The 138152-nt window shown below is 54.0% G+C and overlaps 5 protein-coding genes and 1 pseudogene across 7 annotated transcripts; 4 read left to right on the forward strand and 2 right to left on the reverse strand.

Annotated features, from left to right (window-relative positions):
* Positions 1 to 15411: 15411 nt before the first annotated feature.
* Positions 15412 to 56719, forward strand: DOCK6 (dedicator of cytokinesis 6). The gene is made up of 50 exons (XM_028088732.2): positions 15412 to 15463; positions 22215 to 22302; positions 22911 to 23086; positions 23352 to 23420; positions 23634 to 23763; positions 24609 to 24821; positions 26353 to 26438; positions 27755 to 27821; positions 27923 to 28072; positions 28952 to 29032; positions 29148 to 29301; positions 29464 to 29591; positions 29702 to 29795; positions 30209 to 30371; positions 33464 to 33581; positions 33662 to 33732; positions 33933 to 34071; positions 34164 to 34265; positions 34955 to 35041; positions 35456 to 35687; positions 35937 to 36098; positions 36794 to 36957; positions 37488 to 37592; positions 39671 to 39763; positions 40008 to 40103; positions 40824 to 40964; positions 43293 to 43406; positions 43515 to 43685; positions 44037 to 44176; positions 44272 to 44441; positions 46716 to 46876; positions 47027 to 47209; positions 47525 to 47651; positions 47978 to 48062; positions 48184 to 48280; positions 48416 to 48550; positions 48870 to 49022; positions 49210 to 49368; positions 49506 to 49606; positions 50132 to 50324; positions 50415 to 50558; positions 52466 to 52597; positions 52690 to 52704; positions 54020 to 54145; positions 54246 to 54335; positions 54658 to 54894; positions 55283 to 55426; positions 55509 to 55615; positions 55856 to 56017; positions 56416 to 56719. The coding sequence occupies exons 1-50, from the start codon at positions 15420 to 15422 to the stop codon at positions 56456 to 56458; spliced, it is 6342 nt and encodes a 2113-aa protein (XP_027944533.1). The 5' UTR covers positions 15412 to 15419; the 3' UTR covers positions 56459 to 56719.
* Positions 30709 to 32172, reverse strand: ANGPTL8 (angiopoietin like 8). Of its 2 annotated transcripts, none has more exons than XM_088017245.1 (4): positions 31876 to 32172; positions 31511 to 31672; positions 30862 to 30971; positions 30709 to 30745 (listed from the first exon to the last, which is right to left on the reverse strand). In XM_088017245.1, the coding sequence occupies exons 1-4, from the start codon at positions 32170 to 32172 to the stop codon at positions 30709 to 30711; spliced, it is 606 nt and encodes a 201-aa protein (XP_087873371.1). The 2 variants fall into 2 exon arrangements, with proteins under 2 accessions (XP_087873371.1, XP_027944561.1); XM_028088760.2 differs by having other exon boundaries at positions 30729 to 30756.
* Positions 56720 to 58887: 2168 nt separating the features above from the next.
* On the forward strand, positions 58888 to 80474 carry KANK2 (KN motif and ankyrin repeat domains 2). The gene is made up of 12 exons (XM_028088735.2): positions 58888 to 59092; positions 60030 to 60144; positions 60553 to 61770; positions 71366 to 71533; positions 71642 to 71744; positions 72731 to 72970; positions 73703 to 73790; positions 74364 to 74583; positions 75268 to 75410; positions 77522 to 77722; positions 77801 to 77890; positions 79961 to 80474. The coding sequence occupies exons 2-12, from the start codon at positions 60108 to 60110 to the stop codon at positions 80012 to 80014; spliced, it is 2562 nt and encodes an 853-aa protein (XP_027944536.2). The 5' UTR covers positions 58888 to 59092; positions 60030 to 60107; the 3' UTR covers positions 80015 to 80474.
* A 7985-nt stretch (positions 80475 to 88459) lies between these two features.
* On the forward strand, positions 88460 to 94119 carry SPC24 (SPC24 component of NDC80 kinetochore complex). Its single transcript, XM_088022521.1, has 5 exons — positions 88460 to 88633; positions 92486 to 92646; positions 92804 to 92904; positions 93031 to 93107; positions 93910 to 94119. Exons 1-5 carry the CDS (start codon positions 88474 to 88476, stop codon positions 94014 to 94016), a joined length of 606 nt encoding a protein of 201 aa, XP_087878647.1. The 5' UTR covers positions 88460 to 88473; the 3' UTR covers positions 94017 to 94119.
* A 7191-nt stretch (positions 94120 to 101310) lies between these two features.
* Positions 101311 to 135681, reverse strand: LDLR (low density lipoprotein receptor). Of its 2 annotated transcripts, XM_028088734.2 has the most exons (18): positions 135484 to 135681; positions 124956 to 125078; positions 124413 to 124535; positions 122017 to 122403; positions 119861 to 119983; positions 118407 to 118529; positions 117026 to 117145; positions 116452 to 116577; positions 114335 to 114506; positions 114014 to 114241; positions 110380 to 110498; positions 109939 to 110078; positions 108717 to 108858; positions 108453 to 108605; positions 107592 to 107750; positions 105020 to 105097; positions 103645 to 103802; positions 101311 to 103101 (listed from the first exon to the last, which is right to left on the reverse strand). In XM_028088734.2, the coding sequence occupies exons 1-18, from the start codon at positions 135548 to 135550 to the stop codon at positions 103066 to 103068; spliced, it is 2577 nt and encodes an 858-aa protein (XP_027944535.1). In that variant the 5' UTR covers positions 135551 to 135681; the 3' UTR covers positions 101311 to 103065. The 2 variants fall into 2 exon arrangements, with proteins under 2 accessions (XP_027944535.1, XP_087873378.1); XM_088017252.1 differs by lacking the exon at positions 124413 to 124535.
* Positions 128037 to 128394, forward strand: LOC148165186 (cytochrome c oxidase subunit 6C pseudogene; annotated as a pseudogene).
* Positions 135682 to 138152: the final 2471 nt, after the last annotated feature.

Raw genomic sequence — 138152 nt, forward strand, 5'->3', positions numbered from 1 at the left:
TCTTATAAAGACACCAGTCATGTTGGATCAGGGTCCATTCACAGTGACATCGTTTTACCTTCATTTATCAATATTGGTCCATCAGTTGTAACAAACTGATCACAAATGCAAGATGTTTATAATAGGACAAGCTGTAGGTGGGAGGGAGAGGAGATAATATGGTAACTCTCTGTACTTTACATTCAATTCTTCAAGCCTAAAACTTAAAAAAAATAAACTCTATTAATTTAAAAAAAAAAAAGAAGGAGTGCCTGAGTAGCTCAGTCAGTTAAGTGTCTCACTCGTGATTTTGGCTTGGTTCATGATCTCATGGGTCGTGAGATCGAGCCCCGCACCTGGATCCACGCTCAGCAGGGAGTCTGCTTGGGATTCTCTCTCTCCTTCTCCCTCTGCCCCTGCCCCCACAAAATAAATAAATAAATAAATAAATAAATAAATAAATAAATATTTTTTAAAAAAGAAAACTCTGGTGGTGGCATCTGTTTTTTGCTCCAAACTCATTTGCACAATCTGACATTTATTTTTTAAGTCTTTTTTATTTTTATTTTTATTTTTTAGAGAAGTTGCCTCTTTTTTTCTTTTTTTCTAAATTTTATTTATTTATTTGACAGAGAGAGACACAGCGAGAGAGGGAACACAAGCAGGGGGAGTGGGAGAGGGAGAAGCAGGCTTCCCGTGGAGCAGGGAGCCCGATGTGGGGCTCGATCCCAGGACTCTGGGATCATGACCCGAGCTGAAGGCAGATGCCTAACAACTGAGCCACCCAGGTGCCCCTTTTTAAGTCTTTTTTAAAATGAGGAAATAGAACACAAATGCAGAAAACTACATAAAACACATATGCCTGCTAAATGCAACAAATGAATCGTGACAAAGCAGACAACACTGCAAGCATGTTTTGTAACTTTACATAAAAAATATAGTACCATAAAAAAATATAGTACCATAGGTGTGATTTTTATAACTTGCTGGGAAGGCACCGTGGTATGTTCCCTAAGAACATGGAAATCTCAGGGTACCTGGGTGGCTCAGTCGGTTAAGCAACCGACTCTTGATTTTGGTTCCTGTCAGGTATCAGGGTCGTGAGATGGAGCCCCGTGTTGGGCTCCGTGCTTAGCAGAGAGTCTGCTTGAGATTCTCTCCCCCTGCTGCCCCCCATCATGACCCCAGGGTCCTGGGATCCAGCCCCATGTGGGGCTCCATGCTCAGGAGGGAGTCTGCTTCTCCCTCTCCCTCTGCCCCGCCCCCCCCCGCTAGTGCTTGCTCTCGCTCTCAAATAAATAAATAAAATCTTTAAAGAAGGACATGGAAATCTCTTCTCTGCTATTTATTCACTGGGGGGCCCAGGGTTGTTTTGAGATAAATGAAATAATAAATCCCCATTTTACAGGTGGATAAACCTGAGGCATGAAAGTTAAAACACCTGGCCAATGTCACAGATAGAAGATGGTGAAACTCAGGGCGCCTGGGTGGCTCAGTTGGTTAAGCGACTGCCTTCGGCTCGGGTCATGATCCTGGAGTCCCGGGATCGAGTCCCGCATCGGGCTCCCTGCTCAGCGGGGAGTCTGCTTCTCCCTCTGACCTTCCTCCTTCTCATGCTCTCTCTCTACCATTCTCTCTCTCTCTCAATAAATAAATAAAAATCTTAAAAAAAAAAAAAAAAGAAGATGGTGAAACTCAGACTTTGATCCCAGGGTCTCAATCTTAACCACCACATAGATGTTTTGTTGCAGGACAGCTGTCCGGCTCTCTGCCTATGAGTATATATACATAGTCTTTCTTAACGTTAAAATATAGAATCCATCACAGCCTTGGAAGTTCAATGGTGTGGAAAAACCATCCCAACACAGCAGATTCCAAAGTTGGGTTTTCAGAACAATCATAACTTTTGAAAAAGCAGAGCAGATACCTGTTCTGTAGAGAAAAATGACCAGAATGAAAGCCATAAAAACACCAGTGTTGGTGAGCTTTTGAACAACTTGGGGCTCAACCCCACGACCCTGAGATCAAGACCTGAGCCAAAACCAAGAGTTGGTCACTTGACCGACTGTGCCACCCAGGTGCCCCAGGAAAAAACCGTTCTCAAGAAAATGGAGGGATGTTGTGATTGTAAAAGGAGAACCCAGAGGACCCTAGGACAAGTGGCCAGGCTGAATGACAGGTGCTGTCTTCAACCAGGACCTCTGCATGCTTGGAAGGGTTTTCTTGCCATCTCAGCAGATGCTCCTTGCTGAGTCTGGTGGGGATTTCGTGATATCGGAAACCACGACCTCATCTTTGACCACAGGAGTGAGAGAGAATTTTCAGAAACAAACAAACAAACAAATAAACAAAAAACAGCTCTGGCCCGAAACTTCGCTGTGATCTCAGGGATCCTGGAAAACAATCCCACCCAGGGTTGGAATTCCCTCTGCAGGCTGCATGCCAACTGTTTTTCTGTTGTTCTCTCTTAAAAGATCCAGGAGAGTTGGTGTGTCCGTTTCTTGGCACCCTTACCCTGCTCCAGTGTTTAACTAACAGTCTGGGATCTCCTCTTCCATCTCTGGAGGTAGGAGCTCTTGTTCTTCCCATTTTACAGTCAACAACCCGGGGGCACGATAGGGGAATCCTTGCGTTCAAGCCACACTACTAAGATTTGAAGGCTGCCTTCTGAGTCCGAAGTCAGGGCTTCTTCGTGATGGGTGGCATCTGCCCATTCACTAATGCATGCAACTTTTCATTCAGTGAGCATCCATTGAGCACCCAGTGGATACCAACCACTGTACCATACAAAACAGTCGCTGTCCCTCCCATCACGAACTCAGATACTCGAGGGACACAGATGTGTAAACAGACAATTACAACATTGGATCTGGGATGACGGGGATCTCACTACATGACAAAGCAACCTGGTCCATTATTGGTGGACCCCAGTATAAGCCCCTTATTCCTTGGGCCTGGAAGTGCTCAGGTGTCCATGAGTCAAAGGGGACTCGGACCCTGCAGCTGTCCCATTTGGAAGTCTGGCCTTACATCCGCACTGCTGTCTTCTCCTCCTGGCCCTGGCTTCCGGAGTCTACCAGGAGTGGCCTCTGACCCTTCATCCTCGGCCCTTCTAACACATGAAGACCATCGAGGCATCACCTGACACCTTTTTTTTTTTAAGATTTTATTTATGTATTTGGGAGAGAGAGAGAGCACAAGCAGGGGCAGGGGCAGAGGGAGAGGGAGAAGCAGGCTCTCCACTGAGCAGGGAGCCAGATGTGGGGCTCGATCCCAGGACCCTGGGATCATGACCTGAGCTGAAGTCAGACGCGTAACCAACTGAGCCACCCAGGCGCCCCCACCTGACACCTTTATGTGTTTATTGTGGGCAGATGTAGCAATTGGCACCAATGCCCAGCTTCTCTTATTAAAAAACAATATGAAGGGGCGCCCGGGTGGTTCAGTCGGTTAAGCGTCCTACTTTTGGTCTCAGCTCAGGTCATGATCTCAGGGTCCAGGGATTGAGCCCCACATCAGGCACCGTGCTGCTGAGTGTGGGAGCCTGCTTGGGATTCTCTCTCTCCCTCTGCCCCTTCCCCGCTTGCTTGCACTCTCTCTCTAAAAAAGAAAAAAATTTTAAAAACAAAATGAAGTCTGGCCATTTTCCATCACAAAAGTAGGCTGTGCTATGATGTCACTGATATGAAATACCTAGGAGAGGCGGGTTTACAGGGACAGGGATTGAATAGAGTTTACGGGGTAAGGGGGAGTACAGAGAGTGGGAAGTCATTGCCACATGGGAGCAGAACTTCTGCTTGGGGAGATGAAAAATTTTGGAAATAGGGGTGTGGTGGCACGGCATTGTGAACGTAATTAACGCCGCTGAATCACACACTTAAAATTAGTTAAAATGGCCAGTTTTATTTTATATATATTTTACCACGATTTTAAAAGAGCGTTAAAAATAACCATGCTGGGCGCCTGGGTGGCTCAGTTGGTTAAGCGACTGCCTTCGGCTCAGGTCATGATCCTGGAGTCCCGGAATCGAGTCCCACATCGGGCTCCCTGCTCAGCAGGGAGTCTGCTCCTCCCTCTGACCCTCTTCCCTCTCGTGCTCTCTATCTCTCAGTCTCTCTCAAATAAATAAATAAAATCTTTAAAAAAAAAAAATAACCATGCTTAGGGGCACCCGGGTGGCTCAGTCGTTAAGTGTCTGCCTTCGGCTCAGGATCGAGCCCCACATTGAGCCCCGCGTCGGGCTCCCTGCTCGGCGGGAAGCCTGCTTCTCCCTCTCCCACTCCCCCCGCTTGTGTTCCCTCTCTCGCTGTGTCTCTCTCTGTCAAATAAATAAATAAATAAATAAATAAATAAAACCATGCTTAGTGTAAAAACATCCAGACGTTGTAAAAATTGATTGCAACCCAGTAAGAGTCCCTGTTAATCCCACATATTCCTCCAGATTTTTCTACCTTACATTAAGCTTTGTAACTTATTACTTTGACCAATCTGGGTCCTCTCCATGCCCTACCTCACAATCACAAGTTTTCCTGTCTACTTTGTTCAGTGCTTGGTACACAGTAGGAGCTCAAAAAAGACCCATTGACTCTTTATTCGAGCATCCATGGAGTGAAAAAGCCCTTGTGTTTGCAGGCTGGTGCCTACCCTGGTTCTGCCGCTTGCCGCCTGTGGGACCTTGATCCATTGCTTGGCCTTAGGATATCTGAGTCTTATCTGCAAAATGAGTTCAAGAAGTGTTTTCGCTTGAGGGTGTGGAGAAATTCCTGCATTCACGGCTGGCGGGAGTGTACCTGGGGGCAGCCCCCTGGGAAAAACAGTCCTGCGGTTCCTCAAAGGGTTAAGCATAGAAATACCATAGGACCCATCTGGATATGCACCCAAAAGAAATGGAAACACACATCCACACAAATACTTGTACTTGAATATTCAGAGCAGCATTATTCACAATCACCAAAGGTGGAAACAATCCAGGGGCACCTGGCTGACTCAGTGGGTTAAGCATCCAACTCTTGATTTTGGCTCCGGTCATGGTATGAGGGTCGTGAGATGGAGCCCCCCATTGGGCTCCGAGCTCAGCAGAGAGTCTGCTTGAGATTCTCTCCCTCTGCTCCTCCCCCACCCACCCCCGCCTCCACTCTCGTGATCTCTCTCTCTCTCAAATAAATAAATTAATAAATAAATCTTAAAAAAAAAAGGAGGAAACGGCCCAAATGTCCCTCCATGGGTGAGCGAATAAACAAACTGTGGTAGATGAATACGATGGTACATGATTTAGCCACAATAAGGAATGAAGCTCTAACATGTGTACAGTGAGGATGAGTCTTGAAAACATTACACTAAGTGAAAGGAGTCAGACCATGTATTACATGATTCTAGTCATACAAAAGTCCAGAATAGTGGGCTAGTGGTTGCTTAGGGCTCAGAGGATAGGGGACAGGGGAATGACAGCTAATTGGTGCAGGGCATTTTTCCAAACATGAAAATGTTTGCCAATTGACCACGACAAAGATTGCACGCATCCGTGAATATACGAAAAACCATTGAATGGTACACTTTAAGTGGACATTTACGGTATGTGAATTATATCCCAATAAAGCTATTTTTTAAAAGATTTTATTTATTTCTTTGAGAGAGAGAACACGAGCAGTGGGGAGGGGCAGATGGAGAGGGAGAAGCAGACTCCCCACCAAGCACGGGGGAGCCCGGCGTGGGGCTCGATCCCAGGACCCTGAGATCATGACCTGAGCCAAAGGCAGATAGATGCTTAACCGACTGAGACACCCAGGCGCCCCTCAATCAAGTTATTTTTCAAAGGTTTTGCTTCCGAGCTGGGGGTGAGGAGAGGCTGCAGGCTGAAGACGGCCAAGGTCAGCTAGCTGTCCATCTGTGGGAATAAATCAGAAAGACCCACGAAGGAGGAGACGCCCCAGGGCGCTTAGCGCCTGCAGCTCAGCCCAGATGGCTGAGGTCAGGCCAGCCTAGCCCTGACCTAGTAACCGTTTCCTTTGTGGCCGAGAAGAAATGGGCTGCAACCTCACTTTGTGGACTGAAACCGCAGAGGAGGTTCCTGTGGTGGGATCTCCCCTCCCACATCGGAAACTTCTCCTGCTGGGTTTTGGGGGCAAACCCTGTGGCTTCTGAGCTCTGGCCCTGACCTGTCTCCTCTGCCTGCCTGCTGCGGGCCCATTCACCCCGGTTGCCCGAGACTCTCCCATGCATCTTCTGTACCCTCGCATGGTTTTGTCTTAATGTGACCTTCTTTTAACTTAATTACCTCCTTAAGCACCCGATCTCCAACTACAGTCTCATTCTGAGTTACTGGGGGGAGGCTTCAACATATGAATTTGGGGTGACATAATTCAGTCTGTAAAAGGAAGTGAGTCCGAGAAGGAAAGGCAGCCAGTAAGGGGGAGGGTGTTTAAGGCAGGTTAGCCCCAGAGGCAACTGGGGGTTCGGTCCCACTGAGGACCTCTGGGAGATAGCATGGGACACGCACCTCGGTCATCCCCCACCTGCAGGCAAGGGAGCTGGGGTGTTTATCTTCCACCCCCATCGGCTGAAGGCTACTTCCAGGGGGAGCTAATTCTTAGACACTTCTCCCTGGTTCTGTGCAGCCTCCAGAGAAAACTCTCCAACAAAGGTATCTAGATGTTGGAGTAGTGTTTGCCAGGATCTCAACAGCAAGGTCCACGTCTACCATGTTCCTATTCATCCCTCAGCCTTCAGTGTCACCTCCACAGTCAGCCTGCCCTGATTTCCCCACCCTTTTTACGTGCTCATCAAACCCAGGCCTGAGTGCTTAATCCTGTGCAAAAGTTGTCCTCACGGTCACATCAAGTGGTAAAGGGCCTCTTCTCTAAGTCTCGGTTTCCTGGTCTGCGAAATGGGCATGCCAGACCAGTGAAAGAATGATGCTGGGCTAACTTCACAGCACAGGGCTGAACCTGGCCTGGAGCTGCCTGGATGGGATCCCAGGTCAATCCTGCCATCCACTGCAGAGTTCCCGGTTTTCATCTCAAAAGTGGATGAATCCAAACCAAAAACCAAACCAAAAACACCCTGTGTACTCCAGTCAGATAAATGCCCTGGTTTCCTGAATGTCTCTCCACTGGGTTTCTGCTCATTCTGTTCCCACTGCCTGCAAGGCTGTTCACCTGCCTGCTGCCAATGCAGCCTTTAGGTCTCAGCTTCAATGCCCGCTTCTCTGAGACGCCCTCTGGCTGGGTCAGGCGTGGCCTCGGGGCTCCCCCAGTGCCCGGGAGTCCCCATGATGGCCTGATTACTGGGTCGTCATCATCTGCAGTCCTGCTGGTGGGCTCCAAAACTCCACAACACCCCTAAACTCCCTCCCGCTGCCCCTTTGTGTCAGCCCCTCCCCCCCAGCCCCAGCCCAACGCTGATCGGCTCTCCCACACTAGAGTTTTGTCTTTCTGAGAATGTTCTATACATGGACTCATACAATATGTAGCCTTTTGAGTCTGGCCTCCTTCACTGAGCAGCATAAAGCATTTGAGCCTAAAGCTTTGTGGCCTCTATCAATAGTTTGTTCCTTTTTGTTACTGAAGAATATTCCATTGTACCCACGGATGCCGGTTTGTTCCACTTTCTCCCATTGAAGGACAGCTGGGTTGTTGCCAGCTATTGGTAATCATGAATAAAGCTTCTATAAATAATCATGTACAGGTTTTTATGTGAGCATAAATTTTCACTTGTATTTTATTATTTAAAGGTTTTATTTTTAAGTCTTCTACACCCAACATGGGGCTCGAACCCACAACCCTGAGATCAAGAATCGTGTGCTCCACCCCTACGGAGCCAGCCAGGCGCTCCCCAAATTTTCATTTTTATTTTTACTTTTTAAATATTTTTTAAAGATTTTATTTATTTATTTGAGAGAGAAAGAGAGAGAGAATGGGGAGGGGGCAGAGAGGGAGGTGAGAGGAAGAGGGAGAGACTCTCAAGCCGACTCCATGCTGAGCTCGGAGCCCGATGCAGGGCTTGATCCCATACCCTGAGATCATGACTTGAGCTGAAACCAAGCGCTGGATGCTCGACTGACTGAGCCACCCAGGTGCCTCTAAATTTAAATATGTGGCAGTGGGATTGTTGGGTCATATAGTGGCTGCGTGGTTAGTGTTTTAAGAGCCACCAAACTTTTCCAGAATGGCTGCACCATTTGGCAGCGCCACCAGCAGAGTCTGAGACGTCCAGTTTCTCTGCATCCTTGTCAGCATTTGGTATTGTTGGTATTTGTAGTTTAGTTGTTCTCATAAAAGTGAAACAAAAGTCTTTTAAGGCTGGCGCCGAGTGGGAGTGCAGGATTCGAACCCGAGCTTCTGAGCGTCTAACCTCCTTTTCTTGGCACAGCTGCTTTCCGAAGATAAAGGAAGAGTCTGGGCTGAGACAATCTGGTCCATCTAGAAGACGGAGCTTTGTCAGAGTCATTGCCACCAACATTGTTCAAGAGGTTGTGCTAAGGAGGAAATGTGCTAACGAGGTGGGGGAGCAAGGTTTGGGTGCAAGAGGGGGCTCTGGGTTCAAACCCATTGTCCCCCACTTGTCAACTGGGTCGCCGGAACTTTGCAGAGCCCTGGTTGTGTCATCTGGTGCATGCATCTCGGAGGTCCCTTGTCACAGAGGCGAGATGTCCCCTGGAGCCCTGGGCAGTCAGGGAGAAAGTTCTGGCAGAGTTCGTCCTAAGGGGACGAGTCCCCCACAGGGGACTCACACTTGTGCTTCGATGGTGGAAGAGATGGCACAGGAAATTAGGGCAGAGAAAAAGTCCTTTAGGGGCCAGTCCAGGGGAAACCAGACAGCCTGAGGGCTCTGGGGACTTGGGACAGCTTGCTCAGCCTCGGAGTCCCCAACTACTAAAGGGATCAAGAATATGAGCCCATCCTGCAGCTGGAATAATGATGGATATGATGCAAAAGTGTCCCTCCCTGGAATTTTTTTTTTCTGATAACCTTCCCGGAATATTATTTAGCAAGAAAAAGATATGAGGTCTCAAACCACAAAAAGACAGGGAGGAGGCTTAAATGCATGTGACTAAGTGGAAGAAGCCAGACTGAAAAGACCATGTATTCTATGATTCCAGCCATGTGACATTCTGGAAAAAGCAAAACTATGGAGACACTAAAAAGATCAGCGGTTGCAGGGGTGGGGAGGGATGAGCTGCAGAGCACAGAGGATTTTCAGGGCAGTTGGAACCATTCTGTATGATACTGTTATGGTGGATACGTGTCATTCTGTCAATCCAGACCCAGAGATTGTACAACACACAGGGTGTGTCCTAATGGGGACTACGGACTTCAGTGAATAATGACTTATCAGTTATAACAAACGTCCCTCACTAAAGCGAGATGTTAGTAATAGAGGAAACTGGGTGGGGCGTGGGGAATATATGGAAACTGTACTATCCGCTCAGTTTTCTGTGAACTGAAACCGTTTTTGTTTGTCGTTTTTTTTAAGATTTTATTTATTTATTTATTTGAGAGAGTGAGAGTGAGAGAAAGCATGAGAGGGAGGAGGGTCAGAGGGAGAAGCCGACTCGCTGCTGAGCAGGGAGCCCGAAGGGGAACCCGATCCGAGACTCCAGGACCACAACCTGAGCCGAAGGCAGTCGCCCAACCAACTGAGCCACCCAGGCGCCCTTGAAACCGCTTTTAAAAATAAAATCTATTGAGGCGCCTGAGTGGCTCAGTCGGTTAAACGGTTGAGGTCATTATCGGGCCCCATATAGGGCTCTATGTTGGGCGTGGAGCCTGTGTGAGATTCTCTCTCACCCTCTCCCTCTGCTCCTCCCCTCCAATAAAATAAATAATAAATAAATAAATAAATAAATAAGTCTATTAGTTTAAAAAAAGGAAAGTGTCTTTCCTGCCCTCTATTCTGGCCCCACCTGTTTCTTGGAATTTTTTGAAAAGAATATCTAGAAAATCAAGTAAAGATGGACATATACATTTTTCCCTAATATTTGACACCAAACGCGGCCTTCTATACACCCTGATCTACACCTTGCTTTTCTTATTCCAGGCCATTCCATGCGCTGCATAGATGCCCTCCTCATTGTTTCTTTTATTGAAAGAGAATTCTTCCTCTTTGCACAGCTGTGCAGTAGTATTCCGCTGTGCATGGGCAGTGAAGCCAGCCCTTTGTGGGTCGTTATTTCCACCCTTGGCTGTTTGGTCAACCCTGTTTAGTCACGAATGTCTTCATCATTTTCCATGTAAAGACTAGATTTCTAGAAAGGGACCTGCTGAGTCTAAGGGTTCGCAGGATTGTAGTTTTGAAATATCCAGCCGATTTGTCCTCCATTCGACATTTACTTAAAGACACCTCTGCCAGTGATGGATGGGAGAGTTGGCTCTTCCTGAAATAAACCCCAGGGTGTCCCTGCCATGCTCTGTGCCCCTCCATAGCTCCCCACTGCCCAAAGGGCTATGCCTGGGCTCCCACTGGGAGGCCTTGGAAACCCACCACCCTCTCCCCCTTGCCCTCCACACAGGTGACTTCTACTTCTCTCAGTCTCTGCTCTGCTGGTCCCTCTGCCTGGAACTCCCTCCCTCCCTAACTCAGTCTGGCCAACACCCACTTGACATCCCTTCCAGCACGGACATCACCTCCTTCCAGAAGTCCCCCAGGCCTGGCAATGCTGCTGGAGCAAATGAATGGATGAAGGAATGAGGTGGGAAAGGGGAGGGGGCAGGCTTATGGAGCAGCCGAGGGGGTCTATAGGCCATAGGGAGGAGCATGGCTCCCTCCTGGGGCAATGGGGAGCCAGAGCAGACTTTGAGCAGAGGACAGGCATGTTGAAAAAGTTCTCTTATTTGCAGGGGCACCTTTTTGTGCCGTGGGCCCTTATTAGCAGAAGTTTGTAAGTTAAAAAAATCAAACACCTACGATGGTGAAGGAAACCCATTAGAAACCCATCACATTCGATACTGTTATCAAAATCAGTTTTAATTGTGATGGAATGTGGGCATCTTTCTTAATACATTAAATAAGATGGCCCAGGGCACCTCCAACGACTGTCATCAGTAGAAGCAGGGGGAGCGTGAGTGATGCAAGTTTTTCCTTCTAAGGAAGAGCTCCTGAATTCTACTTGCAAACCCCTTGGGTGTCTGGGGACCCCGGTGAAAACCCCCCAGATGCTGGGATGTGGTAAGAGCACCCGGAAGGTAAGCAAACTTCACAGAGGTGTCACTAAGAGGGACAGAAGTGATTTGCAGGGATGATGGACAAGCATCCAGACAGACAAGCATCCGGTGGCTGGGCCATCTGTTCAAAGAAAAACAGGAAGACTGCACTCTGCCCCTCTGGCCTCTCTGGGCCCAGGCTTTGTCTTTGTGACTTTAACTCCCAAAGGCAGGCCGGGAGCCCCTGAGTCAGCTTCCAGCTTCCTTCCCAGCTCCGGAAGCAGCAGGAAAAACAGCCTGGCAAGGCGGCGTCACCCAGGTTCTGTGCTCTCCTGACAACACTTCATGGTTCCCCATCACAGCCCCACAGGGCCAGCTCTGAGAGTAACAACCCATTTCAGAGATGAGGAGACAGAGGGCCAGAGAGGCCCCAGGTCACCCAGCCTGGCTGTGGCCAAGCTGGGACAGGAATTCAGGTCTCTTTGGATGCTAAGTCCTGCCTGTGGCCATTCCTGCTCTGAGTTCACCACCTACCTCAAGACACCTACTCATTCATTCATTCCTCATTCGTTCATCAAGTGATTCACCAAGTTGCCAAAATCATCTGAAGATCCAGGGGAGAGATTTCCCTAAACACAACAGACCCAGTTTCGTGTTTTACGACTCAAATGTGTGCTTTGAGGTGGGTGGCTGCTTCTCTCAGCCTCAGTTTCCTGCACTATAGGTTGATGACCTGGGGTGATGAGACCACCCCACCCCCATGGGGGGGTGGGGTTAGTTGGAGCCTGCACACAGCAGGTGCTCAAGAGATGCCTGTTGAACAGATGGCCTTTGCATCCTGCTCCCACCACCCGGCCTTATCTGCACACTACCCCCACCCCACTTACCTCTCCCTGTGGCAGGAGGGTTCCTTGCCTGTGGGCAGGAGGGCTGAGGGCAGGGCAAGGGCCTGAGCGGGCCGATCCTGCCATTCCTGGCATCGGCACCAGGAGGCAGTGGGTGCCCATTCAGCTTTCCTCTACCTGCCCCCAGCACCCCTCCCTCAGCTGGGGAAGCTGAGACATTGATCCTCCTGCCATCAGGCTGGCTTCTCCCACCACATTGATGATGGACATAGTAGGCACTAGGGGACAGGGAGGTATCATTCATTCTCTTATTGAGCACCTACTATATGCATAGCCCTATGCCAGGCATTGGGGACACAGCCATGAATAAGGCAGAGAAAAATCCTTGCCCTCATGGAGCTGACATTTGAGTGGGAGAGATGAACACCAGGCAGTTACAACTGGGGTAATCGGGGCTGTGATGGGGAACCCCAGGGGTTGGAGGCAGGAGGACCCAGGGGAGCCCCTGAGCTGGCTTGAGCAGGGAAGGGAGGGGGTCAAGGAAGGCCTCCAAGAAGCATGAGACCTAAGAACGAATAGAAGTTCGTTCAGGTAAAGAGCAGGAGAACCAGCGTTCTGGGCTGAGGGTACAACCTGTGCCAAGGGTTGGAGGCAGCCGCCCCCTGCCCCCACATAGACAGGCAAGCACGCAATAATGCTGCACGGACGCAGACGGTGAGGTTCTGGAACAAGCACTGAGCAGCAACTCAAGGGAACGGAGGAGAGAGAGACCGGAAATAGATATTCATGGAGTGGCCAACTATGTGCCAGGTGCTGGGGACCTCAGGGAGACGGGTAACCGGCCGTTAGACACAGTGCGACTGTAGTTGTAATCGGGGATGCCCAGGCAGCTGTAGGAGGCAGAGATGGCCAAGCTGAGATTTACGGGGTGGAGAAGGGTCAGAGGAGGAGTGAGTGGAACAGCATTCTAGGCGGTGGGAACAGCAGGGGGCACTGGTGTACAGAGGGCTGATCTTCAGCTCCGCTCCGTCACTCACAGGGAGGGAGGTTCAGCCCCTGGCCGGCTCCTCAGCCCCATCCCCACCCAGGCCAGCCATCTCCCACCTGGACCAGGACAGTCCCTTCCTCCCTGGTACACAGGCGCTGTCCCCATACCCTACAGTCTGTTCCTCATCACAGCCAGACGAGGCTAAAGTCCCTGCCAAGCTTGGCCTCTGTTTGAGCAGCTGCCAGGGTCACCTCGCCCCGCCTGGCTGAGTCAGGACTGGCGTGGCCTGAAGAGGAGCTTCCTCACCAATCAGGTCTGGTAGGCACCGGGGCAGGCAGCAGGCTCCAGGTGGCTGGGGCAGGGCCTTTCCTTGGAGGCATCTTTGAAGCAGCCTTTCCACCCAGACGGGGCTCGGAGTCACCGGGCTCGCAGCCCCCACCGGCTCCTGGGTGGAACCAACTCCCACAAGGGCCTGGAGCTTGGTGCTCCCGAGCGAGGTCTGTGCCTCGTGCTGGGACCGGCCACAAGCCCTCCATGGAGCAGATGAGGAGATGGAGACTCAGAGAGGTGGAGAGATCGACCCTGGGTCCCACAGCCTGGCCTGGCCTGGGACTCTGGGTATTTGGAAACACAAATTTCAGGGTCAGGCTCCCTTGGTGACAAATCTGGGATCACAGATGGACTCTGGCTCGCCGGGTGAAACTGGGCAAGTCGTTCTGCCTCTCTGGGCTTCAGTTTTCTCATCTGCAAAAGTGGGGTGGTGATGGCACCCACAAGTGGGAAGGGGGACAGCACATGTGAAGAGGGAGCTGTGCTCTAGGGCTCAGGGGACACTGAGGAGGTGGGCAGCTGGAGTGGAGGGGGAGGGGAGGGGAGGGGAGGTGGATCATGCAGGGCCTTGGGGGCCTTGGGGAGGACTTTGGCTTTTACCCTGAATGAGGTGGGAACCAGGGAGGATTCTCAGGAGAGGAGGGGCCTGACCTGATTCAGGTGTTCCCAGGCCTTTTCTGGACACTAAAGGAAGAACAAACTGGAGGGGTGAGGTCAGGAGCCATGAGACCAGGTATGATGGGGTCTGGGCTGGAACGAGGCAGAGCGGAGGGCAGAAATCCAGAAATCTTTGCTCGTCTCCATGTTTCTTGCCCAGCCGGGCTCCCAGGAGCCCAAAGGTGAGGCAGGGACTTTAGCCCAGGAGGCTGCTGGTTGGGGTGAGGGTGACATGGGGTGGGGCACAGCAGAGTGATGGGCGGGGTTATACCTGGCGGCTCCCAGGTCAAAGTGGCTGGACCACTCAGGCAAGTGCAAATGCGTGGGCTGCTGACAGATACACATGTCACATGCCAGGCTGGGAACAGCCCTGCTGTGCCCTTAAGAGCTTGGGGCTGAGTGGCAGGATATGAGGGCTCCCCGCCACCCCCGGCCCTGCCCCGAAATCCAAGCCTCCCTTCTCTGGCCTCAGGATCTGATACTGATCCACTTGCCTAGTTAGGGCAAGTTCTTCCGCTTCTCTGGGCCTCAGTTTCCTCACGTGTAAAAGGGAGGATAAGGCTAACACCCATACATGGGAAAAAGAGTAGCATGTGCAAAGCCCTAAGGTAGAGCCGTGCCCTCGTATCATTCAGCCCCCAATTCTGCCCGGGACATTTTCTGACCAGGGCTGGAAAGGCCATCAGGCGGAGGAACCTGCCCGTGCAAAGGCTTGGGGATGAGCAAGGGGTTGGCACATCCAGAGCATGAGTGGGGGCTGGAGAATTCTCGAAGACTGCCGCTTCACTGGAGCTGGGAGAGGAACCACTGGGGAGAGATTTGAGACCACAAGTAAACCGAGACATCCCCACATCCTCCTTCCAGTGGGTGGAGGCAGCCGGGCCAGTCCAGCCTCCTGGACTGGCTCACTCAGGCCCCAGTCACATGGCCCCGCATCTCAGAGCCCAGCTGGACCCCTCTGCTTCCCTTGTCCTGGACTGGGGCACATCCCACAGTGGCCTCAGAGACCCCTGTGATCACTCAGGCCTGGGCAAACGTCTGAGCGCCTCCGTGCCTCAGTCTACGCATCTGTAAAATGGGGAAGCGATCGTTCCTTCTGCACCTGTGAATTGCAGGGCCATGCTTCATAAACGCTTGAGATTATACTTATTAGGGATTATTGTGCGGATTAATCAGAGGGCAGAAAGAGCATCCCTCGGAGTCTGACATCCCCAGCTTCGGTCCCGGCGCCTCTCCTCTCCTGCCCCCTTCAGAGCCTCAGTTTCCCCACCCCAGACCCGAGGGGCGCGCGGAGGCGGCCAGGGGCCCCAGCGCCCCTCCGGCCGGCAGGGGCAGCACGGAGCCGCCCCGCACACCCGGAAGGGCCCCGCCTCCGGCCCCGGCCCCGCCCAGCCCGGGCAGCCCAGAACCGGGAGGCGGTGGCGGCGGCGATCACGGCGGGGACGGTGCGCGCGGCGGCAGCGGCGGGAGGCGCGCGGCGCCATGGCGGCCGCCGAGCGGCGCGCCTTCGCGCACAAGATCAACAGGTAGCGCGGCCGCCGGGCCCCTCCCGGGCCGCCCGCACGTGTCCGAGCCCCGCCCCGGGGCGGCCCGGCCCTCCCCGGCCCCGGCGTCCCCGATTCAAGCCCCTTCCGCCCGGGCCGGCTCCGGCCCGCTTCCTCCGGCGGGGGCCGGGGGCGGCGGGAGGCGGGGAGGGCGGCCGGGGTCCCCGCTGGGGCCGCGGCGGGGCTGCGAGTGCGACGGCGGCTGAGCCGAGGTCCGCCCTGGGCGCCGGGGGGTGGGGTGGGGGGGACGCGTGGGGGCGTGTCCGGGGGCCTTCCCGGAGGCGGCGGCGCAGGGAGAGCGGGGACCGGGAGCCCTCCGCGTCCCTCGCCATCCCCCGGTCCTTCCCGGGTCCCCGAGCCCGAGGGCGTGGGAGCGGGAGGGGCCTTCGCGACCCACCCTCTTTCCTGGCGCGGGGCTGGGATGCTCCTGGAACCGGGATGTGGGAACAGGGATGGTGCTCTTGGAGGCCTTTGAGGCCCCTCGGGAAGTTTCCCGTGCTGTTCCCCCACTGCCAGGGTCCCGTGCCCAGCTGTCTGGGGAGCAGGAGACAGCTGTGGATGCCCTCCCCACCCCCCAGCCCTGCTTCAGGCTCTCCCAGCGGCGACTGGACGCGCTGGAGATGGATGGGTGATTGAATGGAGGGAGTGGGGGCTGGGGACCCAACCAGCTGGTGGGCAGACGGGGGAGGGGACAGGCGCCAGGCGGCTGGGGGATCCATTTCCGTGGCCACTGGAGATTGTAAGAGACTCAGCCCGGTTGGGAGAGGTCAGACTAGGGCTGAAGAGCCTCAGCCCCCTCTTTGCCTCCCTGGCCAGTCAGAGTCTGCCCAGGGGTCCTCTCTACAGGGGACCTGTGCTGGCCATGCCCAAGTGAAAGAGCGCCCTGTGGGTCCAGCGCTGGCCTGTTGGAGACACAAGAAAAGGTCCCACCCTTGGTGGCAGATACAATGGGATAGACAGAGCAGTAGCACAATAAAGTAGATTATGTATTAATGATAAGTGCCAGTGCTATGGGGACACACGAGGCAGGGAAAGGAGATGGGGACGATGGGGGCCATTTTAGATATGAGAAGCACATCAGGAAGTCCGGGATGATAAGGTGACACTTGAGCAAAGTTCTGAAGGAGGTGAAGGAGGCATCCATGCCCATATGTGGGGGAAAAGCAATCCAAACACAGGGAAAGGCAAGTGCAAAGGCCCTGAGGCAGGAGGAAGCATAGTGTATTTACAGGTCATCTGAGGAGGCCAGCCAGTCTGGAGCAGAGTGAGGAAGGGGACAGTGGGAGCAGATCGTGTGGGGTCTTGTGGGTTGTGGGGAGGACCTTAACTTGTATCCTGTGAGGTGGGAGCCATGAAGAGTTCTGAACATACGGATGTGACCATGTGTCTGGAGCATAGTGGTCAGGCAATTTTTATGTTCTGTTATCTTTATGTTCCCGAATTGCCTCTCTGTCTTGGACCTTTGGCTTCTCTGAACGCATTTCTTTGCCACTCGGTCTCTGTGTTCTTGGGTCCTGGCTTCCACTCCAGTAAAAAAGAGAGGTCCTGGGTCCTGCCCTGGGGAACGGATGCTACAGAGCCCAGGGTAAGAAGAGCAGAGAATGATCCTGGGGCCCCAGTGAACCACAAGCAAAAGGCTCAAGTCTTCTAGCCATCCTCTGCCAGGGCCTCCAGAGCAGCCTAGTAGACACCCAGGTGTCTACATGCTCAGATCTGGGCCTATATTCATCTATTCATTCAGTCATTCATTCCACAATGCCATATTGACCCAAAAGTTAAACAGTCCCCCAGTTTCCTAATAAACAGATTCTTTAAAAGAAACAAAGATTTGGGGGGACAACTTAAAACTACAAACTTTTTTTTTAAAGATTTTATTTATTTATTTGAGAGAGAGAATGAGAGATAGGGAGCTCGATAGGGAAGAGGGTCAGAGGGAGAAGCAGACTCCCCGCTGAGCAGGGAGCCCAATGTGGGACTCGATCCCGGGACTCCAGGATCATGACCTGAGCCGAAGGCAGTCGCCCAACCAACTGAGCCACCCAGGTGTCCTAAAACTACAAACTCTTATAAAAGTAAATAACATGGACAAACATTACTGTATGCAATATAACTTGTTCATTTTTTCACTTATACTGTTTAAAATAAAACACAGTATGGAATGGTGATAATGGCCAGTGCCTATAATATGTTTATGGCTGGCTGGTCCCCAGCGGGAATGCCATTTGTCACCAGAGCCCGGTGACATAGGTATAACCATAGAAAGCCGGACTCACAGTGGTTAGGTCACTGTCGAGTGTCTCTTGTGGGGAAGTGAGCCCAGGAGTGTGTGGCCCCAGACTTCAGAACAATCTCAGAAACCGTGTCTCTTTCTGCCCCCCACATATCCCCCATTCTTCCAGGTATCTGATAGCGGCATCTTCATTCGGCCCCCCAGCTGTCTCCTGCGGGGCAGGTGGCATTTCTCACTCAAGGAAATAGTGATTTCGTTGGAGGCGTGGGAGGGCAAAGAGACATGTATTGACCAAATTCCAAAGGTGCCTCTGGGATTTCAAGGAAATGTCTCCCTCCCACCCCTGTCCCCAAATACAGCTGCAAACGTGAGCACACACACGTATTATTATTTTCTACCTTTAAAAAAATGGTGACATCTGACATGCATCTAGAAAAATGCAAAGTTTAAATAGTAGTTAATTATAGAACCAACGCCAGGGGTGCGCCTGGCCGCCTCAGTCAGTGGAGCATGGGACTCTTGATCTCGGGGTCATGGGTTCGAGCCCCACATTGGGGGTAGAGATTACTTTTTAAAAAATTAAAAAGCAGGGCTATCCAGGTGGCTCAGCCGGTTAAGTGTCTGCCTTCCACTCAGGTCATGATCCGGGGGTCCTGGGATCAAGCCCGGCATCGGCATCGGGCTCCCTGCTCAGTGGGGAGTCTGTTTCTCCCTCTCCCTCTGCCCCTCCCCCTCCCCCTGCTCGTGCGCTCTCTCTGTCTCAAATAAATAAATAAAATCCTAAAAAAAATGAAAACACAAAACAACAAGACAATAAATACCAGGGGAAAAAGTCACTGGGGTTAAAGGCAGAGATGAAGGCAGTCTCTATCTCCTGGGCCACCCGACCTAGCCGCCCCTCCTGATCTGCACCCAGTTCCGTCCCCCAGGGAACTGCCATGCTGATGGCAGCTGCCCTCACTTCCTCACTTGCGTTATGGTTTCTCCAGCCGGGCTGGTTCCCTGTGTGCCACGGGTTACTTTTGCCTGCTTAGAACATCTTATCGACGGAATCACGTGGGGTGTCGAGGCTTGTGTGTCCAGAGTCTCTCACCTGACATGATGTCAGGAGGAGGAGGGCTCGTCTATGCTGTCACCTGTGGGCGGGTGCATCCTTTTTCATTGCTGCATACTATTCCTCCCGCCCGCGTGCAGTCTCTGTCTTGGGTCAAAAAACCTGTGTGTCTTTTCACTTTGGGGTTGTCATTACCGGGGCTGCCGTGAACATTCTCAGCCTCCTGAGTGTCTACACCTCTGCGTGGAATTGCTGGATTGGCTTATCTTCAACTTTGCTTGATCGTTGCAGATGGTTGTCTAAAGGGGTTCCCCCAGCAGCAGATGAGAGTTCCTGTCGCTGGCAGGCAGATCATTTGTCTTTTAAATGTTCTGCCAGTCCAGGAGGGCTGGGCTGGGGTATAAAGAGGCATCTCTTTATGGGTTTATATGCATTCATAGCCTTCCCTCACTTTTTTACCCAAGTGGGAACACAGAGCGTCAGAGGCTTATGCCATTCTCGTTTCTGGTTTTATAGTCCTCCCCTGTGGGGATAGATTTCTGTTAATCCGACCAGCGCTGGGGTGAGGTCCACAGTCTCACATGAATTCCCACTGATGCCACTGCTTTATCTTTCCCCTCTGAGTGTCTCTGTGGCATCATGTAGGATTGTTGACTTTCACCTTAGGAGGATTTGTCTCAGCAGTAGCTGTAACCCACCCCCTGATCTTTGCAGTTTCTCTCATTGCAATCCTGAGGTCACTTCCTGAGGAAAACCAGTATATTCAGCTCAACATGTTGCCTCCTTTTAAAAGATGTGCTCTGTGGGGGTGTCTGAAGCAGATCTGATGTGGGCATGAGAAAGAGAGAGGAATTGGGGATGACTCCCAGGCGTGGGTCCTGAGCATCCCCAGAGCTGCCCTTAGGGAGACAGGGAGGATGGCAGGAGGGCAGGTTATGGTCAGGCTGCATGCCTGCAAGACCCCACGTGGGCATGCAAAGGAGGCAGGTGCCACACAGGATGGACCCAAGGATTGTCCTTGTTTGGGTGGTCCTGAAACCTGGAGGCTGGATGGGACCACTGTGGGGGGGGGGCGGCGGTGAGCGTGGACATGGGACAGGCAGGTTTTGGAGCCCCTGTTTTTGGCCCTGTTTCCCATCATGGGCAACGTGGAACACCACGTGCTGGGGGGCACAGACTCTGACTTCTGGCCCAAAGGGATGTGATTCTTGGCACCTACCACACTCGGCTCTCTAACCCCAGATGCCTCCCGACCCGCCCTGTTCCGAGGCTCACTCCTCGTCTGGCCCAGCATAAAAAGCAAGGCCAGAAATTCCAGTTTCCCAGGATCCTTTTAAGGCAACTTAGTGACAGCAAGCCTTAATTGAGCACTTACTGTGTGCCGAGCCTTATACTCAGAACAGTTCGATAAGGTGTGGGTACTGTATTGAGCCCAGAGGTCCACAGAGGGGATGATGCTCATCCGTGCTTGCCCAGGCCCAAGTGCAGAGCCCTGGGGCACAGGAAAGTGGCTCCCATGGCCACAGTGTTGAGGACCTGGCCTTTTCCCACTCAGGGGCCATCTCTCCAAGGCCAAAGACAAAAGGAAGTGGGAGTCCTGGCCATCCCCCCTCCCCTCTCCCTGCTCTGTTGGTGCCCTGGTCCCGGCATTTTCATAAATCATCCCCCAAGACCCTGTGTGCCCAGGCTTCCAGAGGAGGTGGCCCCAACTTTGGGAATTTGAGGACAAATAGCTCATTTGGAACACCCTTTGGATTTCCTAGAAGGTCCTCCGTCAGCTCCCTCCACACCCCCAAACAATAGAAGCAAGACTCTGGGACAGTTGAGAGAGAAAGTAAATAGAATACAGAGGCAGAGGAGTGAGGCTGAGGTCTCAACTGGAGGCCCCCATGGTGGGTCAGGGTCAGGGTCAAGTTTTGTTTGACCTATACGGATTTGAATTCAGAGGCTTCCAGATGACCCCCGTTGGCCCCAGTCTCCCCCACCCCCGCCTGTCTTCCCTGAGCCCACTGCACACATTCGTCTCATCGGTGGTCCATGGTTTGTGATCAGCATAGTACTTCTGGGGGGGGGTTACGGCTTTTCATTATGAAAACTTCCAAGCACAAAAGTGGAAAATGGGAGTGAGGCCCAAATACCCAGGCAATTGCCTTCTCAATTTTAGGAGGGATTGAGGCCCAGAGGCTCCTGGGTGGCTCAGTTGTTAAGCGTCAGCCTTTAGCTCAGGTCATGATCTCAGGGTCCTGGGATCGAGCCCCGCGTCGGGCTCTCTGCTCAGCAGGGAGTCTGCTTCTCCCTCTCCCACTCCCCCTGCTTGTGTTCCCTCTCTCGCTGTGTCTCTCTTTGTCAAATAAATAAAATCTTAAAAATAATAATAATAATAATAATAATAAATTTTTAAAAAAGAGAGATTGAGGCCCAGAAAGGGTATCCCATCTGCCCAGAGCCACACAGCTAAAATATCTGGGGCTTCTCCTAACTCACGGTGGATTTAGGGAAGTTGGACCAGGAGGGAAATGGGGAGGGATCCATTCCCCTCAAGAAAAATTTATTGAGTACCTACTGTGTGGGGGGCTGGTGCTGGGGCCTCCATGGGGACCACACAGCCCTATTCCTGCCTTCATAGAGACCCTGGGAAGCAGGAGTCTCCATGCTTGGAGCACAGAGCCCAGCCACAGGGTCTTGGCACTTGCTGTACCCTTTGCCTGGAATCCTCTTCCTCAGATAACTGTGCAGCTCTCTCTCCTTCCCCTCCTTCCAAGCTCAGCTGAAGGAATTGAGTGCCTGGGGGTACCAAGTCCCAGATTCCTGTGCTGGCCCCCTCCCCTGTGGGTCTTGCTCCTTCACCCTCCTCCTCCCTGACTTGGAAGGCCAGCACAGGTGCAGGTGGCCCAGGAAGGCCATAGCCCAGATCTTGGTTACTGGGAGTGCTCTGTGAGTCATGCTGTTCTCTTAACACACGCTCAGATGGGTGAACTGAGGCTCAGAGGCAGGAGTGACTTGTCCAAAGCCCCATAGCAAGGATGGGACAGGGTGGGCGGAGGTCCCCCAGATGAGGAAGCCAAGGCCGGGAACCAGGGGGCTGGCCAGCCAGGACTCACACCCATTGCTGGGCATCAGGGATAAAGAAGGATCTGTGACCCTCATGCCCTGCCGGGAGCAAATCCTTCCATCTGTGCATGACTGGCGGGGGGTGGGGGTGGTGTTGGAAGGGCCCCAGGCCCAGCTTGGGGGGTCCTGGGGCCTCTGTATCAACCACAACCCTGGGGCCCTGAGGCTGAAATCTACAGATTCTGAAGCCTAGGATCTCCTGGTCCGTGGCCTGGGTTTTCCCTTCCACAGCCTGGATTTTCCTCTCAGAGAATGAATTCATTGGCCTGAAGTGGAGTTCCCAGGGCCACATTGCCCAAGTTGTCATGTCCTCAGTGGCCCCTTCCCTGCCTCTGCAGGACAGTGGCTGCGGAGGTGCGGAAGCAGGTGTCCCGGGAGCGCAGTGGCTCTCCCCACTCCAGCAGGCGCAGCAGCAGCTTTCTGGGGGTATGTGTTTGGGAGGTACTCCCCTCCAGGACCCTGCTCTCTAGCAGATGTGGGGTTCCCCTCTGCCCGGGCCTGGTCCCACCCACCCCTCCCTCCCACTGGTGCCCTGTCCTGGGTGGGGCTGTCCCCGCTCCTCTTTCCCTGCGGGTGGGGAGGGTAGTCCCCTCTCTGCAGCTGCTGAGGGGTTTGTGGGGGCAGCGCTGTGGGTGGTCAGCCTGATGCCGCCCCACCTCCTGCTGCCGGGACCACCCAGATTGGGGGGGTGGGGATGGGAGGTACTTCCAGCTGCAGCGGAGAGGGAGTGGGACCTGAGGAATTGTCTTTCTCTTTCTTTGCTGCAGCCAGCTTGCCTTTCCTTCCAGCATAACCCTGCCCCTCCAGGCACAGGGGTGTGATTTCCTGCCTGGAAAGAGGGGCGGGGCAGGCCATGCTGGGATGGGGGTAGAGAGTCTGAGGTCACTGTCCTCCCTGGCTTCTCACAGCTCCAGCACCCTCCATGGCTCCCACTGCCCTCTTACTTGAGCCCAAGCCCGCGCCCCTCCCCCCCGCGCCCCACCCCGCTTCCTCAGCCCCAGGGCAGGGCCCACAGCCACCTTGCTCCAACCCAGGTCCCACTGACTGAAGTCATTGAGCCCCTGGACTTCGAGGATGTACTCCTGAGCCGGCCACCAGACGCCGAGCCCGGGCCCCTCCGGGACCTGGCTGAGTTTCCAGCCGACGACCTGGAGCTTCTGCTACAGCCCCGGGAATGCCGGACCACAGAGCCCGGGATCCCTGAGGATGGGTGGGTTCAGCCCCACGCCCTCATTGTCTGTAACTCCGGACTGCCTCCGTGCCTGCCCCTCATCCACACCCCCCTTCCATCAGGCTCCCCACAGCCCCAAGTTCAACTCCTGGCTTGGCTGTGTGACCTTGGGCAAGTTACCCTCCCTCTCTGAGCTTCCGTCTCCACATCTCCAAAATGGGCAGAAGGGCAGGACCTACCTCAGGCCACTGGACAGATGAACACTGTGCCCTGCCTCTGTTTACCCTGATTTTATTTTGTGCAGAAAGCTGGATGCCCAGGTGAGGGCCGCGGTGGAGATGTATACAGAGGATTGGATCATTGCTCACAGGAGGTGGGTCCGGCTCGGGGGCATCTCCGGGCAGAGGGTCAAGAGGCCAGGTCTGAGCCCATTGGGCCAGTCCTCCTGCTTATCTGCCCACTGTGCTGCAGGGGCAGCTGGACTTCTCTGGTGGATCACAGGGAGGGTGGAAGGCCTGGCAGGCATCACATGGACCTGTGGGTGTGCCTTCATCCCTGCTACCCACCCAGCCCTGCCTCCTCCTAGGTACCAGCATCTGAGTGCGGCATATAGCCCCATCACCACGGAGACGCAGCGAGAACGGCAGAAGGACCTCACCCGCCAGGTCTTTGAGCAGGACACTTCTGGGGATGAGAGGTCCGGCCCAGAGGACTCGGTGAGGGAGCCCCGGCCATGCGTCACCATAGGGGTGTGTGGGCTCTGGCCCCAGCTCTCGGTCACATGTGACGGGAAGAGACCCAAATGACCTTGAACCCAAAAGGAAATGTCAGCCCCGTGAGTTAAAAGTTAAGAGTCATGATTATGAACATTTATTAAGTGCTTAGTGTATACTAAAGGCTTTATACTTGTCCTCATCTTTCATCCTGGGAGGCAAGGCCACAGCCATTTTGCAGATAAAGAAACTGAGGCATAGCAAGGTGATTAGAGGAGCTTCACTGGCCCACTGGGTCCTGAGCCAGTATTCACCAGGCTCATGCCCACGATAATCCTACCAAGAATTACTGATATCGCTTCCATTGTTACTATTTTTAGATGTAGATGAGGCTCCTGAGGCCTTTTGAGCTGGGTTCGGGGACACAGGGTCAGAGAGCTGAGTGGGGGTTTGAACCAGGGTGGTCTGCCTCTGACCATATAGCTGAGTCCGGGAGGTCGGGCGGGTTACCCTGAGCCAGCGACAGTCCCCTTGGGAACTCTCCCTCCCCTGTTGACAGTGAGCAAGGCCCCAGGGAAGGTTCTCACTGGCCCAGCCCACACATGTCCTTACCTTGACCCCAGGAGGAGCCTCCCCCAACGGTGGTAAAGGAGGGGCACCCTTCCCGGCAGAAAGTTCTAGAAAGAGGCTCAGCAAAGCCTCAAAGTGACCCTTGTAGCGGTGACCCCACCCCCACCCCCTGGGCCTCAGCTTTCCCATCTACGAATTGGGCATGGGAACAGTCTCACGGGAGCGGGATTGAAAGTGCATCCAGCGGGCGCTCCGTGTTTGTGCCTCCTCACCGGCAGGATGACCCCCGGCACTCCTCAGGCTCCCCAGAGGACACCCCGCGGAGCAGCGGTGCCTCCGGCATCTTTGACCTGAGGAACTTGGCAGCTGATTCACTGCTGCCGTGGCTGCTGGAGCGCACAGCCCCTGAGGATGTGGACCGGCGGAACGAGGCCTCGAGGCGGCAGCACCGACCCCGCGCCCTGCTGGCGCTCTACCCGGCACCTGATGAGGTGGGAGCCCCCAAACCCGCCGCAGCCCTGAGGCCCACACCCACGCACCCGACCCTATATGGTATCCCACCAACACTCGCTCGGGGCCTACTATACACCCTGGGGTTTTTTGTTTCGTTTTTGTTTTTGGGGGGTTTAAAAAAATATTTATTAGAGAGAGAGAAAGAGAGAGAGAGAGACAGTGCGGGCATAGGGGGAGGGCAGAGGAAGAGGGAGAGACAATCTGGAGCCGACTCCCGCTGAGCGCAGAGTCCATCCCATAACCCGAAATCAAGAGTCAGAGGCTCAACCTACTGAGACACCCAGGTGCCCCTGGACACCCTGTTTTTTTATTCAATTCCTTTTATTGGATGTCAACTACATGCTGTTATATTTATCCCGGCAGCATTTATTGGATACCTACCATATACTCCTATCGTCTTTCAACCAATACTTAATGTATGCTTGTGTATAGTCTTCTCCTTAATTCAAACAGAATTTTTTTTTTGCCCCTCCCCAATTCAAACAGAATTTAATCAACTGATATTTATTGAGCACCTCCTATATATGCCTATATTGACCCAAGCAACATTTGTTGGGCACCTAGTGTATACCCTGTGTTTTTATTCAGTGGCTTTTGTTTTATATATACTCCTATATTTATCCACCCAGCATTTATTGGGCACCTATTATATACTTCTCTATTCAGCCGATGTTAATTATATGCCTATTGTATAATCCTTTATGTAGCAACTCGTATGTCTTGAGTACTTATGTTAACCCTACCAACTTTGTTTTTAAGTAATGTCTATGCCCAACATGGAGCTTGAACACACAACTCTGAGATCAAGAATTGAGGGCTCTACCAACTGAGCCAGCCAGGTGCCCCTACCCAACCAACTTTTATTGGGAACCTGGTGTATACACCTCTGTTTTCATTCAGCCATTTATTGAGTGCTTACTTTATACTCCTATGTTTATTCAATAAGTACTTACCTGGGGCCTAGTATATATCCCTCTGTATGTCCAGTCAGCATTAATCAAATGTTTTTTGTAGACATCTATGTTTATCTAACCACCTCTTGGTAGGTCCCTACTGTATGCCTCCGTATTTATTTGACCAACATGTATGGCAGGCCTTGGAGGTACAACATGAACAGGATAGACTCAGTCCCTGCCCTCAGAGTTCACAGTGTAGTGGGGGAGAGACCCTCCTCCCAAGAAATCTCAACCCAGGCCAAGTGGTGCTGTGATGAGTTGCCGGATATTGGCCCTCACATGGCCCTCTCTGTCCCGGCCATGTGGCCCTTTGCAATAGGGTACGGTGAACACCTGGACAGGGAGTCTGCTCAGGCCTCAGGGGTCAGGGAAGGCTTCCTGGAGGAAGTGCTGGCTCTGGATGAGGAGGGGACAAGGAAGGGCATCCAGGCAGGGGGAATAAAAGGAACTGCAAGAAACTTTAGTCAGGCTGGGGGTAGAGCTGGTCTCAAGCCACGCATTCCAAGCCCTTCTTAAAGGACGTGTCCCAGCTGCCTTCCCTGGCTCTTGGCAGGACGAGGCTGTGGAACGCTGCAGCCGCCCCGAGCCGCCCCGTGAACACTTTGGACAGAGGATCCTGGTCAAGTGTCTGTCACTGAAGTGAGTGTGCTGACCCACCCCCTCCCTTCAGACGTGCGAGGCCCCATGTAGGTTCCGGTGCGCGCACACATGGTGCCCACTGCCCAAACTGGGCCATGACTGTGTGCAGCCCTGAGACCCATGAGGAGGTCCGGGCACTTTTAGATGGGAAATAAGACTTCCTTTTCTCGTTCTTCAAAGCCACCAGGCCTTAAGCACCCACTATATGCCAGGCTCCGTTCTCAGCCCTTCACACGCATTACCCCTAATCTTGTGGGATAGGCGTGGGTTGGGGGGAAAACCGAGGCACAGAGTGGCAGTCATTGTGCCTGAGATCACATGACTTGTGAGGCCAGAGTCTGGCTCTCGCTCTGCTGGGACCCAGGCTGGCGGGGGCGCTGGGGACCCGGACCTAGCTTCCAGCTGACCGAGGCTCCCTCCACATCAGTCCCTGGGAGCAGCCAGAAGTGCGTGGGAATGAAGCTGAACAGGATGTGGCCTTGGACCTAAGCCCAGCCCTGCCCCTCCCCACCCTGAGTTCCTGCCTGGATGGGGGCAGGAAAGGGAGGTCCTGGTCTGGCCTGAGGCCCAGGTGGGCTGCCTGCCCCAAGCACTAGGGCTGGGAACCAGCTCTATGAGTATCCAGTCATTCAGCAAACATTCATTGAGCACCTACTGTGTACAGGACATGTAACCATGGGATGACCACACAGGGCTCTCTAGGTGGGGGGACATGGTACACCCAAAGGCTGGGAGATGTCTGGAGGGGAGAAAATGAGGCCAAGAGGTGGGCAGGGATGGACCATGCAGGATTTTGTTCTCAGCACACTGGGGAGCCTCAAACTGTAAGTTTTAAGATGCTTCCTTAGACTCGCATGATGAGTGGGAGCCAGCAGGGCAGAGTAAGACAGGGAGGTGGTTATAGGGACTGTTCAGGGGAGTGACGATGGGCCTGAGCCCAGGGTGGCAAAGGGCACCCCAGAAAGGGGGGACAGGGAAGCCCAGGAGTTGAGAACTTCAGGATGGGGGGCACTGTTGTGCCAAAAGCTTCCTCTGTATCAACTGAACAAGGGCCGTAGTTTCAGGGGAAGGGCTCTGCGTGAGTTATGGGGCCGGGGTTGGGGGCAGGATCTCAGTGGCTCAGTTTCCCCTTTTGCAAAATGGGACAGGCTTTTCCTACAAGCCCTTAAGTAGCGATTCTTGATGGACCAATGGAAATTAGTCCCCGCCAGCACCATAATGCACCAAGTCTGGGCTGGGTCTCAAGAGGGAGTGGGGTGTGTGGGTGGTGGGAGTGTTAGGGACAGCCTCTGCCAGAGTCTTCCCATTCACTGTAGGTTTGAGATCGAAATTGAGCCCATCTTTGGCATCTTGGCCCTGTATGATGTGCGGGAGAAAAAGAAGGTAGGAGCCTCTTTCTTCCCTTTCCTACCCCAACCTTCATCCTTGTTGCAGGGCAGTGGGCTTCCTGGAGGTGGTGGCCCAGCTGCCTTTCATGTCCCCAGATCTCAGAAAACTTCTACTTTGACCTGAACTCGGACTCCATGAAGGGGCTGCTGCGGGCCCATGGCACCCACCCCGCCATCTCCACCCTGGCCCGCTCTGCCATCTTCTCCGTGACCTACCCTTCACCTGACATCTTCCTGGTCATCAAGGTGCCTGCTGGGGCTGGGTCAGGGGGTGATAATGGTAAACGCCGGAGGGTGGTCCCTGCTTTCATGGAAGAGGATGGCCAGGTCACCAAGAAGGGTGATCAAGTCTCTTGTGGGGGAAGCACAGGCAGCTGGGTAGCCCAGAGGAGGCTCCTGACCCAACCCAGGTGGGGAGAAATCACGGAGGGCTTCTGTGGAGAGGTGACTGCTAAGCCAAGACCCATGAGTGGGCAGCCTGACACGTGCAGATGGACATTTAGAATGTTTTTTAAGTTGAGAGTTTTTCGGTTTATTAGGGGAGAAAGACCTAGTTGGCACATTTGTGTGAGATTTTCTGTTTCTAGGAGTGGGCTCAAATTTCCTTTGCCAAGACGTTCAGTTAGGTTTTACGCTAATGACACTAATTGAGCACCTACAGGCAGGCACTGCTCACGGTCAGTCAGACTACACGGGGATTCCCACCTTTAACCTCACAGCAGCCTCAGGGGGTGGGGGTTGCTGTGGCCTCCATTTTACGGTTGGGGAAACTGAGGTACAGAATGGGTTAGGGACCTATTTAGGCTCCCACAGCCCCCAAGTGGTCAGGATTGGCGTCCGGCCATGCTTGGAGTGGCCTCTTTGTATATTAACAAAAATATCAATGTAGAGAAAATATGGAGACTTGGGTTTGGAGTGGGTTCAAAGGGTAGGGGAGAGGGCAGCTGACCGGGCACGCCAACTGCAAGTGCTCAATCCGGAGGACAGTGGGAGCCATGGGAGGTGTTGGAGCGAGAGCCCTAGCTGGATGGAGTGTCTGAGGACCTACGAGGGCGCCCAGCGATTGGAAATGGGGTGGGAGGTTGGGGTCCGGACAGGGCCTCACTGGCCCTGCCTGCCCCTCAGCTGGAGAAAGTATTGCAGCAGGGGGACATCAGCGAGTGCTGCGAGCCCTACATGGTGATGAAGGAGGTGGACACGGCCAAGGTAAGCCTGTGGAGGCCGAGCGGGGTGGTGAAGGGGTCACCGGGCAGGGCAGATCCCGGATTCAGTAGGCCTGGGGCACTGAGCTTGTGGGGTGTGTTGGGGGGTCTCCCCACAGAACAAAGAGAAGCTGGAGAAGCTGCGCCTGGCGGCCGAGCAGTTCTGCACCCGCCTGGGCCGCTACCGCATGCCCTTCGCCTGGACCGCGGTCCACCTGGCCAACATCGTGAGCAGCGCGGGGCAGTCGGACCGCGACTCGGACTCCGAGGGCGGTGAGGAGGCGGGGCTGCCTGGCCAGGGGCGGGGCTACTGGGAGGGGAAGGGGCGCCCTCTGCTGGCCGGACTTGGTACAAGGTCGAGTCGGCCTGTCTCTCTGGCCCTCCCCGCCTCCCTTTCATCTCTGCCCCCTCCATCTCCATCACTGCCTCCCCTAGAGCGGCGACCTGCCTGGACTGACCGCCGCCGGCGCGGGCCCCAGGATCGGACAAGTAGTGGGGATGACACCTGCAGCTTCTCTGGATTCCGCCCAGCCACGCTAACTGTCACCAACTTCTTTAAGCAGGTGCCATGCCCTTGGGGCTGGGGGAGGGTTTCCCAGGGACAGGCCCCCGTTACCCCGCTGTGGGCGCACGGGCCCCAGGGACCCAGTTTACGTGGGCATGTCCCGTGCAGGAGGCCGAGCGGCTCAGTGATGAGGACCTCTTCAAGTTCCTGGCTGACATGCGGCGCCCGTCTTCTGTCCTGCGGCGCCTGCGGCCCGTGACTGGTGCGTGGTGCACCCCGTAAATAAGAGCTGGCACTTCCATGCAGTCACTCAGCAAACCCACACTGAGCACCTGCTCTGCCAGGCCCCGGGGACCCACGGGGGACCGGATGCACAAATCCCTGACGTCAGGGGCTGGATCTTTAATGGGCGTCATAGACAAGAAACATAATAAGAGGGATAGTGGGTCAAATGGGGGACGTGGTGGCAGTGGGGACATGGGTCCTGAGGGTAGAGCTGATCAAATGTGGAGGCAAGGTACAGCAATCGAGGGTGACTTCTGGCCTTAGCACCTGAAGGACAGCCACTAGAGGGCATCATGGAAAAGTCAGAGCCCCAGCCCTGAAGCCCGGAGAGGGTGGGGCTGGGGGGTGGGAGGCTCCTGGGCAGGTGCAAACGCGCTCCTCTCTCCCCAGCCCAGCTCAAGATCGACATTTCCCCGGCCCCTGAGAACCCACACTTCTGCCTCTCCCCGGAGCTGCTTCATGTCAAGCCCTACCCAGACCCCAGGGGCCGGCCCACCAAGGAGATCCTGGAGTTCCCTGCCCGTGAGGTCTATGCCCCCCACACCAGCTACAGGTACAGCCCCCAGGGCCCAGCTGGGCACTTGAATGGGGGGGTATTCGTGCATCATGCAGAGCGAGGTACCGTTTCTCCCAGACACACACAGACAACCAGAGTGAGATACCACTACTCTGCTTTAATGGAGGGGTGTGTACGCATGAAGGGTCCCATGTCCTGCCTCCACCCCTCCTCAACGGGGCCATGTCCTCTGTCTGTGTCCCCGCCTGCTTCCGTCTCTCCTCCGTGGCCAGAAGCAGGCCCCGGCACCCTGGCCGACCCCAGGGGGCAGGCAGCTCCTCTTTGTGCAGGGGCCGCGTGGGGTATGGCAGCGCCCCTCCGTGTAGACTGGTCCTCAGTTCCACCCAGGCAGGCTCAGGCTGGGAGCGCCGCTGTATGGAGTCTGGAAGGGAGATGAGGCTCAGCCAAGGCAAAGGGGCCCCCCATCCGGGTGCCCTGTACACCTCCCATCCAGCAGCCCCGCCCAGCCAGTCCCCTTCAGCCTCACCTCTCCTGGATCTTTCGTAGCCGATGCTGCTGTGCAGCCATCTCCCGCCTCTGTCGCTGCACATGGCCTGTGAGCGCCCACACGATGTGGCTCTGCTTGTCAGCGTGGGCCTGTGGGGTCAGGACAGAAACCTCAGCTGGGGCCCACTCACCTCCCATCCCCCGACCCTGCCCAGGGCTGTCCACCCCCAGCTGCATCTGTATGACCTAACAAGTCACTGCTACTCTGTGGCCTCAACTTCCCCATCTGTTAAATGGGGGATGACAGAGGACTTGCTTCATGGGGGGGTTATAAGCATGATACGAATTATTAAGAGGCATGGCTGGGTAGTTCCTGGGCACTCAAGAAACACTACCAGTTACTCTGATAGTATACATTTGTTGAGTAACTTCCATAGCCCCTGCCCCCTGCTGAGTATTTTATCTGTGTTGAGTCCCTGTCTCTGCTCTGAGACGTGAATTGTTGCCCTTATTTGCAAATGGGGAAACTGAGGCATGGGAAGGGACCGGGGTTTTGCCCAGGGTCACATAGGTTAGAGGCCATGGCACTGGGAGGCTGATCTGAAGATGTCTCTGGGACTCAAGGCTCAGAAGTGAGTTCTTCGTGGGAAATCAGAGTCTCCACTCCACCGGGGCCGGGAGGCTCTTACCTTTAAGGCCTCAAATTCTTGCTGGGCATGGCCCAGCCAAGCGCCCCTCAGCCGGACTTCCAGCTGCTGCATGCTCTCCCGCAGCACCTGTTGTCCCTGGGCCACCTCTCCTAGCGCCTGGGCCGTGGCCTCTGCTTGTAGCTTCAGAGCATCCTCCTCCATCTGAGCGATAAATAGCGGATGTTAGTAGGATGACCAACTTATCTTTGTTTGCCTGGGACTTGCTTAATTTTAACACCGAAAGTCCTATATTCCAGGGATGCCATCCCCCCCTCAATCCTTGGCAAACCCAGACAGTTGGTTACCCTAGACGACTCCACCGCAAACTCCTACCCACCCCACGATGCCCCAACTGCAGTGCCCACCTGCATCTCCAGCAGGCTTGTGCGTAGCTCCTGGGCTGCATCTCGGCCCCGGCTGACCTCCTGCCCCAGAAGGCCCAGCACACGGCTATAGAGGCCCAGGCTGTGCCCAGCCTTTGTTAGCCGTGCCTCCGTGGTCCTGTACACACCGTTGAGGGCCTGACCCAGCTGCAGGGCCCCGTGGAAGAGGAGGGTCAGCTCCTCATGTTGTGCCAGCTCCAGGCCCCCAACGGGCGCTGCAGAGGCGGGCTGGGCCACCGTGGCCAGAGCGCACAAAAGGCACAGTGCGAGCTTGGGCATGGCTGAGGCTCTGAGGGTGCGGCCACGGCGCCACTGCCACCACCTTTTATGCCCCAGCACCCTGTTAACCCCCGGTCAATCGTTAACCGGCCAGCTGGACGCCCCGGGTTGTGCAAGGGCCTGGCGGTGGCGCGACAGTTGCATCAGGCGAATGTCCGGTGAGGCCACGCTGAGATCACGCTGGCTGGGGCTTGGGGCCAGCTGTGGACTGGGGGGGGCACTGGTCGAAGACAGGCCCAGGCCCCGCAGGGAAACCTGAAGCTCGGAGCCTCAGTTTCCCCAGCTGTGGAAGGGATGACAACAGTGACAGACATGGTAGCCATATCAGTGAGAATAGTGAGCGTCTTAGCGCGGATGGTTTGGGGGAGGGGGTGCAGGGGGCAGAGACTCTCCCAAGGCCGCACAGCCTGACTGCAGGCCCCGTGTGTGCCCCGGATCAGGGCTAGCTGCCATTTCTGCTCCTTGGGTGACTGTGGGCAAGTGCCTCTATTCTCCGCCCCCCCCACACACACATATGCACCATAAAATGGGAGGAACGTTCATCCCCCCTCTTTGGCTGCTTGGAGAAGTAAATGAGCTGTTTCTCATGCTGAGCGCTTAGAATAGAGCTGGGCCTGCGCTAGGTTCCATGTTAACGTTTGGTACAATCCTTGTTGCTCCCCTTGTTTTCTTATTACTGGTATTATTATGAAGGCTAAGCTGGGAGGCTCGATGCCCCCTTTATACAGATAGGGAAACTGAGGCCCCGAAGGAGGTTGGGGCTTGCACAGAGAGTTAGCCGTGAGAGGGAGAGGCAGAACTCTGACTTTAGCCCAGCCCCACTTCTGATTCTGGCCTCAGTTTCTCCACCTAAGACGCAGGCCTCGTAACTCTAGCAGCTTCTCCTGGGGGAAGGGCAGTCAGGCCCCTGAGCGGGGGGAAGGGGCGGGTCAGCCCAAGTGGGGGCTCCGGCCTGACTGCTGGCCGCCTGGGCCACCTTCTTGGAACCCCGACCCTGAGCACCCATCTGTCCCTGCTTGGCACCCCCCCATGCCTCAGTGCCCCCAGAGTCCCTCTGTGTCTCCACCCTCTGCTGTACTGTTCCCCCATCTATGCTCTGAGGGTGCCCACCTGTCCCCCACTCTCTGCCAGTGACATCTCTCGCCCGGTGCCCATAATTGCCCCATACGCTGCCCTCAGTGCCCCAGCTACGTGGCCATCGATGCCCCCTCCCCCCGCCCCGCGTCCCAGGCCAGGCTTGCGCCGGAAGCCCAGCCCCGCCTGTCCTTCTGATGCCCCCCTGCCCCCCCAGGAACCTGCTGTACGTGTACCCACACTGCCTTAACTTCAGTAGCCGCCAGGGCTCCGTGCGCAACCTCACCGTGCGAGTGCAGTACATGGCGGGCGAGGACCCCAGCCAGGCCCTGCCGGTCAGTGGCCGCGCCGGGGGTGGGGGCGGGGGTCCTGGCTGGGGCATCCCGGGGGGCCCCTCACGCTCACCCTCCCCCAGGTCATCTTTGGCAAGTCCAGCTGCAGTGAGTTCACCCGAGAGGCCTTCACCCCAGTGGTCTACCACAACAAGTATGCGGGGTGGCGGGCCGGGGCCGGCGGTGGGGACGCGGTGGGGCAGCAGGAGGGGAGGAGGCTGCTGCTAGGAGAGCCGGTGGGGGATCCTGAGGCAGAGAGCAGACCGTGGGGCCAGGCAGCACTGGGGTGTGACTTGCAAGAGGGGGTGGGGAGGGCCAGGGGGGGTCCCCGCCCCCAGCAGAGCCCCATGCCAGGTCCCCAGAGTTCTACGAGGAGTTCAAGCTGCGTCTTCCAGCCTGTGTGACCGAGAACCACCACCTGCTGTTCACCTTCTACCACGTCAGCTGCCAGCCCCGGCCGGGCACAGCGCTGGAGACTCCCGTGGGCTTCACTGTGAGACCCCCGCCAGCCCTCACCCCCACCCCCAGCCCCAGCCCCGCTCACCCCCTGTTTGGCCCCAGACCTGACCCCCAGCCTCTCCCCAGTGGATCCCCCTGCTGCAGCATGGCCGCCTGAGGACCGGCCCCTTCTGCCTCCCTGTGTCTGTGGACCAGCTCCCACCCAGCTACTCCGTGCTCACACCGGATGTATGTGCCCTGGCCCCCTGCCTCCCCTCCCAATGCCTTGTCCCCCGACAATACTCCCTAGGCTTCCACCACATGGTTCCCGATCTGTGCCATGCCTTCCCTCCCGTGAATACCCCTGGGAGCCTTGTTGCCCTCTTTTAGGGCCTCCGGGGCCCCTGGCTGCTCCACCCCCCCATTACTGCTTCTGTGTGTCCGACTGTCCTCACATGTCCCTGATCCCCCACTAGCCTGGCCTCATTACCACCTCCTGCCCCTGCACTCACCATTCCCTGTCTTTCTGCTCCAGTGCCCCGTTCGCAGCCCTGCCTGCCTCCCTGACCATGACCCCCCCAGTAGTTCTTCCAGGGCCCATCACCCCCATTAATGCTGTCACCCTCCCACTTACCCTTGAGCTGTCATTAATGCCCTGGGGGCCTCAAGTTCTCTCATCATGCTCTTTCCCAATTCATTCCCTTCAGTAATGTGCACCCCAGGCCTCCATTGTCTGTTTCTCCGTTTGTACCCCAGGCTTCCAGCCTGCCCAGGGGACCCCCATAGTGCTCCCTCCCATCTGCGTTCCCCCGGGTTGGCGCCCGGCTGCTCCCACCGGTGGGGCTGGGCTACACCCACAGTATTGCAGTGGCTGGGGCCGGTGGCGCTATGGGCCCAGGAGGGCGGGCCAGTGCCCACCTGGCGTGTCCCTCCTGCAGGTGGCGCTGCCGGGCATGCGCTGGGTGGATGGCCACAAGGGCGTGTTCAGCGTGGAGCTCACTGCCGTGTCCTCTGTGCACCCGCAGGTAGGGGGTTGGGGGGAACTGAGGAGCCCGGGCCTGGGGTTGAGCAACAGTGCCGCTGACCGGGGAGGCCTGGCCTCGGGCCACGGACATGACTTTGGTCAGCGAGGCCCCGCTCCCGGGGAAGCTGCTGACTCAGGCGGGGGCGGCCATGCCAGTGGCCATCCCGGCTGGGGCTTTGGCCCTTTGCATGGTTTCTCCTCCCCACGTGTGTCCCTCGCCGCTTCTGTGGTCACTCCTCCGCCCCCTCTCCTCCCTCCAGCTCCTAGCTCATCCCTTTCCTCATTTATAGTCAGTTTATTGATCCCCGGCCTTGGTTTTCTGCCCACTGAGCACCACCCCCAACCGTCCAGGGCCTTCCCAGCCATGGAACCCTGGCCCCCCGCCCTGCTCACCCCGGCTCCCCCCCACCCCCAGGACCCTCACCTGGACAAGTTCTTCACTCTGGTGCACGTGCTGGAGGAGGGGGCCTTCCCATTCCGCCTCAAGGACACCGTGCTGAGTGAGAGCACTGTGGAGCAGGAGATGCGGGCCAGCCTAGCAGCCCTGCGCCTCGCCAGCCCCGAGCCCCTTGTTGCCTTCTCCCACCACGTGCTGGACAAGCTCGTCCGTCTGGTCGTGCGGCCTCCAATCATTGGCGGTCAGATTGGTGAGCGGGCACAGCCTCAGACCCCAGTTTCCCTGTCTGGAAGAGGGCCGGCCGCTCAGTCCCCTGGACCTGGGTGACCTTCTCCAGCCCACTTATCTTTCTGGCCTCGGTTTTCCTTTCTGAAAAATGGCTCCCAGCCACTTGTGACCCTTTGGCCCCACGACCCCTTGGAAAGGTGGGAGATAGGAGGTTCCTTAGGGAGGTAGAAGGCCCTGGGCTTTAGCACTTGACCTCTGCTCTGCCCGGCAGTGAACTTAGGTCGTGGGGCCTTTGAAGCAATGGCCCATGTGGTCAGCCTTGTCCACCGGAGTCTAGAGGCTGCCCAGGATGCCCGTGGTCACTGCCCGCTGCTGGCTGCCTATGTCCACTATGCCTTCCGACTGCCTGGCACCGAGCCCAGCCTCCCAAGTGGTAAGTGTTAGTGGGAGGCCCCTGGGGGACAGGACATATCTGGGAGGAGAGCATCCCAGTCAGAAGGAACAGCATGTGCAAAAGCCTGGAGGCCGTACAGACCTTGGCTGGTTTGGGCAACTTGAAAGAGAGAGAGTTTTTTATTCACTCCTCCCCCCCCCAGGCTGGTGGTCTTTGTTGCTTGACTGGTGGGTCATTCAGCCAGTCAACAAGCATCTGAAGTAAGTTGAAGCAGAGACGCAGCTGGGCTGCCCAAGCTCAAATCCCAGCTCTGCTTCCTACAAATGCTGTGACCCTGAGGCCAGGCTAGTGGGGGCAAGTGACTTCACCTCTCTGGGTCTGTTTTCCATTTGTAAAACAAGGATAATAACGGTCATCCCTTCATGGGGGCACTGGTAATAGTAATTGAGGTCTAATCCGTATAACAGGCTTGATACGGTGAATGCTCAATGCAGTTGGATCCTTTTCTATTTGCTAAGTAATTAATACTAACCTCTAGCCCCTCTGGGCACTGACCACGTGCCAGGCACTGTTCTTGGGCTTTGTCCGTCTCCCCCAAATCACTATGAGGTGGCAGCCACTAGCATGCCCATTTTATAGGCGAGAAGACTGAGGCTCAGAGACAGAAAGTGACTTTACCCAGGCCAGCCGGCCGGGAAGGGGCAGGGGGCTGACCATCTTGCCGCCATCCCCAGGGGCCCCTCCAGTGGCGGTGCAGCCTGCCACACTGGCCCGTGGCCCTGGCCGCCCCACCAGCCTCTACCTGGCCCGCTCTAAGAGCATCAGCAGCAGCAACCCTGACCTGGCCGTGGCCCCGGGCTCTGTGGACGACGAGGTCTCCCGCATCCTGGCCAGCAAGGTAGGGCGCGCGTGGGTGCTGGGGTCTCTAGCCTCAGCGGCCATGGCTGCCAGGTGAGCGGGTGAAGGATTAGGGTTGACAGAGGACGGGAAGCGCCAGGCAGCAGCATGGACAGAAGCTTGACTCTGGGCAGTGGGGCTGGTCTGCGGCTGTCACAGCTTGGGAGCTGCGACTCAGACTTTGCCCTGGGCTCCGCACTCCACGGCCGACCCAAGGATGGGTGTCTGGAGGTTGGCCTGGTTGAAAAAAGCAGTGTGTACATAGCGGAGAAGGTGCGTATAGGCACATATACCAGATGCATATACTCACAGACCCCATGCATGTGTGTGCACGGGACACTCCATGCACGGCCGCCCACAGGGAGGATATGCGCGTGGGCCCCAAGCACGTACATGCACGTGCATTGGCCAGGGTTGCGTGTGGGTGCCCAGGGTGCGCGTATGGCCCCGGGCAGTGCTCACGCTTGGTGTTCCGTGCCGTTCTCCCTGCCTTCTGCCCATGGATTCTATCACTTCCCCGTGTGTCTCTAGGGTATCGACCGCTCACACTCTTGGGTGAATTCTGCTTATGCTCCAGGAGGCAGCAAGGCTGTGCTGCGACGGGCACCCCCTTATTGCGGGGCCGACCCCAGACAGGTGCCCTCCCTACCTGCCCCTGCACGCGTGTGACCCCATCTCGGCATGAGCTCCTCCCACCTTCCTGGCTGTGGCCCACTAACCTAGGGGGGCTGCCTGAAGGAGGCAGCAGACCCCTCCTGCCTTTGTTCAGGGGCTATGGAGTCAGTGTTTTAGGCATCACGGTCATCTTAACCAGCCTTTTGCTGCCTTACAGACTCCAGCCTCAGGCAGAGACAGGAGGGAGAGGGTGGCATGCAAATAGCATGCAAATGATATGCAAATCCAGCCACTATAACCTCACTGCCTCGCATGGCCTGTTTCTCTCCCTTTAATCCACTCTGTTCAGGAGCCTCTCAACTGTCCCCTTGACATAGCAATCTGAATGATGCCAAAGGGCCGAGACTGACCCTCTGGGCTCTCCCTCACCTCCTGTTTCAAGCAGACAGACCTCTGTGGGCAGCTCCCTTTACTCTGTCCCTTCCCAGGGATCTGGTGTGGGGAGAGGCTTTGCCTTCAGACAGACCTGGGTCCGAGTTCTCGAGTTCTTGCTCTGCTGTGGGCTCGCCCTGTGCCCTAGGCTCTGAATTTTCAGATGTGGTCAAGATTCAAAGTAAAGTGTTTATTAGCACAGTGGTGCCGAACCTGGGAACACGTTAGGGCATCACAGGCAGGATTTTATTGGGATAGATCTCAGTCCAGCCCGGGCCTCTGAGCTGCCAGGTCGTCTGGGAGATAAGCACCGATCATACAAACACACGAGTATGAAAGTGCAGGGTGTGAAAATGCCTGAAAAGAAATGAACAGGAATGAGGCCACCAGCCTCCTCTGGGTGGTCTCGGGGGGGCCTCTCCAGGGAGATGACATTTCTGTTGGGACCTGAAGGGTGAGACAGAGCCAGCCAGGAAAGGGTGGCTGGTCCAGATGGAGGGAAAGGCACATGCAAAGGTTGGGACCGAGCTCAGAGCCCCCGAGGCACTGAAAGGAAGGCACTGGGGTGGTTTCCTCGCACACTTGGCCCCAGACCTTGTTCTAGCTCTGTGCCCACCACCCGGGGAAGCCTGCACTGAAGGCAGGCCAGGGGACTATTAGCAGCAAGGGACCTTTTAGACTGTCTTCTCCTGAGATTGCTGGAAAGCTGGGTTCATGGGCCCTGCCGGCCCCCCAGCATCTTTAAGAGGGCCTCCCCCAATGTCCTCATTCTCTGAGGTGTCAGCTGGGCCTCGAAGAGCCCCTAGGAGGGGACGAGGTGGTGAGAGGGTGGGCATTGCAGGCAGGAGGGGACCCTGAGGCCGGCCTTTGCCGTGGGTGGCCCATCTGGCGTGTGTTGAGGAGCCAGGGCCCTGCTGGGGTTGTGGAAACTGGGGGTCCCTCGAGTGCTGGGGCCCGGGCAGGTTCCAGGGGTCAGAGCAGCTCCATCTTCGGGCCTCCTCTCCTTGCCAGTGGCCTCACCTCCCGACCAGCAAAGAGGAGGGGAGAAGTGGAGCGTGGGGCCCCATCCCCATTTCACAGATGGGGAGCACTGAGGCAGGCAAGGCTGGAACAGGGCCAGGCCTGGAACCCGGGGCTCTCGGCTGCTCCTGCTGCATCTCATCGGCACCTCCACCCACCTCTGTCCTATCTCTTTCCCTCTTCTTTCGTTACCCTCGCTTGGACCCCATGTCTGTTCTCTGCTCCCCTGTCTACGCTCCCTCCTCCACCTCATTGCCCTTCTCTTCCATCCACCCTGGCCTCACGGACTCTCTCCAGCTCTCTGACTCCACCCTCCCTCCTCACCGTGTCCACCCGCACCCCCATCCCTCTGCCATCTTTGTCCGGCCCTGTCCACCCTCGCCAACAGGCTCCTGTCCCCATTCGCATCTCTTCTGTTCCCCCTGCTGGGCACCCCCTTCTCTCTTTGTTATGCTTCTCATCCCCTTCATCACCCCGCCCCACCTTTATCCTTATTATCTCCGCCAAAATCATCCATTCCCTCCTGGCCTGTCCGCAGGGACACCTCTGTGCCCTATCCATGCCAACCAGCTCCTCCCCGTCCATGCCGCCGGCATCCTCACTAACCCCCCTCGCCACCCCATCCTCTTCACCCCATCCCATCATAGGCCATCGACCGCAGCTCTAGCCGAACTTCTTCCTACCTCGAGGGCTCCTCCTTGGCCCCACCAGCCACCCAGCCGAGACCCACTGTGCAGAAGGTAGTGGGAGGCAGGGGGTGGGTGACTCCATGTTGGCCCCGGAGCTCCTGTCTCCCCCGAAGCCCAGCAGGGTCTGGAGGGCCCAGGGAAAGGGCGTGCTGACTCCTTCCGCTCCCCCTCCTGCATGGTCTCCAGCTGCACTAACCCCAAGCCATCCCCGCTGCATCCAAGCCCCGTTATGCCCCCCAGAGGAGGGCACGGGGTGGGCTCCTCGGCTCTCTGTGACCCTTGCCCCCACCCCCAGCTGCTGCACGAGGAGCTGGCTCTGCAGTGGGTGGTCAGCGGCAGTGGCGTGCGAGAGGCTGTCCTGCAGCATGCCTGGTTCTTCTTCCAGCTCATGGTGAGACACCCTCCTCCCCACCTGAGAGCAAGAGACGCCCTGGGGAGGTCCTCTCCTCGGGAGAGAAGCCCCTGAGATTGCACCTGAGACCCCTGAGAAATGATCCCAAGAAACCCTCCATGTCAAGAGATAAGAGACACTGAAGGGGATCTCTCCCTGGAGAGAGGCCCCCTGAAACTTACCTGAAACCCTCTCCACAGAGAGATGGCCCCCCTACCTTCCCTAGGAGATTGTAGAGACCACTGAGAGTCCCCCTAACCAGCGTGGAGACCCCTCCCTCTCAAGAGATACCGCCAGAGAGAGAGGGAATCCCTGTGATCAGACTCAAGACCTCTGCGCCAGACTCTTCAAGTGGTGCCTTGAAACACCACTGCTAGATACAACCCCCCTCCCCGATCTGGTGGGCTATCAAACCCCACCCAGGACTCCCTCAAATCCCACTCCTTGTCATACCCACATACTTAGCCTCAGGAGACCTACTCCAGCCCTTCCCAGGCTCTCTCAGCCTCCCCACCCCTGCACCCTGCCTAGAACCCACTCAGGCTCCTCTCACTGCCGGCTCAAGCCCTGTGTTAAGAGTCAGGGCTCAGTCCCTACCCAGGACCCCTTATGCCCACATCTAGCCCCCGTGCCTTGCTACTAAAGCACCGCTCACCGCCCCTCAGGCCCTGCCCCCTGTTCAGTTCCTCAAGCCCCGCTCCACTCTCACCCCACCCCCAGGTGAAAAGCATGGCGCTGCACCTGCTTCTGGGCCAACGGTTGGACGCGCCCCGCAAGCTTCGCTTCCCTGGGCGTTTCCTGGACGACATCGCGGCCCTTGTGGGCTCTGTGGGCCTGGAAGTCATCACCCGGGTATACAAGGTGTGTGGGAACAGGCCTCAATGAGAGGGGTCTGAGAGAGGACATAGAGCCAGCCGGGCAGGGGCACCATGAACCCCCTTGCCAGATCAGTCGGTTTACTCAGCATCTGTTTCTTGAGCACTGACTGTGTGCACAGTGGCTGTGCCGGATGGTAGACACAGCAGTGAACACAACAGGCCCAAATCCATGTTTTCATGGAACTGACTTTTTGAGGAGACTTGAAGGGGGCGGGGGAGAGCACTCTATGCCATGGCTGGGGGAAGGGCCTTCCAGGCAGTGGGAACAGCAAGTGCAAAGGCCCTGAGGTAGGACCATGCCTGGGTTATTAGAGGAGCAGTTAGGAGGTAAGTGTGGCTGGAGTGGAGTATGCAAAAGTGGGAATGGGAGTTGATGAGGATGGGGAGGTGGACAGAGCAGATCCATTAGCGCTTAGCACAGTGCCGAACACAGTAAGTGCTCAGTAAATGGACGTTGATGTTCTGAGGCCTTATCCATTGATTGTCTAGGTCCTGGATCACTAATTCCAGTGTTCACAGGAGCTAGGCAGGCAATAATAATAATGAGAGTAGTAATAATATTGAGCATTTATTGAGTACTTACTGTGTATCTTAAACATGGTTGATGGATCATATCATTAAATTCTCCCAACCACCCCCATGAAGTTGTCTCCATTTTACTGGTGGGGAAACTGAGGCAGAGAAGGACCAGGTAACAATGTGATACCACACAACTGAGAAGGGGCAGAATGGGGATTTGAACCCAAGCTACCAGCTCCAGAGCCCACAGCCTCACCACCTGGGAAGAGTGGGGCTTAGGGTGGACTCGGGGGCATGTACCCATTGGCTGTGGCCAGAATGCCTAATTTTTCAGGAGAAATGGGAGTTCTGGATTTGATAGGAACTTTCCAGATTTTTTGAAATGCCGGCCCAACCCAAGTCAGTCCTTGTGCAATCTCCCATGACCTCCGGGCTGGGCTCAAAGTTCTCGACCTTGTTCCACTGGAGCCTCCCCAAGGGCTGATATTCCCAGGGGCTGAGCCGGATTGTGAGGAAACCACACTCAGAATGGGCTGAAGGGAGGAACAACGCCCCCAAGAAGCAGCACAGCTGCCTAGTGAGGCATCAGTGATGGGCCACGGTGGTTTCATTGCTTCACTTGACATTTATCGAGCACTGACTACCAGGCTCAGTGTACAAGGAAGACCCAGTCTCTGCTCCCCTCTGGACTCAGAGCTAAGGCATGTTTTATATCTTGTTTCTTTGGGTCGCAGGGAACTGAGGGCCACTGAGGCTAACCACTCTGTGGCTTATGGTAGCATGAGAGCAGAACAAGCATCAGCTAGGCCTCGGAAGCCATAGCAGCCTTCTTGCTGTTCCTCACGGTTGCCAGGCACATCCTGCCCCGGGGCCTTTGCACTTACTGTTCTCTCTGCTCAGGATGCCTTTCTCATCTTGGCTCTCTCCTATCTTTTGGGTTTCTCTCAAAACAGCACCCCATTCAGTTTTCTTCAAAATACACGGAACTATCCCCAGTCCTTTTATTTATTCTCTGCCTTCCCCCCACGCAAAGACTGTGAGTTGGACAAGCTACAGGGACCACGGCTATGCTTTTCACAGGGCGTGGCACATAGTAGATGCTCAGTATAGTCTTGCTAAATGCTGAGAGCATATTAGTTAAGAGAGAGGTTAATTTGCTTAATCATCATTACAAGTGGTTTAAATGTGACCAGAGTTTATTTCTGAGCCTCGGTGGGTTGCAGGGGATTCCACAGTGTGGGACTGGCCATCGTGGTTCACCATGGTGCCCCCCACATGAGGCGTGGCAGGTGGGAACAGGCAGACCTGCCCCTTCCGTATAAGTGACGGCATCAGTTCTTCCCAAGCCCCATTGGCCAAGACGTAGTCACATGGTTATTCTCAGCCACAAGGGAGGCTGGGAAATGTAGTCTTTGCCCAACTCTGAACTGTGAAGAAGGGTTCCAGCACTCTGAGTGGGGAGAGGAATTGGGGCAAGTCAGCAGCCAGTTTCTGCCATCCATGTTGTATTGGTCAAATCTAATGGAAGGAAAGAAAACAGTGTTCTGAACAGAGTCCTGAGGAGCGTAGACATATAACCGTGGGAAAGAGGAGGCACAGAGGGAAGAGGACAACCGGGAGGGCCAGGTGTATCTGGAGCCCAGAAGCGAGGGTGTGTCAAGAAGTCCCAAGGCTTTGGGGCAATGACGCGGCTCCTGGAGGTCACTGGTGGCCTTGGTGAGAGCCAGGCCCCGTGTGGAGACTGAGGCTCATGGGACATGTGGATACGGGCTGACCGGCCCTGTGCCCCTAGGATGCAGAGCTGGCCGAGCGCCTGAACGCCAGCCTGGCCTTCTTCCTCAGCGATCTGCTGTCCCTGGTGGACCGCGGCTTCATCTTCAGCCTGGTCCGGGCCCACTACAAGCAGGTAGGGGTGGGCACGGTGGGAATGGCACACCTGCAGTGACGTGGCGGGGTGGTGGGCGTGGTGGGCAGAGCCACATGAAGGTCGCCTGCTGACCCCCCTCCCCCACAGGTGGCCACACGGCTGCAGTCGGCCCCCAACCCGGCATTGTTGCTGACCCTACGCATGGACTTCACCCGCATCCTGTGCAGCCACGAGCACTACGTGACCCTCAACCTCCCCTGCTGCCCCCTGTCGCCCCCGGCCTCGCCCTCACCCTCTGTATCCTCCACCACCTCCCAGGTGGGCTGGCCTCACTCCTGGCTCCTCCTCTTGACCTATGACCACTCACCTTCAGCCTCTCTTCTGTGGGACCCTCATTTGGCCATGTCAGAGTGGGCCAAAGCCCAGGTAGTCTGACCCTTCACCTCTGACCCCGCAGTCTTGGAAATTTCTTGGAGTGGGGGACCAGCTGCTTATATCTCACCCCAAATCCTAATTCCCGCCTGGGGTTCCATTTGCTGTTTCTCTGACTTCTGACTTTTGACTCCAGGCCCCGTCACTTCACATATGGGTTAACGCCAGTCTCCCCCCGCCCCGACCCTTGACCCCTGGCCTCCCGCCATCCCTGCTTTCTCCTCCTGCCCTCTGCAGAGTTCCACCTTCTCCAGCCAGGCCCCAGATCCCAAGGTAACCAGTATGTTCGAGCTGAGCGGGCCATTCCGACAACAGCACTTCCTGGCTGGGCTCCTGCTGACAGAATTGGCGCTGGCCCTGGAGCCTGAGGCCGAGGGGTGAGCACAGGCCCGCTCTGGTCCCTGGGCTGGCGAAAAGGTCCCGGAGCCACATCTGCTCCATCCCGAGCTCCTCGCTACCTCCCCCACCACAGGGCATCCCTGCTGCACAAGAAGGCCATCAGCGCCGTGCACAGTCTGCTCTGTGGCCACGATGCGGACCCCCGCTACGCTGAGGCTGCTGTGAAGGCCCGTGTGGCCGAGCTGTACCTGCCGCTGCTGTCACTCGCACGGGACACGCTGCCACGCCTGCATGATTTTGCTGGTCAGTGGGCCGGGGGCAGGATGGGGCTACATGATCCAGGGGCTTCACTGATCACATCGACTCAGGTCGGGGAAGGCGGGGAGCAGGGTTAGGAATAAAAGCATGGGTGGTGGGGGTCAGAGGAAGAGGTTCCAGTGTTCTGTTGTGGGGCCCCAGGCAAGCCATTAACCTCTCTGAGCCTAAAGGTTTCTCACCCGTTACATGGGGACAGTGGTCGCATGCACTTTCCTAGGCTTATGTGAAAATATGGGGAGGAGTGTCCTGGGACCCTGTCACCCTCCCGATGGGTGAGGAGGGGCAGGTGGGGAACATTGCGGTGAGGGGATGGTCGGAGCCCCGTGTTCATTCAGTCACTCCTCTTCAACCTTCACTGGCACCTGGGGGACAGGGGACAGTTGGAAGCACAGACTTAGGCTTTCTGGGTGGATCCCCTTTGTCATTTGGGGAAAATTCTCAGTCTTTACCTCTTGCATTTTTTTTTCCTGCCTCATTTTCTCGCTTCCCTCCTTCTGGGACTCCAATTACACGTACGTTAGACCTTTTGATCGCATCTCAGTGCCTGCTGTACTCTGTCCTGTTTCCATTGCGTTTTCAGTTGGGAAACTTTCCATTCACCTGTATTGGAACTCACTGCTTCGGTCTTCTCTGGCTGCGTCCAGTCTTCTGTTAACCCCATCCATGAGTTCCGAATTTCAGATGTTATACTTTGCGGCTATAGAACGTTCGTTTGATTTTGTGCGTGTGTGTTTTTGTAGATCCCAGTTCTCTACTGAAATTTGCCATCATTTTACCCACATTTGTCCATCTTTTCTGCCAATTTACATATTAATGTCCTTGTTCGCTAACTCCAACATTTGGCCATCTGTGTGCCTGCTTCTGTTGTCTGTTTTTCTCCTATCAGTTACATTTTCCTGCCTCTTCCTATGTCTTACAACTCGTTACGGTATTTTGGATGCTGTATGTAAACGAATCATTGGGACTGAGGTAATGTCATCCTTTCCCAGTGACAGTTCCTCTTTCCCTCCCTTTTTTCTTTTTTTAAAGATTTTATTTATTTATTTGACAGAGAGAGACACAGCTAGAAAAGGAACAGAAGCAGGGGGAGTGGGAGAGGGAGAAGCAGGCTTCCCGCTGAGCGGGGAGCCCGATGGAGGGCTCGATCCCGGGACCCTGGGATCATGACCCGAGCCAAAGGCGGACGCTTAACGACTGAGCCGCCCAGGCGCCCCCCTTTCCCTCCCTTATGCAGAGAGGAAAATGGGCTGGTCTCAGTCTGGTCAGGAACTGAGCTAGGTTAAGCTGAGCTAGAGCTTTAGTTAAAGCTCAGTCGACCCTCTGTTTCAAGAATCTTTGGGGTGAGACCAGTTCTGTATTTGTTGGCAGCTCCTGTCTCTGGCGAGACTTTTTTTTTTTTTTTTGGTGGGGGGGGGGCTATGGGAGTTACTCTTTTAAGACCATAGAGTTTGGAAGCCAACTCTTTAGGTTAAAATCCTATCTCTAGGGGCACCTGGGTGGCTCAGTCGTTGGGCGTCTGTCTTCAGCTCAGGTCATGATCCCAGGGTCCTGGGATCGAGCCCCACATCGGGCTCCCTGCTCCGCGGGAAGCCTGCTTCTCCCTCTCCCCACTCCCCCTGCTTGTGTTCCCTCTCTCGCTGTGTCTCTCTCTGTCAAATAAATAAATAAAATCTTTAAAAAAAAAAAATCCTCTCTCTACCATTTACCTGCTGTGTGACCCCAGGCAAGTGATGTAATCTCTCTGTGCCTCAGTTTCCTCACCCGTAAAATGGGGATGGGTAAAAGCATTTATCTCATAGGGTTGTTTTGAAGATTACGAGTTAATATTTTCAAAGTGCTTAGAATGGCACCTGGCACATAGGAGATTCTAAGTGCCAACTGATGCTGTAATCATTGTGGCAGCATTTATTACTAATTATTATTATTGTTATTCCTGCCATTGTTCCCATCATCGTCATCATCGTAGTAAACATTTATGGCTCCCATGGGCCAGGCCACATTCTGAGTGTTGAGCATATAGCAGCAGCTCGAGCGGATATAGTTCAGGCTTTTGTCATCGTACAGACAATGGTATGATAAATGTATCTAATCATAAGCACAAAAAGTGAGCTCTGAGAATAGATAACTGGAGACCTCACCCTGGCCTCGGGGAGCGCTATCAGGGAAGGCTTCCCTGAGGAGGCGAACTTTGGGCTAGACTATGAGATAGAGACGGTACTTACCAAGGGCTCATTCTTCTGTCCCTGTCCCTGCCCCCAGAGGGCCCAGGTCAACGGTCAAGACTGGCCTCGATGCTCGACTCAGACACAGAAGGGGAAGGGGACATCGGAGGCACCATCAACCCCTCAGTGGCCATGGCCATCGCTGGTGGCCCCCTAGCCCCTGGCTCCCGGGCCAGCATCTCTCAGGGCCCAGTGGCAGTGAGTATGGCGCTGGTCCCCAGAGACACCATCCAACCTGGTAATAGAAGTTACATAGGATATCCTGATAGGTCAGTTCTCATCACAATATGGAGGAAATGAGAATCAGCTCCATCCCTTCTGAGCACCCTCTCCCCTGTTTGGCCCCAGGCTTCTCGCTCAGGCGGTTCCCTCTCTGCCGAGTCCAGCCGGACCTTACTGGTGTGTGTGCTGTGGGTCCTGAAGAATGCTGAGCCAGCCCTCCTGCAGCGCTGGGCCGCTGACCTTGCCCTCCCTCAGCTGGGTCGCCTCTTGGACTTGCTATACCTTTGCTTGGCTGCCTTTGAGTACAAGGTGTGGGGATGGTGGTGGGGTGGGCCAGGGGACTGAGTGGGTGGACGAAGCAGGGGTGAACTGTCTTCACGCCCAGGTTCCTGTGGGTTTGAGGGTCAAGGGGTGGACTGTTTCTGGGCTGAGCCAAAGAGAAAAGGGAAAATCATCTTCGTGAATAGCATTTGGAAGGTGCCAAGACCTTGCAGTAAAGGGGAGAGCTGTGTCTCCAAGCACACGATCCTGGAGGTCAGAAAAGGCTGAGTGAGTGTGACCAAGCAGCCCGGGTCCCACAGGAAAGGGCAGAGTCAACCCTCAACCTGTTCTCTGTCCTCACAGGGGAAAAAGGCCTTTGAGCGCATCAACAGCCTCACATTTAAGAAGTCACTGGACATGAAGGCCCGTCTGGAGGAAGCCATCCTGGGCACCATTGGAGCACGACAGGAGATGGTCCGGCGGAGTCGTGGTGAGAGGGAGATGGACTGTGTGCATGTCCCCACCGGCTGCTCCCAGCCTTTGTCTGAGGGACCCTAAGAAGGGGGCATCCCTACCTCTGTGTCTGCCTCCCCTTTCCCAGAAGGAAGTGCGCACATCGTCTGTATGCACGCGGGCATCTGTGTTCCCTGTTCTCATGTTGTTTGTGTTTAACTGTGTTCCCTTAGCATGTATACATGTCACCCGGTGTCCTCACGGGTTGTCCCACATGTGTCTCTTAATGCCTGAGCCCTTCTCCTCACGGTCACACGTCCTTATGTTTTTGCACGTCTGCGAACACTCACCTGCATATGTCAGAGAGGAGCCCGTTTGGGAACCAGGAGAACGTCCGCTGGCGGAAGAGCATCACGCACTGGAGACAGGCCTCGGACCGCGTGGACAAGTGGGTGTGGGCAGGAAGTCGGTCGCTGGGGTCGGACCAGTTTCCGGAGAACGGGTTGCCCCTAGGGCAGCTAAGGGAGGGGCAGAGAGCTCAGCCCCCAGCCCCCTCCCATCCCCTCCAGAACCAAGGATGAAATGGAACATGAGGCCCTGGTGGACGGGAACCTGGCAACCGAGGCCAGCCTGGTGGTTCTGGACACACTGGAGATCATCGTGCAGGTAGGGCTCGAGCCAGCATCTCTCTGACCTCTGACCCCACCGCCGTGCCTTGTGATCTCTCTTTCCCTGACCCGGGAAGCAGCTCAGTCCCTAACAGCTGGATTTCTGACCCCTTTCTCCCCGACCCCCTGGCAGACAGTGATGCTGTCAGAGGCCCGGGAGAGCATCTTGGGTGCAGTGCTTAAGGTTGTGCTGTATAGTCTGGGCAGCGCCCAGAGTGCCCTCTTCCTGCAGCACGGCCTGGCCACACAGCGAGCCCTGGTGTCCAAGGTAAGCCCCGCTCGACAGGCAGGGCCCTGAGTAATCGTTGTAGCCCACTGAGCACCTACTGTATGCTGCTCAGCCACTTCATGAGACAGACACTCCTGAGCCATAGTTTATAGAGGGAGCTGAGGATCAGAGTGGCAGAGTCACCCCCCCCCCCCCAGGGTCACACAGCAAGGGCCTAACCCCGTGTCTGATTCTGAAGCCCACTGTGCTTGGCCAGAGGGGGCAGAATACAGACGCCCCTGCCGCAGTCCCCATCAGGGGCCTTCTGTGGCACCACGGGGAGGGGCTGACCAGTGTCTGTGTTGCGCTGGGGGGGCAGTTCCCAGAGCTGCTGTTCGAGGAAGACACGGAGCTGTGCGCGGACCTTTGCTTGAGGCTGTTGCGACACTGTGGCAGCCGCCTCAGCACCGTCCGCACGCACGCCAGCGCCTCGCTCTACCTCCTCATGCGCCAGAATTTCGAGATTGGCAACGTAAGTGGGAGCGGCAGGCAGAGGCCATGGTCCACAGGAGGCTCACGGGGAGGGGAGGCGGCCGGGGGCGGGGGTGTGTTGGTGCAGTAGATGGAGGGTGGGAGGGGAGAGGTCGGCAGGTCGAGCGGGCCCTGGGGGTGAGGGTCCCAGGCTCACAGGTGTTCTCTTCCTTCCCGGCTCCTCATAGAACTTTGCCCGCGTGAAGATGCAAGTGACCATGTCCCTCTCATCCCTGGTGGGGACAACGCAGAGCTTCAGCGAAGAGCACCTGAGACGGTCGCTCAAGACCATCCTCACCTATGCCGAGGAGGACGTGGGGCTGCGGGACAGCACCTTCGCCGAGCAGGTGACACCGCCGGGCCTCCCTGCCATGCCTTCCTCAGCCTACATCTTTGCTCTGCCTGCTTCACCCCCACCCCCGCCACTAAGGCTCTCGGTCACGTCTCGATGCCCTCATGGTCCCCGGCCGCTTCCCCGCTCCAGGTCCAGGACCTGATGTTCAACCTGCACATGATCCTGACGGACACGGTGAAGATGAAGGAGCATCAGGAGGACCCGGAGATGCTCATTGATCTCATGTACAGGTGACGAGGGCCAGGTGGGCCCTTCAGCTGTTCTCACCCACAGACAGGTGGCGGCGGGGTGGGTGGGGAGGGTGACAGGTGAGCAGGCAGGAGAGGGCACAAGGGGAGGGCAGGTAAATGAACGGTACCAAGGGTGCCAGGTGAACATAATTGGAGGACGACAGAGGAGAATAAGGTCAAGTGAGGGGGACAGGTGAGGTGCTAACCTGTGACAGGTCTGGGAACAAAGCGATTTAGAGAAGAGGTGAGGGGTGTTTGGGAAGAAGTAGGGGAGTGGGAGGCGGGGGACAGGTGATGGAGCTAGGGAAGGCGCAGGGGCCTGTGGGAGGTCGGGGCCTGGTGCACGGGGACGTGGGGCCAGGAGCAAGGGGAACAGGGGCGTGGCTTAACATTCCAGCTTTGGGGCCCAGCTGGTGAGCGCCGCTGATGGGTGGGGTAGCAAGCAAAGGGGTGGACCAGCGAGGGGCGGCCAGTGGGGGCTAGGCGAGTCCCCATCCTCCTCACCAGCGCCCACCCGTATGCCAGGATTGCCCGCGGCTACCAGGGCTCCCCCGACCTGCGGCTCACGTGGTTGCAGAACATGGCCGGGAAGCACGCGGAACTGGGCAACCACGCGGAGGCCGCCCAGTGCATGGTGCACGCCGCTGCTCTGGTGGCCGAGTACCTCGCCCTGCTGGAGGACAGCCGCTACCTGCCTGTGGGCTGTGTTTCCTTCCAGGTGAGCCGGTGGGGGCAGTGGCGGGCCCGATGGGGCAGGGCGTGGCACCCGTGGGCCAGGGCCAAGGCCTGATGCCACCTCCCACCCCAGAACATCTCATCCAACGTGCTGGAGGAGTCTGCCATCTCCGATGACATCCTGTCCCCCGACGAGGAGGGCTTCTGTTCCGGGAAGCACTTCACGGAGCTGGGGCTGGTGGGGCTGCTGGAGCAGGCGGCTGCCTACTTCACCATGGTGAGGCCTGCGGCTGGCCGCAGAACGCAGGGCTCGGGCCAGGGTGGCGTCCTCAGGGCTACTGACGGGCCCAGTACCTGCTCTTGGAGGCTCCCAGTGAAGCTGCTGCCCGATCCCTTTCTGGGCAGGGGATTGACTGAGGACAACGGGGACCTTCACAAGCTCGGGTTACCTGCCTCTCTCCCTGTAAAAGCCTTAACACGTGGCCTGGACGTAGTTAGCCTTCCATACACTCAGCCGCTATTAAATTTTTTTCTATTAGAGAAAATTTCGAGCACGCATAAAAGGTTGCACCCCCCACCCCACACCCAGCACTCAAATCCAGCAACCACCAGTCTTCACGCTCTTGTTTCAACTCCTCATTGCCTCTAGGTTTTTGTTTTGGTTTTTTGATGGCGTTTGTTTTTTTTATTTTTGTTTTTGGGTTTTTTTGGTTTTTGGGGTTTTTTTGTATATACATAAAAAGACAAGATCTTAATTTTCACAATTTTTTTTGTACATAAAAAAGACAAGATCTTAATTTTCACAGATTGATTGATGAAACCCAACATGACCGTTCAGCTGGAGTTTTTTTTTTTCAAAGCTTGCCTACTCAGTGTGGTCTGAGGACCAGCAGCATGGGCATCACCTGCGGGCTTGTTATAAATGCAGAGTCCTGTGCCCCCCAACCCTACATTTTAACAAGATCTCAGAGATTCCTGTGTGCTGGGAGTCAGAGAAGTTCCAGCTTCAAACAAACCCTACTCATCACACTGTCACCTGCACAAGTACCTCCCTGTGCAGCCTCGCTAGTGAAATCCTTTTATGCAGCTCTTTATACCAGTCTGTGCTCCGATGTCCCTGACGATCTCGAAACAATTTTCTTTCTGCAGTTGGTTGGTTTGACTCAGGATCCATGTAAGACCCACAGTGGCTCTGGCTGACAAGTCTCTTAAGGCTCTCTCAATCAAAGAAAGAAAACAGGAACAGAAGACAGGGCATAAGTTCCCCACTTTGTACAATAAGGGTTTTTAATGTTTTCCTTGATAGGTCGAGGCCCAGGCGTTGTATTGTCCACTGTTGTAAAAAGGTTTTCTCTTCCAGTTTGCTTGTTTGTGTGAAAGCAGTTGGGTTTTCCCCTGCATCTCACCTGTTGGAGACCTGAAAGAAACCCCTTGTTCCAAGGGGTTTTCTGGCCCGCTTAGGGCTGGTTGCATCCCTGTGGTGTTGCTTTACCTGTTCCTCAGTCCCCTGTGTTTATGGGAACTGATGATTAGATCTGGAGCCCTGCTCAGATTCAGGGTCAGGTTTTCCAGCGAGAATTCTTTTCTGTGTTGCCAGCCCCCTAGTGGGGTTTTCATTATTGTCATTGTGTTAAAGGCTCAGAAACAAAAGCCTTGGGAATAAATTGGACGGTAGACACAGACCTCTCACAGTTGGTCAGCAAACATCCCAGGCTGCCTGCTGTGCTGGCGCTGGCTGTGGGTGAGGGGCACTTAAGAGTGCCATTATCACATGCCAAGAGGTAGCTGGGTGTGGAAGTCTTGGGCACCAGGCCAAAAGGGCTGGTGTTCAGGTCCTGGCCCTGGGGAGCCATGTCTCCGAGTTTTAGTTTTCTGAGAAATGAAGAAAAAGAAAGACAAAAAACAAAAAAACCTCCTCCCACAAATGAAGGAACGTGGGTAAAGTATAGATGTACGCAGCACCTGGTCCGTAGTAAGCATGGTAGAGACCATGGAGGGGTCTGTGGGGGCTGAGTGGAAAGACTGGTGTTCCATCTGGGGCAGGGTGGTCAGAGTGGGCTTCCTGGAGGAGGTGATGAAAGATGGAGCCCTAGAGGATGGGTAGTTGCACAGAGGGTGGGCTGTTCCAAGCAGGAGAGAAAACTAGGGGGGGTGCTGGGAATCCTGATGTGCCTTCACCCCCAGGGCGGGCTCTACGAGGCAGTGAACGAGGTCTACAAGACCCTCATCCCCATCCTGGAAGCCCACCGAGACTACAAGAAGCTGGCTGCCGTGCATGGCAAACTGCAGGAGGCCTTCACCAAGATCATGCACCAGGTGGGCCCAGGATGCCCTCCCAGACCCTGCCTTTGGCCCCACCTCCCACCTCACCACAGCTCAGCTGACCCTGATCCTTCTCTCCCCCACAGAGCTCTGGCTGGGAGGTGAGTCAGCCCAGTGGCCACCTACCTCTGGGGCCCCCGTGATGGCTGGTCAGCAGTGGTCTGGGACCACCAGGGGGTGCTGGAGGAACAGGGCTGCCTGGCCACAGGGGCTGGTGTTCAGTGGGCAATGACGCACCCTCCACTTCTTCCCCCATTCCCCCAGGTCCCCCTCCCTGCCCCAGATCCCAAGGGCAGCCTGTGACTCACCCAGCTGGGAGCTCTCCAGAGACACCCCTCCCTCGGGCAGGGCCGGCTTGGTCACTGCCTGTGAGGGGGGGCTCTGACTCCCTCCTTGTCTGTCTTTGTGTTCCTTTTTGTCTCAAATTATGGTCTCTTTCCCTGTCTCTTTCTCTCTCCCTGTCTTGGGCACACTCTTTCTGTCTCTCTGGGTCTCTGTCTCTCACTGTCTCCTCCGGCTTCTCCCAGGATCTCTGCTCCTCACTGCCATCTCGTGCTCCCCCTCTCCCGCCTCTCCCCGACTTGGGTCTATTTTTAGGCATCTCCTAGTTTGGGGAGAATTTTCTGGCCAAAGAAGGCAGGAACCCAGAGCCAAGATGGGAGGGCTGGGTGGGGGCCGGGTAGGACGGGCAGGTCCCCTCCTTCCCCGGAGAGAAGGAGGGGGAAGAGAGAGATCTCTGGTCTCTGCCCGAAGAATGGTACTCATGGGGCAGTATAACCAGGATCCTGGGGGTTGGGGGCTCTTACCTCTGACCTCTCCCATGACTTTGTGTCTCCCTCCCCTACCAATACCCTTGTGCCTGCCCCATTCTGCCTGGATCGGCCTTGGTGAGTGAACATGGAGCTACCCTTTTCCCTTCTGGTGGAGGGTAGTATACCTGTTGGGGGTGGGGGGTGCCCTGGAACAAGGAAGCCAGAGCCTCTGTCCCAGAGGGCTATGCATTTCCTCAGCCACTTAAGCATTTATTGAGCACCTGCTGTATACCCAGCCCCGTAGGCATTGAGGACACAGCTGTAAGCAACAGAGCCCTAGTCCTAATTTCATATTGAGATCCAGACTCTGAAGAACTGCACGGGATGAGAGGGATAATCAGAAAGCAGTGGCTTGTGTTGAACGAAAACAAAGATTTGGGGGAGGCAGGAGACAAAGGCTGGGGAGAAAGAGTGAGGGTGTGGGCAGCTGGCCATCGTCTGGGTCTCAGGGTCCCCCCAACTGTGCCTATGACCTAATGTTCTTGGGGTCTCCCTGGCCCTGCCCACCTCTTCTGCACTTGGGGGCTCAGGACCACGCATCCCTGGGTCAAGGGAGCCTCCAGGGGGGCGTCCCGGGCCACAGCTCCCCTTCTCACAGATGCAGCGTGTGTTCGGGACATACTTCCGTGTGGGCTTCTATGGTGCCCGCTTCGGTGACCTGGACGAGCAGGAGTTTGTGTATAAGGAGCCGTCCATCACGAAGCTGGCCGAGATCTCACACCGGCTGGAGGCACGTCCCAGCGGTAGGGGGTAGATGGGCACTGGGCTGTGCTGGGGCAGAGCGGGGGCCGCTGCTCCTCCATGGCCCCGAGTCAGCCCCATGTCCCCAGGAGTTCTACACGGAGAGGTTTGGGGAGGACGTGGTCGAGATTGTCAAAGATTCGAACCCTGTGGACAAGACCAAGCTTGACCCACAGAAGGTGAGGGCTCCTGACCATCCCAGGGGACCCCCAAATCCTATCTTCAGGGAGACTCAAAAGTACTATTGCCTGGGGACCCTCAAATCCTATTTCTCTGGCAAACTTCAGAGCTTATCTCTCTTGGGGACCCCCAAATCCTTCTCTTTGGGAGATTCGCAAACTCGAGACTTTGGGAGATGTGAGAACCCCAGATTTAAAGCTCCCAGACCCAAGGAAGTCCAAATCCCCTTTCTCCAGGGATGGGGCCCTGCAGGGAGGCTGGCAAGCCCCAAGTGTGTGTACTGGGGCTGTGGGAGCCTCATACCTGAGCCCCGCGTCCCAGGCCTACATCCAGATTACTTACGTGGAACCGCACTTCGACACCTATGAGCTCAAGGACCGGGTGACCTACTTCGACCGCAACTACGGGCTGCGCACCTTCCTGTTCTGCACGCCCTTCACACCTGACGGGCGTGCCCACGGGGAGCTGCCGGAACAGCACAAGCGCAAGACTCTGCTCAGCACAGATCACGCCTTCCCCTACATCAAGACGCGAATCCGTGTGTGCCACCGGGAGGAGGTGGGCAGAGGCCCCGGGCCCAGGGAGGGGAGAGGCCGAGACCCAAGATCAAGGGAGGCCCGGGTACCCCAGACCCAGGCTGGTGAGAGGACCCCAAACTCCAACCCCTAGACACCAGTCTTCAGACTCAAACCTCTACTCCCCGACCTAGCCAACCGGCGGCTAGATCATAATCAGACCAAAGTCCCCAGAGCCAGACAGGAGGCTGAGACCAGACCCCCCCCCCACCACCGCCAGACCCAGGCAGGCAGACGTCCCCACACCCTGTTCATGACACAGCCTCTTGGAACCCCACTCCACCCCCAGTAGGGGTCCAGGCTGCTCTGGTCCGGCTTGGGTCAGGACATCTTCAGGCCCCAGTCAGTGCCTGCCAACCCTCCCCCAACAGACAGTGCTGACACCAGTGGAGGTGGCCATTGAGGACATGCAGAAGAAGACAAGGGAGCTGGCTTTCGCCACCGAGCAGGACCCGCCCGATGCCAAGATGCTGCAGATGGTGCTGCAGGGCTCTGTGGGGCCCACTGTGAACCAGGTACAGTCAGTGGGGCAGGCAGGCTGCCTGAGGCACCCCAGAGGCCATGCGGACACCCTCATGAGCCCCTCTCACCCTGCAGGGTCCCCTGGAGGTGGCCCAGGTATTTTTGGCAGAGATCCCAGAAGACCCCAAACTCTTCAGGCACCATAACAAGCTGCGGCTGTGTTTCAAGGACTTCTGCAAGAAGTAGGCCTGACCCCTCCAAGCCCCGCTTATGGGCTCTTTGCCTTCCTGACTTCATACAGCCTCTCTGTATCCGGGATGTCCATTATGGAGCTCCCGCCTCTCTGGTTCTCATTAAGTCTCCTCTACCTAGCAGACTTGCATTATAGCTCCTGACCCCACCCCCCATGGACTGCCCCCCACCTCCAGTCTTGCCTTCTCCTGACTGCCAGCCCCGAGCCTCTCCTGCCTTCTGTCTCCCAGGTGTGAGGATGCCCTGCGGAAGAACAAGGCCCTGATAGGACCAGACCAGAAGGAGTACCACCGTGAGCTAGAGCGCAACTACGGCCGCCTACGGGAGGCTCTGCAGCCGCTGCTCACCCAGCGCCTGCCCCAACTGCTGGCGCCAACCACAGTGGGCCTCAGGTGCCTGACCCCGGCCCCCCATCCATCGAGAGGGCAGAGGCGGGCACAGATGGGTACTGTCCTATACGTGCGTGTCAGCACGCATGCTCACGACGTGGCACAAACATGCAACTAGGGGGACATGCGTGCTGGGCAGGCTCCTGGCAGCCACTTCGGATCCTGGCGAGGTCATTTCCCAGACATGTGATTTCACGTTCCTGAGCCGCGATTTCCGCATCTGTAAAATGGGCACAATTCTTAGCTTTGGTGGGAGATTCCAAGAGAGATTCTGTGAACTCGTGGCCAGATCAGAATGGATGGGAAAGGAGCAGAGTCCCTAATTAGAAGAGGAGGGGGTGGAGGGAGGCTGATGAGCACTATGGAGTTGGCCATGTTGACCCACCTCATCCTTCCCCCAGGAACTCCTTAAACAGAGCAAGTTTCCGGAAGGCCGACCTCTGAGCCCCGCATGGCCTGAAGCCACACCCAGAAGAACCATCACCCTGGCCTCAACTGTCTGTGCCTTCCCAGGATTCTCCCCCACACTGGCACACTGGGCTGTGGGGTGATCATATTCACGTGGGGCTGGGCCCTCTGTTCCTCTGTTCCCATCTGTGTGCACTGATGTTTCTTACCTTTTCTAATTTAAAGTGGTTTTCATGAGCAGCCTGTTTGATGTGGATCCTGGGAGTTGGGTCATGAGCGCACCCACACACCCTGATCTTTGACAGACTCTGAGAACCCACTGGGTGCCGGGAACACAGCAGTGACAACCGATGCAAATTCCTAACCTGGTGGGGCTGACATTCTAGTAGAGGAGGCAACACACAAATAATGTCACGTGCCCATGGGAAATAATAGTAACATTAATTAAACTCTTGGCAGAGGACTCAGCACTGCGCTAAATGGCTCCTAAAAAGACACCACCCCATTTATGGGGCCTTTGTGACCTCCATTAGGCCCCTGCCTCCTAGTTAGTGAATTTTCTCAATGCCATTATCAGGTAGGAAGCATTCTTAACCCTGTTTTACAGGTGGGGAAAATGAGGCACCAGGCAGTTAGAGGCTTGGTGGGGATTGGAGCCCAGGTCCGGTTTAGCCATTGCCTGCGCAGCCTCGCACTGACCCAGCCCCACTCCCCACCCCGCGGCAGTCACGCCACCCCGTACCAGGCCTGTGCTGGGCCGCTTCCAGCCCTCGGCCGGGGGCGGGGGGGGGGAGTGGGGGGGGAAGTGGGGGAAGGGTGACCTCCCGCCGCCGCCACTGCCCGCGCCCTCCCGGAGCTGGGCCTCGGCCAGCCCCGCCCCCTCCCGCCCCCCGCAGCGCCCAGCTGCAGCGGTGGCGGGGACCATGCTCTGGGGACTCGGGGAGGAGGGGCGAGAGGACGACACCGGACCCCTGGCGCGCGCGCGAACACACCCACAGACACACACCTGCGGTCCAGGTGCGATCGCGTTCTCCCGGCACCCCCTCCACGGCGGCCCGGGCTGCGGGCGCCTGGGGGCGGGGCCGGCCCGGAGGGGGCAGGGCGGGGGCGGAGCCACCGCCGAGGGCCGGGCGGCCGGGCGGTGGCGCGCGGAGGACGCACGGGCGGCGGGACGCAGGGACTGCGGCGGCCGGAGCGCGCGAGGCGAGTAGGACCCGAGGTTGGGTCGGGGTTCGAGTCCGGTTCGGGGTTCGAGCGTGGTCCCCACCCCACCCACCCCCAATCCCGGGGCGCGACCTCGCCGTTCTCTACGAGCTGCTGCTTCCAACGCCATCGTCTAGGTCCAAACTTTCCCGACTTTGAGTGTCTCGTTCCCCGCGTCTCTGTCCCCCCTCCCCCGTCTTTGACCCCGGCCCTGCTTCTCTCCCCCGGCCCCATCCTCCTCCATCTGTACTTCTCGCCCTGCCCCTTTCCCGCATCATTGCCCTCCCTCTGCCTCTTTCTCCCACCTCGGTTCTCCTCTCTACCTCCCTACCCCCGCTCTGCCCCCTCTCGCCCTCCTCGGTGGCCGAGCCGAGCCAGGCCCCAGACGGCGGGAAGGCGTCCGGGCGTCCGGCCGGGCTGGGCCTCGGCCTCGCGGCTGGGCCGGCGTGGGGAGCGGCAGCTGTTTGCCATTAGCCGGGGACCCCGCAGGCCCCGCCCCCTCCCTGCACAGGGCGGGGTCACCCTTGCCCCCATCTTTGGGGCGGGGAGACCCCAGAGACGTCCGGGTTTGGTTGGCAGGGGGGCTTCAGGGACACCTCGCCGGACGTTCGGGTCGGCCCGGGACCCCGCGGCCCCTTACCTGTCCCCTCTGGGAGTGTCCCGTCTCCCTTTTTCTCCATCTCTCTCCTACCTGGTGTTTCCTTTTCTGCACCCCAGGGGTCCCATACAGGGAGGGGGGCTTCAGCCACCACACTCCCCACCTCCATCTGCTTTCTAGACCTGGAGTCATCCTCGCATTTGGAGGGTGGTCAGATGACTGGACACTCTCAGACCTCAGTCTCTGTGTCTGGGAAATGGGCAGAGGGATGTGGAGTTGGGGGTGAGAGTGGTGTGGCCCTGGCAGTGGGGAATCTGCCAGGCTTAGGTTCAAGTCCAGACCCGGCCCCTTCCTCCTCTGGTGACCCTGGGCAAGTCATTGGACATTTCTCTGTCTCCAAAACAGGGCAGTAACGGAGTGCCTGATGGGACTGTTGTGATCAAAGGAGCGGCTGGGGTGATTATTACACTTATCACCATTGTTTGCCCCACCGCTGTTCACCTCCAGGGGCCCCCACAGGCTATTCCAATTCTGCTTCCTGCCACCAGTCTCTCTCAGGTCTCCGGAAAATACTTTTGATCACCTCCGTGGTGTGTAGGGGGTGAACCTCCAAGCAGGTGGAAAACCGAATTTCATACAATTGGTGACTGTGCTCCAGGCGTTGAAAGACAGAGACGTGGAGAGAGAGAGAGAGAGAGAGGGAGAGAGAAGTGGAGCGAGACACAGACGGATGCGGAGCGACGCGGAGAGACGTGGAGAGACTAAGCAAGAGGCGAGCAGGGTGTGAGGAGAGGACAAGCTTGGCCGCCCCTGGAGCCCCAGCCTCGCCTTCATGCCCGGCAGGTGCCCCGCTTGGCCCATCCTCCCAGGTACCCACTGCCCTGGCACCCATAGGCCAGAGAGAGTCCTCCTTGGTGGGATGGGATGGGGCCTCTGGAGCAGGGTGGCTGGAGGTCAGACAGCAGAAAGGACTGGCCAAGCTCAGGCTGAGTGGTGGGGACAAAAGGGTCCTGGCTGGTCTCCAGGGCTGAGGAGAGGTTAGTGAGAGGCTTTGATTGTCCCTCCCTCTTGCAGCCTTCAGGCACCCTCTCTTACTTCCTCCCCCCCCACCCCCATGACTTCCCTGGCCACCACCCGGCCTTCTATCCCTGCTGCGCCCCTGAGCCGGACGCATCCTGGGGGGGCAGGAAGTTCTCGTGTAGCCCGGCAGCAAAACTGTTTATTTTTAGAGAAAATTGTTTCCATAAAGAGGAAAGGCTTTGCTCCTCACTGCCTCCCCTCAACTTTCCCTACCCCCCCCCACTCTGGCTGGCCTGACCCCGCTCTGCTTTGGGGTCCCCTACCCTGAGCTCCATCTCTCCTTGTGCCCCTGTGTCTCCCGTGTTCTCGGATCTTTGCAGGAAGACTGTCCCCCACTTAGTGCCCCAGCCCCCTGCCCACCTCAGCCCCGATCTGTCCCCGTAGCCAGCTTCTGGCCTGGGCTGAGAGGAGGGGTGCAGGAAGGGTGGGGCCTGTCGGGCTTGGGGCCCCCCGGCCCAGGGCCTTGTGGAGGCGGGGCTGTGGGAGCAGCTGGAGCCTGTCCAGGGGCTGGACAGATGTGCAGGCAGGCCGTGAGGTTTGGTTTCTTTGTTCCAGGCCTCGGGGGCCCTCCCCCCCAACCCCTTTCCACAAGCCAGGCCGGGTGTATTCCTATGAGAGGGTCCCGGGCTCGGGGAAGGTGGGGGTGGTGGAAGGGGGACAGTTGTGGGGGAGGGGTGACCACATCCCCTCCCCCCGACTCCAGGCTCCAATATCCCCTCTTCCCAGGTACGCCTCAGCCGGTGCTGCAGGTGATCTGAGTCATAGGCCCCAGGTGACTCTTGAGGAGCATCTGCAGACCAGAGGATGGCCCAAGTCCTGCACGTGCCAGCCCCCTTCCCAGGTCAGGGGTCTCAGAAAGAAGGGGCTCTGCCTTGGGGTCTGGGAGAAAGATATGGCTTGCTTCGGGTAGAGGCCAGGGAGGAGGAGGTGGGGGGTGTTGTTGAGGGTAGAATACCTCAGTGCCCAGAGGGCCTGAATGAGGACCTTTTGGCTCTACCCTGGAGGGTCTGATGGGGGAGACAGTCTTTCAGGGAAAGGGGCTGGTCTGAGTAGAGACACAGGTCCCTGTGCTGGGGGTGTTGAGGGAGTAGGCACAGGCCTGCCCTGAGGGTTTCTGAGAGGGGGACAGGGCCTTGCCTTGAGACTGGAGTCACGGTTGAGCACCCAGTGGGCTCCCATCCCTTGGGCAAATAAACCTTGACTCTCCCAGGGATGTGAGTCTTCACCCTGGTCTTTCTTCATGCCCCAGGGACCCCTGGCCCAGCCTCCCCACCTACCTTCCCTGCCAGGGAGCCTGACCCGCCGTACTCCGTGGAGACGCCCTACGGCTACCGCCTCGACCTGGACTTTCTCAAGTACGTGGATGACATCGAGAAAGGCCACACGCTCCGGCGAGTGGCTGTGCAGCGCCGGCCACGCCTCGGCTCACTGCCCCGAGGTCCTGGCTCCTGGTGGACATCCACCGAGTCTCTGTGCTCTAATGCCAGTGGGGACAGCCGCCACTCGGCCTATTCCTACTGTGGCCGTGGCTTCTACCCGCAGTATGGTGCCCTGGAGACCCGAGCCGGTTTCAACCCGCGCGTGGAGCGCACGCTGCTGGACGCCCGTCGCCGCCTGGAGGACCAGGCGGCTGCGCCCACTGGCTTGGGCTCCCTGACCCCCAGCGCGGCAGGCTCCACCAGCTCCTTGGTGGGCGTGGGGCTGCCACCCCCGACACCACGGGGCTCAGGACTGTCCACACCTGTGCCTCCCAGCGCCGGGCACCTGGCCCACGTGCGGGAACAGATGGCAGGTGCCTTGCGGAAGCTGCGGCAGCTGGAGGAGCAGGTGAAGCTGATCCCCGTGCTCCAGGTGAAGCTCTCTGTGCTGCAGGAGGAGAAACGGCAGCTCACAGTACAGCTCAAGAGCCAGAAATTCCTGGGCCATCCCACAGGGGCCCGGGGCCGCAGCGAGCTCTGCCTGGACCTCCCAGAGCCCCCCGAGGACCCGGTGACTCTCGAGACCCGGAGCGTGGGCACCTGGGTCCGGGAGCGGGACTTGGGGGTGCCCGATGGGGAGGCAGCCCTTGCCGCTCAGGTCGCCGTGCTGGAGACCCAGCTCAAAAAAACCCTCCGGGAGCTGCAAGCAGCTCAGGCCCGGCAGGCTGACCCCCAGCCCCAGCCCCGGCCCCCACCAGACAGCCCCATCCGTGTGGACACTGTCCGGGTGGTAGAGGGCCCTCGGGAGGTGGAGGTGGTGGCCAGTACAGCCGCCGGGGCCCCTGCACAGCGGGCCCAGAGTCTGGAGCCCTATGGGACAGGGCTGCGGTCCCTGGCGACGTCTGGAAGGGTCGAGAGCCCTGCTGTGTTCCGCAGCCATGAGGTGGTAGAGACAGCATTCCCAGCATCCACGGGCAACGCGCCCACTGGCAACGTCCACCTGGTGAAAAAGATCAGCATCACGGAACGAAGCTGCGATGGGACAACAGGTGAGCCATGGTGGATGGGGGAGGGTGGTGGAGAGGTCCTCTTTGTTCCTCTGAATGCTAAGGTCTAGCCCCAGCCCTGGCCTTCCAGCAGACCAACCACTCTGGCTCTCAGAGCCTCTTGTCTGTTCACCTGCAAAAAAGGGGACAGTTGTACCACTGATTCTGTGTTGTAGGGAGGCATGCGGAAAAATCAGGTATCTGATTAAGTGTGCGTTTTCATGTCTAGTATGTTGTAAGTATCCAGAAAACAGGAGGTATTTGAGGGAGGGTCCCTAAGACTATTGGTTCGTTGGGCCAAAAAAAACCCAATTTATTCAGTGAATGGCAGAAACCCAACTTCAGACCAGTTTAGGCGAGGAAAAGGAAATGTATTGTTCACGTAACTTAGGGACAACTTTAGGTATAGCTGGATCTAGGTGCTCCAGTATCATCAAGGATCTCTGACTTCTTCTGTGCGCCTTGGAGTCGTCTTTCTCAGGTGAGTGAAAGTGGCCCCACCACTCCAGGCATCTGTCCTTCCATCTCAGTGGAAAGGGAGCCTCTCAGTCCAAAGAGTGCCCGTAAAAAAATCCCAGGGGTACCCCTCATTGGCCGGTGGCAGTCATGTACCCATCACGGAGCCAATCACGGTGTCCCTCACTGCCCGACCCCAGATCCTGGGGGTAGCGGAGCCCCAACCAAGTCCGGTGGCCTTTGAGGGAACAGAGGGGTGTCCCCCTGGCAGAAGTGCTGAGTCTGCATGCCAGGAAAGAGGATGTGGGATCTGCAAAATGACAGTTGCCCCACCACTGCTACCCTTGGGCTCCTGGGAGAAGCTGTCGGAATGATTCATAATAATGACAGTTGTTCTTTATCAAGCGCTAGCCTAGTGCCAGGTGCCACGCTAAGGGTTTCACTCGTGGAAGGCTAAAGAGTATGGGGCTTTATGATCAAGCCACCTGGGTTCAAATTCTACGTCTTGATGTAGCCCTAGGTGAGGGACTTCACCTCTCTGAGCCTCAGCTTCCCTATCTGTAAATGGCGTAGTGATAGTGCCCACCTCTAGGACTCATGTGAATTAATGCGCACAGTGAACCCTCAATCCCTGCTTGTCGCTGCTTTTGATAATTTTCAGGCTAATTCTGCTTATAGCTGGGGAAACTGAGGCTCAGGGAAAAGTTGTACTGGCCCTGGGTCACACAGCCAGGAAGTGGCTGAGCCAGGATCTAGACCAAGGTCAGCCTGAACCTACAGAGGGCTCAAAGGTGCAGCTCAGGCCCTCAACCCAGTCTCGAATGTCAGAGCCCCATGGCGGGACCCGAGGGCACAAGCTGGAGGGTGGGGACCCAGCTGTGTTTTCTTGCTTTTCCGTGTTGTTCCTGGCCAGCTCCGGACACCACTCCTCTGTTCTGTGTCCATCCCAAACTCCCGGCCCTTTGACTCTGGCCCCCAGCCAAGGGCCCTGCCCAGTTCAGCCTTGGGATTTCTGAGAGGCAGCCTTCATTCCAGTCATGCCACCTAGGGCAGCCATGGGGCTGCCTGCCTGCAGGACACACAGACATAGTGATGTTCCCACTCTGTGCAGGCTGCTGCCCCCCAGAATTCTTTCTTGGGTCTCACTTAACTCCTTCTTGCTGCAGCCAGCCCCAGTCTCGGCTCTGCTTGAGCAGAACTGGAGTGTGCAGTTCATTTTAGTGTCTTTTCATTCAGCAGACTTTTATTGAATGTCTGCTATGTGCCAGACTCTTCTAGGCACTGGGGACGCAGCAGTGAACCCGATAGACAGAGCCTGTGGCATAAACACGTGAAGTCCTAATAATAAATAACTGAAGAAATATTATTTCAGAGAATACGTGTTTGAAGCAGATAAAACAGGGGCACAGGGCAGGCAGTAGTTGGATGGGGTGGTGGTCTGGGTTCCGATTCTGATTTCGCTGTTTCCTAGTTCTGTGCCCTTGAGCCAGTTACTTGACCTCTGTGTGCCTCATTTGCAAATCGGGGGTCCTGACAGCCCGGTGTCACCAGATCAGTGTGAGGTTTAATGCGTCAGTTTTTATCGAGTGTTCCGTGTGGCGTCAGGCTGTTGGCTCTTTGAACCGAGACATGAAAGAGAAGAGGCAGGCAGGTGGCATGGAGGTGGGAAGAAGAGTGTTCACAACAGGGACAAAGGTCCCGAAGTGAGGAGTTGCCTTGAGCACGTCAAGGTGTGGAACCAGCTGGAATAGAATGAGGCTGGAGAAGCAAGGTCTAGAGGTGGCAGGGCATCAGAGGTGGGTCCTGTAGGGCTTGTAGACTTGGGAGAAGCACTGTGAAGAATGAAATTAGATAGTACAGAACTTGACAAACATTCCAACCATGTGTTCAGGTCGGCCAGCTTGATGGGTAGATCTGGGAGTACTCCCTGGAGGAGGCGGCGGCAAGCAGGACTTCTCTGCCATCTAGAATTCCCTCACTGCAGCTGAAGGGCGGGGAGGGTGAGAAGCAGCCTTCCCCTCAGGCTGACTCGGGTGGGTGAGGCAGGCAGAGGCCTGGACACCTCCCCGGGTCCCTTCCCCCCCCCCCCACCTTCCAAAGGCGCCACCGCAGCAGAGAAGGGGCAGCTGGGCATGTACATCCGTGGGGGCTCCAGGGCTTTGAAATGTCCTTTGCTCCCTTTCGAAACATATTCCTCTGACAGCAATTCATACTCTTTGTGGAAAATTTGGGAAGTAACAGAAAAATCTGGAACACAAAGCAAAACCCCAGTAAACCCACCACCGCCCAGACGCAGCTGTTGTCAGCACTTCTTCTTTCCTTCCGAAATTTTTAATGCAGAAAATAATACGTATTTTTCAAGCCTGGCAACAGGGAACTGATGCTGATGGAAAGCGTCGTTTTGTGTTACTTGACTTTGAAAAGCAGTTAGGCAGCCTCACCAAGGGGCCAGGGCATTTTTAGACGCTCTTTTCATATTTTAACTCATTTACCTCCCCAAGCCACCCGGATGCGGATGCTTTGGGCAGTGTTTTCATCCCCATTTTACAGATGAGGAAACGGAGGCCTAGGGTGGTTGCCCACTGTTCATAAGGCCAGAATTCAAACTACGCCTTTAGTTTTTTGGATTTAACATGATCCCAGAGGCATTTCTTTTCGTCATTAAAAATTCCTGGGATGCCGTATTTCCTGAAAAGCCACATCGGTCTCTGCTGTCATCCGTGCCACGCGGACATCCTCCTGTGGAAACCCCTCACATCTTCTGTTTTCTCAGGACAGGTTTCTGGAAAACCATATTTTTTTAAAGGTTTTATTTATTTGACAGCGAGAGAGCACAAGCAGGGGAGAGGGGCAGAGGGAGAGGGAGAAGCAGGCTCCCCCGTTGAGCAGCAGGGAGCCTGTTGTGGGGCTCGATCCCAGGACCCCGGGATCATGACCTGAGCCAAAGGCAAATGCTTCACCGACTGAGCCACCCAGGCGCCCCTGAAAGACCATTTTTGGGGCCCATGACGTCTGTTGCCAACTTGCTTTATTCCCCCGTGGCCTCACTCCCTTCCCACACTGGGTGGCTGAGTGGTTTACATTTTTAAAAATGTCTTTTGGCCCGAAGGAGGCCCAAACCTAGTTCATCTAAATTCTTCAGCTCACAGCGACCAGCTCCGTCGGTCTGTGCACGCCAGCCCTCTCGTTTTACTTGATTCTTTTTCCACCTTCTCCTTCCATCCTCAGTGCTGAGGGTCGTATGATCTTTGTTGTGACGGCTCAGGTCTGCTTGGTTCTTTTTTTTTTTTAAAGCTTTATTATAATATGTAAAATTATTTTTTGCATATTTAATGTATGCATTTTGATGAGTTTAGTGCCCCGGTTCTGCCTGTGTAGCATGTAAGCGTGGACAATATATAAAAGGACAAGTGGGGCTGTGTGAAATTCAGTTTCATATAATTTTCTTTCTTTTTTTTTTTAAAGATTTTATTTATTTTTTGACAGAGATAGCGAGAGAGGGAACCCAGCAGGGGGAGTGGGAGAGGGAGAAGCAGGCTTTCCGCGGAGCAGGGAGCCCGATGTGGGGCTCGATCCCAGGACCCTGGGATCGTGACCTGAGCTGAAGGCAGACGCTTAACGACTGAGCCACCCAGGCGCCATGTAATTTTCACATATCCCAGATAGCATTCTTCTTTGTTTTTTTCCAACCATCAAAAATGCAAAAATCGTGCCCACGGTCCGTAGTTGGCCAACCCCTGCCCTATGCCATTCATGCTCCCCGCCCCCCCAGCCCATGTAATATCATTCCTCGCAATCCACCTTCCAAAAGCTTATTTAGACATTTCAGTGTCCTTGAAAAATATGTTCTGTGCATGCTTGATTTCCTAAAATGGTATTGTGATTTCCGAAGAAGAAATCTTGCTGTTTCTTTCTCTTTTTTTTCCTCTCTGTACACTCTTTTTGAACTCTCCATCCTGATGCTTGTACCTCGGGCTTGTCACTTGTAATGACTGCGTCGCCTTCTGCCCTAGGGGCGTGCTACAGTTTTCTTTTCTGTGCCCTGTCGGTGGGCACTTGTGTGCCTTCCAGCTCCTGGCTGTCATGAGCAGTGACGGCACTGTCTTCAAGTGTCACCTCCCCTGGGGTTGCTGAATCACAGGGAATTCACCACTTCACTCCACGTTTTGTCCGATCCTTTCTGGGAAAACTCTTCCTGTCCCCACTCCCACCAGCCACGCTTGGAACCGAGGTGCCCATTTCCCCACATACCCACCGGCACAAAGTTTTGTCTCATGTTTTGCCCATCTGACACTGGCGCAAAGTGGTATCTCCTCGTTTTAATGTGCATTTCTTTGATTTTTTTTGGTGAAGTTGGGCATCACCATATATGTTTAATAAGATTCTTCTGTGGATCACTTATTCATAGCCTTTGTCCATTTTTCCTCGGACAATTTTGAGAAGTTCTGGCATATTCCAGAATCAGGGTTGGCAAACTGCAGCCTTTGGGCCAAATCCAGCCCACTGCCTGTTTTTATAGGCTTGAAAGCTAAGAATGGTTTTTATGTTTTTAAATGGTTGAACGATATGAAAAGAAGAACAACATTTGTGACATGAGCAAAATTATATGAAATTCAAATTTATCATGACTCAGCCATGCTCATTAATTTGCATACTGTCCAGGGCTGCTTTTGCCACTGAGACCCTTATGGCTCACATAACTGAGAATATTTATTGTCTGGTGCCTTACAGAAAAAGTTTATTGAATCTTGTTCTAGAAGATAATCCCTTGGTCATTTTTGGCATTGTGAGTATCTTCCCATAATGTGCATTCTTCTATCATTTAACTTTGTCTTTGTCTTTTTTTTTTTTTTTTTACAAGTTTATTTATTTGACAAAGAGACAGAGAGGGAACCAAGCAGGGGGAGTGGGAGAGGGAGAAGCAGGCTCCCCACTGAGCAGGGAGCCCGATGCGGGGCTCTATCCCAGACCCTGGGATCATGACCTGAGCCGAAGGCAGACGCTTAACCATCTGAGCCACCCAGGCGCCCCCTCATTTAACTTTGTGAGGGTTGTTTTTGTTTTGTTTATTTTTATTTTTAATTTTTTAAAAGGGTTTTATTTATTCATTTGAGACAGAGAGAGAGAGAGAGCACAAGCCGGGGGAGCAGCAGAGAGAGAGGGGGAAGCAGGCTCCCCGCCGAGCAGGGAGGCCGACGTGGGACTCGACCCCAGGACCCTGGGATCATGACCCGAGCCGAAGGCAGACGCCTAACGACTGAGCCACCCAGGCGCCCCTGTTTTTTTTTTTTTTTTTTAATCAAGTAGAAATCTTCATGTCGGATACAGTTAAATCCATTGTATTTTTCTTTTTTTTTAGTTTTTAATTTTTTTCAGGTTTTGAGATATAATTGGTATGTAGCATTATTATACCCATTCAAGGTATACAAATAGTGATATTTGTGTATATTGCAAAACGATGATCGCAGTAAGTTTAGTTAACATTTGTCAGCTCAGAGTTACAGGCTTTTTCTTGTGATGAGAATGTTTAAGGTCTGCTCTCTTAGCAGCTTACAAATGTACAGCACAGCATTATTGGTTATAGTCCCCATGCTAGGCAGGACATCTCCAGGCTTTATTTATCTCATAACTGGAAATTCCTACCTTTTGACCCCCTTCTCCTATTCCCTCGCCCCCTGCCTCTGGAAACCACCGCTCTGTTCTCTGCATCTGGGAGTTTGGTTTTTTCCAATTCTACATGTAAGTGAGATCATCTTGTGTTTTTCATATGTAGTTTGAGTTTGTTTGTTTGTTTTTAGAGAGAGGGAGAGCGTGGGGAATAGGGAGAGGGATAAAGAGAATTTTAAGCAGGCTCCGTGCTCAGTGCAGAGCCTGATTCTGGGCTTGATCTCACAACCCTGAGATCATGACCCAAGCTAAAATCAAGAGTCAGACACTTAACTGACTGAGCCACCGAGGCGCCCCATCTTTGAGGAATTTTTTTAAAGGAATCTTTCCCCTTCCTGAGGCCCCCGATATTCTGTACATTTTCTTCCTGTAGCTTTGTAGCTTCTGGTAGCTACATTGATCCTTCAGAGTTTTTGTGTTAAGGTGTGAGGTAGGGATCTAGCTTGATTTCCGCCCCCCCCCCTTGGGTCGAGTAAGCTGCTTTTCCCAGCATCACACCCCAGAGACCAACTTTCCCACCAATTTGTGGAAGCCCCTTTGTCTTAACCCCAGCTCCCTCAGCTGGGGCCTGGGCCTGGCCTTCTCGCCTTTGTTCCTTTGGCCCTTTCTTCCCTCAGCAATGCCTGCTGTTGGGCCATTGTGGCTGTTTGGAATGTTTTACTCTCTCTTCAGCCAGGTTCCCCATCTTTGCCCTTTTTTGTAAAGTTGTCTTAGCTGGTTGTGGACTTCGGTTCCCCCATGTAAATTGTGGTATCATTTTGCCCCATGTGGCCTGCTCTTCCCTTGGGGCAGAATGGGCTATGGGGCTGCTCTATTTCTTTTTTTTTTTTTCCTCCACTTTTAAAAAATTGTGGTAAAATACACATAACATTAAACTTAGCCTGTGACCCATTTTCGAGTGTCCAGTGGCCTAAGCACATTCACACTGTTGTGCAGCCATCTCCAGCATCCATCCCCAGAACTTTTCCATCTTCCCAAACTGAAACTGTCTGAGTTAAACACCGACTCCCCGTTCCCTCCCCCGGCTCCTGGCGCCCACCATCCACTTCCTGTCTCTGTGAATGTGACCCCTCTGAGGACCTCACAAAAGTGGAATCCTGCAGTATTTGTCCTTTTGTGACCCGCTGCTTTCACTGCGCAAAATGTTGTTTCACCTGATTTTTTTGACCCTCCCCGGCATTGAAATTAGGAATCTGGAGTTTGGGGCCAATCACTGAGACGGTGAACTGGCCCATCTGCCTCCTGACACATCCCACTTGGCCACGGAGTGATTTTGTTTGTTGGATGTGAATTTATTGACAGAGTTTAAAAAAGGAAATCAGGAGATTCACATAGGAGCGCCTGGGTGGCTCAGTCTTTGGGTGTCTGCCTTCAGCTCGGGTCATGGTCCCAGGGTCCTGGGATCGAGCCCCGCATCGGGCTCCCTGCTCCGCCGGAAGCCTGCTTCTCCCTCTCCCACTCCCCCTGCTTGTGTTCCCTCTCTTGCTGTGTCTCTCTCTGTCAAATAAATAAAATCTTAAAAAAAAAAAAAAGACTTGCATAGAAACCCCAGTGTGTGTTTGGTTCCCCACAGGGGCTCAGGCTACAGCCCTGGAAGCGGCCAGACCCGGCCACACCCTGGGCTGGGCGCCGTCAAACCCATTTGTGGCTGTGTCTCCTCTGTTCTTCATGCTTTGCTTGTGCTGACTGGTGACTGTCTGCTCTTAACTCTGAGTGGTCATGGACTTGAGGAAGTAGTCACTGTGCCTGTCAAAAAAAAGTTAAAAGGAATTGAAAGGAATTGGTCTGCAGAGCCTGTGGCCAGGGGTAGAAATGAGACGTCCTGGGGAAGCAGGGGCACAGAAGCCACACGTGGCCTGGGGGAACCTGAGCAGGTTCTGAGATGGGGACAGCCACTCATGGTGGCACTTCTGTTCCTGGCTCCCAGGCTGGTGATCCAGGCCTGGAGCTCCCTGCTGCCCCCACTGCCACGTGGGCAGTGGGCACCCTTGAGACCTAGTGCCCACAGAGTCACCTTTGTCCTCTGCCCAAGCTGGGTGTTTTTTTCAAATTGTGATAACGTATGCATGATATAAGGCTTATCATCTTAAGCATTTTATTTTATTTTATTTTATTATTTTTTTCAGTAGGCTCCATGCCTAACGTGGGGCTTTAACTCATGACCCTGAGATCAAGAGTCACATGCTCCACCGACTGAGCCAGCCAGGTGCCCCGCCCCCATCTTAACCATTTTAACGTGTCCAGTTCAGGGGCACTAAGCACATTCACATTGTTGCGTGACCATCCCCACCGTCCATTTCCAGAACATTTTCATCTTCCCAAACTGAAAATCTACCTGGATGGGTTGTTTGTTTTTTTAAGATTTTATTTATTTATTTATTTGAGAGAGAGAAGGGGAGAGCCAGCGTGCGCGCACGTGCGTCCATGTGAGTGGGGTGGGAGAGGCAGAGGGAGAGAGAGAATCTCAAGCAGACTGCACTGAGCACAGATCCTGACCCGAGTCTCGATCCCATGACCCCAAGATCATGACCTGAGCTGAAACCAAGAATCAGACGCTTAACTGAACGAGCCACCCAGGCACCCTACCTGGGTGGGTTTTAATTTTTATTTTCCGGGGCCCCTGGGTGGCTCAGTCGGTTAAGTGTCTGCCTTCGGCTCAGGTCATGATCCCAAGGTCCTGGGACTGAGTCCCACATCAGGCTCCCTGCTCAGCGGGTAGTCTGCTTCTCCCTCTCCCTCTGCCCCTGCCTGTGCTCTCTCTTGCTCACTTTGTCTCAGAAAAATCAATAAAATCTTAAAAAACATTTATTTTCTAGTAACCCTTATTATTTCTTTTTCCTGATTGTTTAAGTGTTACCTGCTTAAAGTTCAGAAGAACAACCTTGCTTTTGTTAAAATACTAGTAAATCTTATCTAAGTAGTGCTTCCGGCGCTCTTGAGTTAACAAGTGATCCTCGAGCACTGTTGACATCCAGGCCTTGTTCTAAGCCCTTTCCCCCCATGTCGCTGTCTTCAGTCTGCACAACAACGCCACGATGGAGGAGATGTCATTCTCCTGAGGCACAGAGAGGTTAAGTGACTTACCTGAGGTCACACAGCTTGTTCATGGGAGAGTTGAGTCCCTACCATGCCGGGAACTCTTGGCTGTGATCAAACCTTATTTCCAGATAACACTCAGTGTGATGTTGGGGGGGGGGCTGGTCACAAGCCGGGATTGTAGTCACAGTGTCTTCTTCCCGGTCCCTGATCAGCTGCCAGCACAGGCTGTTGGAATCCGATTCTGCTGCTCAGAGGGTGAGGGTGACCTCAGGCAACCCTCTGTGCCTCAGTTTCCTTATCTGGAACAACCAGAATCTCATGGGCTGGGAAGATTTGACGAAGCAACACAAGCCTCAGCCCTCCGAACGCCTGGCCTGGGGTATGTGACCACCCACGTTGTTACCCACGGTGAGCACCTCTCTTCCTGCCCCTGCAGGGCTCCCACGGGCTCTGGCAGAGTCATCCTCGTCACCCCCAGGAGTGGCGGTAACCCCCTTGGCACAGCCTGAGAAGAACGCGGGTGGAATGGGCGCCCGCGAGGCTGCTAACACGGAGCCCACCAGGCAAGCAGCCTCGTGTGAGTCAGAGGAGGCAGGGGGTACAGGTGAGTGGGGGTGGCCGCCGAGGGGGACGGGGCCCTGGAGGCCTGGGCATAGGGTCTGGCTTTGGGAGATTCTTAACAACACCACCTGCCCCCCCCCCCCCCCGCCAGGCGAGCCCCCGACAGGTGTGCGGTCCATCATGAAACGCAGAGAGGAGTCCGCAGACCCCGCGGCCCACCGGAGGAGCCTGCAATTTGTGGGGGTCAATGGCAGGTGAGAGGAGCCCCCCACCCCACCCCACGCTCCCACCCTTTCCTCAGCTTCTACCCTTCTGATTGTTCCCTGGTTTGTTCATGTCCAAGAATGCACCCTGGCCTAGGCCCCTTACTTGGATTCACTCCTTTAAGCAAGGCGCGGTAGACGGTTGGGACACTGAGGCACTCCGGGGCCGGATGTCTTGCTGTAGCTCACACGGCGACGAGGAGTCGGCCCCGGTGGTCAGACTCCCAAGCCTGTGCTGTGGCCGCTGGTCTGTGCTAGTCCGCAGAAGGTGCTGGGCTTGGCTTCCTACCCGGACGGAGCTCCCAGTCCAGTGAGGCCTCGGGCACTGGCACACAGTTCAGACCCAGTGTGGTTGGAGTGGTGATGGCGCATGGGGACACTCGGCAGTGCAGGGTGCGGGGGGAGGCGTTGATGTCCCCGGGGAAGACACTGAAGGAGGGGACGAGCGTGCTGCAGGATGAGCAGGAGCCAGCAGAGTGAAGAGTGGGGGTTGGGAGGGCACAGCCTGGACAAAGGCTCAGAGGTGGGAGGAGGAAGCCACACGCATGAGAAGCCAGAGCCATAAGGAGTGGTAGACAGGGATGGTCTGGGGACTTTGAATGCTGGGCCCAAAGCTTAGGCTTTGTCCAGAGGCAGCAAGAAGCACAAGAGGGACCTGTTTGCAGTGGCGTGAGGGTCTGACGCAGTTAGACCTGCATAAGGGGACAAGGGAGACGAGGTACTGAAGAGTAGAGGGTGAGAGCAGTATTTCTCCCCCCACCCACCCCAAGCAGGATCGCAGTGCTAGCTAGTGTTTATTGAGCGCTTCCTGCGTGCCGGGTGCTGTAAGGCACGTCGCCATGGCCCTGTGAGGCCGATACTGCCATTATTCCCATTTAACAGATGGGGAAACCAAGGTGCAGAGAGGTCAAGCGGTCAGAGCCCATGTCCTGTCCCATCTGCTGCATCTCCTCACTCCACCTGTCCTTCCTTCCCAGGTACGAGTCCTCATCTGAGGACTCGAGCACAGCAGAGAACTTTTCAGACAACGAGAGCACAGAGAGTGAGGCCCTGGAGCCAAAGGAGAAGGTTCCAAGTGTGGCCGAAGCCCCCCAGCTCCGGCCCTCGGGGACGGCGGTGGCCAAGAGCAGCCAGGAGGAGAGCCAGCTGTCTCGGGAGTCTCAGCAGGCGCCCGTGGCAGAGGGCGCGTCAGGAGCGAATGCGGAGGAGGAGATCCGGTCAGTTTTCTGTGTGGGATGAACTCAGACGGTGTGAGGTGGGTGACCCCTGCCTCAGATCTCACCATTCATGCCCTCTGAGGGAACCTGCCATCGGTCGTGCACACCTTCGTCCGAATTAGCGAACCAGCACTTTCTCCTTCTGGCCATCCAAAGGTCTGCAGGCTTTGATAAAGGGCCTGATGCGGGCAGTTTGGGCTGTTGGGGTTAGAATTTAAGGGACAGGCAAAGTTCGTCCTTAAGCCACCCACTGTCTTTGGGACATATGCCACACCTACCTTCGCCCGCCCCCCCCCCCCCAGTGAAAAATCTGCCCTCGGGCAAAGATTTTCTATCCACCACTGTCCGCTTGGAATAAACTTTAGCCTGTATGTCCACTTTCTCTTGGGCTCTGTCTGCTCCCCATGTCTGGGGTCACCCGGGAGGCTGCGGTGAGTGCTCTCAAGATAAACTGCCCCCCCCCCCCCCCCGGGGCACCTGGGTGGCTCAGTCGTTAGGCTCTGCCTTTGGTCGTTAGGCTCTGCCTTTGGCTCCGGTCATGATCCCGGGGTCCTGGGATCAAGCCCCGCATCGGGCTCCCTGCTCCGCGGGAAGCCTGCTTCTCCCTCTGCCACTCCCCCTGCTTGTGTTCCCTCTCTCGCTGTGTCTCTCTCTCTCTGTCAAATAAATAAATAAAATCTTTAAAAAAAAAAAAAAAAAAAGATAAACTTGCCCCTTATCTGCCCCTGGCAGGATGGAGCTAAGCCCTGACCTCATCTCAGCCTGCCTGGCCCTGGAAAAGTACCTGGACAACCCCAATGCCCTCACTGAGCGGGAGCTGGTACGATGGGGCCCTGGGCCTGGGGCCCCCTCCTTCTCTTCCACCCCCACCCCAGCTTCTCATCCACAGTGTCTCCCTGTGTCGGCTTTGAAGGGACTCTGGGATCCCAGCCAAGAGCTTGGGGGGGGAGGGGCCGTGGTGGGAGGGGCCAGGGTGGTGGGAGGGGCCCCGAGGACGGTCGCCCGCCCACGGTCCTGACCTCTGGTTTCTGCTGTTTGGGGAGCTTGAGGGAAGTTGCTGCCACATTTCTCTTTCTGGGGGTCTGTACTTGCCTTTGAAGACCATGGGCCCAGGATGGAGGTGCTCGTGCCTTCCTCAGGGGGGCACATCTGGGACTGCGGTGCCTGGAGTCCCTTTAGAGCCCTTGTTTTGTCCAGGATGGGGAGCCCACACTGTTGAGTGCAAGGGGCTCATCAGGGGAGGGGTGCCCACGTTTCTCCTTCAGGCTCTGGTTCAGGATGGGGGGGTGTCCCTACCCACACTCCCCAACCTGGGGCTTCATCCGGGGTGGGGGGCCACTGGGGAGCAGGCTGCTGCCGCCCTCACACCCCTCCCCTCCCGCACTGTGGCCAGAAAGTGGCCTACACGACGGTGCTGCAGGAGTGGCTGCGCCTGGCCTGCCGCAGCGATGCACACCCCGAGCTCGTGAGGCGCCACCTGGTCACCTTCCGGGCCATGTCGGCGCGCCTGCTGGACTACGTGGTCAACATCGCCGACAGCAACGGCAACACGGCTCTGCACTACTCTGTGTCTCATGCCAACTTCCCCGTGGTGCGGCAGCTGCTTGACAGCGGTGAGCCGGCGTGGGCGGGGGGGGGGTGGCCCGGGCGGGTGGGCCGGCTGCTCCCCCCAGCCTGATGGTCCGATGGTGAAGACGCTGCCCTCTTGGTCTCTTGAGGAGCATGCCAGCCTCCCAGTCTGGGGGTGGGGGGAGGCACAGGTCCTACCCGTAGCCCCAGCATACTGAAAAAGGCAGACATGGCCTTAGGGACAACATGGACACCTTCCAGCCCCCTTCCAAGGCCCCCTGTGTGATGAAGGTGACACCTCTGGAGCATAGCCTCCCATCTGGGACTTAAAAGATACCGTCGTTGAATAGGCAAGGAGAACTCTGTCCTTCCCTGGTCTAACAGGGAAGACACAGCCTCCCACACTGATGAAGGAAGCCGAGCCCACAATCTGATGGAGAAGATACAGACCAGGCTGAAGGGGACTGCCTCTTCCAGATCAGTGGAGGAGACACAACCCCTATTCTTAGCCCGAAACCTGGGTGCCAGGCTGATGGACGGAGACACAGTCTCCCTCTTAGAAGTCCCTCATCTAATGGGGTGGCATAGTGGAGGTGGAGACGCTGGGGCAGAATGGGGCTCTCAGCCTGAGAGAAGGGAGGAATCTGGCCACTGATGGGGGATATGCTGCCTGGTTCTCATGGGCGCTCCCCCAGTTTTGGGCTCTGAAGGTCCGGTGTCCCCCCCAGGTGTGTGTCAGGTGGACAAGCAGAACCGTGCTGGCTACAGCCCCATCATGCTCACTGCCCTGGCTACCCTGAAGACCCAGGATGACATCGAGACCATCCTGCAGCTCTTCCGGCTCGGAAACGTCAATGCCAAAGCCAGCCAGGTATGGGCCCTCCGTGCTGCGGACCCAGGCAGCCCTTCCCGCTGACCAAGTCCTGGCTGTGCTCCAAGGCCAGATGTGATCTTATTCCATGCCCCGGGGGAGAATCCCCACTCCACAGACAAGGGAGCCGAGGCTCAGAGAAGCACCCATTTCCTCAAGGCCAGACTAGAGGAGGTGGGATTTGAACCCCCATGGTCTAGCTTTAGAACCCCATTATTTTTAAGATTCTATTTATTTACTTGACAGAGAGCGTGAGTGAGCACGGAGAGCGTTTAGTACATTCACAATGTTGTACAATCATCACCTCTATCTACTTCTCACTCACGCTCTCTGTCAAGTAAATAAATAGAATCTTAAAAAAAGGAGGGGGGAGTGGGGGAGTGGGGGAGTGGCAGGCAGAGGGGGAGTGGCAGGCAGAGGGAGGAGCAGGCTTCCCGCTGAGCAGGGAGCCTGATGCAGGGCTCGATCCCAGGACCCTGGGATCATGAGCTGAGCTGAAGGCAGACGCTTAACGACTGAGCCACCCAGGCACGCCCCCTCTCACTGGCTTTTCTATTGATTTAGTTCTTCTTTAATTAAAAATAATTTCAATGGTTTACTTATTTTAACTGAGGTGAAATACACGTAAGATTATCCATTTAGGGGCCCCTGGCTGGCTCAGTTGGTAGAGCATGTGACTCTTGCTCTTGGGGTCCTGAGTTTGAGCCCCTTGTTGGGAGTAGAGTTTACTTAAAAAAATTTTTTAAGGGGCGCCCGGTGGCTCAGTCGGCTCAGGTCATGATCTTGGGGTCCTGGGAGTGAGCCCCACGTCAGTCTCCCTGCTCAGCAGGAAGCCTGCTTCTCCCTCTCCCCCTGCCCCTCCCCTGTGCCTGTGTGCATGAACGTGCGCTCTCTCTCTCTCAAATAAATAAAATCTTTTTTAAAAAAATAAAAGGGATAATCTTTTTTATTTTATTTTATTTATTTATTTGACAGAGAAAGAGACGGCGAGAGGGGGAACACAAGCAGGGGGAGTGGGAGAGGGAGAAGCAGGCCTCCCGCTGAGCAGGGAGCCCAATGCAGGGCTCGATCCCAGGACCCTGGGACCATGACCTGAGCCGAAGGCAGACGCCTAACGACTGAGCCACCAAGGCACCCTGGGATAATCTTTTTTAAAAAAATTATTACTATTATTTTTTTAAGAGAGAGCACACATACATGTGGGGCGGGGTGTTGCAGGAGAATTTTTTTTTTTTTTTTTTTTTAGGGAGCAAAGCAGGCTCCATGCCCAGCCCAGAGCCTGACGCAGGGCTCGATCTCATGACCTGAGATCATGACCTGAGCCGAAGGCAGACACTCAACCAACTGAGCCACCCAGGCGCCCCAGATTATTCCTTTTAAAGTATACAATTCAGTGGCGTTTAGTACATTCACAATGTTGTACAATCATCACCTCCATCTACTTCTAGAACATTCTTATCACCCCAAAAGGAAGCACTGCGCCATTAACAGTCACTCCCCATTCCCCCGCCACTTGCTCCTGGCAACCACCAGTCCGTTTTCTATCTCTATGGATTTACCAATTCTGGATATTTTACATAAATAGAATCATGTAGTATGTGTTTTTTTGTGCCTGGCTTCTTCCAGTGAACATAATATTTTCAAGGTCCGGGGTGCATCAGTCCTTCATGCCCTTCTAAGGCTCAGTGATATTCTGTAGTTTGTTTTTCTGCTCATCCAGTAATGAACATTGATTTAATTTTTATTGAGGTTCAACTGACATATGGGAAAAGTATACACATCTTAGCTCAGTAAATGTGTACATCTATATTGACACCTGGGAGTGAGGAACCTGCTTTAGTTGGGGATGGGAGGGGGTAGGCAAGTGGCACCTCCCCAAAGAGGAAACATTTAAGTCCAGACGTGAGGGATGAAAAGGAGACAGGAGGAGGAGGGACCAGCAGGTGCAAAGGCCCGGTGGTGGGAGGGATTGTTTGAGATCTAGAAGGAGGCCAGTGAGGGGGAAATGCCGTTACCATCACAGTACTTGGGAGCCACAGAAGGTTTCTGAGCAAGGGTGTCATGCCTTGGGGCCCCGCATAGTCCATAACCCTGTTCCTTGCCCTGCCCAGGCGGGGCAGACCGCCCTGATGCTGGCCGTCAGCCACGGGCGGGTGGACGTGGTCAAAGCTCTGCTGGCCTGTGAAGCGGACGTCAACCAGCAGGATGACGACGGCTCCACGGCCCTCATGTGCGCCTGTGAGCACGGCCACAAGGAGATCACGGGCCTCCTGCTGGCCGTGTCCAGCTGCGACATCTCACTCACTGACCGCGTGAGTCCCCAGCCCGGCGCGCCCCAGGGAGGGCGGGAGCACCGCTCGGGGCTCGTCAAAGCAGTGGTTGCTTTACAGGACGGGAGCACCGCTTTGATGGTGGCCTTGGACGCCGGGCAGAGTGAAATCGCGTCCATGCTGTACTCTCGCATGAACATCAAGTGCTCGGTGAGTGTCAGCCCTGGCGGGGGGGGGGGGCGCTCTGTGAGGGGACAGATGGTTAGGAAGGGCTGCGGCTGTATGGGGCCCATGCTTGTTGAACCTTCCTGGCGCCCCTGTGAGGAAATGAGGCACGGACAGCTGAGAATACATAATAGTATTTGAACCTGGACCTGGCTGGTTCCAAAGGCTGGCTCTTAACTACCGTTCACTCGTTTGAGAAATATTTACAGAGCACCTGCCGCATGATAGACCCTGGGGGCCAGAGCCCCGAACCAAACTGGAAACGGTTTCTGCCCCCACAGAGCAGGCAGATACAAAATATACAAATCAGTGTACCATGACCAGGTGATAGTAACTGCTGGAAAGAAATCTGAAACAGGATAGGAGGGGACAGTGGGAGATGGGGAGCTACTGAGGACGTGGGGGAGTGAGTTGTGTGGCTGTCCAGGCAGAGGGAACCTGCAAAGGCCCTGAGGCGGGAGCATGCTTGCTGTGTTTGAGGAGCATCAAGGGAGATGAGAGCAAGGAGGTGACACTGTAGATCACGCAGGCCATTGTGGGCCACAGTGAGGACTTTGGCTTTTGCTCGAAGCATGTCAGTGTATATTCAAGGCCTTGAGATGTCTCCCTGTAAAGAAACCTAAGGTGTGTCTAACTCAGCATTGCTCTTATGTGAGCACAGAAACCAGGGTTTTTAAGAAATGATGTCTGTTAGCAGAACACTGTCTGGGAAGCCTCCAGAGGAGGATAATTTTGATACTTGCTGTATCGTAAGCGCCTGATGGAGGAGAGAGGCGTTCCAGTCTGAAGGGGGAGACTGTGGCACTCCTCATAGGTCTCTAAAGCGATACCCTTGTCTGATGGAGGAATCAAGCTCTTCCAGTCTGAGGGACCAGATTCTAGGTGCCTCTCAGCCATGATTTCTTGAACCCTCCACAAGAGCCTGATTCAGCTGCATAAAGTACTGTTATCCTTTCCGTTTTTCAGGTGGGGAAACTGAGGCTTAGAATAGTTACGCCCCCGGCCCAAAGTCTCACAGATAGGAATGGGGGAGGCCCCGAGAGCCATCTGTCTCCAGACCTAGGGCAGGAAACTCACATTCCTTCCTCCTCACTCTGCCTTGCCCTTGCCCTGGCCTCCCTGAGGCATGTCTGCAGCCTGGCTCAAGGCTGGCATGGTAGGTGTTGACCACAGTGACCCCCCCAAATAGTCCAGGAGAGTGAGGGTCACTGAAATAAGCCCTCTGTCGCCCACGTGACTTCCAGGTTCTTACTGAGGCTCTAGGTTTTCCCAGCTTCATTCCCCAGAGTGCTTGGACATCTGGGACTCAGTTGTGGTGCTCAGGGCATCACCTGGGGATCAGCTTGGCCTCGGTTTCTTCAACTGAAAGATGGGGTTGATAGGACCAGGTGATGAGCTGCTGTCTGATGTGTTGTCCCACTCCCAGGGGCTCCTGGGGGACAGACCCCAGTCCTCCATCATTGTCTACCTAGACCACTGCTGTTGCCTCCACCCTGGCTCCCACCCTCACTGCCGCCTCCAGTCTGTACCGCCCCCCCCCCCCGCCAGCAAGCAGAGGTCAGTCACTGTGAACACGTGGGTGAGGGTATATCCCTCCTCGGCTCACAGCCCACTGTAGCTGTCACCCTACTTGGAGAAAAAGCCAAAGTCCTCCCCAGAGCCCACCAAGCCCTGCACGAACACCCTCACCTCCCCCCCACACTCTCTTCCTCTGCCCCTTGCTCAGTCTGCTCAGCCTCTCCGCTGCTGCTCCTGCCTCAGGGCCTTTGCACTTGCTACTTCCTCTGCCAAAAAGCCCCATCCCTCAACGTCACTCAGCTCAGAAGCCTTTCCCGCCCCGACTACCTGCTCTCCACTTCCATTCCCCCTCCATCCTTTATCTGTGATGAAAATCCTCCTCAGCATCCCTGTGCTTCTCTGAACATTGCCTCCTTGAGGCCAAGGGACCAAGTTCTGTTGTTCACTCACCTCAGCCCTGAGGCCAGCCAACCTAGTTGGCACCTTGCAGGCACTGGAAGTGATGCCCAACAAAAAGAATTCTGCTGCTTGTTTCAGTTTGCCCCGATGTCCGATGACGAAAGTCCTGCGTCATCCTCTGCCGAAGAGTAGCCGTGAGGGAGGCCAGAGGCACCTCTGCTTGGGGCCAACCAGCCCCAGAGCCAGCTGGCCCTCGTCCCTTGTCCCCTCCCTCGCCAGCCCCCACGCAGACTCACCAAGGCCTACGTCTCAAAGGCAAGTGGATTTTTCTTCCGCTTCCCAGGAGGAGCCCCCGACAGCAGCAAGACTCCAGCTTAAAGCGGGTTTTTCCTGGTAGGCCAGTTCAAAGCAGCCGCAGTGCAGACTGAAGCTAAATTCTTACGTAAATCGGCGCCAGTGGCCGAGGCTGGGGTGTGGGTTTATGAAGAACATGGAGAACAATCAACTGGCAATTATGGATGGAGCAGGGTGAAAGGGAAAATACTGTATTTTTGAGTCATTATCGGGGGAGGGGGGGAATCATATTCCTTGTTGCCAATTTTGAAAGTCACTGGAATCGCATATTTTCATTTTAATCCTGAATGTTATTATGCACGGGTCACGTCTGGAGTGGCTTAATGCCCCCCCCCGCCCACCCCACATTTAATTGTCTGCTATATAATAGTGTTTTGTTCACTCCCCCCCTCCCCCCCCAAGACCTCTCTTGGGAGAATTTTCTTCTGGTCTCTTCACAAAACAGATTCTGTCCTTGTCACTCAGGGCAGGAAGCTGAGTCCTTCCTTCTGCTTTCAAGTAAGGGGGCTCAGGACCCAGCAGCCAAGATGTGTGAGCAGTTCACATCGAAAAATCACCCAGAAACCCGTCTCCTCCCTGCGTGGAGGCCCTGGCAAATATTAATTTTCCTAGAAAATCTTTCAGACCTGGGGATGCAGGAAATGAATCCGGTTCCCAGAGCAGCTGCTGAGTCCCTGGGCTTAGAACCCTGGTAACGGGGCCATCCTCAGCCTCCCCAGACTCCAGAATTTCTCTCCTCAAAGTGGGGGAAAAAGGGCATATGCGCTTGCTGGCAAAGCGTAGAGCAAGCTCCAAAAACTCCATGTGTGCACAATTAAAAGTTGGCTGCCCCCGAGGGTTCCCAGTGCAAACTTAAAGAGACAGGGCTTTGCCGAAAACCAAACAAGGCCCAGCTGTGTGTGTGTGTGTGTGTGTGTGTGTCAAGGGCCAGCTGGGTGTGTGTGTGTGTGTGTGTGTGTGTGTGTGTGTGTGTGTTGTGTGTGTGTGTCAAGGGCCAGCTGGGTGTGTGTGTGTGTGTGTGTGTGTGTGTGTGTCAAGGGCCAGCTGGGTGTGTGTGTGTGTGTGTGTGGTGTGTGTCAAGGGCCAGCTGGGTGTGTGTGTGTGTGTGTGTGTGTGTGTGTGTGTGTGTGTGTGTGTGTGTGTGAACAACCTACAGGCTTTCCGGAGCTGCCTGGAACAGAGCCTGCTGGAAATAGGGCTCACCAGACACACACAGTTTCCTTCATGGCCTGTTTGTCCAGAATCTTAACATAGTTTTCTTTCCAGTTCCTTCCTTTTGTGAACAACAACAACAACAACAACAACAACAACAAACCGGGGACAGAGGATGGGTTCAGAGCCTTGAGAAGTGCCTTATGACAGGGAGTAAGGTCCCTAGCTAATAGGTGTCTCGTCCCCTCTCGTCCAGTTCTCTGAGCTCAGCCGCCAGGGTTGAAGCCAAACCACAGCCCTGAGTGCTTGTGTTCATTCAGTAAAGCAAGGTGCTGGCTTCTCTCCTAGAAAAGTGGGCTTCTTGGCTCAATGGAGTCTGGCTTGCTTTGATTTTTGACTGAAGGGAGGTACCGAGGACAAAAGAGCTTGGACGGTCAAAGGAGACACCCTAGGTTACGTGTGTCCGCATGCGTGTGTAAATCGGAGAGAAAACAAAACCAGAGCTGACCGGGGACAACTGCTCGTGTCTGACAGAAGGCCACAACTTGGGGCAGCTTTGAGAAGGGGTGCAAGAGTGGTGTGCCTGTGTGTCTGGCCCCAGAGCCAGCAGTTAGGTTTATTTTCGGCTCCTAGAAGCAGCTCATGGACAGCCCCCCCACCCTGCCCAGATAAGTCCACGTTTATCCCTGCTTTCCCTTCCCCTGCCCGTGGGGCTTGGTGTGCGAGGCTCCAGGGCTGGCCCGCCTTTGTCCCTGTGCTCTTCTCACGTGTATTCATGACCTTTAACTTCACTTTCCGACCACGGTACGTCCATAAAGACAGTATTACACTTAAATGAAGTATTCCTTTTTTGTAATCGTGTTGTAGAAGGTAAAGGAATTTAATAAAGCTATCTTATGATAATGTCCACACATCAGTGTCTGGTCTTTGTCTCCTTGTACTCCTCTTTAAGCTTTCAAGTAGATCTCTTTTTTTTTTTTTTTTTAAGATTTTATTTATTTGACAGAGAGAGACACGGCGAGAGAGGGAACACAAGCAGGGGGAGCGGGAGAGGGAGAAGCAGGCTTCCCGCGGAGCAGGGAGCCCGATGCGGGGCTCGATCCCAGGACCCTGGGATCATGACCGGAGCCGAAGGCAGATGCTTAACCGACTGAGCCACCCAGGTGCCCCTCAAATAGATCTCTTTTTGAAAATGGACTGATTTGGGGGCACCTGCATGGCTCGGTCGGTGAAGCATCTGGCTCGGTTTTCGGCTCAGGTCATGATCTCAGGGTCATGGGATGGAGTCCTGCGTCGGGCTCTGCACCCAGCTGGGAGTCTGCTTAGGATTCTCTCACCCTCTCCCTCTGTGCCTCCCCCCCACGCACACACGTTCTCTTTCCAAAAGAAATTAAAATGGACTTATTTTAAACAACGTTCAAAGCGACAGAAAAGTGACAAGAATAATACAGTAAACTCCCTTCTGCTCTGCACTACACAGGCACTGTCCCAAGTGGCTATTTCCATTTAAATGTAAATTAGTTATAATTAATTTGTGCTCCATAACCACACGTGCCTGGTGGCTACTGAACCAAACTGTGGAGATATAGAACGTTGCCATGGTTGCAGAAAGATTTTTTTTTCTTTTAAGGTTTATTTATTTGAGAGAGCACGAGCAGGAGGGACAGAGGGAGAGTCCCGAGCAGACTCCACTGAGCATGGAGCGCGACATGGGGCTCGATCCCACGACCCCAAGATCAGAACCTGAGCCGAAACCAAGAGTCAGACGCTCAACCGACTGTACCACCCAGGCGCCCTGCAGAAAGTTTTAATGAACACCCGCTGTGAACACCTCAGAAAACTTCTTTACTGATTTTTTTTTCCTCGTGACAAAACAATTCATTGTGACTATAAAAGGCAAAATTCTAAAAATACAGAAATGTTTGGTACGGTGGAAGGTGCCATGGTCCCAACTGGTTGAAATGCCTCTGTTGTCAACACGTTGGGGTATCTCCCGTCAAACCTTTTTCTAATGGGTTGGATCTTTAGAATTTTGGTTCACTGTTTGCCTTTCCTTGAGGTACCCTATGCATACATATTGTGCACAGATCGTGTACGAAAGTGTATGGCTTTATGGCCTTTGCCAAGCAATATCCCCGTGTCAGCGACACCAAGACAGGAGGTGGAGCATCCTCTCTGCCCATCCCTGGGTCCCCCCTCACTTCCCCCAAGGGTGGGGTGATGGAAGGTTGCTCTCCTTACCTCTCCTCCTCTGTTTTTCCTCTGGACCGTTCTGCCATGAGATCGTGGGGGGGCTTTCAGAGGGTTTTGGAAGTCCCAGAAATTTATGTAAAGTTGTGTGAACTAAAGGTCTACTGTCAGTTTTCCAGAGGGCTCTGTGAGCCAAGAGGCCTTCCAGAAATAAAAAATATTGTTGCTCACAAGCAATCGCCAAGGACCATTTTGTTGTCTTTGTTGACTTGTTCAGCTCATGCTTAAGACCCCGTTCCCCAGCACCACCCAGTTTCTTGCTTTGCATTTTTCTAATACATGTATTTTTATTTTTAGTTGTGGTAAAATATTCATGACACCACGTAAGCCATTTTTTAAAGATTGTTTTTTAAGATTTTATTTATTTATTTGACAGAGAAAGTGAGAGAGGGAACACAAGCAGGGGGAGTGGGAGAGGGAGAAGCAGGCTCCCTGCGGAGCAGGGAGCCCGATGCGGGCCTCAAGCCCAGGACCCTGGGATCATGACCTGAGCCGAAGGCAGACGCCTAACAACTGAGCCACCCAGGCGCCCCTATTTTTTTTAAGTAACCCCTACACCCAATGTGGGGCTTGAACTCACAACCCCGAGGTCAAGAGTTGCATACTCCATAGACTGAGAAAGCCAGGCACCCCCCCATCGAAGACATTTTTTTTTTAAAGATTTTATTTATCCATTTGAGAGAGAGAAAGAGCACAAGCAGGGGGAGGGTCAGAGTGAGAGGGAGAAGCAGGCTCCCTGCCAAGCTGGAAGCCAGATGTGGGGCTCGATCCCAGGACCCTGAGATCATGACTTGAGCTGAAGGCAGACGCTTAACTGACTGAGCCACCCAGGTGCCCCCCATCGAAGCCATTTTTACGTGTCCAGTTCAGTGGTATGAAGCATATTCACGCTGTTGCGTAACCATCCCCACCATCCATCTCCAGAACTCTTTCCTCTTCCCAAACTGAAACTGCCTGTTAAACACTGACTCTCACCGCCCCTGCCCCCACCCCACCTGGCGACTGTTGGTCCACCCTTTGCCTCTATGGATTTAACTACTAGAGGGACTTCAAATAAGTACAGTCATGCGGTGGTTGTCTTTTTGTGACCGGCTTACTTCAGTTAGCACAATGTCCTCAAGGTTCATCGCATCTGTCAGAATTTTTAAGACCGAATAACATCCTTTCATATGGATACACCGCATTTTGTTCAACCATCCATCAGTGAACACTTGTGTTGCTTCCGCCTTTTTGGCTATTGTAAATCATGTCGGGTCTAGAAATATCTCCAAATCCTCGCTTTCAATTTTGGGGCTATATACCTAGAAGTGAAAGTGCTGGGTTATTCCATTTTTAATTTTGTGAGCAACCGCCATACTGATTTTCCACAGCAGCTGCACCGTTTTACATCCCTACCCACAATGCACAAGGGTTCCAATTTCTCCACCCCCCAACCCCCGCCAATACTTTTTTTTTTTTTTTAATAGTCCCCATCCTAATGGTTGTGAGGTGGCTCTTGCTTTGCTTTTGGGAAGGGAGGTGAGTGACCTTTTTTGACAGGAGCATCTATATCTGTCCGCTATGGTTGTGCAATCCCAAATGGCTTATCTCATGACCAGCCCACCCCAGCTGATAAGAGAGAGCTATCATTAGCCCATGGTTTAGAAAAGTTCCGAGCTTGCCAAGGTCACAGGTAATCTGCAGAACCAGAAACTGAACCCCTGACTTCTTATCTCCTCATTATTTCACTCTGCATTGTTAAGTAATCCACCACCTTTAGATAGACAGGATATGAGCCCCTGCCACCAAAGGTCACACAGCTGAGGGTGACATAGCAATCAGCTTAAATGCTCAGCCAACGGGAGGTGAGTCTTGCTCGCCCTGAGTGCTGACTCCGGGGACCCAACTCCACACCCACACACTGATGTTTCAGCAAGAATGCTAGCTACCCCAGGAGACAAAGGCTGGAGAGCTTCTTAACCTAAAAATCTGGGGATGGCCTTCTGGGGTCCTAAACCCAAAATATGGACAAAATCCAAACGTGTATGGATGTGGCATGCGTTTTTCAAGAAAGAGCCCGTGTCACTGCTTTGATCAGATTTCAAAGGGATCTGTGACCTGGATAAGACTAAATCCATCTATCAGCCCTAAGGGTGTTCCCATCTCCACAACCACTGTAAAAATATAAAAACAGCCCTTGGGGTCGTCATAAAAACTGTCTCTTGAAAGTAAGCCCTGGGGGCTCCTGGGCGGCTCGGCTCAGTCGTTAAGCGTCTGCCTTTGGCTCAGGTCATGATCTCAGGGTCCGGGGATCAAGCCCCACGCCAGGCTCCACTCCCAGTCGTCTCCGCTCCCACTCCTCCTGCTTGTGTTCCCTCTCTCACTGTCTCTCTCTCTCTCCTCAAATAAATAAATAAAATCTTTATAAAAAAAAATGAAAGTAAGCTCTGGCGGTGCCTGGCTGCCTCAGTCGGAGGAGCATGCGACTGCTGACCTTAGGGTCGTGAGTTCAAGCCCCACATTGGGTGTAGAGATGACTTAAATAAATAAAACCTAAAAAAATAAATAAAGGAAGGAAGCTCTGAGGAAGAAGGTGGCCCCAGGCGTGGGGTCGGGGACCTGTCAGAGTCCTGATGATCAATCAAAATCACATTTCCTGGCTTCTCTCCTTCCTCCCTGGCTGTGCCTTCTGTATTCTGCCGGCTTCTCCTCTTTTCTACAATTTCTACAGTCAGAGGGTCTCAGTGCTTGGTCCTTGGACCTCCTCCTCTTTATTCTCTTCCAGGGTGGTGGCATCTGGTCTCAGGTGCATCTGGACAACTGACTTTTATTCACAGCCTAAGCCTCTCTACAGACTCACAGCCAAGCAACCACCTTCTCGATAGTTCCATGTGGCCATGCCCCAGCTACTAAGAACTTCCCTAAACCTTTCACTTCAGGGGGCCCTGAGGGGGCCCTCCATACTTATCTCCATGCCTGTTCCTCTCCCTCTTGGCCACAAGCACCACCACCCATCCAGGTGTTTGGGTCAAACACCCAGGAAGCAACTTCTTCCTTTTCCTCATTCTGCATATCCAGCCCAGGCCCCAAATTCTCTAGACTCTGGAAGATCTGGAAGCCAGTCCACTCCATAGATCTCCTCTACTCAGTGCCTCCCAGTGCTTCCCGTTATGCCGGAATAAAGTTTCAGGACCCCTGGAAACCCTCTCCCTCCTCCTCTCCAGCCACTTGGACCTCCTCAGTATTCCTTAAACAAACTAAAAATTTCCCCACTTCATTGTCCTTTGCACAGGCTCTTTCTTCTGCCTCGTGCTGGTTTCCCAACATCTTTTTATCACTCAGATCCCGGTTCATGGTTCATATGTCCCCTGCCCAGGGAGTCCGTCCCTGTCCCTGGCCACATAGCCTGAAGTCACTTCCTTCCCTGCCCCCAGCTCCGGTGACGCTATCCTAGACCCTGCTGGAGTGCCTTCAAAGCACAGGTTCCTCACTAAAATGATCTTGTTCGTTTATTTCCTTCCTTATTGTGAGGTCTTGCCACTAGAGCAGTGGCCTTCCATGTTTTTCGTGTGACCTACAGTAAGATGGAAATTACACCTGTGACCCAGCACTCCAGGTGTTATGGTTGCATAACAAATTATTCCCAAATTTACTGCCTTTGAACAATGGCATTGATCTTGCTCAGAGATCTACAGTTTCAGCAGTTTGGTGGGGACAGCTCATCTCTGCTCCTCTTGGTGTCAGCCAGGATGGCTCCAAGGCTGGGGGCTGAAATTATTTCCATGCTCACTCACTCATTCACTCACCCACTCACTTCTGCTGCGACCTCATCTGGGACACTCTTTATATCATCACCTTGGGTTCCTCACAACATGGCAGCTGGGCTCTGAGAAAAAGTATCCCCAAACTGAAAGAGCGCAAGAGAGCAAGAGAGGGCACAAGCTAGCACCAGGCAGAAGCTGCATCCTAGTTTCTAACCGAGGCTCGAGGCTCGTAATTCATAGTATCCTTTCTGCTACATTTTATTTGTTGCACAAAGTCATGCTGAAGTTCAAAAGGAGAATGAGTCTGCCTCTTGATAGGGAGTGTCAAGGTTGGAACTATTTCCGTAGCCATTTTTTGAAAAATATAATCTGTCACACCCAGTACACAAATGCAGATTTTGGAGTTTCCCAAAACAATACTTAACTTTCTGTACACAATGCACTGACTTTTCCCCCATTGTATTTTGTAGAAAATGCTGCTCGTGACCAGCTGAATTGATTTCTTTACCTCAGTTTGAGAAATTTGTCACGTAAATGTGCAGCTTTTCTTTTCTCTGCTATAACCCTTCACACAGCGTGGTGTTTGGTGCCAGTGAGGCTGGGTGCCCAACCTGCTAGTGTTCTATGTGGGTTTTATTTAACGCTTTAATATTGTGCTCACTGAATACCCAGCACCGTCCTCACTAAATCCTCACGCCAACCCCTAAGTAGGTACTATTATGACCCCCATTTTACTGAAGAGGAACAGGAGGTACAGGGAGGTGAAGTCATTTGCCCAGGGTAACAAAGCTAGTAAGTGGGATTCGAACCCCATAAATCTGGTTGCAGACTCTACTTTGCTATGCAGGCTCTTACACACACACACACACACACACACACACACACACACACACACACACACACACACACACACACACACACACACACACACTCACACTCACACTCACACACTCACACACTCCCTGCGCCCATTGGTCATTGCCGGAAACTGACGAAGGAGCTGGCGCAGGCGCACTAGGCCAGACCTGAAGCTACCTCCCGCCCATTCTCTGATGGCTGACGGAGAATCAAGCCAATGGAAATGGGACTCTTCGGGAAAGGGGCGGGCCCTGCGGGCAGTTAAACTTGCGCGGGAATGGTCCTGGCGTAGTCATGGCTGCCTTCCGCGACATGGAAGAAGTGAGCCAGGGTCTGCTGAGCCTGCTGGGCGCCAACCGCGCGGAGGCGCAGCAACGGCGGCTGCTGGGACGCCACGGACAGGTGGTGGAGCGGCTACTGGAGACGCAAGACAGCGCCGAGCAACGACTGCGAGGTCAGGGCTTGGGAGCGGCCGGGATCCGGGTCCGCGTGATGCCAGGGGGCAGCAGGTCCGCCTCAAAACCCTTCCTCCTGGGCGCCCCCATCCCTGCCCTATTCTCCCGTAGACACTGCCTCCTCTGAGCCTCAGTTTCCCCGCCCGTGAAATGGGCTTCAGGATGGCAGCCACCTCCCAGGAAGTTAGTTGGTGAATATAGGAGCTCTCAGGGTCTGGCCCAATTTTGAGCGTTCCGTGGGCAGGAGCTGCGGGACTTGGGGTCCGAAGTGGGGCTCAGGAGTCAAAGCGCTGGGTTTTAATCCCAGCATCCCCACTTACTGAGGTTGTTCAGCTGTTTTATTGAGCACCTGCCGTGTGCCAGGTAGAGTACCAGCTCTGGGTTAGAAGCAGAGAACAAAACAGACCGTGAGAGGGTTGTTAATGCTAGCGGGGAGCGGGGGGAGGCTCAGAGGATAAACAAGGAAAATGGATAAGTAAGGAGGTGACGGGCTAAGGAGAAAAACTGGGTTGTATAGGAGGGAGTGGTGATGTTTGGGGGCAGGTCAGCGAAAGCCTTCTGAAAAGATGATGTTTTAGCAGAAACCCAAGGAGGCTTGGGAGGGAGCCAGGGCTATGGTGAGGATTAAATAAATCGGTGCTGGTAAGGTGCTCCCTGCTTTACATGGAGAGGAAAGTGGATAGATAATACCATTTACATGGACTCGAAGACACCTTCAAATGTAAGACTCTTAAAGCTAAGGGGAAAAAGCTTTGCTAATAAATATCTTAATATGCTACAGAGAGGGCTAGATCAAGCCTCTCCCACAGGTGAGGGGCTCGCCCAGCCTCCGACCTGGATTTCAGGTAACTCATGAGCCCTGCGGCCCCAGTCCAGTGGCTGCCTCCCAAGCCTCAGTGTCCTCGTCTATGAAATGGGACCACTGATATCACTTAGCCATTTTTAAGTGTCCAGTTCAGTGGCAATAAGCACATTCACATCAGTGTGCAGCCATCCCCACCATCTGTCTCCAGAACATTTTCTTTTTTTTTATTTTTTTTATTTTTTATTTTTTATTTTTAAAGATTTTTATTTATTCATTTGCGGGAGAGACAGAGAGAGAAGAAGCAGGGGGAAAGGCAGAGGGAGAGGGAGAAGCAGACTCCCCGCTGAACAAGGAGCCCGATGCGGGACTCGATCCCAGGACCCCGGGATCATGACCTGAGCCGAAGGCAGACACTTAACCATCTGAGCCACCCAGGCGCCCCAGAACATTTTCATTATCCCCAACTGAAACTGTACTCATTAAGCGCTGACTCCCCATTTCCCTTCCAGCCCCTGGCACCCACCATTCTACTTCCTGTCTCTATGAATTTGACTATTCTAGGGACCTCATTTAAAGTGGAATCCTGGAATTTTGTGTCTGGCTTATTTTCTTTTTATTATTATTTTTTACATTTTCTGTCTGGCTTATTTCGCTTAGCACAATGTTTTGAAGATTCGTCCACGTTGTAACGTGTCAGAATTTCCTTTCTTTTTAGGGCTGAATACTATTCCAGTCTATGGACATACCTCATTTTGTTTGTCCGTTCATCCACTGATGGACAGTTTGTAGCTTCCAGCCCCCGGCTATTGTGAATAATGCTGCCATGAACATGGGTGTGCAGATATCTCTTTGGGTCCCTGCTTTCAAATCTTTTTTTGTATTTTCCCACAAGTGGAATTGCTAGATCACATGGTAATTTGATATTTAACTTTTTGAGAAACTGTCATCCAGTTTTCCACAGTGGTTTCGGTGCCAGGGTTTTTTTTTTTTTTTTTTTTTTAAATGCCTTTTTACAGTTACGTTTCATGCGGAGATACTGTTTGGGTTGAGACTGAAATGACCTAGGAGCTAGGCAGGGGATGGCTTGGAGGAAGCATGTTCCTGGCAGAGGTGACTGCAAATGCCAAGGTCACGAGCTGAGAGTGAACTTGGAGACCCAGGAGAAAGTGGTGCAGGTGAGGTCAGCCACAGCCAGCCCTGCCAGGAGTGAGCCCCCCAGGAGGTGTTTGGAGGTTGTTCTAAGTGTGGTGGATGCCCCAGTCTGAGTGTTCCCCTTCTCTCTGCCTCCTCTCTCTTTTTTCTCTCTTCTCTCTCCTCCCCACTCCATTCGCTCCCCCCTCCATTGATGGTTTGGGGAGCAGATGGCATCAGCCAGACTGCCTGGGATTTAGCAGAATGGATGGAGTTGGGGCTGGCGAGACAAGAGTCAGTGTACCAAGGAGCTGGTACACTGGGATCCAGTTCAGATCCAGGCCTCAGAGCTAAGTGCCTGTGGACAAGTCACTGAACATCTTGGGGCTTCTGTCCTTCCCCTCTCCGTGGGGGGAGGGGTTAAGCCACCTCCCTCAGAGGCTTGTGAGGGAGGAGGGCACTCCCAGGGAAGAATCCAAGGTGACTCGGTTGTCTGTGGGGAAGGTGAGGGGAGAAGGGGCCGGAAGGCTGCAGAAGAGAGCCAGTCCCTCAGCTATCCTAACAGGAAATCAGCAGGCACTGTTTAAAACAGACAAATCAAGAAATAGCAGCATAAGCAAATTATTTAGAAATGTGAAGGTCAATGCCAGAGAAAACAGTGATGAGTTGAAAGTGGCTGCTTCAGAGGGGTGGAGAGGCTTGGGGAGGGGGGTGTGCCTGTGTGTGTTTAAGTTTTCACAGCCATATACATGTACTATTTTGATGAAGAATTAACAATGTAAGTTTGTAAACACTTAAACGCCAGCCCTTTGGGAAGCATTTCCTTCTGTGTCTTCTCTGAGTTGGCGGGTCTCTTCATGGGAAGAAACATGGTAACCTTGTTAGGGTGTTTTTGATCTTTCTGGATGTTTTGTTCAAAGCATGTTTATTCTGAGTAGGTGCTGGTGATCTATGGTGAATGTAAGATGCAATGCCTGATTAGAGGAAGAAGGAGGAGTGAATCATTCCGTGCTGGAGGGGCTGTCATGGAAGCATGGCCGCGCCCTAGGAGGGGGAGGAGAGTGTCCAGCTGCCCAAGTTGTGCACTGCCCAGGAGGTCTTAAGGGCTGAGTCCAGGAGTATGCAATGGGCAGGAGCACAGTGGCATCCCACAGAGGATAGGCAGGTGGAGGCCCAGGCCTGTGAAAAATGGGGCTTGTTTGAAGAATGATGAGGTGTCTTTGTGGCCAGAGCAGAGGGAAGAGTACACGGTGGGCTGGAAAGCAGGGAGAAAGGCTGTCGGGGAAGTTGAAGGTGCTCAGAGGGACCTGGACCTTATCGTGGAGACACTAGGGAGCCATGGGTGGTCTTCGAGCAGGGGAGTGACTTCACATTTGGTCTCTAAGGCAGCCACACTGGAGGCAGAGAGAAGGGACTGGCAAGCAGGGAGCAAGGAGGAGACTGTTTAGGTGGTACTGGAGGGACCTGTGAGGGGATTGCCGCTGGCCAGGAGGAGGGGACTGGCCAGGCCTGGATCCCTAATTGGATGTGGGAAGTGAGTGCCAAGCTTCTTGCTTGGGCAACAAGGTTGACCGTGACATTGTAAGTTAAGACTAGGTGTGCAAAGAAGGACTGGATTGATTGGTTGGTTGGTTGATTTCTTTATTCATTCATTCGTTTTGTTTTTTTTTTTTGAAGGATTCAAATGTGTTTTGGTGAAATGGAAGCACTTTTACAAGGTCCGGGTGGAACTGAGTGGTGGGCTTTTGGAAATAGGATCGCAGGTTGGGGCGCCGTAGACAGGGAAGTGAGGAGTGGCTGAGACCTCAGGTGCATGAACCGCCCCCCCCCCTTTGTCCTCATGGGGCAAGGGCAGACCCTGGAGAAACCGCTTTGAAGGGCTTCCACCTTCTCTCCCCCCCCCCCCGCCCCCCAGAGATCCTGGCCATGGAGGAAGAAGTGGCCCAGAGCCTTCTTGATGCGAAGGAGCGGGCGCACCACGGGGGTGTCGAGTTGCAGCAGCTCAAAGCTGAGCTTCGGAAGGCCGGCGAGGAGGACACCCGTCTGAAGGCCAGCCTCCTATATCCTTCCATGTGTGTGCGGCGGCGGGGCCTCGGGCTCACCCCGGAGACGCCTGCTCGTGGATGCTAGGCACCGGGCTTAGAGCCGGGGGCCCTGGGCACCCCCATGGCTGGAGTTCGCGCGGGCAGCCCCCCTCCAGAGTGAGGTGACCTTAACTGCCTGCTTTACTCAGCTCACCCGAGAGCTGGAGGAGCTCAAGGAGATCGAGGCCAGTCTGGAGAGACAGGAGAGGGAAGTTGACGAAGACACGACTGTCACCATCCCCTCGGCCGTGTAGGTCCCTCCAGCGCGTGTGGGGTGGCATGGCCAGTGTCGGGCACGGTCTTGCAGCTGAGTTGGAGTCTCTGCCGGGGTGACTTTCTTTTCTCTCTTTGTCTCTTTTTTTGTGTTCTCGTTCAGGTATGTGGCTCAACTTTATCACCGAATTAGTAAAATTGAGTGGGACTATGAGAGTGAGCCGGGGATGGTCAAAGGCAGTATCCTTTGTGGAGAAAGTGGAGCCTGGTGCGCCGGTGGCAATGTGAGGTGCTGAAGCCGCTGTGGACAGCAGTCCCGCAGGTCCCCCGGATCCCCAGACGACCCCGCAGTCCTGGTTCTGGGCATAAACACAAAAAAATGGAAAGCAGGGACTCGAATGGATATTTGTACACCTGTGTTCATGACTGCGTTGGTCCCAACAGCCGAAAGGTTGGAGCAACCCAGTGATGTCTCAGCAAATTGCTAGACGAGCACGCTGTGGTGTATCCACACCTTAAAGTAGTATTCCGCCTTAGAAAGGGAGGGCGGGACGTTCTGGCACATGCTAGAACATGGATGTACCTGGAGGACATGACACATGAAACCAGCCAGACACAAAAAGTGAACTGCTATCTCATTCCACGGACAGGAGGGGTCCCTAGAGGAGTCAAAGCCACAGAGACAGGAAGTAAATGGCAGGGGCTGGGGGGGGGGGGGGAGGGGAGTCCATGTTCCAGTTTAGGAAGATGGAAAGTTCTGGAGACTGATGGCGAGGATGGTTGCACAACCCCGTGCGTGTACTTAATGTCAACTGAGCTCTACACTTAAAAACTGGTTAAAGTGGTATATTTTACATGTATTTCACCACAATTTTTTAAAAAGATAGTACATTATCAGAATTTAACTTTTTGTTCACAGAAATCTCGTTTGGTCTCTAAATATCACATACAAGTTTTTCAGAGGCAGTATCCTTTGCTCCTGGGGTCCCGGGGTTGGGGGGGGCGCTGTGTGTGTCAGGCTTCCTTACATCTGTGCCCTCAGTCCATCACGGCCCCAGTGTCGCCCAGCCTATCCACCTGGACAGCACCCAGCTCTCCAAGAAGTTCATCAGCGACTATCTCTGGAGCCTGGTGGACACGGACTGGTAGCCTGGAGCCTCGGGGACATGTCCATCCACAGCACAAAGCAGCTGTGGTGGGTGGTCGGCGCCTCAGTGGTGAGATGAGCTGAACATTAAATGTTTGCATACAAGTGCGGTTTGTTACTGGGTTTCTTTTGGCCTTCGGCCTCAGTGCTGGCCTGGCCTTGGCTAGGTAACCTTGGAGAACTGCCCTTGCGGCTAGACCTGCAGCTTCACGTCACGGCCACACTGTAGGAACGATGCTGTAGTGTATGAGGACATGTCCTGCATCTTTGTCATTTGTGATTCGAGTTGGGCCCTTTTGTATTGACTCGGGGCATATCTTTGAGTGCCACAGTGTGCCCAGAACTGGAATTTGGAGGTGCAGGCTGGAGCCCTGGCAGTCCCGTTGCCACACGAGAGGCGGGATGCAATCCTCTAGGGTGGATGGGAGCCCGGTTCCCTGATGACCGTGGAACCGGGTATCAGCAGCGCTGGACTTTTTTTTTTTTAAGATCTTATTTATTTATTTCAGACAGAGAGAGTGCGAGCAGAGGCAGGAGCAGAGGGGAAGGGACAAGTGTGCTCCGGGCTGAGCGCAGAGCCTGATGCAGAGTTCAACCCCACGACCCTGAGGTCATGACATGAGCCGAAATCAAGAGTCAGATGCTTAACCAACTGAGCACCCAGGCACCCCTGGACTTTTTTTTTTTTTTTTTTAAGTAGGCTCCACATCCAGCGTAGAAGCCCGATATGGGACTTGAACTCATGACCCTGAGATCCAGACCTGAGCTGAGATCAAGAGTCAGACAGACGTTCAACGGACTGAGCCATCCAGGTGCCCCAGTACTGGACTTCTTTATGTGGGGGGAGACTAAGTTATCTTGTGTGTGCCACTGTTTTTTTTGTTTTGTTTTGTTTTGGTTTGGGTTTTTTTAGTTTGTTTATTTATAATCTCTACACACCCAACATGGGGCTCGAACTCATGACCCTGAGATCAAGAGTCGCATGCTCCACTGACTGAGCCAGCCAGGCGCCCCACAGCTAAAGTAAATCTAACTGATGCACCATACAACCCAGGCCAATCTATGTGTCTCCCTACCCCCCATCCTCAGTGATTTGGGGTACCACTAAGAATGGGAAGCTTACGGCCAGCCTGCCTGCCTGAGGGTAGAGAAGAGGAAGGAGGTTCCCCTCAAACCTAACTGGCTGCCTTCAACGTAAAGCCTGGTCAGTAGATTTGTTACGGTCACACGAGCCTCTGGGTCCTTTGGTCTGGGGTTTTGTGCACATCTGTATAACTGAATTGTTTCTAGTAGGTGCAATGTTACGATAAGTGTTTTTATTTTATTTTATTTTAAAGATTTTATTTATTTATTTGACAGAGAGACACAGCGAGAGCAGGAACACAAGCAGGGCAAGTGGGAGAGGGAGAAGCAGGCCTCCCGCTGAGCAGGGAGCCCGATGTGGGACTCGATCCCAGGACCCTGGGCCGAAGACAGACGCTTAACGACTGAGCTACGCAGGCGCCCCACGATAAGTGTTTTTAATTGGAGAGGAGGCATTCTAGGCAGATGGAGCAGTAAGTTCTAGCAGCATCTGAGCACATCATGGGCACTAGACACAGTCCATTCAGGTCACCCTTGGAGGTTCTGGGGCAAGGAAGACTGCCTGTCAGGCTCTAGGGAAATGGGCCAGTTCATTCGGTTCACAAAAATTCCCCGAACTTCAGAGGCCCTGTTTTTATGCCAAGGGCTTCCTCAGTTTTACGTGTTCGAGTAAATGTTCTCATAAGCCCTCCTGAGCTGTTTTCATTTTCAAGATCGGTAGGGTCTTTTATGGCATGAAATAGACGCAGAGCCTCCTGTTTGTACTGTCGGTCTCCAAAGGGCAAAAGACTTGAACTTGACCAGGGTTTTCCCACCTTAGGGACATCGGGGCCAGTCATTCTCTGCGGTACAGGCTGTCCTGGACATTGCAGGACATTTAGCAGCATTCCTGACCCCCGCCCTCTAGATGCCAGGAACACCCCCTCAGTCATGACAAACGTGGAGCATGCACGAGGCAGCACCCCCTCACCCCCCCCCACACCTTGCAGCCTCAGCCAAGAACCAGCCAGGCATCCACATCTGGTCAGATGAATAGCTGTCTCCCTGATGGGCGTTCCCGTTAATGCAGCTGGCCTCCACCTGCTCGACGGCATGGGTGAAGGTGCCGGGAGTGCACCCCGCCCGGGGGCCCCAAGAGCATGTGCGAATCGACCCAGCCCAGCTGAGCTGCGGGGCAGGCAATGAGGCACGCATCCTTGTAGTGGATCAAGCAAACCTGCAGACGCAGATTGCCTGGGAGACAAAGCAGGTGTGGGGGGGCGGAGGTTGTTACAGACCAGAGCCTGTGAGTGCCCTTGGCCCAGGCCCGGGCCCTAAAGCCCTCCATGGGCCTGCTCGCCCTCCAAGTAATCGCTTTGCTTGGTTCTGGAAGGAGGCCAAGGAGGTGCTGGCCTGCCTGGAGCTCAGTTTCTCCAAGAGGAAGAAGGTCCCTTCGGGGAGGCTGCATGAACCCAGGCTCAGAGTGGCTGTGTACCTCTGTCTACCCAGGCAGCCCCCTGGGACTGGCTGAAGGAATGAGCAAGCGGGTAAGGAACGTGGCCTGGCGGGCGGGTTTAGGGAGGTGCCTGAGCTCACAGGGGCCTGGAGAGGCCCCGGTCCTCTGCATGCCTGGGCCCTGACTCACTGCCCGGTGCTGGCTGGATGCCTGGGACAGCCGGCAGGACAGCCTCAGGCCCACGGCCTCCAGTGTGCACCCCTACCCCCACTCCTGCTCGGCCTTCCTCTGAGAGCTGCCCCGGCAGTGGTGGTCACCAGCTCCCGAATTCTGGAGGCCGGCCACGGGCCTGCTGAGGGTTTGGCCCAGCCTGGCTGAGGGAGGACAGAGATTCCGGTCCCCAGGCCCGGGGAGTGGGGAGCCAGGTCACTGACTTTGCGCCTGGAGAGCTGAGGCTTGACCCCCTTCCTCCTGCACCCCCTCAGGGCCAGCACGGGCCCAGCGCCATCCCAAGCCAGGAAAGAGAATTCATTTTACAGATGGGGCGACAGGCATGGACTGGTCTGGTCACCTGCCCAAAGTCACAGGACAGTGACACCCCGGGAGTCTGAACCTCCACAGTGAGGCTGTGGGGTCCACGGAGGAACAGCCTCAGAGGTGGCGGCCCCTTTTTCAAGGTGACCTGGGTAGAAAGAGGCCAAGCAACGACGAACCCACGCCTGTGGTGGAGCTGCAAAGCTGACGTTCCAGATAAAGTCATCACGGATAGGTGGCCACGAGTCAGACATCCGAAGGCCCAGCTGACCTGGCTTGTAATTGGTGTTTCTGGAGAAGGACCCCAGGGAATTCGAGGGAGACCTAAGGCCTTCACACTGGGCAGTCCCGGGTCCAGTCCCAAGGCTGACTGCCTCCGAGGGGCCCACTCAACCTCTTCCTCTAAACCCCCAGGACTTCATCGCTGTGGTGGGGCCACCCAGTGTCCCCCACCCCCAGGCCCGGTGTGAGCGGTGCTCAGAGCTCTTCGTAGCTTATAGATCAAGAGGGCGGGTGAGTGCATGTGCCTGGGGGACAGGGGTCCAGGGCTGGATTCGAACCTCCATTGTTGGATGTGAGGCCATGACCTGATCTCTCTGGACTGGCTGGGGAGAGGCCGGAAAGACCGGTCGCAGGGCGTCCTCAGGACAGTGCTTGGGTTCCTGGGGACTCTCTGAGTGTGGTCCCGGGACCTCCCGCGACCTCCCCAACTGACTCAGAAATGTGGACTGGGCATCTGTGACCCAGCGGGCCAGCCCCCCCCCCGCCCCCTCCCCCCATCAGGGAGCCACACTGCAGTGGAGGTCAAGACTCATGGGTCCAGAAAGAGGAAACTGAGTCACAGAGAGTCCACCAGTTATTGGCGTGAAGTTCTCACAGCGGCAGAGCCAGGCTTTGGATTGGACCCAGAGTTTGGGCACTGAACTTCCAACTTTCAGTTAGTGATAAATGCTATTACTGTTGGGGGAGGCTCTGGGGAGGTGGGGTCCTTGGAGCCCAGACTTGAGTGTCCAGGGTACAAAAGTGTTTGAGACTGATCCAGGAAGAGGGAACAGCAAGTGCAAAGGTGGGTGTTCAGGGGTAGCCAAGCGGCCTGTGGGAACTGTGAGGCCTGAACCTTGAAGCAGGGGGCTTGATCCCACAGGGAGGGTCAGAAGTAGGGAGTGGTGGCTTGATCCTGCTGAGCCTGCAGTACCCTGTAAGATCTGGAGAGGATTTCAGATTACAGGCAGGACCAGAGTTGGGGCCCAGGAAAAGGAAGCCTGATGACAGCCTTTTAGGACAGGCCACCTTGCAGTAGCCCAGCGTTTCTAGGGGGCTGGTCTTGCTGTGAACCCCGAGCTAACCCCCCTCCGTCCCAGGCACAGCGTGGGAGCAGAGGCCAGGATTAGCAGAGCAGCTGGGCCTGGGAGGGTGGGGCTCCAGTAGGAGGGAGCCCCTCCCCCGAGGGCAGGAAGCAGGGCTGGAACCCGAGCTGCCTGGAGTGGGGGCTGGACCAGACCCAGGAGTCCCCGGGGCTGCCCGCCTCCAACCCCCCGCCCCAACTCGGTTGCCCTGCTTCGTGGGTTGGCTGATGTGACCAGGGCTCACCCACACTCAGAGCCCTCGGCCTCTCCCTCATCCTTCATCGGAGAATTCACTTCCTGGGGGACTGAAGGAGGCGCTGACCCCCGCAGTGGGGGAGGGCTGGCTGGGGAAGCTGTGGCGCGCGGGCAGCCCTCCCCTTCCCCTCTGCCCCTCAGACCTGGGCTCAGCCCCGCAGGCTCCAGCCTGACTCACCGCAAGCAGCGGTGGTTTGGGCTGCCAGGGGTGGGGGTGGGGGGCAGCAGAGGACACGAGTTGGGGGTATCAGGCTTAGGGGAGCAGCTTTCTCCCACCACCCACCCTGTCCTGGCCAGAGCTACTGAGCCCTCAGAGCTGAGGACAGGACCGCCAGCCCCCCACCTTGTCCTTGGGGGCGACAGCCCCCAAACTGCAGAATGCCTCTACCCCTGCACAACCAGCACCGTCGTGGAGCTCTGGTGCTGAGCCCACAGACCGGGGAGTCCGACTTGGGGCCTTCCGATACGGGACCCTGTTCTGAGCCCTAAGAATCCATCCCCTCTACCCCTCGTAGCCAGTAGGGAAAGCCACGGCGTGGCACCTAGGTTCCCCCCCGCCCCCCGGAGCTGCTTGAGCTGAGCCCAGTGACCCGAGCCTCCCCTTTCCCATCTGTGAAATGGGCGCTGGCTACATGCAGGGTGAGCCGTGCGGGGACCGAGGAAGGATTTCGGTCATCAGTCCTTTAACAGAAAGCAGCCGAAGCCAGACACCAGAAGCTTCCATCACCTCTGGCCACTCCCATGCGTGCCCTTGGCCCAGGGACGCCCCCTCCCCCAGTCCTGCCACCTTCCCCTCGCTGCATCCTCGGGCCACCTCCAGGCCCCTTCTGTTTGCCAAGCCATTTACCCTCATTTGTCCCGTTTGCCACGCGGCTGAGCATGGAGTCAGTCAATCAACCAATTATCGACCGCCCGCGTGCCGGCCCGGGCCGCTTCCTGTGCGGTCAGTTCAGTTCTCACCCCCAGAGGCATTTTGGAACCTTCCCAAGACAAAAGGCGGAAGGAAGGAAGGAAGTGCCACCCTGTGGACACAGAAGAGATAACAGGCCCTCCGCTCCCGCGTTCCGGGCATGCGCAGAGCCGCCGACACGCTCCGAGCCTGGGAGCGGGGATTAGCGCTGGCCCGGGTCGGTTGGGGGAAACTGAGGCTCTCGTGGGCCCGAGGTCACCCATCTCAATCTAAGGTGGCCTGGCCCCGCTGTCCGGCACTCTGGGTAGCCCCCTCCCAGCCCCTTCCTGCTCTCCCTTTGCCCTGTAAGGCAGGGGACCCCATTCCCCAGGTCCTGCTGGGTTCAGCCCACGGGGGCCGCCGGTGGGAGAGGGCACCGGGAGGAGGGGAGAAGCTGACTCTCCCTTTTTTCTGCCCTACACAGGGTCTCCGGCAAGGCTCCCACCAGCTCCCTCCCGGGTTCCAGTAACGCCAGCCCCACCCTACACTGTTGCTTAGGGCTGGCTGCCTCATTGTTCCCCGATTTGGTCTTTAAAAAAACTATCATTTAGTATTAAATCGTGTTCCGACACACATAACATCAAACTTACCATCTTAACCGTGTTTAAGCGTCTACTTCAGGGGCATCAAGTACAATAACATGGTTGTGCCGCCAACACCAACATCCGTCTCCAGAACTTTCTAGTCTTCTCAAATTGAACCTCTGTCCCCACTGAACGCTCACTCCCCACCCTGCTCCCCCAGCCCCCAGCGCCCACCATCTACTTGCCATGTCTATGAATTTGACTTCTCCAGGGACCTAGAGTGTGAGGTGGCATGTCATTATGGTTTGCCCCATTTGATCTTTTTACACTTAGTTCCTCATATTAAGTTCTATCCGCTGACCTCTGTGTTCCTGACCCTACCCCCCTGACAAATCCACCCAGACTACTTGTGGTTTGATTTGCCATGCTCAAGGAAAGGGGTCTAAATTGCCTACAGGTCCAGACTCCAGTAAAGCCGGGGTGCGCAAGAGTGCGGACATACGTAGCTGGACGCCCACAGCTCTAGCCAAATGTTGCTACTATGGAATTTGAGAAATCGCCCGAACTCATGATCATTTGGATTTGTGTTGCGAAATCTCTTGCTCTCTTAGCAATTAATTTCATAGGTGTTTATCCTTTGTCTCTCTCATCCTTTAAGAAAACCTCACATCAACCACTCCAGAAGCCCAAAGGGTTTGAAGGGAAGCTTCCTTTGGAAATCATGTGTTGATTGAACCAGGTGGGAAGGTTTCAGCGCCAGCCACTCTTCCCCCAGTTTATGCTTCTGGATTCAGCTCAAGTGTCACCTTCTTAGAGAATCCTTCGCTGAACCATTCTGAAAGGAGTCCTCTCCCTGCCAGTCACTTCTCTGTCCCATTACCCTGTTTAGGTCAGCTCGAGGGCAGACTCTTATTCACTTCTCTTACTCACTGCAGTGTCCCACATGCTTAGACCAGGTGCCCAGTAGATGTTGGTTCTGTGAATGAGCACGCGGGAGATTTAGCAAAACCCCAATTCAGGGAAGCGCCCCATAGCCTGTAGTCCATCCTGAGCTCTGGGGAAATGTTCCCTTTGTAGATCCGTCTCCTGCGGAGTGGAGTCCCACCCATGCACAGATGCGGAGGAGCCCAGAGACCAGAGGAAGAAAATGGTCCAGGTTTAGCCAAGCAGTTCATTTAAGAAATTTAATCGATCACAGACATTCAGGCTATAAAAACATTCTGTACAGTGGTTTAAAAAGCGATAACCCATCCTCCCAAAGCAACCCGCCATATATACAACACAGACACGATTCTCCTGAAGAGCTTTGCACTAATCTTTGTACAAAAAGAAGAGGCGTCTCAGAGACGACGTCCCCCAATGCAGAGCCCCCGGAGGGGTCAGTGATGCAGCAACCAGGGTTTGCAAAAATAAATAGATCTTTGTTTCATATATATATAAGTGATACATGTTTAACAAATATACAAAGTGCAAACATAACAAAAAAGCCCCCCCCCCCATGATCTGTACAGGGGATTATTTACATGCTTCGGAAGGAGAAAAGGCTTTCACAGTTTCCTGCAGGGTAGGGCACAGTGTTTGGTGGTCATGCGGTGAGCAATGGGCAGGCCCTGGGAGACATCAGGCAGGAAGCTACAGAAGCCTGCCTCTTCTCTCTTTGGTCGTAAATGGGACACGGATGATCATATAGGAAAGACGTTTTAAGAAGTCCCATGAAGTGACCCAGCCCGGGGGCCGTCTTTCAGGGCTAAAACGCCATGCACATTTTTGGTGGATACCCGTCAACCACAACCATCTTGTTGGGGGAAATTAATGGCTCGGGGGCATCTGCACAGAAGCCGAAACACTAGCTGGATAGTCTTATGATGGCAGCTTTGAGGCGCTTGGTGGGGGGAGAGGCCCCGGGATCTCACATTCATCTACACAGGCTCTCGCCCACCCGGGAGCCCATCCCAACCGGAACAGAAACCAGTGCAAAATAGTAACAATGTCAACGTTACACAAGATACAGCCCTGAACTAAAAAAAAAAAAAAAAAAAAGTGCACGGGGACCTGGAGGGGGCCGGGGCGGGGGCAGCGGTCCCGACCACCACACCCGACCACACGATGCTCCTAGAGGCTGGAGGCCGCTGTCTTCACGCATCAGCTAACTGGGTATCTCAGGCACTTAATAAATATTAAGGGCAACCAGTGGCACAGGTTTCCCTGGGAACCGTGGAGGTTTTGGTGCATGACTGGGGGCGTGACTTGGCCACGCCCCCGGGATGCTGGATTCGGCCAGGTCAAGACAGATGCCAGAGTCTTGGCGTCGAGGGAGGGCACAGACCTCGCTTGGAAAGAGGGGTAGCAAAGCAAAAGCGAACTCTGGCTGTCCAGCAAGGCAGAGGTGAGCACGTTTACTCCTGAGGTGGGGGGCTCGGGCTAGAGTGGGGGTGGGTAGAGCAGCTACCCCAGACCTTGCGGGTAGGACCTGTTCTCTCGAGTCCCAAGCCCCCTTGCCTGCTCTCCCTCTGGGTCCCTCTGGCAGTCCCTCAGGTGGAAGAAGTGAGCAGTCCCTGGAGAGGGCAGAAATGCGCCCCACTCCAGCTCATTCGGACTTCTCTTCTCCACTATTCATAGAGAAAGAAAGAGAAAAAAAAAAATCCCAACCTAAACCCGTTGCGCATGTGCCGTTCGAAGCCCGTTCTGCCTCCCAGACGAATAAATATATAGAACAAAGCTCTGGCAGGACAGGCCACGCGGCTGCCGGCGCGGAGGCTGCGGCCGCCAACTGTGCTTTGGGTTCACTTCTCTCTTTGCATGAAACGGGAGGGCATCAGGGTCTCAGGAAGGGTTTGGGGCAGGTCAAGGGGCCGGGGAGAAAGTGTTCTTCCTGCCCGTGAGCGGCAGCAGGTTCCGGGGAAGGACAGGACCAGAGGCAGCAACTCACGCCACATCATCCTCCAGGCTGACCATCTGTCTCTGTCAACAGAAAGATAAACGCCGGAAGCGATCAGTCCAACGTTCAGTAAACATGGCCAGAGGCCACCGACGCCTCACTCCCTCCACCCCCCCCGGGGGGGGGGGGCCTGGCCCCCCTCATAGCTGGCCTGGACCAGCAGTCTCCAGCCTGGTCTCCCGACCTTGGCCCCAGGCTTTCCCCCCGACAGCCACCGGAGGGCGCCCGTGAGCCCCAAGTCAGGCCAAGCCCAGGACCGTCCCCAGGGCTCCCACCTTGTTAGGGCAAAGCCAGAATCCTCCCCAGCTGCCTGATCCCTTCCCTCCCCTTGGCTCCTCCCTCGACACCCCCCTCCCCCAGTTCTCAGCTCCGGCCACACCAGACTCAGGGCTATGCCTAGGCTGTGCCTTCAGCTCGGGGAAGCCTGCCCCAGCCTCCTTACCTAAGATCTCCCTCCCAGCCCCCACTGGCTTGCTTCCCCGCCCTTTTCTTGATGCTGTCCATCCCCCACCCTGAGAAGGGCTCCGGAGGCGCTCCCTGCCTCCTGGGCGGGGCGGGGCGCTCACCGCCGGGTAGGTGTAGCCGTCCTGGCTGCAGCAGATGTGGACCTCGTCCTCCGTGGTCTTCTGGTACACGGGATTGTCGAAGTTGATGCTGTTGATGCTCTTCAGCCGCCAGTTCTTCCAGAGGAGGAAGGTCCCGAAGCACAGGAAGATGAGCAGTACTGCCGGGGGGGGGGGGGGGGGGGGGGGGGGGGGGAAGGGGGACTGGTCAGGAGGCCGCCCAGCTCAGTTCCCCCAAGTGACACCGCCGGCAGACTCTGGGTCTTTTGACGTATATAGGGTTTTTTTTTTTGTTCCAAATTTGAAGCCATACTCATCCACTGGAAAAAACCTACCTATGTGCATAACAAATCTCTAACTCGAAGCCCACTGTGACTGCCTTGCCCCAGAAATACCCCACTGGGGTTGATGCTTCCAGGTTTCCTCTCTGTGAGTCATCACAAGTGGGGCCTTCCATCTTTCAGAAATGGGACTGTTCTCTATCAACGGGGCCAAAACTCTTTTCTTTTGTCCGGGTGGTCTTGGCCTCATTTCTAGTGGGCCCTGGGGTGGCGTTCCCGGACCCACTGCGATCCAGGGGACAGCCTAGGGCTCACCCAGCCCAGGTTTGTAAAAAATTCTGGCACCAGGGTGGTTCAGTCGGTTAAACATCTGCCTTTGGCTCAGGTCATGATCCCGGGTCTCCCCGCATCGGGCTCCCTGCTCAGCGGAGAGTCTGCTTCTCCCTCTGCCCCTCCCCCTGCTCCTTCTCTCTCTCTTGCTCTTTCTCAAATAAATAAATAAAAATAAAAAAATTCTGGCCAGGGCCCAGAGGGTGGGAGAGACTCAGGCTCCACTGGGAAGTCGGGGTGGGTGCCGCCTTTGGGCAGCCAGCAGGGAGGCGAGGGTCCTACTGCCATGTCGGTCCACGCACAGCCAGACGACCGTAAGGCACTAACGTGCAGGTCTCCAAGAGCAGGCTGGGTGTTGAAGGGACACCTCGAAACGATTTGCTCAGAAAAGGAATAATGGGTGTGATGCTAACAGAGTTGCGAGTGACAGGGGTGAGGTCGGGGGTAGGGGGGTAGAGCTCCCTAAACTCCCCCTGCAAGAGAACCGTTCACCAGGAGGCTTCCCTCAGGGACGCGCCCCCCTGCCCCAGCTGACACATCAGCGGTCGCTCGGAGCGGGTGGGGGCCTTCATCCTCACCTGGGTGCGGCCCTAGGACCCAGAAGTGGGCTTGGCACACAGTAGGCGCTCAACTGTATTTGAGTGAATGAAGCTAGAAAAGGGGCCGCCCCGAGCCTGGGAGAAAAGGTGGACCGGCCCAGCTCGCCAGCCGAGGCGGTCATCTTGCAGGAAGCCGGGACCAGGCGTGGGCCGGGCCGGCACGCTTACCGATGGGAAGGATGATGTACAGAGCCCCCCCGCTCCTGGGCCTCTCCTCGTCTCCTCTGCTGGCAGCATCACCCAGGGCTGCATGAGGGAAAGGACAAAGCGAGGCTCAGATCCACGGTGAGGGCCAGGGGAAACACAGCAGGTGTAGGACAACCAAGACACAGAGGGAAACGCTGGATGCTTCCTGGTGTCCTTAAAGGTTCAAGGGCGGGGAACCTGGGTGGCGCAGTTGGTTAAGCGTTGGACGCTTGATTTCAGCTCAGGTCCTGATCTCAGGGTGGTGAGATCAAGCCCCGTGTTAGGCTGTACGCTCAGCCCCGGGGGTCTGCTTGGGATTCTCTCCCTCTCCCTTTGCCCCTCCCCCTGCTTGCACTCTCTCTCTCTATAAAATAAATAGATCTTAAAAAAAAAAAAAGTTCAAAGGAACTTGGATCATCTCCCGGGTTTGAGAGGCATCACGCTGGGGCTTTATTCTTAGCAGTCAGGGTTATGTGACTCAGAGCAGATTTAAGAGGGTTCCTTAGCCAAGCGTTATGAGGCTCCAAGGAAGAGGCCCCCAGTCTTTGAGACAAAAACCAGCAGGTAGAGGGGCGCCTGCGTGGCTCAGTTGGTTAAGCGACCGCCTTCGGCTCAGGTCATGATCGTGGAGTCCCGGGATCGAGTCTCGCATCCGGCTCCCTGCTCAGCAGGAGTCTGCTTCTCCTCTGACCTTCCACCCCCATGTGTTCTCTCTCTCCCTCTCTCTCAAATAAATAAAATCTTTATATTAAAAAAAAAAGCCTGCAGGTACATTCCCAGCAGATGGTGAGGTTACTGGTGGACTTGTTAGCCCTGGTTGTGCGTCTGATGGAAACGAGACAGGTCTGCGTGGGACAAGAACCACCTGACTCGGTAGCACTCAGCGATTCCAGGGCCTGGCGTGGACTGCACCAAGCGCCACAGTCCTGTATCAGCTGTCCCCAGTTCAGAAATCCTGGGGGGAACCTCGTTATGGAAGCACGCGTGTGCCCCTGAGCCCTGTGAGGGCCCCATGCAAACGGAAGTTTAAAGTTCTCCAAACAGGCAGACAGGCTGCGAGGACTGAGGACTCACACCTGGACCACATGGACGCAGGTGGGCAGTGACTGACATCCATGCATCCCGCTGTTGTGTGTGTGTGTGTGTGTGTGTGTGTGTGTGTGTGTGTGGAGTTTATACAGACTTTTTTCACATTTGCACGTATTTAAGAAAACTTCTTAACAAAAATTATCTAAGGCAGCAGCAAGGTCCTTGAGAAGTTTTTCCTTTAAAAGGGCTCCTTTGCCTAAAGCGAGAAGCCCTGGGTGGGCCTGTCTGGGAAATGGCTTTTCAACCCGCCCCAAGCAAACAGGTTTCCTGGCCTCCCTCAACCACAGCAGTTCCTGCTTTGCCTTGTTTATGGCTGGACACAGACTTCAGCTACTCTGAGTGGGGGGAAAAATGTCTGAAACTTGCTGATGTGCCCCCCCCCTTTTTTTTCTGGCTAGAAAAATCTATGAGCTCCATTTTTCTGGCCACTCAAATTCCAGGGCGGGCGCCCTCTGGTGGGCAAAGAGATGAATGGCGGGTCTTCCATGAAGCCAGGGAGAGCCAGGCATTAGCCCCAAGCACAGAACTTAAAGCCTGGGACACCTGGGTGGCTCAGTCGTTAAGCGTCTGCCTTCAGCTCAGGTCATGATCCCAGGGTCCTGGGATCAAGCCCCACATCGGGCTTCCCGCTGAGGGGGGAGCCTGCTTCTCCCTCTCCCACTCCCCCTGCTTGTGTTCCCTCTCTTGCTGTGTCTCTCTCTGTCAAATAAATAAATAAAATCTTAAGAAAAAAAAAAAAAGAACTTAAAGCCTGACCTCCGCCCCTTCCCCTTGCCAAAAAAAAAAAAACCAAAAAAACAAACACTTAGTAATTGAGTAATATTTGAATGTGTTCTTTTTTAAGAAATAAAAATGAAGGCCAATACCCCATGATAACAAAGTGTCAGATTTTTAGGAAGACAGGCTCTGACACTATATTTGCCTGATCTGACCTCACTGGGACCCTGGCCTATATTTACAAGACCAGGTGTGAGGCCCATGGGCCATAGTTTGGTGGTCTGATTTTTGAAAACAACAATGCAGTAAAATATGATTTAAGTCCTGGGTTTTTGGTGCCCCCTCCGATGCTGTCCTGAGCAGCTCCTCACCTGCCTCACCCCAGCCCTGGCCCTGCTGGGCAGACACCTGAAAGCAGGTCATCGAATGGGCCCTGATAACATTTCAGGCTCCCAGGCCCCTGCTCGGGGAGGACTCTGGGGTAAGCCGCCGCCACTCACTCCAGCTCTCCACACACCTGGGGCCACGTAGTCCCCACTACTACCAGGAGGTGGGCGGGCATGGTTATTAGTCCCATTTTATAGGTAGGGAAGCGGAGGCTTCCGAGATGCACAGGCCACGTCAGAAAGAGTGCAGGCGCAAAGACTAAATCCACTGGATCCCTTCCTCAAGATTCTCTTCGCCCCTGAAGGGGCCTGTCTAGAGGCTCAAGCTATAAACCAGGGGCCAGGGTAGCCCCTGCTTTTACCGTGGTGGGACATCGTCACCGTCTCAGCCGTGGTGAACTCAGGGCTGGCCACGGACCACGGGCTGGCTGTGTGCTTTGGCTCCACGGCTGTGGAGCGGACCGTCGTCGGCCTGACCGGGACCGTGGAGGTGCCCAGGGTGGTCGCTGGAGGGTCAGTCCCTGAAAGAAGAAGCATTTCCTGAGTGCCCCACTGCTCGTGACAACGGTAAGTAGCACATGCCATTGGCCACAAAGAAAACAGGGGCTGAAAACATGACTGAAAACAGGGGCGCCTGGGTGGCTCAGTTGGTAAGTGTCTGCCTTTGGCTCAGGTCATGATCCCAGGGTCCTAGGATCGAGCCCCACGTAGGGCTCCCTGTTCAGCGGGGAGTCTGCTTCTCCCTCTCCCTCTGCCTCTCCCCCTGCTCATGCGCTCTCTCTAATAAATAAATAAAATCTTAAAAAAAAAAACTGAAAATAATTGAAACACATGAATGTCTATGTTGTTGTTATTTGGTGTCATTCGAAAGGGAGATTAACAAGTATTCCAGACACACTGGCCCCAAACTGAGACTTTCTCTGAGAATGAGAAAAGTTGAACAGGGGGTCATCTCCTCACTAAAATCAGTCACCTCCCAAAGGGGCTGGGAGAGAGTGAACCAGACATCAAAGGTGAAAAGCATCTGTCTAAAAGCCTGGCACAGAGCTCATGTGTCCCACATGACAAAGGCAAACTACGGTTACCCCCTACTCAGACTACTCAGTCTTCCATTTGACAGATGAGCAAAGACAAGATCAGGAAGGTCAAGTTGCAGGACTAAAAGCCACAAGGGTGGCAGAAGCAGGATGCACGCCCACGCCCAGGCAGTCTGGTGCCCCTACCTATGAGGCAGCTCCTCATGTCCTCGGCCAGCAGCATGCCATCAGGGCAGGCACAGGTGAACTTGGGCGAGTGGGGATTGATCTGCGGGGCCGGGAGACACAGGTATTGGCAGCCACCATTGTGGAGGGCAGTCCTCTCACACCAGTTCACCCCTGATGGGGAAGAGGCAGGAAGTTAGGGGAAGAACGAGGCTAGAAAATTCTAGAAAATTCCAGAACACCAGCAGGGAAGTGGAGGGGGGGAGGCGGTCACCTCATCTTTACCTCTTGGTTGTGTGAGGTTGTGAAAAAGGACAATGTCTTCCGGGGACAACAGGTTTTCTGCCACCAAATTAATGTCTGAGCCTGTGAGGCGGTTGGCACTGAAAATGGCTTCGTTGATGATGTCCGTCCAAAATATTTTATCCTATATGAGCAATTAAGACAGCAGATCCCATTAGTCAAGGGCACAGGACACCCGAATTTCTGGGAGAAAGGGGTACTGGGTGGTACGAGCCTCATTTCTTTTTTAAAAAATGTTTAACTGTGTAAGATATATACAACCGAAAATCGACCATCTTAATCCTTTTTAAGTGTGTTCTGTGGCATTAAGTACAATGCCACAGATGGTGCAACCATCACACCATCCGTGTCCAGAACTTTCTATCTCCCCAGACTGAGACTCTGTCCCCAGGAAACACTGACTCCCCACCCCCACTCCTGCCTCCCACCATCTACTTCCTGTCTCTGTGGTGGGACTCCTCTAGGGACCTCACAGAAGTGGGATCAGAGAGGATTTGTCCTCCTGTGTCTGGCTGAGTTGCCTCCAGGTCCCTCCACGTTCTAGTGTGTGTTAGAAATTCCTCCCTGTTTCCTGAATCACATTCCACTGTAAAGATACACATTTTGTTTAGCCCTTCATCTGACGGACACCCCGCTTGCTTCCACCTCTCGGCTACTGTGACTCACGCCCCTCAAACAAGGGTGCGCGAGTATAACGTTTCCTCAGAGCAGGTTTCCCCGCCGTGGTTGGCCCCCTTTTCTCTCTGTCGGGCGGTTAGCAGCCTCCTAGGCCTCTACCCACTAGGTACCAGGAGTAACCTCCCCTCCAAGTGCAACAACCAAAAAGTCTCCAGAAAGTGCCAAATGTCCCCTGGGCCCTGAGATGGCCTCCAAGTGAGAACCGCTGCTTTAAGACTCTTTGGGTGAGTAGGGGGTGCCCGGCTGGCTCAGTCGGCAGAGCCTACAACTCTTGATCTCAGAGTCGTGAGTCTGAGCCACACGGTGGGGGTAGAGTTTACTTAAAAAAACAAAAAAACAAGAAAAGAAACCAACAAAAACACCTCTTTTGAGGAGAAGGAAATGGAAATAACTTCCGTTTTCTAAGTTGGTCCTGGCTTGACCGAGCCAGATGACATGGGCTGACCCGCCAGCACGAGCACTTCGGCCTCGCCCATGAGTTGCACTCTGTAACCGGCACTGGGATGTGAATTCCCTCAAGCACTACCTCGAAGATGGCCAAGGAGAAGGGGTGTGCCAACTTTTTCTTGTCCTCCAAAACGGTCTTCCGGTTCCCGCCATTGACATCAATGCTGGAGATGGAATGGAGCTTGGAGTCGACCCAGTAGAGGCGGCCAACAGAAAGATCTAGAACCCACAGGTGGACAAGGAAGAGATCACATGCCGATGCCAAAGGGGCCTGGGCCTGGCCACCCCCCCCACCCCCAGGAAGGCGCACCCCGCCCAAGGAGCCGGTGGAGAGGTGCTCCGAAAAGCAGGCCCAACTGGCCACCTCCCTGTGTGAGCCCAAACCCCACACTGGCGCGGGTTAGCGGCAGGTTATAAAAACCTCAGGAAGCTGCATCTGCTTCTTCAGGTGCAGCCTGGCCACTGCTCCCTCTCCTCCAGACGGTGCCTGACCCCAGGGACCCAGGTCCCAAGGACGTACCCAGGGTGATGCCATTGGGCCACTGGATGTCTTCCGTCACGAGCGAGTAAACATCGACACCATTCAGCCCCCCCTTCTTGATCTCAGCGGGGGTTCCCCAATCCGTCCAGTACATGAAGCTGGTGGGAGAGCAGCAAGGGCAGCAGGGTGTCAGTGAGGGAGGCTCCCATCTGCCCCGAAGAGCAGCTCCCAGCTGAAGCAGCCAGGCCAGGAATTAAGGCATCCCCCCAAAAGAGACCTCGCATTGGTTTCTTCTGCTACCCTAGTGCTTGCAACCTGGTGAGGCCTGGCAGGATTTTAGGACCTTCGAGAACAAAGGGAGATTTTGATTCCAACGTCTGGACGGGGGCCCTTAATTTGCACCCTTGACAGTGCTTTCTTTTTTTTCTTTTTTTTATTATTTTTTAAAGATTTTATTTATTTATTTCAGAGAAAGAGAGAATGAGAGATAGAGAGCACGAGAGGGAAGAGGGTCAGAGGGAGAAGCAGACTCCCTGCTGAGCAGGGAGCCCGACGTGGGACTCGATCCCGGGACTCCAGGATCATGACCTGAGCCGAAGGCAGTCGCTTAACCAACTGAGCCACCCAGGCACCCTTGACAGTGCTTTCTGAAGGCTTTTTGTTTTTTGTTTTGCTTTAAAAATATTTTTTTAGGGGTGCCTGGGTGGCTCAGCCGGTTAAGCATCTGTCTTCGGCTCAGGTCATGATCTCAGAGTCCTGGGATCAAGCCCAGAGTTGGGCTCCCTGCTTGGCGGAGAGTCTGCTTCTCCCTCTCCCTCTGCTCCTTCTCTCTCTCTCTCTCTCTCTCAAATAAATAAAATCTTAAAGAAAAATAAAGTTTTTTTAATTGTGGTAAAACATACAAAACATAAAAGTTACCATCTTAACGATTGTTTTTTTTTTTTTTAAGATTTTTATTTCTTTGGCAGAGAGAGAGACAGCGAGAGAGGGAACACAAGCAGGGGGAGCGGGAGAGGGAGAAGCGGGCTTCCCGCTGAGCAGGGAAGCCTGATGCGGGGCTCGACCCCAGGACTCTGGGATCATGACCTGAGCCGAAGGCAGACGCTTAACGACTGAGCCACCCAGGCGCCCCATCTTAACCATTGTTAAGTGTCCAGTTCGGTGAAAGTAAGTACACAGACAATGTCATGTCACCATCACCACCATCCATCTCCAGAACGTTTCCATCACTCCAGACTGGAACTCTGACCCCATGAAAACACCAACTCCTCATCCGCCTCCCCCGACCCCTGGCTCCCACCACTCGGCTCACTGTCTCCATGAATGGGACTCCTCTAGGGACCTCACGTAAGTGCAATCATATAGCATTTGTCCTTTTGTGCCTGGCTTCTTGCATTTCGCCTAATGGCCTCAAGGTTCATCCGCATTGCAGCAGGTGTCCGAATGTCCTTCCTTTTTAAGACCAGGTATGATTCTGCTGTGTCGATGGACCACATTTGGTTTATCCTTCAGCCATCGAGGGGCACTCGGGCTGCTTCCGTACCCTGGCTGCTGTGAACACGGGGCCGCAAACACCTGTTCGCATCCCTGTGTTCACTGCTTTTGGATCTATGCTTAGACATGGATCTCCGACGGCTTTTAAGCCTCTGAAGAGATGCTCAAACTAACTCACAAGTAGCCACATACAAATACACTGAAACAGTCCCTCCCCATCGTGACTGCCAAATGAAAAACTTGCTGTTGACCGTGAGCAAGATGGGTGCTCAGGTGCACTAGGAAGCTCAGTCTTATAATGCAGGTTTTCAGTGGCAATTTGATGCTCTGGCCACGCACGGAGCCTCGGACCAACTTCTAGAATATAATCCAGCTTCTAGAATGAGGAATCTAGAAGCGACAATCCTGCAGAGAAACTGCAATGACTCACCTTCAAAGATATTCAGAGGTATTTGCAGCCTCTTTGTGTGAGGTAGGGGGGAAAAACAATTTCCATGTGCCAGATACAAAGTAAATCATGGCTCATCTAGTCAACAGGGAACGAGCCCCGTATGCCAAATGACAGAGCCAAGTGGAGAACAGAGTCCAAGAGGGCAATCCTACGCTACTACCTGGGGGGAAAAGAAACATAACAGTAGACCCGCCCCCCCCACACACACACAACATGACTTGTATCTCAGGGTTTATTTCTAGGAGCCTCTCTCTTTCCTGGCAGCTGGGGGGCTAAAGTTATTCAACCGACTGTCCCTCTACCAAATGAGAACGTTTGTGGGCCCAGGCCCACCTTCAACTCAGGGTCTCTCCCGTGTGAGTCATGCTCATCTCAAAAGTTCCCTTTTGGGGTGCATGGGTGGCTCGGTTGGTTAAGCGTCCGCCTTCGGTTCAGGTTATGATCCCTCGGTCCTGGGATCACACAGCAGAGAGCCTGCTTCTCCCTCTCCCTCTGCTTCTCCCCTCCTCTTGTGCTCTCAATCTCTCTCTCAAATAAATAAAATCTTAAAAAAAAAAAAAAAAAGTTTCCTTTCCTTCTGATGATTGCCACCAGGACAGGCTGCCTGTCCCAAGGTTGCCACCGTCCCTCCAGAATTGTGAAATTCCATGGGCAGATATGGTGTAATGGGGTTTGGGACATGGGGAGGGGAGATGCTTTCCGTCAGGGGACATAGGTCCTTGTGGGCCCCAGAGATGCTGAGTCAGCCATGGGCCCTGCAAACACCCTCCTGGGGGCTCAGCAAGGTGGCAACCTTTACTCCCTGTGGCTTCCTCCCTGAAACTACCATTGGATCTGAGCATTTTTTACCTTTCTCCAATCCTATCCTGGCACAGGATTTCTCTGCTATAAAATACTAAATCAGAATTTAAATAAGTATTCAGAATTTAAATAAGTATTCATTTCTAAGACCAATTTAAATTCATATTTTAATTTCTGGTTTTGGTTTTCTGTTTTGTTTTGGTTTGTCTTAAGTAGACTCCATGCCCAGCATGAAGCCCAACACAGGGCTTGAACTCACCACCCTGAGATCAAGACCTGAGAGGAGATCAAGAATCAGACACTTGGGGCGCCTGGGTGGCTCAGTCGTTAAGCGTCTGCCTTCGGCTCAGGTCATGATCCCAGGGTCCTGGGATCGAGCCCCGCGTCCGGCTCCCCGCTCGGCAGGAGGCCTGCTTCTCCCTCTCCCGCTCCCCCTGCTTGTGTTCCCTCTCTCACTGTGTCTCTGTCAAATAAGTAAATAAAAAAAAATCTTTAAAAAAAAAAAAAAGAATCAGACACTTAACGGATTAAGCCACCCAGGTGCCTGATTTTGGGTTCTTATCCTGAGCGCACAACTTTTCTGGGTCCACTTCCATCTCAGCAGACATCAAGAGGGACCAACCCCTGGATCCCAAAGGGCAGGCAGGTAAGAACCACTGTTCCAGGTCCTGTTCTTTCCTGACAGCAAGGGCCTCCATGGCTGGGGACAGCCCCGTGCCCATGGAGGCCAGTCCAGCTCAGGCACACGCCTTCCCCCCGTCTGAGTCCTAACCAGTCCTAACCAGCTGAGTCCTCCATGGCTGGGGACAGCCCCGTGCCCATGGAGGCCAGTCCAGCTCAGGCACACGCCTTCCCCCCGTCTGAGTCCTAACCAGTCCTAACCAGCTCTTCGTTCCCTCTGTACCCCTAAGCTACGGGAATACGCACCCGTGAACAGGATCCACCACGATGGCACGAGGCTTGGAGCCTTTCTCCTTGAAGAGTGTCTTTCTCTTCACACCCTTGGTGTCAGCCACGGAGACGGTGCCCAGGATGGAGTCTGTCCAGTATATGTTGCTGTGGACCCAGTCCACTGCCAGCCCATCAGGGGCCTGTAGGTCCTCACTGATGACGGTGTCATAGGAGGAGAAGCTGGGGGCTCTGTCGATTTGGGTACTGTCAGGGGGGCAGGGGAGAGGGGGAGGAGAGCGTCAGTGTGAGGGGCCTATTTCACCCAGGGTCAGGGCTGGGAGCGGCTCCAAGGCTCACCTGTAGATCTTCCTTTGGGACAGGTCAGACCAGTAGATTCTGTTGCTGGCCACTTCTGTGTCTAGGGCAACGACATTCTTCAAGTTCGGGATGAGGCTGGTGTATTCACTGCGGTCCAGGGTCATCTTCCTCACCTCGTGGCGGTTGGTGAAAAAGAGGTAGGCGATGTTGCCTAGGGATGCAGGAAGGATGCTCAGGGGAGAAGGGACCCCCGACTCCTGCTTGTCACCCTCCAGGGTTGGGATGAACCAGAGGAGACACTCGGGATGGGGTGTATTAACCATGTGCCTCTGATGCTCTGACATCCTGGGCCTTGTAGAGACTAAAGGGACAGCCCCTCCCAGGGCTGGCCCTCGCCCTCTGCCTCCTGACCGACCCTGGTGCTTCCCCAGGGTGACCCCCCCCCGGCTGCCACGCCCCCTCCTCTTGGGAACTATAACAACCGATCTTTTTTTTTTTTCTAAAGATTTTATTTATTTGACAGAGAGAGAGACACAGCGAGAGAGGGAACACAAGCAGGGGGAGTGGGAGAGGGAGAAGCAGGCCACCCGCCTGGCAGGGAGCCCGATGCAGGCTCGATCCCAGGACCCCGAGACCATGACCCGAGCCAAAGGCAGCCACCCAACCAACTGAGCCACCCAGGCGCCCCTATAACAACCGATATTAATGGTGGTCGTCTCCTGCCGGGTTGGTCCCACCATACTTGAATGGTAATAAAACCTACATTAATAAAACCTGGGGACGCCTGGGTGGCTCAGTCAGTTAAGCATCTGCCTTCAGCTCAGGTCATGATCCCAGGGTCCTGGGATTGAGCCCCGCATCGGGCTCCCTCCTCAGCGGGGAGTCTGCTTCTCCCTCTGCTACTCCACCTGCTTGTGCTCTCGCTCTCTATCAGATAAATAAAATCTTTTTAAAAAAAAAAAAATCTACACTAGGGCCCCAGCATTTTCCATTTTGGAACATAAAGATGAAGAAACGTAAGCGGCTCAGGTATACAGAGCGATTCCTTAGGGCAGGAGATTCTGAGTGCTTTTCATATGACGTTTTCCCTCATTGATCCTCACACTCCTGAGGCCGGGGCTGTTGTCAAACTCCCGTTACATATAAGGGAACTGAAGCTCAGAGAGGGAAGTGACGAGCCCAGGGTCACACCAGGTGGCAGAGCCGGGATTCAAACCCACGCCGCCCCAACTCTGGGGGCGGTGCTGTAACCATGACACCAGTATTCACCGACAGGCTAACCGTGTGTACAACTGACCTCACTCAGAACAGCCCTTCCCATGACACCACCCGCGCCCCTGGGAAGGTGTCTGTATAGACAACGCCCGGGCAGATCAGAACAAAAGTGAAACCTCAAACCCTGGGGGGTTTCATGAACTCAGTGCCTGGTTTTCCCCAGAACAGGGAACACATGGAGGTGTGACAGAGGGTGGCCAAGGAACCATCACAAAAAGGATGACAACAGGGGAGGGAAACAGAAGACGACCTAAAATATTTCTGCACACTTGTCCCTCACTGGAACCACACTGGAGGGTGGAACAGGACACAAAGCAAAGGGAGTTTGGCCCCCACCGGTCAACTCCCCAAGGACGGCTATGCCTCCAAACCCATGGGATCTCTTCATTTCGGGGCTTCTGAGAATCAGTGCCTGGCTGCCGTGCTCATCTTCCGTTTAGGTAGAAAAGAAACACAACTATTCCTGCGGTTTGGTTTTCTTAGGAGCGAGTGATTATACCTTGGTCTCTCTTAAGTGAACTTTTGCTTTTGGGGGATAGGCTCCTCTAAGTGGGTAAGAACAGCTGGTGGGGGTGCGGGCCCTTCAGGCCACAGCTTTTCAACCTCTTGTTCCCTGAAGCCACGGGGGAGGGGCGCTGGGGATTGCAAACTGGATCTCCTGCAATTGACCTGGGTCTGCAGGGAAACAGCAGGACACGTGGGGGCAGCCTCCTGGCAAGTTCCGGACAGGGCTGCTCATGCATCTGCCAGAGGTCTCGAGAGGACACAGTCGGCCCCACCCAGCGGTCTTTGGAGTGGAGGCAAAGTTCACACGATGAGACTCCCCACTACACCTGCTCTTGGTGCTGGCCCCGCCCCCACCGGCCCTGCCCCGCGCTCACCCACAGCCTTGCAGGCCTTGGTGTGGGGGTCCAGCTGGAAGCCCTCCTCACAGTCACACTTGTAGCTGCCCTCGAGGTTCACGCACAGCTGGCTGCACACGTCGGGATCCTGACACTCATCAATATCTGTAAGTCGGGACACAAAGGGATTTGGGGTGCCTCCCAGTGGCAAATGGGGACAGCCCAAGCCCTCTGGGGACAACCCCTGGAGCCAGGGTCTTGGTGACCCGCAGGTTCAGAAATAAAAACACAGAAACAGCTAAGCATCGTCTCCGACGATGACCCTGACCTCACCATTCACCCCAGGGGTACAGCTCACAGGGTGAAGCTGCGTCAGCCAAGATTTCTTTCTTTCTTTCTTTCTTTCTTTCTTATTAATCCCCAAAGGCACGAACCGAGCACTCCTCGAGGGCCAGGCCTGCGCTGGCTCTCCTGTGCATCTGGCACCTCATTAAACCCTCCTAACAGGCCCGTGAGGTCAGCAAGGCTTTCATGCCCACTTAACAGGTGGGGAAAACTGAGGCACCGAGTGTTTGGCCGAGGAGGCTGGGAGCCCAGGCTGCTGGGGAATCACCTTCACATCTTCGCTGGTCCACCAGCCGGAAGCCCTCGGGGCACAAGCACTCGTAGCCCATCTTGAGGTCGTTGCAGATGTGGGAGCAGCCACCCTTGTTGTCCAGACACTCATTGGTCCCTGCGCCGGGTGCAGAGGTCCAGGGGTGGGGAGAGAGCAGAGACTGGTCACACTCAGGTCGTCGGCACCCCTGCACCATTTCATCACCCTTATCATGATTGCCACAACGACTCGGGGACGTGAACTACCATGTCCCCTAAGAGGACTTAACATGACCCCTGTCACGTGCAGTGCCAGGAGGGAACCTGGAGGACATTCCGCTGAATAAACTAGTCAGGGCACAGAAGGACAAATACAGCAGGATTCACTCGTAGGGCGTCCTCAGTGGAGTCAAAATCAGAGCCAGGAAGTAGGGGTGGGGAAGGGGAGGGGGAGCTGGCGTTTCATGGGGCAGAGGTTCAGTTTGGGAAGATGAGAAAGTTCTGGAGACGGACGGTGGAGATGACTATACGACCATGTGAGTCTGCTGAATGCCGCTGGACTGGACACTTAAAAATGGTTAAGACAATAAATTCCACATTATCGTTTCTTTTTTCTAAGACACATTTCAAAATGTTCTTGATTATAAAAACTAAAAAACCATGTTCCACAGTTGCGTGTACTAACTCCCAACAACCATACAGGTAGCTGAACTACAGCTGTGGAAACCGAGGCATGGCCAAGCTCCAAGACTTGCCCAAGATCGCTGTGCTGGACCAGACCCAGGGCACTCGGCGCCAGCATCCATGCCCTAGCTCTCTTTACAGGGCTTTGGCCCATGCCAGCCTACCCTCTGTTCCTGCGTGGCCCCAAAGCTAAGAATGCTTATTACGTTTTAAATAGTTGAAAAGAAAAATAAGAATCACAAGAAAAACAGTATTTTGTGCCACATGAAAGGTTCAAACATCAGTGTCCACAATTAGGTTTGCTTGGAGCCCGGCCACACGCGTTCATATGCGCATGTGCATTCGAACGTGGTCTTCCTGCTATAGTTTAGGTCCTGTTGAACAGCTGTGACAGACCGTACAGCTGTCAAGTCCAAAATATTTACATGGCCACAGGTCACAGAGCACTGCTGAAACTTTACAAGCATTGCAACAGCCAATCCCCAGCAGCCCTAGGATGTTGAACCCTTATTGTCCCATCCTACAGATGTGAACACTGAGGCTCAGGAAGCAAAGCTGCTTCTCCCCTAGGACCCCCATCTCTGTGTTGCCGCAGAGCTAAAGCACGCACGGGCACAGGTGGGCAGGAGACTTGCAGCCCCATAGCATATCCACATCTGGGTCCCAGCCCCAGCTCTCCGTAAGTCTGAGAGCTGCCAGCACCCCGGGGGGCTCACCGCACTCCTTGAGGGGCTCGTCCGACCAGTCCCGACAGTCCCTGACCGAGTTGCACACTTTGTCCAGCGTGATGCATTCGCCACTGTGGCACTTGAACTTGTTGGGCCCCTCACACAGCGTTACTAGGAGCCAAAGAGGAGGGTCAGGTGCTTTGGAGAGGCAAGAGCCCACTTACTACTCTTTACTCATAGAATAGTTCATTTACACAAGATGATAAGCAAATGTATTGATAAATAAAACATAACAATGTACTTAATATCATGGAAATAAACATTGAAAAATGGTAAAGACGGTAATTATTTTGTTATGTGTCTTTTTTGTTGTTTGGTTTGGTTTTTTTGTGTGTGTTATGTGTCATTTACCACAAGGGTCAAAAAGTGCATTATCAGAATTTAACTTCTTGTTCAAAAAAGTTTGTTTTGGGGGTGCCTGGGTGACTCAGTCGGTTAAATGTCTGACGCTGGATTTCAGCTCAGGTCATCATCTCAGGGTCGTGAGACCGAGCCCCGCACTGGGCTCTGTGCTGGGTGTGGTGCTTCCTTAAGATTCTCTATCTCCCTCCCCCTCCTTCCCCCCCATACACTCTCTCTCTAAAAATAAATAAATAAAATCTTTAAGAATAGGGGAGCCTGGGTGGCTCAGGTCATGATCCCAGGGTCCTGGGATCGAGTCCCGCATCGGGCTCCCTGCTCAGCAGGGGGCCTGCTTCTCCCTCTCCCTCCGCTCATGCTCTCTCTCGCCTTTTCTGTCGATAAATAAATAAAATCGTAAAAAAGAAAAATCTTTAAGAATAAAAAATAAAAAAATAAAAGTCGTATCCTTATGTTCCACAATTTTAACACAATTAAAACAATTTTTAAAATGAATTCTGCTGGGGCGCCTGGGTGGCTCAGTTGGTTAAGCGACTGCCTTCGGCTCAGGTCATGATCTCAGGGTCCTGGGATCGAGTCCCACATCGGGCTCCCCCTTCTCTGTGGGGAGCCTGCTTCTCCCTCTGCCTCTGCCTGCCACTCCCCCTGCTTGTGCTCACTCTCTCTCTCTCTCTCTCTCTCTGTCAAATAAATAAATAAAATCTTTAAAAAAAAATAAAATGAATTCTGCTGATAAACAATTGGGTTGCTTCTAGGGTTTCGTTGTTAGGCCAGTGTTGCTCCACACGTTCCAGAGCCCGCCTCCCGGTTACAGGTGTGAGTTTCTCCTGGGCTCATTCCCGGGAGTGGAAGCGTCACACGGTAAGCCCGGGAGAGGGCTTTATGCGGAGTCGTAGCGCACGTATTACCCGAGCTCAAAGACAAGAGCCCCGTGCACTTTGGCCTCATCAAAATGTCACGGTCCTGAAACAGATGCTTCCACGACGCACGCTGGTCAGATAAATGGAAATGAGGTTCAGGGAGGGCAAGTAAGTAGCCTGAGGACACACAGCGGGCGCAGGGCCACCCCCAGAGGAGCTCACCGTTGATGCAGCCGAGCTCGTCACTCATGTCCTTACAGTCATACTCTCTGTCGCACTGCCGGCTGCCGTGGATGCAGGTTCCGTCCAAGCACTGGAACTCATCAGGCCGGCACGTGGCCACCGCTGGGAAAGACAGGGCACGTGTTGGTTTTTCTCAAGGAACAGCGAAGAAAAAACAAACTACCACCTTTGAAGCAGCAATTTCCCGGCTGCCTCGGGCATCAGGGACAGCATGTAACAGGGAAGATTTTAGAGGTGAAAAGAACACGCCCTACCACCTCCACAAGCAGGAGACAGTGGCTCATCCATTTTACCTGCTTCCCACCTGGGGAAAAACTCCCTGGGTACACCTGTCTTCACATTCTAAATTTTAACCAATGTAGTCTTTCTTTCTTTCTTTTTTAAGGTAGGGGGAGGGGAGAGGGAGAGAGAACCTTAAGCAGGCTCCACACCCAGCAGAGCGCCACGCGGGGCTTCATAACCCTGAGATCATGACCTGAGCCGAAACCAAGAGTCTGACGCTTACCAACCGAGCCACCCAGGTGCCCGCCCAACCGACGTGTAGTTTTAGCTCTTCTTTCATGGCAGTAAGTACTTTTTTCCTCAATGAAGACGAATCCCAGAAAATTATTACTAAAGTCACAGAGCAACGTTTGGAGAATAAGAAAGTGTTTGGGGGGAGCACCCCTAACACAACCACTGAGTTTTCCTGGAGTTCTCCCCAACCTTTCCACATATGCATTTTTGAGAACACGATTTTTTTTTTTTTTTTAAGATTTTCGGTCATCTCTACACCCAATGTGGGGTTTGAACTCACAACCCTGAGATCAAGAGTCACACGCTCTACGGATGGAGCCAGTCAGGTGCCCCGAGAACACACATAATTTGCTAAAAACCTGCCAGAGCCAACAGGCTGCCCTCAGCGGAAAAGCAATGGCACATTCCCAATCTAGGCCAAAGTGTGACAGATTCGATCAGTACCACTGCGTACAACACAGTCGAGCACTGTGAAGCGGGACAAATGTTTATGAGATGACACCGTGGAGGAAAAAAGATGAATTTTTTATTTTCACAGGTGTGTGTCCTCCGGTTATGCAGCCTTTCTGGGCCTCAGTTTCCCCATCTGTAAAGGGTGGGGGAAGCCTGCTCAAGTTATGAGAATTCTGGGAGTTTGTGCTGAGTTTTAGTACACATTGTATACAAAGTCATCCATTATTTTAAAATGTGACTGTTAGGGGCGCCTGGTGGGCTCAGTCGGAAGAGCGTGAAACTCTTGATCTCAGGGTTGTGAGTTTGAGCCCCACACTGGGTATAGAGATTACTAAAAAAAAAAAATACATAAACTTAAAAAAAAAGTCATTTTTTTTTTTTTAAGTGACTCTTAAAAAGTCTAATTCCACCTACACAGAGATTACAATTCTAGGAAAACAGTGAACGGGGGCAAAGGTACCAAAGCAACAGGGACACGAAAACATGTTCTAAATTCACAGTAGCTCTGCATCGCTAGCTTTGAGGTATCGGCCCCCCCGTTCAGGAAGCATTGACGTGAGGCCAGGGTCTGGGTGGCACAATCCTCTATCTGCTCGGCCTCCAACACAGGAGCCACTCACCGCGTGTGGCTATTTAACTTTCAATTCACAAAAGTGAAATAAAACAAAACATTCCCTTCCTTGCTTGCACAAGCTACCCTGGGTAGCAACTACCGCACTGGGCAGTGCCGACGTGGGAGGTCTCCACCTCCCCCAGAAGGTTCGACAGGGTGGTGCTGGACTCCAGTCGAAAGTCTGCAAAGGCCAATGCTCTTTCCCCATTCCATGGGGAAGAGAACACAAGGCAGTGAGGTTGAGTCCTTGGCCGGAGGTCACCCGCCAGGCCTGGAGCCGAGGATCCCTTCTGGACGAAAATACCACTTGAGCTTGCTGCTGCTCCCCTGGCCAGAAAAAAGGGGTGAACTCTACAGGCGTTAAAGACAGGGTCTCCTTTTACAGAGGCTTTCTCCTCCGTGTGATCAGGAGCACTGGAAGAAGCACGGAAGGAGATGGAAATTCCTGCGGTGAGACTTGGCATCGTTTAAGCACCGCAAGGCCGCCCCGCCCCCCGGGGGGGCACAGAGACAGGGAGAGGACCCCCCCCCCCACCGCCGGCAGCGCCCTTACTGCAGTTCTCCTCGTCTGACTTGTCCTTGCAGTCGGGGCCACCATCGCAGCGCCAGCTGGAGTGGATGCATTCTCCGCTCTGGCAGTGAAACTCAAGGGGTGAGCAAGGGCTGCTGTCCTGTTGGGGGGCGGACGTGTTGTGGCCCCGACAGTGCTGCGGCCACTCATCTGAGCCATCCTTGCAGTCGGGGTCACCGTCACAAGCCCACAGCTCGGGGATGCAGGCCGAGCTGTTGCACTGGAAGGTGGCAAGGCCGCAGGTGGACACGGGGCAGGACGCCTCGTCCGACGCGTCCAAACAGTCCCGGTCCGAATCGCAGACGAATTCCAGGGCGATGCACTTCCCATCCTGGCAGCGGAACTCATTCTGGGCACACGTCCTGGGCACTGCAGGGATGGGTGGGGAAAGACAACCTGGTCACCAGAGCGCCCCACTTCTCACTAGCAGCCCATTCCACAGATGAGGACACTGAGTCCTGGAGAGGCCAGACCTCAGTGAGAGACCCTGGAAAGGCAGCCAGGATAGTGGTCAGGGGCCCTGGATGGAAACCCCGCCAGGGTCAGCCTCCCCAGCCCGCTCCCGTGGCCCCTCTGTGCCTCAGTTGCCTCATCTGTACATGGGCCTGGCCCATTTAAGAGTTTGCTGTTATTATTAAAAGAAACACCCCCCAAAACATGGTAATTATGGGATTTGATGGAGGTGTTGGCTAACACTTACAGTGGTGATCATTTTGCAGTATGTATGTGTATCAAATCATCACCTACTCTATTTTTTTTTAGAGAGTCTACACATGAGGAGGGTGGGGGAGCAGAGGGAGAGAGAGAGAGAGAGAATCTTTTTTTTTTTTTTAAGATTTTATATATTTATTTGACAGAGAGACACAGCGAGAGAGGGAACATAAGCAGGGGGAGTGGGAGAGGGAGAAGCAGGCTTCCCGCCGAGCAGGGAGCCCGATGCGGGGCGCGATCCCAGGACCCCGGGATCATGACCTGAGCCGAAGGCAGATGCTTAACGACTGAGCCACCCAGGCGCCCCGGAGAGAGAGAATCTTAAGCAGACTCCATGCCCACCCTGCACAGAGCCTGACTTGGGGTTCGATCTCACGATCCTGAGATCATGACCTGAGAAGAAACCAACAGTTGGACTCTCAACCGAATGAGCTACCCAGGTGCCCCCCACCAAAAAAAATTTTTTTAAAGTTGGGCCTCTGTACTCAGCAAAGAGTCTGCTTCAGATTCCCTCTCCTTCTCCCTCCCCATCCACTCTCTCAAATAAAGAAATAAAATCTTTAGGGGAAAAAAAAAAAGAAGAAATCGGCAACTTAAAAAAAATTTTTTTTAAATTATTTTTCCTCCATCTACTCTTTAAACTTACATAATGTTGTATGTCAATTATATCACAATAAAGCTGGAAGGAAAAAAAAAAAGTACCTGTAAAAAGAACAACAATCCATTTTATTTTTAAACGACCCCAACGTCATCAGATGACCACTAATCCAGGTTAGACATGCATTTCTCAAGTGAATGTATGTGAACACTTGAGTGTTGCTTTTTTTCATGGATTTTTCTATTTTTCTGAACTTGAAGATCTGACATTATCTTAGTTATTTAAATTTTTCCCAGTTATTTTTCTCAGAGCCTTAGCTCCATTAAAAACCCAAAACTAGGGCGCCCGGGTGGCTCAGTTGGTTAAGCGTCTGCTTTCAGCTCAGGTCATGATCTCAGGGTCCTGGGATCGAGCCCCACGTCGGGCTCCCTACTCAGCAGGGGGTCTGCTTCTCCCTCTCTCCCTCCCCACTGCTCGTGCTCTCTCTCTCTCTCTCCCCCTCTCTCTCACTGTCAAGGAAGTAAAGAAATATTAAAAACAACAACAACAACAAAAACTATACAATAACTAACTAATACTGAAGAACCAAGACAGATCCCCCGCTCTCCAAAGGGCCTCCCCCTCCAGGACTCTTGGCCCTGTTCCTTCCCAGAAGCCACAACTCCGTAAAGCTTTCCTCTTCTCGGTGGTCAGCTGAGTGATCGGGTCTCGGCCATCGAGCACCTACTGGGTGCTCAGCCTCCCGGGGTGGCTGGTGGTGGTCCCAGTGGCTCACCAGAGCACGTGCCATGTGGTTGGCAAGGACAGCCTCACTGAGGCTGCTGATGACCCTAAGAGGTGGCACCAACCCTATCCCCCTGCAAAGCCTCCTGGGCAAAGTGGGGCTCCAGTAGTGCGAGGAGGCTGGGTAGGAGCTTCCAGGAGACGGCGCCAACTGAAGAGCAGTCAATCCACAGCTCAGCTGGGGGCAGGACTGCCTGGGGGCACCAACTTTAAGAGCAGCCCAGGACCAGGGCGGAACCAGTGCGGCCAGCGCAGGGCTGCAGGGGATGCGGGGGAGAACACTCACAACAGCCTTGCTCATCTGAGCCATTCTCGCAGTCCACCTGGCCATCACATCTCCAGAACTGAGAGATACAGCGGTTCACACGACCCCCACAGCTGAAGTCCCCCGACTTGCAGGTGACAGACACTGTGGGAGAAACAGGACTGAGCCTTCCCTCAGAGGGAAGCCCGATCTGATGTCCCCAGCCCTAGCTTTACAGAGCAAAAATACAGTTTTCAGAAAGAGGGAGCCAAGACCACCTTTCTGGGTCAAAAAAAAAAAAAATCAGACATGAAGTGATAGAAAGGTTTGGAAGGAGAGAGAGGTGATGGTCGCTTAGCACTGTGACCATATTAATACAACTGAACTGGTTCCTTTAAAATGGTTAATTTTACGTTATATGAATTTCACCTCTTTTTTTTTTTTTGTAAAAGCTGTTAAGGCTCCAGAAATCTCTTCCCCCCCAAGTCCCAATTCATGGCTGAACACATCAGCCTACTGGCTGACATTCACCTCATCTGTCACCCACTCTCATCAAAAAGGGTAGGAAGCCCAAAGGGGACTCACTGCAGGTCTCCTGGGACTCATCTGAGGCATCGAGGCATTCGGCGCTCCCGTCACAAACCCACTTGTAGGAGATGCACTTCCCATCCTGGCACTGGAACTCGTTTCTCCCACATTTGTCTTCCGCTGAGAGAGAGGGGAAGAAGAAGGGCCATTCAGCGCCAGAATCGGAAACTGACAATGTCACCTGTGTGTGTCTGTTTCCTGCCAGCGGAGGAATGAACCAGAAATAGAATCCGATCATTCCCGGGAAATACAACACACACACTTCATGAACCACAAGTGCAGCGGAGGATGCGAAGAATAGATCTAGAAGAGTGACTTGCCAACAGTGTGTGAAACTTGACTCAGCGGTCGTTGAGTCCACTGTACAGACCCATTAAGGCAGGAAACAAAAGAGTACAATTTCCCTGCACATGAAAAAAGAAAAGGATTTAAACGATTTAGCATATCACAAACCTGTGCTGGTGACAGTAATGAGGAAAATTGATTGTGTGAAATCATTCAGGGGAAGGAAACATGAGGGGTCATCTCCAGTGGGTAGAGACATTAGCAAAAGCTGTAATAAGAGAAACTTTTTCTAGGAAAGCAAAGACTCAACATTTTTTCTTAAAGGGTTTTATTTATTTGACAGAGAGAGCACAAGCAGGGCGAGCAGCAGGCAGAGGGAGAGGGAGAAGCAGGCTCCCTGCTGAGCAGTGGGGAGGACTCCGGGGTCATGACCGGTGCCGAAGGCAGACACTTAACTGACAGAGCTACCCAGGCGCCCACAAAGACCCAGATTTTTAGATAAAAATGAGGACAAGTAAATTTTTGGGAAATTACCTAAAACACATTGATTTTTGCATTTTGGAAAAGAGATTACAATAATGTTGATTGAGTTTAGTCTTAAATACTATACTTTGATTCAGAATGCACTGTTCCATGTGAACTGGAATAAAGCAAACTTTTATGATTAGTGATACCTGGTAATAAAAAAAAAATCTTTTAATCTCTAAGCATAAATTCTGATGCCCTATGTAAATTAAAGCAATGTGGCCAATAAAAATTATGATCTGGTTTATTTCATCATGCTTTATGAATAAATAAGCAAATAAGACCAAAAAAACAAAAAGAAGAAGAAGAAGAAGAAAAGCTAGCAGGATTTTCCTATTGAGTCAAATGTTCTGTAGGCAAATAGCATGTAAAATGTAAGTTTTGACTGTTGGCTGCATTTATAAGTTCCATTATTCCTGTAAAAAGATTGTTTTTCCTTTTTGTTTTTTTTAAGATTTCGTTCATTTTATTTGAGAGAGAGAGGGCGAGCATGCAAGAAGGGGGAGGAGCAGAGGGGGAAAGAAAATCCCAGGCAGACTCCTCGCTAAGCGTGGAGCCCCATGTGGGACTTGATCCCAGAACACATAGACCGTGACCTAACTGGAAACCAAGAGTTAGAAGTTTAGGGCGCCTGGGTGGTTCAGTTGGTTAAGCGACTGCCTTCGGCTCAGGTCATGATCCTGGAGTCCCGGGATCGAGTCCCGCATCAGGCTCCCTGCTCAGCGGGGACTCTGCTTCTCCCTCTGACCCTCCCCCCTCTCATGCTCTATCTCATTCTCTCTCTCAAATAAATAAATAAAATCTTAAAAAAAAAAAAACAGAAAAACATAGGGGTGTCTGGCTGGCTCAGTTGGTAGAGCATGTGACTCTTGATCTCGGGGTTGAGTTCGAGCCCCATCTGGGTGTAGAAATTACTTAAAAATAAAATCTTCAAAAACAGGGGTGCCTGGGTGGCTCAGTCATTAAGCGTCTGCCTTCAGCTCAGGTCATGGTCCCAGAGTCCTGGGATCGAGCCCCACATCGGGCTCCCTGCTCTGCGGGAAGCCTGCTTCTCCCTCTCCCACTCCCCCTGCTTGTGTTCCCTCTCTCGCTGTGTCTCTCTCTGTCAAAAATCTTCAAAAACAAAAAAACAGGATGCCTTGGTGGTGTAGCTGGTTAAGCATCTGACTCTTGGTTTCAGCTCAGGACGTAATCTCAGGGATGTGAGATCAAGTCCTGAATCGGACTCTATGCCCAGCGCAGAGTCAGCTTGAGATTCTCCCTCCCTCTGTCCCCCACCCCTGTGCCAGTGCACCAGTGCTCATGCGTGCCTACTTTCTCTCTCTCAAATAAATCTTAAAAATAAAACAAAACAAAAAACCTGCCTTCCCTGCCCTAACTGTACATCATCACTTGAGATTTTAAATCCTAGGAAGCTATCATGAATATTATTTTTTTAAGATTTTCTTTATTTTTGGACAGAGAGAGAGAGGGAACACAAGCAGGGGGAGTGGGAGAGGGAGAAGCAGGCTTCCCGCGGAGCAGGGAGCCGGATGCGGGGCTTGATCCCAGGACCCTGGGACCATGACCTGAGCCGAAGGCAGACGCTTAACAACTGAGCCACCCAGGCTCCCCTAAATAAATGAAATAGAAAGAAAAGAAAGAAAAGAAAAGAAAAGAAAGAAAAAGAAAGAAAAAGATGAGGTCAATCGTCCTATGTTGTAAAACGGAAAGCTGCCCACGATATTTTCTAACTGGGGAGAAAAAGGAAGTGCAGAATAGTTAGTAATAATTCCACATTGTCCTATTTTTTAAGGAACAGAATCTTATCTGTGCTTCTGCATAGGGAATAGTGGCCAATTCACTTCAAAGTTATTTTTCTTCGAAGGACGTTTTATGTTTGAGATTTTTTAAAAGGAAAGAAAAAATAATTAAGCAAAATAACCGTAACACCAGTCACTGTATGTCCCTGGCTTTCGTGCTTGTTAGTCCAATTCTCTAACTGTTCCGAGTGCCTTCTGTTGTCTTTGGTCATTCCGGTGGGAGTAGCCAAGGCCCCCTTGAACATTTCCGCCAGGCTTGAACCTGATCCTGAACCTGGGCTGAGGGCCCTGGGGGCCAGGGACGTTGGGACCCAGTTTAAAAGCCACCTTCCTAGGGGCGCCTAGCCACCTCCATCGTGGGGCATGCAACTCTTGATCTCGGGGTGGTGAGTTTAAGCTCCATGTTGGATATAGAGATTATTTAAAAATAAAATCTTTTTTTAAAAAAAAATCTATTTTGGTCCATTTCTGTATCAGTTAGGGAGGACGTTAGGTTTGAGGTTGGTGTTGAGGAGAATAACTACCATGACTTCCAGTGCTTTGACGAAACCTCAGATGCGAGGCCTTCTGGCCAAGCGTCTGCGATTTTATATTGTTGGAGTGTTCGCTGTATCCCTGGGGGTTGCAGCTTTCTATAAGTTTGCTGTGGCTGAACCAAGAAAGAAGGCATATGCAGATTTCTACAGAAATTATGATTCCATGAAAGATTTTGAGGAGATGAAGAAGGCTGGTATCTTTCAGAGTGCAAAGTGATTTGGGAATGTAAAGAATTTCTTTGGGTTGAGTTCCATTGAAGTCTGTCACTGACCTGTGTTCTGAACTATGAAACATGAATACTGGCTTATGGAATAGTTTGTCTTGATAAATAAACAACTAACAAATAAAAAAAAAATCTATCTTATTATCATTTTTTAAAGATTTTATTTATTTATTTGAGAGAAAGAGGATACAGTGAACAGGAGCTAGGGGTGGGGGGCAGGGGCAGAGGGAGAGGGCAGGCTCTGCGCTGAGCAGGGAGCCCAAGCGGGGACTCGATCCCAGGACCCAGGGATCATGACCTGAGCCGAAGGCAGAAGCTTAACCCACTGAGCCACCCAGGCGCCCTCCCCAAAAAAGCTATTTTTTTTTTAAAGATTTTATTTATTTATTCATGAGAGAGAGAGAGGGAGGCAGAGGGAGAAGCAGACTTCCCGCGGAGCAGGGAGCCCGATGCGGGACTCGATCCCAGGACCCTGGGATCATGACCTGAGCTGAAGGCAGAAGCTTAACCCATTGAGTCACCCAGGCACCCTCCCCAAAAAGGCTATTTTAACTCAAATAACTCTTTATTTACTTAGTTTTAATTTATTTATTATCTAATTATTTACATACAGCCATACCATGGAGATATCGTAGGTTCATTTCCAGACCACCACACCAAAATGAATATCGCAATAAAGCGAGCCCAATGAATTTGTTTTCTTGGTGCGTATAAAAGTTACGTTTACACTAAATTACCAAAATGTGACACAGAGACAGGAAGTGAGCAAAGGTGTGGGAAAAATGTAGACTTGCTCCACAAGGAGTTGCCAAAACCTTCCATTTGTAAAGAAAGGCAGTATCTAAGCACTATAAAGTGAGGTGTGTCTGGGGGCGCATGGCTGGATGGGTCTGAGGAGCATGGGACTCTTGATCTCGGGGTCATGGGTTCAAGCCCCATATTGGGTGCAAAGATTACTTAAATATATCAAACTTTTTAAAAAAAAATGAGGAGTGTCTGTATTTGTGTATGTATGCAACCATGTTTTGCAGTTCTCAAATATGTGCCCCTTTATCATTCCTACTTTGATGGCTCACCCAGCCCTTCCATGCAGACTCCCTGAGAGGTCGTGGAGTGAGGTGTCAGACAGACCTAGGTTTAAATGGCTTTCTGGGCCATTGAAGTAGATCGACTTGGGCTACTGACTTAATCCTTCCAGGTCTCAGTTCTTTATCTGTAAAATGGGGGAGAAGAGGAGTCCCTATTTGTGAGACTGTTTTGAGGATTAAGGAACAGGACAAAAAGGAGCCCACACACATACTGATGTAACAAACATCAGCTTAAAAACAGACAGGGGGAGTATTCGTCCAACGGGACACGTCTCAGCAATAAAAAGGGACAAATGGCTGGTGAACGCACCATCAGGGATGAATCTCTGAAACATTATGTGTCTGGCTTCCTTTGCTCAAGGGTACGTACTCTGGGGGCGCCCGCGTGGCTCAGTCGGTTAAGTGTCTGCCTTCGGCTACAGTCATGATCCAAGGGTCCTGGGATCGAGCCCCGCATCGGGGTCCTGGGATCGAGCCCCGCATCGGGGTCCTGGGATCGAGCCCCGCATCGGGGTCCTGGGATCGAGCCCCGCATCGGGGTCCTGGGATCGAGCTCCGCATCGGGCTCACTGCTCAGTGGGGAGCCTGCTTCTCCCTCTCCCTCTGCCCCTCCACCCCCATTCATGCTCTTTCACTCCGCTCTTTCTCAAATAAATAAATAAAATCTTTAAAAAAAAGGTATGTACTATTTATGTGAAGTTGTAGTTCAGGTAAAACCAATCTCTAATGATAAAACTCAGATTAGTGGTTGCCTCTGGTGTGTAGGTGTGGTAATTAAACTAGAAAGGGGGCACAAGAGAACTTTCTAGGAAGTTAGAAATGTTCTATGTCCTAATGGGAGGTGGTTACATGGAGGTAGACATTTATCAAAACTCACTGAGCTGTTCACTTAATATCTGTCCATTTTATAGTATGTCAGTTATACCTCATTTTCTAAAAGATTTTATTTATTTGACAGGGCGATCGAGCAAGAGAGAAAGAGAGAGAGGGAGAGAGAGAGAACACAAGCAGGAGGAGCGGCAGGCAGAGGGAGAGGGAGAAGCAGGCTCCCCGCTGAGTAGGTAACCTGATGTGGGACTCGAACCCAGGACCCTGGGATCATGACCTGAGCCGAAGGCATACTATTAACCAACTGAGCCACCCAGGTGCCCCAGTTATACCTCATTTTATTTTTTTTATTTTTATTTTTAAAGATTTTATTTATTTAGGGCGCCTGGGTGGCTCAGTTGGTTGAGCGACTGCCTTCGGCTCAGGTCATGATCCTGGAGTCCCGGGATCGAGTCCCGCATCGGGCTCCCTGCTCAGCAGGGAGTCTGCTTCTCCCTCTGACCCTCTTCCCTCTCATGCTCTCTCTCATGCTCTCTCTCTCTCAAATAAATAAATAAAATCTTAAAAAAAAAGATTTTATTTATTTATTTGACAGAGACAGATACAGAGAGAGCAGGAACACAAGCAGGGGGAGTGGGAGAGGGAGAAGCAGGCTTCCCGCGGAGCAGGGAGCCCGATGCGGGGCTCGATCCCAGGACCCTGGGATCATGACCTGAGCCGAAGGCAGACGCTTAACGACTGGGCCACCCAGGCGCCCCTATACCTCATTTTAAAAAGCAAACAGGGGCACCTGGCTGGCTCTGTCAGAAGAGCAGGCGACTCTTGATCTCAGAGTCATAAGTTCGAGCCCCACATTGGGTGTAGAGATTACTTAAAAGAAAATTCAAAGATAAATAAATAAAAGCCAACAAAGTCTGGGTCTTCAAAGTGCAAGTCCCGTGCTCCTGCCAGAGGTTAGGAACCAGTCAGGGGATATTAGAAGAGATCTGAGGGGGGTTGAAAGGAGAATAGTGGTGATAATGATAGAGAAATACAAGGAGGGCTTGGAAGAATCAAAGGACTGGGAAGCTGGATTACAAGGAGGCCATGCTTGAGGTGGCCATGGTGGACAGCCTAGGTGATGAGGAGAATGAGTAAGAGAGAGAAAATAAGAGAGAAGGGAATGTGTTGAGCTTTGGAATGTGCTGTGGTTACACAGACTGATAATGGAATTGCCCAACTACTGATCTGAACAGGATGACTCCCTCGGAGCTGCCTCCACAGTACACCCCACACCCCACTGACTCACAGCTGAATGGTAATTGTGCCAAAAACGGATATGACTCACTTCTCGCTATTGGCCCACAGAGTGGGTAAAAAGCAATTGGAATTTGAGGACTCTCAGAAAAAATTAAAAAGGAAGTTCAGGCAAAGGGCATTGGCCATAAGGACCTTGGAGGAGGAGCTTCTGTCCTACCTTCATCCCCTAGGGGATCACAACTTCCATTACCACAAATCCGCTGCTCTGCCCTCCCAACCTTTGCACAAAGCCTTAGTTTTAACAACAAAACATGCCACCGGAAAGACTGGAAATAGTAATAACACCTTAAAGCCCTTTAAAGCAGGATAAAGAATAATAAATCCGGGGGCGCCTGGGTGGCTCAGTCGTTAAGCGTCTGCCTTCGGCTCAGGTCGTGATCCCAGGGTCCTGGGATCGAGCCCCACATCGGGCTCCCTGCTCCTCGGGAAGCCTGCTTCTCCCTCTCCCGCTTCCCCTGCCTGTGTTCCCTCTCTCGCTGTGTCTCTCTCTGTCAAATAAATAAATAAAATCTTTAAAAAATAATAATAATAATAAACCCCTTCCCTGGACATCAGTCTTCCCCCCCAACACTCCAAATATTTGCTAGCCAAAGATGGCTGAAGACCTCACCAACAGGAAGACCCCACCCTTACCTTTTATCAGGACAGGTCATCCAGTAGCTGGCCAACAGCTCTGGATAACGTTTGAATGAAAAGCTAATGGATTTTGCTGTTACAGGTGCAGCCCGGCAACAGCTGGGAAATTAATAAATCCCATGGCCTTGCTACTGGGGACAGGGATCAGGAACAGCAAGCACCTAGTGACAGGACATCAGATGGGAGTCCCCACAGCAGACAACACCATTCTGAGCAAGGGGACAGAACCAGTCCTGTTCCAAGCACCACCACTGCCCAAAGAAACCTCAGGGCTTCCTCCCCGTTGCTGAAGCAAGGTTTGTGTTTTCCTTGTCAGTTTCATTTGTAGTCCAGTAAAAGCCAAACTGGAGCACCCCATTGGTATCTTCTCATGCTGGGGATGCCTAAAATTACCCAAGAACCACACACACCCACACCCCCCAGTGCCCAAATCTCTAAACTCTAGCTTTTAAATCTCTCTTGTCACATGTAACAAGCCAGGAACAAGCCAGAAAAGGAGAAGACCCAGTTCTGCTTTCTCTCCAGCACACAAATGAGGTGGTAAATGCTTTCGATGTTTTCTTTCCCATGCTACTGAAGATAGTTGTTGCTCAGGAAAATCAGAATTATAGACAGGATCGTTTCCTTGAAAAAAAGAAATGGCTGGCGCTAACAGACTCAGCTGAATATGAACAAGAAATCAATTTACCAGTGTGTTTTTCCAAACTAGGTGATGCCAAAGCATTTTACTCAGGCGTGATCTCAGTGGAAGATTTTGTTGTCAGCTCCTTTGGGGAGAGGTTTGTTTCCGTGATTGTTCATTGCCAGTTACCTCCACGGTGTTTTATCAACAAATATCACGTGATTGACATCCAGGGAAAGTACGGATTCTATTAATGTACTTAACAAGGAATGTGAAGGGCCATCAAAGCACTAAGCAATAAAGGCATCTAGATTTGGATCTTATCAAGGCAGGAATATCCTGGAAAGACAGAATGATCTACGTAACTCCCCTTAAAGGTCTTCAGTCTCCAAAAAAGAAAAAGTTCTCCCTGTCTTTTTCCAGTGTTGCCCTGGAAGAAAAATATGCCCAGCAATGACCAATGAATCTCCCTGGTTCATGTTGCTAAAACAGACACAGCTCTTAGGGAGATGCTCTACTTTTCTGAATTTGGGTGTGCCCTGGGCATACCTGATACTCTGCACACGACTGTTAAGTGGTTTTGAAATGGCTAAGTGAAGGCATGCAGTTCAGATTCCAACAACTCCCATTTCCAAGGAAAAAGAACAAGAAATCCCATCCCCCTCGACCCCCCCAAAATGCTTTAAAGACAGCAGCCAGGGCTGCTACAAATATACATCATCCTGTTAACACCAGAGGAGAAGTAGCTGCTAGCTCTCAGGAGTCTGGCGAACACATCAGGACTCTGAGCCTCCCTGAGAAGACAGGAGGCTACTGAGTGATAAAGAAACCTAAAGTAAAGCAACACATCTTGCTCAAGACTTCACCGTCATTAGTTCCCCTTAGGGATGAAAAAATCAGAGTTGAGAGAATCGAAAGAGATCTTTCGGGAGGTGCATTTCCAAATTTGGGGGCACAGCTCATCAAAGGAATACCAAAACTGGACAAATCAAGCAGCTGACCCCGGAGCAGCTCTGGACAAGACCAGAATCCGAGTCTGGGCTTCAAGGGTTAACCAGCCCGGTCACACTGGCCAGAAACTCCTCCTGCTGCAGTTCTATCAGAACCCCAAAGAGAGCGGAAACTAAAGTAAACCTCGCATCTTGCTCAAGACTTGACTGCCATTATTTCCTCTTAGGGATGGAGTCCATCAGCTTTTGAAATGCAAGTCAATTAAAGGCCTCTTGACAAGCCCCACTCCCTCCTCTTCACACAACTGGGTGGCAGAGTTATCGCAATAACCCTGAGCTATAGGGCAGCAGCCTTCCTTCCTCCCCTCAGAGAAAACTGATGTGTCACGGATAGGAATTCCAAGAGTTCACAGCTCCCCGCACAAAGCCGCCCCTCCCCTCCCGTCGATAAAAAAGTTTCCTGCGATCCTGTTATCAGATAATCCCAATTCTCTCAGGGGCTGCTCTGGTTCTAAATAGGAAAAGAACCATTTAGCTCATCTCCAGGGCGAGGTCAAATGCCTCTGGCAACTCACTTAAAACCACTGGATAACTCAGGATCACGCACCCACTAGTCTCTTCACCAAATCTAAATCGGACCCACCCCCCCCCCCCAAAAGGAAACATCGTCGTGCGGACAGCTCAACTACACCCATTCACAGCTTCTGAACAAAAAAGGCCACCCTGAGGGATCCGTCCGACGTTGCCCCCTCCCGGTCCCTGCCCCGGTTGAAGGTCTCCGCGAATTTCCCTTCGCTGGCGACCGAGGAGGCCACGTTTCGGCTCGGGAAGGAACCGAGGCTCTGGGGGGCGCGTAGGTGAACTACCCCCAGGCCGGGGCAGCGAGGGCGGCCTGCAGAACTAAATGGGCTCGCCCCAGATCGCGGAGGGCACCTCGCCCAGGCTCGCGGAGACGACCCCGGGGGCCCGGGACGCGTTGTGACAGGCGCCCCGGACCGACGGCGAGGGAACGCCGGCCGACCCTCAGCCGAACTAGCTGCGGCGGGAGTCCCCAGCCTCACCTCGAGCCCCGCCCAGCGGGTGTCCCAGCCCCTCCCCGCGCTGCCCCCGGCCCGCATCCACCGCCCCTCATTGGCCAAGGGGAGTGGCTCGAGGCTCGCGTGTTCCAATCGCGCCCAATGGGAGCTCGGGGACTGGCCCTCAGGGCCGGAGGCGGGGCTGGAGGCGGTGGCCGCCGGCCGAAGCGTGAGTGCGCTCCGCTCTAGGAAACTCCGCGTCGGACCCAGGGCTCCACGCGGGCTACAAAGCCACCTGAGCCGCCTGCGGCATTCCTGTCCGCGCGTGGACGCGAGGGCGCCCGCAGGGACCCGCCCCCCGGGCCGAGCCCCCGGGCTTCTGGTACTCCTCACCCCAGAACAACTCGGTGGGGGGTCCCTGCCTCCCGAGAACTGGAGAGCCCCGTGTCCCGCTCTGAGGAAGACAAGGGGGTCCTCCCGTCCGGCGGAGACTTATGGGGAAAGCCTCACCCCGCTTCTCGTGACTCCCCCACACCCCAAACCTCGCGATCCCTTCAACACTCCCTCCAGCCGTTTGGAAAGGACTTCGTGCCATTTTCCCACACATCTGACAAGGATGGGGTGATTTTCCGCAGCTCCCAGAATTACCAAGGGGGCTCCCCGAGTTCTGAAGGGGTCACCGCACTGCACGCGGGCGCCTGGAGCCAGCCTTACCTGCCGTCCCCGTAGCTGCGAGAAGCAGGGCGGCGGCCCAGCACAGCCCCCAGCCCGCGGGTTTCATGCTCCCAGCCTCCGCCCCCGAAAGTGCCAGCCCGGGCTTCGGTCCGAAAAGTCCGCGCAGAAAACAGGGGCTTCGAGCGCTCGGGCGGCAAATGCATGCGGGGCCCCAGTCATTTGCAGCATTTCTATGTGTTTCCTCGCAGGGGGAGGAGTTTGCGGTGGGGTGATTTTCGAATATCTTCACCTCACTGCGGGAGGAGGAGTTTCGAGAGGAGGAGTTTCGAACGGCCGATGTGACAAGGCCTATTTAACCCGTGAAGCCCTGACTCGGATTCCAGTCTTTTCCAAAACTTGCTTCCAAATTATCTAATAGGCTAATGACCAACTTCCCTCTGCCTCCAAAGGAAAAACTAGACATGTCGGAAACCTTACCCGGTCCTTTCTCCACTTGCCTTTTCTTTTCTAGGAATGGTATATAGATTTTAACTGAGTTTAATCCCATATAGTTTTGAGACGATTCTTCAGAATTGGTCTAAACAGTACTCGGTGAGGAATTTAAATAAAATCTTCACAAACATTCAGCCCCAAACTGATCTTGTTTTGTGGGATCCCGCACTTGGATGAATACGAGCAAAAACATCTCTAAAATCAATTGATCCAGTCGGGGTCTGGACATAAATACAGATTTATTCTTTTAGGAGAAGATGTTAAACAGGCTGCTTCCTCTCCCCAAAGCAAAACCAAACAAAACACCTTTTAGAGTTGAACCTGATTGCCTTAATCAGAGAGGGCTAATGGAGAGCAGCTTTTAAGAATCAAAAGAGTCTCGGGCGCCTGGGTGGCTCAGTTGGTTAAGCGACTGCCTTCAGCTCAGGTCATGATCCTGGAGTCTCGGGATGAAGTCCCGCGTCGGGCTCCCCGCTCAGCAGGGAGTCTGCTTCTCCCTGTGACCCTACCCCCTCTCATGCTCTCTCTCTCTCAAATAAATAAATAAAATCTTAAAAAAAAAATCAAGAGTCTTGGGGCACCTGGGTGGCTCAGTCGGTTAACCGTCTGCCTTGGGCTGGGGTCAAGATCCCAGGGTCCTGGGATGGATCCCCGCATTGAACTCCTTGCGTAGAGCGGAGCCTGCTTCTGCCGCTCCCCCTGCTCATGTGTCCTTTCTCTCCCTCTCTCTCGCCCTCTCTGTCAAATAAATAAAATCTTAAAAAAAAAAAAAAGAGTCTCTTTTGGAATTAATGAAGTTTCCAAGGCCCCTTGCCAAAAAGGCACGTATGAGAATCTTGCCTGAACCCCACGAAGGGTCTGGCAGTCTTGGAGGGGTCTCCCGGGAATGAGGAGAGTTCTCTGAGGTTTTACCGACTAGAGCTTGGCAGAAGGTACTGCGGGGGAGGGGGGGGGAGGTGATTAATCAGGGTAAGAAAGAGCATTTAAGAGCCCAGCTTCGGAACCAGGCAGACCCTGGGTGAGTAAATGAGCTTTTCCGACATGGAAAGGGGAGGAAATAATGCTTGCTTCCCTTACTTGGCAGGTTCCTTGTGGGGTCAAATGAGATAATTAGCAGTTACCTGGGAAAACTTGTGTTGTTGGGTTTTTTTAAGATTTTAGTTATTTGACAGAGAGAGAGTACAAGCAGGGGGAGCAGCAGGGAGAGAGAGAAGCAGTCTCCTGCTGAGCAGGGAGCCCGATGCAGGGCTTAATCCCAGGACCCTGGGATCATGACCTGAGCTGAAGGCAGACGCTTAACTGACTGAGCCAGCCAGGCGCCCCTCACCTGGGAAAATTTGTAAGGATGGGCAAGGTGTGGGAGTTTTTGCCACATTTATGAACGTTACCATCAAAGTCCATCCCTAATGGATGCTACTTTTTTGGGGGGGGGGTCCATCAAGAGCACTAGGTTTTATTTCCCTTCAGAAAAATCACAATACCTAACAAGCTCAGTTTCTGTTGTGAGCCCAGTTTTCTCTTATCCATGTGGTAGTAGGAGGCCCTTTTTCCCCACCAGGCCTGGAAAAAGTTACCAAGAAGAAGCTCTCTTCTGGAAAGGGACTCAGCTTAATATGTCTTCCAAAGCTAGTTCCTCAGAGATGTCAGGGGAGGCCTGGAAAAGGGCCATAAAACGTCAGTGAAGAACATTTCGGGGATGCCCAGTCCTGGACAGGGTCTCCCTTTGACCTGTCTGTGGAAATCCCAAGGCCCCTTCTGTTCCTGGCACGCAAGAATATGGTCTTATATTGCCTTAAGGATGGAGTCACGCTGCTTTTAATTTCTCTGCGGCTATTGACCAGAGCCTCCATTTGCAACTAGCTCATAGTGGTGTTGTGAGAAGTAAATTAATACATAAATGTATAGAGTGGAGCCATGCTTGGCACACAATAAACACCATATATGGATTCGCCCTTTTTTTTGGCTATGACTGCATCATTTTTTTTTTTCTCTTTCAGGGAAGACCTGCTTCCTTGAAGACACTAAAAAATAATTCACAAAAATTGTTATGTAATATCACCAGTGATGAATTCAGGTTGTTTTTAGCTCAAGTTTCTTTTTTCTTTTTCTTTTTTTTTTTGAGGATTTTTTTTTAAGATTTTATTTATTTATTTGAGAGAGAGAGAGAGAGAGCACATGAGAGGGGGGAGGGTCAGAGGGAGAAGCAGACTCCCTGC

Source organism: Eumetopias jubatus, unplaced genomic scaffold (genome assembly GCF_037043125.1).
Source record: "Eumetopias jubatus isolate StellerSeaLion01/CBP00866 unplaced genomic scaffold, mEumJub1_p1.0 scaffold_1, whole genome shotgun sequence".
Classification (NCBI taxonomy): Eukaryota; Metazoa; Chordata; class Mammalia; order Carnivora; family Otariidae; genus Eumetopias; species Eumetopias jubatus.

Excerpts from the sequence above, each read along its gene's own strand:
- DOCK6 (XM_028088732.2), top strand. The coding sequence starts at position 15,420 with ATGGCGGCCGCCGAGCGGCGCGCCTTCGCGCACAAGATCAACAG. Across the intron at positions 35,042-35,455 it reads TGTCCTCTGTGCACCCGCAG|GACCCTCACCTGGACAAGTT; the intron begins GTAGGGGGTTGG and ends CCCCACCCCCAG. Across the intron at positions 36,958-37,487 it reads CCCGCATCCTGGCCAGCAAG|GGTATCGACCGCTCACACTC; the intron begins GTAGGGCGCGCG and ends GTGTGTCTCTAG.
- ANGPTL8 (XM_088017245.1), bottom strand. The coding sequence starts at position 32,172 with ATGCCCAAGCTCGCACTGTGCCTTTTGTGCGCTCTGGCCACGGTGGCC. Across the intron at positions 31,673-31,875 it reads CAAGCCTGCTGGAGATGCAG|ATGGAGGAGGATGCTCTGAA; the intron begins GTGGGCACTGCA and ends TTTATCGCTCAG. Across the intron at positions 30,746-30,861 it reads CTACGAAAGATCCAGGAGAG|CGGCGCTCCCAGCCTGAGCC; the intron begins GTGAGGCTGAAG and ends GACTCCATACAG.
- KANK2 (XM_028088735.2), top strand. The coding sequence starts at position 60,108 with ATGGCCCAAGTCCTGCACGTGCCAGCCCCCTTCCCAG. Across the intron at positions 61,771-71,365 it reads AAGCTGCGATGGGACAACAG|GGCTCCCACGGGCTCTGGCA; the intron begins GTGAGCCATGGT and ends CTGCCCCTGCAG. Across the intron at positions 77,723-77,800 it reads ACATCTCACTCACTGACCGC|GACGGGAGCACCGCTTTGAT; the intron begins GTGAGTCCCCAG and ends GTTGCTTTACAG.
- SPC24 (XM_088022521.1), top strand. The coding sequence starts at position 88,474 with ATGGCTGCCTTCCGCGACATGGAAGAAGTGAGCCAGGGTCTGCTGAGC. Across the intron at positions 92,905-93,030 it reads GTCACCATCCCCTCGGCCGT|GTATGTGGCTCAACTTTATC; the intron begins GTAGGTCCCTCC and ends GTTCTCGTTCAG. Across the intron at positions 93,108-93,909 it reads GCCGGGGATGGTCAAAGGCA|TCCATCACGGCCCCAGTGTC; the intron begins GTATCCTTTGTG and ends CTGTGCCCTCAG.
- LDLR (XM_028088734.2), bottom strand. The coding sequence starts at position 135,550 with ATGAAACCCGCGGGCTGGGGGCTGTGCTGGGCCGCCGCCCTGCTTCTC. Across the intron at positions 122,404-124,412 it reads CTCAGATGAGCAAGGCTGTT|TGCCCAGGACGTGTGCCCAG; the intron begins GTGAGTGTTCTC and ends CCATCCCTGCAG. Across the intron at positions 110,079-110,379 it reads GCCCAATGGCATCACCCTGG|ATCTTTCTGTTGGCCGCCTC; the intron begins GTACGTCCTTGG and ends TGTGGGTTCTAG.